General features: G+C 42.8%; 1 protein-coding gene across 3 annotated transcripts; it reads right to left on the bottom strand.

The window, feature by feature from the left end:
• Positions 1-25,080: 25,080 nt before the first annotated feature.
• Cyria (CYFIP related Rac1 interactor A) lies at positions 25,081-120,674 on the bottom strand. Of its 3 annotated transcripts, XM_070025021.1 has the most exons (14): positions 120,592-120,674; positions 87,276-87,387; positions 87,083-87,171; positions 78,088-78,231; positions 55,478-55,557; positions 40,815-40,936; positions 38,835-38,940; positions 36,958-37,094; positions 36,421-36,498; positions 36,122-36,238; positions 35,947-36,026; positions 34,154-34,280; positions 30,510-30,580; positions 25,081-27,953 (listed from the first exon to the last, which is right to left on the bottom strand). In XM_070025021.1, the coding sequence occupies exons 5-14, from the start codon at positions 55,545-55,547 to the stop codon at positions 27,890-27,892; spliced, it is 972 nt and encodes a 323-aa protein (XP_069881122.1). In that variant the 5' UTR covers positions 55,548-55,557; positions 78,088-78,231; positions 87,083-87,171; positions 87,276-87,387; positions 120,592-120,674; the 3' UTR covers positions 25,081-27,889. The 3 variants fall into 3 exon arrangements, with proteins under 3 accessions (XP_069881122.1, XP_069881121.1, XP_069881123.1); XM_070025020.1 differs by lacking the exon at positions 87,083-87,171; XM_070025022.1 differs by lacking the exons at positions 78,088-78,231; positions 87,083-87,171.
• Between the last annotated feature and the right edge of the window lie 23,505 nt (positions 120,675-144,179).

Here is a 144,179-nt window from a genome sequence, read left to right on the forward strand (position 1 = left end):
ATAATGGATGCTTTTCTATGTGGAAATCACAAAGATAATCACCTAAATGAATTTAGAAATGCCAATAGTTTATAAAATACCTCAAAATATGACATTTTACTTAGGATAGAAGGAGACTGCTCTGTGAATAGAGTACAGTCGGCAGGGCCTGCCCCATGATCAGGAATAGGTATTAGAGAAAAGTAAGTCATTTGTTGGGACTTTGTGTTCCTCCAGAGAATGGTCATTGTTTCTGAATTTAAGTAGCACATTTGATGTTCTGGTCCTAGATGTTAGTGCAAGAAAGTCTAGGCCGAGCCTTTGTCCCTCTTGAGCAAGGCAGGAAGTGTGAATCTCAAATACACATGTGCCCCATCACCTTAGTGTCTTTATTGATTGTCCAGAAGTGAGTTTAACGAAGACAGAATGTCTCTTGTAAACAAATCATTATCCCTGATCAAGGAAGTATAAACAGAACCTGGCCTGGGAAACAGGCTCTTTGTCTCTCCCTACCACAGACACATGAAACACCCAGGATCTGGGGATTTACTGAAGTCTGGAGTCAATAATAAACTTCCTGGAGCATGGGGGAAAGACCCCAAGACAAAAGACCCCAAGAGAGAGTCATCTGATTCTAAAAATTGGGAAGGAGAAATTGAGAGAGGAATAGGTAAGCCTTACTTGTAAAATGTTCATTCTTGTGGCATAAAGTCATTGTGACCTGATTATTACTAAATTCTTCTTATTAAATCATAGCATCTAGAGATACTCAAGTCAGATTTTATTCATTTCCCAAGAAATAACTTCTGCTTTCTCTGTGAACATCATTGCAACTTTAAATTCTTCATTGATGATGCATTATCAGTCTACTTTATAAATTTTCTGTAGCTCCTTTTATCCTGATGAAGACTGAACTGCTTAGTAGATTATAAAGTACCAAATAAATATATGGGATTACATTTATCCACAGTTTAGCACATAGTAGGTCCTCAATGGGTGGTCTTCTTTCTGATTGCTATCATTGTCATCATTAATTACATTGGAGTAAAGCAGGTGCTCTAAGTTATTTTCTATTAATTATGTGCTGACAGATACCTCTTATTGGTCATAATGTATGTGTCAAGTTTCATGCTACGTGCTTCACATACAAATTAACCAGCTAGTTTTATCACCAACTCAGAGAGAACAGTATTATCATCATTTACACAGGCTCTGAGGAGTAAAGCATCTTGCATACAGTCCCTGGGCCTATATTGGACTCCTATACTCTGTTCTTTTCATTATTCTAGGCTTTCTGTCCTGAAGAAATTGACAGCATACTTCGAATTATTTGAAGTTATTCCTCCTGTCCTTATCAGACGTATTTTATTCACATCTAATGGCAAAACCATCTGAAATATTGGCTAAACCTTCTTGAGACATACTGCAGGCCCAGCAACGTTCTTTGGAAGTTTCTTTCCCTTTATTATCTCAGTCTCTTGACTTTTGTCATCTTCACACACTGTGACTGAAACAGTATTTCCTGGGCATTTGCAGATCCTGGTGCCAACCACTTCTGAAAGTTTACTTGTTAAACCTGCCACCACATCTTCTCCACCTAGACCTGCCTACCAATTACCTGAAAGAAAGAAACTTGTGGTCATGGGATCCCTTGGTAATTGGAAATAGCTTGGATCAGAGCAAGGTTATTGTGCACATGATTTCTGTGTGTCCTGTGCCATTCCAAAAGTGGCATATCAATTCATACTCAACCATGTGACGGTTGAACACATGTGAACACATGCAACCACAAGAGGCCCATTACCTCCCACAGAAGCCGACTCCAGGACTGCAAAGCTCTAGGAATTTGGAAGTGGGATACAGATATTAGTATTAAAAAAAAAAAACTAAAGGAACTTATTTGGTGCATACTTTCTGGAGGGCATTTTATAGCTATGCATCAACAGCTTTAAAAATGATAAGATTTCTCAATCAGCTAATTCTGCTCCATTACTTATGCTGCCCAAAGAATTTAAAATATTTTTGGGAAAAATTGTTACTGTTTTCAGTTGTTAAAATTGTAAAAGTATAGTACCTTGCATCTTGTTTTACGTTCTTGGGTTTGAACGCAAGACTTTGTGTTTGTTGCCCCTCTAACCTCTTTTTTAAAAAATTATATTATTAGTTTTGAGATAAATATCTCAGTTTTATGTCTAAGCCATCCTGGACCTTAATCCTGTTATTTATGCTTCCCAAGAACTTGGGATAATAGGCTCATCACCACGCACAGTATTTTACTGTTTGAGATGGAGTCTCTTGCACTTTTGCCCAGGGTGGCCTTGAACTATCATCCTCCTGATTTCTACCTTTGGAGTAGTCAGAATTACAAGTGTAAAGCACTGTATTAAGCTGTAATACCTTTCCTCTTAATGACTACATATGCATAATTCAATATTTCATTTGTCGTAACTCTTGCTCAAACAACTTGTGTGCAAACCCGAAAGAGTCTTTCTAGAGTGGAGTTTGTATACCTCAGCTTCTCACTCATATGTCCCAGACCCAATAAATGTACATTGGTGGGAATAAATCTGGATAGAGATATTTTTCTCAAGCTATCCTGCTGATTTTCATGAGCTATCCTTCTAAAAGGAGTTTCACCTAGTCCCTGAAGTGACTTGCTAAGGGAGTTTTAGCTTACATTCCACAGAACAGAACGCAGGGAGAAAGCAAGGCATGGCAGGTACTTTTTGTGGGGTGGAGAGAGCCAGGAGTCACTGGCAGCTCAGGGGCTCAGCACTTGACCTTCTGTGACACCCCAACCCTGGAAGCCTCCTCAAAAGGCTGTAGCGGAGAGGGCCACCCAAGGAGGCTGGGTATGAAGAGCTAACCAGCGTTCTCTGGGAAATCAGCCCCCTGTCCTCTCCCTAACTGAGAATCCAAGTCTATTCATTTCTTCTCCATGGTGCCTGGCCACATCAGAGTTTCCTGCCTTCTCTGTTCCTCCGCTGCCTGTCTTCCCAACAGGTATTTGCCTCTCTCTTAACTTACTTCCATGGGATCAAAGTATCTACATCGATCCGCTCTGGTTATTTCTCTTGCACAAATTGGACAAGGAACCAAAGTGAATCCAACCAGCTGGGTTTTGTTTGCGTGTGCCTTCTTTCAAACTCTTCTTGGCCCACCCCACTACCACCAGGTGTGGGATTCACAGTTCTTGCTCCTTCTGTGCCCATGTGCTGCAAGGTGTCGGACTGGACTGAGGTCACTGGGAGACACCTGGAAGCAGACGTGGCCCTGAGCACCCGTGCCAGGATTCTTCTAGATCTGCTGCTTCTGTGTGGGGTTTGTTCATGGAGAATACAAAGCATTGTTTGCCCTGTGGTGCAGGTCTGGGCACACAGTAAGCCTAGTTAGATGGGCATTTGTTAGAGTCAGGGCATAGACTGCAAGAGGCATAAACATTCCAGTCACTTCACACATCTCTCTCCACAGCTACTCCTGTCCTGGGCACAGCTGTCTTTTACATGGATAGCACGTAACGATCCATAGTAAGCCTCTGCTCTGATTTGTCATCCCAATTCATGCAAGACGGAGAAGCCCAAAGTCTGATGTCCATGGTATGAAGAGAGTGTTTAGGGGTATGGTCTCTGGGATGTGATCAAGTGAAATTTAGTCATGCAGAAGATCTTCATAATAGAATTATGGTTGCTTTAGGAGATGAGGGAGGAGGTCACACAAATACAGAGAGAGTCGCAAGCAAGCACCAAGCTGTGGCACAGCCCACAGGGCCTCTTTCCAGAACTCACACCATGCTGTTTGGATGTCCAGCCTCCTCCCAAACTGTAAGTTCAATAGATCATTCTTTTTTTATTTTTATAAAATAGCCTGCCTCAGGCGTCTTGGTATAGTAAAGAAAAGCTGATCAACACACTGGTAGCCTCCTAAACCTTCCTCTCACTTACCCTCTTCCCCTGCCCCAGCCTTCAAGAAGTTAGAATGTCCTTTGGATAGGTCATAGTCACCATGTCATTCCTGGATTCAAAACTGCATAGTGACTTACCATTTAACTCCCAATAAGAGACCCAGTCATTATTATGATTAATACAGATAAGCTGATCTGTCCCCAGCCTGGTCCCTGGGCCCAGTGTTCCCTTACACATCCACCGCAACACAGGCACAATTCCTGTTCCAGTAGGAATCTCTCTTCTCCTTCCTTTACCAACTTCTTGCAGTTCCAAGCCAAGGCACTTGATTTCGCAGTACATTTAAGAACACGGAGCTCACTGCAGTCTCAGCACAGGAGACAGCAGGGCGGGCGGTCTGGAGGTTAGACATGTTAAGAAACACTCGTCTGTTTATTGAGGATTTCCTGGTCTGCTTCTACCTGAAGCCAAACATCTGGATGGAATATGTAAAAGCCAGACCACATATTTGGGTGTTCTTCACATGGTAGCGCTCGCCGGAGAACACAGACCAGCTGGTGACTGTAGCAGTTTTCACTTTCTGTCCTCGCATTCAGGTTCAATGGTTCTAAGTTCCACAAATATTTGTTTAAACATCCTGCTGGACCCTGTGCAGGTCGCAGGAGACACACAGATGAACAGGTTCCATTTTGGGACCCAAAGAATGGGTGAGGAGGTCGTGGGTGATGCCTCCCAAGGAAGAAAGGCACTGTGGAGACTCTATGTTAGAATCTATGGGCTGTTCATTGATGGGCTCTAGACAGCAAGTCAGTGAACTGGAGCCAGTGAACTGGAACTGGGAAGGTGTGTCTGTCTTGGCAACACGAGCAAAGTAAAGAATTGAGGTTCATGGTGCAGGGGGAAGTACTCTTATTATCATATGATCACATATGTGCATATACTACTGCTGCTAATATGTTTCTTCTTTGTGTCTGAAAGTAGAGTTTAACCCACAGAGTAATCAAACACAGGAGTTCTATCTTTCCTGAAAGAGAGCCTTCTAGTGCTTTCTCCACCGAGCAAACATTTAACTGCTACCTAAAACACAGATAAGCCCTCCCAGCCCCCCATTCTCCTGGAAAGCTCTTCCTTGGCTCTGGCCCCGTGGGCTGTTTTTACCTCTCTGCAGCCACCTGTCACCAGCTTGTATCACCTGCCAAGGCTTGTATCACCTGATCTCATGCTCGGTCACCTGGGCTTTCCCACCAGCCACGCTTCAATAAGGAGCCTTCCCCACATGCCTTCTAGGGATCAAGTGCTGAAGGGGTAATTAGGGAAAGGATTTAGGGAGCTGGAGTGGTGGTGGGGGGAAGGCCATTGCCTGGGGGCATATGGTGCCCAGACTTTTGGCTTTCATATCACAGGGGACATGGAGGACCCTGGGATATTTCTGGCATGTTATGTTCTTGCATGCATAGTTAAGTCACTCTGGATTCTTCTATTTTATCTATATTGCTTTCTGTTCCCTTGATTCCTCTATGTGCTTTCACTGCTTTTCTTTTTCTCTTCTTTTCTACCCACCCATTTTCATCCCCCCCCCCATTATAGGACACTCAAGGAGGGATTGAGAAGGAAAGGAGAGTCACATCTATGTATCTGAATAACATCATGCTAAGCAGTGTCCATATATAGTCTGATCTAATGCTTATCCTGCTCTGTCAGTCAAACTTCCTTGGTCCTTTTTTATAGAGGAGACATATGGGGCTGAAGAGACCATAGGTGTTCCTCAAATCACACATCTACTAAGAAGAGGTTGTTCTGTATTTTGAATGCCAATTACCTAAGAGATCATGTGTAAGGTACAAAACTGCATATGATCTTGATTGTCAGTTTCTTAATCTAGTCCACGCACAACACACACACACACACACACACACACACACACACACACACACACACACACACACACACACACACACACACACCAGTGCTGGAGTTGAGTGATAGGTACTTGGATGTTCACTAGTTCATGTTTGTAAGGTTTCATGTCACATGGTGTATAAAAGAGTCTCAAGTTCATCCTGGAGCATCAGAAACTACGTCTGGAAACAGAATTTGGAGACAAGCTTGTCCCTATAAGATTCCCACCTCTCTGATCTGCATAGTTCTCTAGGGTCACTATAGCTCTGGAGAAAGGAGGATTTCATGTGATAAGCAACCTGTAGCCCCTCTGCCCAAAAACCAGAGAGCCACGTGAAATCAGAAGTCTGTCCAGCTCAGATATCATGAGGCATTTGGTCCTCTATTTTCCAAGCCTTCTGTTGTTAGCACTACCATGGTGATTATTTTAAAACACACTATAAATAATTATGAGAGGACCAGAATCATGGCCCATTGTGTTGTGGTCTCCTGGAAAACTCTTCTCTCCAGTACTGGAGTATTCATTTCTGAGAAAGCTGTAGCATAATCACTTCCCTACAAGATTTTTTTTCACAGCAATATGGAGCTAGATTGAAAACCAGAACAGATTGTCCTATCTTCCATCTGCTCTAAGCAGCTTCTCTTTTTGGTCCTTTGAAATCTTTGGCTATGGTGGCCCGTTGGTAGCATGGCTCCATTGTCACACGTGGGAGGGGGTATGGCAGACATCAGATTGCCTCCTGCCTCAGATGCTGCCCATGAACATTTCAGAAAGCTGTCCCTTCAGTTGTCTGGTTTTAGGCTGTGGTGCCAGGTGCTGACATGAGACTTCTGTTACTAGTGTACTGTGGATGCTGAGTTTGATCAAACCCAGCTCTTTTAGGGGCCAACTCGGTCAGGCCTTAGGGAATGTAATCTACCAGTGTAGTGGTTTGGCTTTGCACTTGTTCGGAGACCTGGGGAAACCAAGAGAATATGATGTCATCCATCCTGGTGGGAGCTGGAGTGATGAAGTGTAACTCAAGCTGAATGTGCTCCACAGTTAGATTTCATTCATGTTGCCTGGGATAGTCCTGTTTCAAGTGACTGGTCTCACATCCACCCAGCCACTCGTACCGCCCTGGATGGTTTCCTTGATTCTCTCCCATATGAAACAGTTACCACATTATACCAGATTATTCTGCCCAGAGACTCTGCAAGCTCGGCCCACATCCAGCCCTTTCTTTGTCCTAATCTCCTGACCTTGACCTTCTTTACTCTGAGGCCATGATGATGGCTCTAAGCATTGCCCTTTTCCCAGCTTGCCAATGCGTCTCCATATTTCCTCAGATTAAGGCTGCTTTCTGCTCATCAGAAAGTCAGGTATGTCCCACGGGGCCAGCCCGCCCACAAGACGTTTCCCATCTCCCATAATCCCGTCGAGGGCATCCAACCTAACTCCTTAGAACATTGGCTTACATTCTCCTGATACCTCCTCTTTCTTTCTGCCATTGAAATTCTGTCTGGAATATATCTCCCTTTGACTATTTCCTGTACTTTACCCATAGCTCAGATGCTCCCTCCTCCTCCATGTCTATCCCTGATCTTAAAGCAGCTTCCTCTTTTCTAAAGTACTGTGAGACTTCTGTTTGTAGAATCATTTGAATCTGAGAGGAAGTTTTATATAAAACAAGGTGGGGCTTGGAATGTAATTAAACCACTAAAACCTGCTGAGTACTTAAGTAGTTAAGTAGTTAACAACTTGAATTTCAGTGTATGTGTGTGTGTGTGTGTGTGTGTGTGTGTGTGTGTGTGTGTGTGTGTGTATGTGTGTGTATGTGTGGTATTGGAATTTGAACTCAGGGCCTCACACTTGCTAGGCTGGTGCTCTACCACTTAAAACACTCCTCCAGACCTTCTTTTTGCAGGTTAATTTAAAGATTGGGTCTAGAAGGCTTTTCTGCCTCATCTGATTTCCAACTGTGATCCTCCAAGTCTCAGCCTCCTGAGTGCTCTGCTGGCACAATATTTTTATCAGTGAAATAAAAAATGACCAAACCCTCTCCTTCGGAGATAATAAGCACAAAGCACTTGTGTAATACACCTAGTAGGTGCTCAATAAAGAATAGAGATAGATGCTATTAGGCATGCCAATGATTATATACCATCTTTGAGTTATTCTAGGATCAATCAGCCAAGGCTCCCGGCATCTGAGGCCTGAGTCCATTTCACAGGGCAGGGGACCCAGGGCCGGCCCCTAAGGGTGATTGATGGGTGATGGCCAAATTTCCTGCAGGAGGTTGTGGAGATCTGCTCTGGGCAAGCTGAGAGCATAGAAAGGTCACAGGGAACAGCAGGCCCAGGCCCAACAGCATCAAAGGCCGTCAGCCTCACAAGGACCAGCCTGTTTCATTCAAACAAAGGGAAGGGTTTCCTTGAAAATCCTACCCTTTCCTCCCTCAGATTTCCCTCTCGGCTGCTTCTGTGGCCACACATGTTTCCGATGAATCCACATTCAAATGAATTTCGGCCGACAAATAACTCGATACAGCTCTTTGGTGGGAGAGAATTCCATCGGCATGAGGTCATGGTTTGGCAACAGTAAAATTAAAAATAACCCAGAACCCCCTGCCGTCCAGCCTGGCATCCGCCCAGGGCGGTGCATTTGGGAACCATTATCGGGTTTATCGGGGTAACTTATCGCAGAAAACCTGCTTCTGTTTATAGACCATTTTATTATTCCATTTTGACATTTCCCTTTTTTCTTCAACCTTTTTCTCCCCTTAAGCAAATATCTATTAGACTGAGTTGAAATGTGATCCAACCAAGTATACTCTCTTTCTTTTTTTTTTTTTTTCAACTTCAGGCTAAAGCAGGTCTGACTGGAAGCAGAAATGCTTAAGTGAAAAGTTATGATTTACTTGCTTTCTAAAGAGAAACAGTGTCAGAAGGAGAATTTTATGTGACAAGGGAAGTTGTGGTGCACAGGGCAGGGCTGGCAACTGACAGAGCTTTCCTGGGAAAGTTCTGGGACTTGGGAAGACTGGACCTGGATCTCCAGCGCCCCTAGTGGCAACAGGGAACAGGACATAGGCAGTAGAAGAGCATCAATGGTCAGATGGGAAAATGAACGAATGTACATTCTCACCAGTATTATCTTATTGCTGGGTAAACTGAGGCATCCGGCTACAGTGACCTACCCAAGATAATTATGCAAGAATAGGGCATAAGCCAGGAACGGGTGGCTCACATCTTTAATCCTAGCTTTAAGCGGGCTAAGATCTGAGGACCATAGTTTGAAGTTGGCCCAGGTAAAAAGTCTATGAGATCCTCATCTCCAATTAAACAGCAAAAAGCTAGACGTAGAACTGTGAATCAAGTGGTAAAGCAGCAGCTTAGAGTGAAAAATGCAAGTGAGAGCTCTAGGCCCTGAGTTCAAGCCACAGTTCCACCATACACCAAACACACACACACACACACACACACACACACACACACACACACACACACACACAGATGAAAAATGATGAGCCTTGGAGCATGGACAATGGCAGGGTGAGAATGAGCTTTGCAATGTGTTCCTAGGAAAAGGACTTTACCTTATGGTATCTCAAATATATTGTCTATAAAATGATGATACTTGTGGCATCTGGCTCTAGGATTAGCCTGCAGAGCAAATGTTTATGTGCATTCTACAGTTCTATGTGTTCCCACAGCTGTAAGCCTCACACAAGTAATTCATCTGCTACTCACAGTATCCTGCTGACTTGATACAGTAATGACCCTCTAAATGCTATTGAAGAGGAAGAACATGCTGGGTGAGGCTCAGAGAAGTTAACGTGATGTGACCAAATCTATATAGTTGGAGGGCAGTGGAGACCTGACCTGAACCTGCAGTGCCTGTGCTCTTAGCCGTGATGTTATCTGGTCTCTGTGACCAATTAAATCAGAATCCAGATGTGAAGGTGAAGGGTGAGATCCAGTACTGAGCCAGAAACAGGGACCCCTCTCCTGACTGCTGCTTCCAGGTCATTTTCCAGGCTCATGGACTGTCCTGACTTCTATGGATAGGAGGAAGATGCCCTCAGGTTGCTTTTCTGCCCTTTCCATCAGGTCTGAAGCAACAGACTGTGTTATGAAATAGAAAGATGGTTTGAATTGTTTTTGGAATGCATCAAAGTACGGATCTGAAAAGAATACGTGCTGGTGAGGGTTGGGATACAAGAAGCAGGGGCTCGCCTAAAGGTTGACACACATAATAGCATTTCACGGATGGGAGTGGGAAAGGCCTCTGCTACTGGTTGGATTTTAGTCTCTGCATTTTCTCCGCTCCCTTTTTCCTCCTTCCCTTTTGGCTTCTGATTGTTCCCAGATATGGCTACCTCCAGGCTGGCCTCTTCACAAAGACCCTGACACTAGAGGTTTGGCCCTACCTTCCTCCTTAGGTCTGGGTTTTCCCTTTGATCCTTGCTGCTCCAGCATTGACATTTTAACTCATTCAATACACCAAGCTCTTGTCCTTGTAAGACTCATGACTCTGTCCTGAATACTCCATCCTTCACTTTGTCCAACCAATATCTCACCCCCTCAGGGCTCAATGCAATGTCCTTTCTCCAACAACATCCCAGATTCTCAGTATTCTTTTTCTCCCCAAGTGTGTGTGTGTGTGTGTGTGTGTGTGTGTGTGAGAGAGAGAGAGAGAGAGAGAGAGAGAGAGAGAGAGAGAGAGAGAGAGAGAGAGAGAGAGAGAGAGAGAGAGAGAGAGAGAGAGAGAGAGAGAGAGAGAGAGAGAGGGAGAGCAAGAGAGAGCGAGAGAGAGAGAGAGACAGAGAGACAGAGAGACAGAGAGAAACAGAGATAGAGACAGAGACAAAGACAGACAGCCACAGAAACAGAAACAGAGACTGACAGTGACAGAGACACAGACAGAGAGTGAATGTGTGTGTGGTGTGTGTGTATATGTGTGAGAGACAGAGAGTGAATTTGTGTGTGTGTGTGTATGTGTATGTGTGTGTGTACGAGTATATGCCACTACTGGGGCTTGAATTCAGGACCTCATGCTTTTGATTGACTTTTCCACTCAAGGCTGATAGTCTACCCTTTGAACTACTATACCTCCACTTATGGCTTTCTGCTGTTTAATTGGAGGTAAGAGTCTCACAGATTTTCCTCCCTGAGCTGGCTTCAAACTGCAATTTTCTGATTTCCACCTCTGACTAGCTAAGATAACAGGCTTATATTCTCAATGTTAGTTAATCTCTTTCTAATCTTTTGGTTTGTAACCTCTTTTCCTCCCAACATCTTGCCCTCATATATATATTATTTTGTATTTATTTCTTTATTGCTACAGGGATCACTACACTATTTTTTCAATGAATTGTTTCCTTATAGCCCATACTGACTGAGAGTTAAGAAGGGCACTATTCACCATAGCTCAGATACCCAGCAATGGATGAATGAGTCAAGAAGTGTTGTATTTATACACAATAGAATTTTACTTATCAGAATGATATTGTACCATTTGTAAAGAAATGGGAAGACCTGGAAAAAATATGCTAAGTGCTAAGTGTTCCATTATATATGGAAGCTAGATTTAGCTTACAAATTCATAAGTAAATCCATTGGGTGGTATGCAAGTGTATACAAATGTATTAACTAAAATATGATAGATTCAAAGGAGAACTGAAATAGTGTAATTCCTTAGAAAGGCAAAGGTCAAACAAAATAAACTCCAGGAAACAGGTACTGGAAAGAGATGGGGAGGGGTCAAGAGAAAAGGGATAAACAAGGGCAGCATAGAAAAGGAGAATGCAGTCAAGAATTCAATGCATATCCTACAGAATTCAGAAGAGTGAGGGAAGGTGTGGGGAAGGGAGAGGTGGATGAGAATGTTGAAAGTGTGGTGCCATCCATCAAGATACATTGTATTTACAAACTGCTATAATTAATGCCAACTTCTTTGTACAACCACTTTAAGGTAATTTAAGAAAAAGAATTTGAACCATCAGGTTTTAGATGGCTATATAAGCATCTATTATTTCCTCAATTTTTTTCTTTTTGGCCATGCAAAACCTAAATAGTTAATATGTATGCTTAGCTTTTCTGATTGTTTGTTGAACCTGCTCTAGCCTATAATCTCCACAAGAACAAAACTTGTATGTCTCTCACTTGGTCTACAGACATGCAGTGTGTTGTCTGGGTCCACCGGTTTCCTGTCCATGGAACAAGTGGCTGCACATTGAAAATATTCGAAAAAAATTGCATATGTGCTGACCACGCACAGAGCATACATCAATATTCCTGGAACAATAAATAAGTACCTCTACTCACATGAACTTCATTGCATCCGGTGTTATGAGTAATATAGAGATTATTTAACAGTGAGACAGGATGTGTGTAAGTTATATGCAAACATGAGACCATTTTTAATAAGGGATTTGGAAATCTGCAGACACTGAAATGAATCCCCCAACAAGACCAGGGAAAAACTATTTGACTCAAGGTTTATAGTGTGGTGAATGTTCAAGAAACATTTGTCCATTGAAATAACCAATGATTTCTTTCCATTCTCTCTAGCTCCCCTCCACCCTTGGGAAAAGCTAATATGTTAGAGAGGAAGAATTCAGGTTGCCTCCAAAAACAGCATTTGATCTCCAATTCTGTGGGACTCTCAATAAGTCCTTTGCTTTGAATCTCAATAGCTCTTTTCTTTAAATGAAATTAATAATTGGGGAAGTTAGTAAGATAATAGAGAGGCAATAAGGTAGTACATATGCAAGTGACTTAACAGAGGTAACAACTATATAAGATGTTAATTATTATGATAATAACTAGCTAGTGTTATTGAGCCATATGCCAACTTACTGCTCTGTAGCTTCAAATCATCTTTTCATTACTTGTTCTGTAGTAACTAAACAGGAGGAGGAACCAGTACAAGTCTCACTTGCTGACTTGTGCAATGTTTGACTCTCCCAGTAGAGGGTGTGCAAACAACACATCCAGAGGAAGGGCTTCCTGATCCCTGTGTATTGCTTCTTGCTCTCAATATGCAGTCAATGTTACATTGAAGGGGACATTCCAAAAGACACCCCAAATGGTGCTTACCTTCATCAAGTTTTGTTGGACTCCCGGTGGATAGTTTCTTAGACCTTTTCAGTGGTAAGTAACTCTGAGGATGATTCTCAGTAGGACTTACAAGAACTTCAGTGGTTAATTTCCCTTCCTGTTCTATACCATTTCCAACTTGCCAGTCATGGCTGTGGTTCTCTGCTTGCAAACTTGAACCAACAAGCAACCCATAGATATATTAGCATTTGGCAGAATCCTGATAATGGCCATTGAACCCAGGGAATGAGGATGACTATGTTAGGAAAAAGCTAAGTGGACATACTTGGATCATTCCCTGCCTATCAAGACTTCAGAGATTAATGATACCACAAGGAAGCTGAATCCAAAGAGTTGCTACCTACCACATGGCCATTCAGCTAAGCCAAATTCTCAGCAGGCAAACTATTAGCTACCATATAGCCACATAGCCCAGAATTGTTTTCCTCTACAGAAGTCAGATGGGTCTTGGAGGTTAACTGGATTATGTAAGTTTAATTCGCTGTTAATTGTAATTTTATAGGTGGGCATGATTCTCACAAATGGCCATTGGTGTGGCCAATGGCTTGAATTCAACATGACATTTTGACAAGATAGAGTTGAGTCTTGGCAAAGCAATCAGTCAAGAACATGGCTCAAACCTTGGGCAATCACTTCTGGTGGGTGGAGCTGTAGAAGTCACACTAGAAAGCCAGTAAGATCCTTTTAGTTGTGAAGGATTGGGATTCCAGTTCCTACATCCTTTAGATTTCAGTCAGTATAAAGTCCTCAGAGGACCTGGGAAGCATTGAAGACTGTACAGATTTTCCAGAAGAAGGGAGCATGGGAAATTAGTATGCAGAGAAACCAAGGGACCCCAGTTATCCTTCCTTTGGACTCCAATGATCATATAATGGCCTCAGCATTTGACTATTTGTAGCAGTGAGTTAGTTGAAAATCCCATTACAAGAACTCTCACCTTCCCAGAGCAATGTGCATAGGTAGATGACGATATGCCCGGTGTCTGAATCTGGACTTTGGGGTGCTATCTTTGGATGTGATGTGGCTCTGTATCCATCCCATGGAAACCAAGCTGCTCTCTAGGTGGACCATGTCAAACAAGATCAATTGGAACATGGATACTGGGGGCAGATAGGGGCTACTGAGAGCAGATGACCTTTCCCACAAGAAAGTTTCCATTCATGATTGCTTCAGAGGATCTGATTCATCTTTTCAGTATAAACAAAATGCTTTTTGCAAACATCAGAAAGACAAAGATTTGTCCTTCAGAAGTTGGGAGGTCACCAACTTCCACTGAAGAAAGAAGAGAAGGATATGATGAAGCTGGAAAACAAATGTGTGGAGGAGAATGGAAGAACCAGAGGAAAGAAAAGAAGCATGGAGAAGGCTTGGTCACTGCTCTCAGATCTCTGCATGCAGAGTGACCTTGATGTTTGAGCTCCAATTTATATTACAGGGCTTGGAATGCAATAGAGGGGAAATGAATGTTTGATTGGATGAATGAATGATTGAGTGTATACAAAAGGGAGGTCCAGAATCCAACAAATGTAAGTTAAAAAAAAAAAGACATGAGCCTGATGCCAGTGGCTCACACCTACAATCCTAGCTACGCAGGAGGCTGAGATCTGAGGACTGAAGTTCAAAGCCAAGAAAGTTCATGAGACTCTTACCCTCAATTAACTACCAAAAAAAACCAGAAGTGGGGCTGTGGCTCAAAGTGGTAGAGCTCGAGCCCTGGGTAAAAGAGCTCAGGGACAGTGTTCAGGCCCTTAGTTCAAGCCCCATAACTGAAAAAAACCCCAGAACACAACATGCCTGTAAACTAACAAACTAAAATTCAACATTAGATCATTAGCTAGTATCCCCCTAGAGACATAGGCTCCCTACTTCTCGGATGGGCAGACATCAACAGATCAATGTTCTCACTGGAAATACAGTAAAAGCCACTTCTGCCCTTAGAACATATGCCAAGCAATCTCTATTTGGACTTATGCTGATAAAGCATATATGTATCTATGCATATATGATGGCCATCAGAGATAACTCTGTCCTGAGTATCAAAGCCACAAAAAAGTATTTTTCTTTATAGGCCCATCTTTGCATTTCATGGACATTACAACTCTGTTCCATTACTACTGCAATCTTTCTTTTTGGGTAAAGTACACATGAATGGGGGAAAGAAAGAGAAAAGATACAGAAATTCTTAGTGATTGCCACAAAGCTACACTGAGTAGTATTGGTTGATAAAATCAAGAGGAAAATACTCTTTATTATTGTTCTAAGTTTTCTAAATCTGTCAGAAATATTTAATTATAGCAACGCTTCAGGATGAACTGAGTTTCACAAGGGAGATAATGAAGTACATAGAAGTTAAGACAGGAGTCACATTATTAGTCACATATAAATATAAAAAAAATCAGATGGTATGTTAGAAAACCAAGAACAGTTTTGTAGCATGGGAAAACAGAATAACTTATGTGACAAGTGTAAGCACATGAGAGAAATAATCACAGATTTTTCTGAATTTCTAATAGATCTCAAGCTATTGGATTTGATTTTATAGTATTTTTGCAGAATGTTAATATTCATGATAAATTATAGATGTTCTATGAAATGAGTTTTGTAGACAAATTCATGTAAGAATTGCTACATATATAGATGATTAGTTTGTAGAGAGCCACAATGCATAAAAAATTGGAGAGCAAAATGAATAAATAGCATAGCTTTTTAATTTTGATGAACATTTGAAAATCAACATATCCCCTGTGGAACACCAGTTACCCCGACTGGGTATGAATTTCATGAAACGTGCTGAAAACTCTAATAAAACAATCAATTATGTATCACAGGACGATGAGTGTTGGGTGTGGAGAAGAGACACTGGAGGAGGGGTAGGAAAGACTAGTGACCTGGGAAAGGGCTAAAGAAGTCTGGTGTAAATAAAGCAAAACAAGCTGAGAAGTTGGTATATTTTGAGTTCTTTAGGAAGTATAGTGTTAAGGTTTAATGAACAAGAGGTGTGACATAGTTTAAGAATGAAAGGCTAAGGTGCATATCTGCAATCCCATCCCATCACTTGGGAGGCTGAGAGATGGTTGCAAGATTGAGGTCAGCAAGTTTGTGACCATGTATACAGATTTTTTTTAAAGTCATTCCTAAAATTTGGCTGGAAATCTAAAGGACCTATAAATATAAAAATCTTCAGCGTTTTTTACTTTTTACACGGCTTACGTGATTTTCACAAGTTCCAGGAAGACGAAAGATCCTTTTAGAGAAACCCAGTAACTTTATTTTTAGAAGAAACATACTGTCTTTGATAACACACTTTTAGAGCCTAAGTTGGACAGGCTAGTAAGACTTGTGAATTTCATGGCCAATGGCAATGCACAGATAGGGCAAGATGACTAGACTGCTATCCAAGGTGCTGAACCAACTTCTGTAGGTACCAAAACATTGCTTCTGTTGCCCTTCTGTCTCTGACTGTGTCAAACTCAATTTCTCTGACAGGGTACCAGCTTGCCCCAGATGAAGCAATATGTTATCTCAGGATCCCATTGGCTGCCTGCCCTGTCAGATCTAGTTACAGCTGACTTCAACTTTTACTCAACAACAATTGATTTCTCATCTGGACTTGTGACAGATAAGCCACAAGCTGCAAACTGTATCCACAAAGAAAGTGTTATATATGTATGTGTGTGTATATCACACACGTATATATCCATATATATGTGTATGTATACTGACTTACAGGTAAGTTAATATTTCCTCTAGAAATAAAATTAGCCATCCCAGGAAGAAGATAATTTGTTACTGTGGATAGTTGCTGAGCTTGAGAAATTAATCCATAAAGTTTAATTTTGGCACATCAGGTTTCAGGACCATGAAGTTTCACTCAGTATAGGCCACTGGTCTGTACTGACATAAGAGATATATTCTCTGTCACCAGGAGCTCAAAATCTAAGGGAGAAAGCAAGCATATATTTCCAACACTCAGCAATGAGTTATACATGGGCTGGGAAGGTGGCTCAGTAGTAGAGCGGTTGCCTTGCATGCATGAGGCCCTGGGTTTGATTCCTCAACACCACATAAGCAAAAAGAAATAGGCCAGAAGTGGTGCTGTGGCTCAAGTGGTAGAGTGCTAGCCTTGAGCTGAAGAGCTGAGGGACAGTGCCCAGGCCCAGAGTTCAGGCCCCACGACTGGACCCCCCCCCCCAAAAAAAAAGAAAATACATAAAGTGCATTAGGTTTTTAGTATGGACTGAGAGGTAGTTAGGAAAAAAGGTACCATGGAGTAGATGGTAGAATGACCTTTGCATTGATGACCAGGTAGTTTTAAAATTGAAAAGAAGATGTTGTACAGTGATGACAGCATCATGAGAGTGGAGAAGCCCACTGTCTATTTGGGAGATAGGAAATATCTGGCCCATCCTACACCTTTCTATCCTTTCTGTTCCTGGCTGATATCATTCTCTGCATCCACATTCACATGTAACATTACTGACCCTGTACCTTTTCCATAGCAATTGTACTATTTAATATGAAAGGAAGAAATATATTTTTTAAATCCATTGATATTTGGAAGAGTGCAGTTTGGTAGCCTCTTGAAATCCTTACACTGTTTCTTAGAAACACACTTTTTAAGTGTAAGCCTTCTGGTCCTCAAACCACAGCACTGGAACTTTTAGCTCTTGAGAAGCTGGGGGAGGGCTGATTAAAATATCATTCCTACACTGGAACTAAGCCTGTCACTGGGCCAATAGGCCCACAGGAAAGTTAAGAATGAACAAGGAATTCAGACAGATAGCACAAAGCATCCAGAAACATGAGGTTTGATGGGAAAACTGGAATATCTCACAGGGAAAAATATTTCAAAGACATTACAAGAACTATACTCATAGGAGACCTACTTAAAACTGAATTCTGAGATTTAGCTAATATTCTAATTACCATAGTTAGAGGTAGTGTGTAGAATGTATTTTTATATGTTTATAACAGTTACAAGATCTCGAGACTTTTGTGCAAAGAGAAACAGAAGAATGAAAGCAAGAAAAATATATCCTTGAAGCCTTGATGTAAACAAGGAAAAAATTCTCTCCTCTCTAGTTTTTGAGCTGAGGCAGGAATAGTTAAGACTTCTCTTTATTTTTTGTATGAGACTGTGGGATTCCAGACACATTCACACTTGGATTTTGACATTAATGTATTTAATGGATATAAATAGTTTAATAAGTTTATCAATAGTATTTAGTGTTATTTAAATAGTCACTGAAGTTGTGATGGACCAATAAAACATAAACCATTCAAACAGTGAACACCTAGAAATTCTATCTACTCCTTGATTAGGCAAAGGGTGAAATTAGGTGCAAATGCAGATTGTCAATATTCACCAGATTTCATGAATTGACTTGTTGAGCTCCTCATCTTAGGGTTTAAGAGAATCTTGAATGACAACCAACTTGTAGGGTGGTATAAAAGGTCCTCTGGATCTCATGCCCTTCAATTTCTCACTAGTTGTAGCTATCTTGACATTATACACACACACACACACACACACACACACACACACACACACACACACACACACACAGATACACAGACATCAAAACATCCCTGATTTCAGCTTTGGTCTATTAAAAATTTGACCATTCGTATTTATTTCCTTCTGTGCTCTATTTCTTCCTAAGTACTGTACCTTGTTTTTGTACAGTGTCATGGAAAGTGTCTCTTGGAGATTCCGACTCATTATTACCTACACAATTAGATCTAAGGGGATGAGCTCCAGAAGTACAGGCGGTAAAATTAATTCCATGCGAAAGCTTTCATCTTTTTTTGTATACCTTTCCCTTTGTTTTCTCCCAGTTTCTTCCCTCCCACCCCCATCCCCTACAAGCTGTATAGTTTATTTTCAACATAGTGTCTAGTGAATATCTCTCCTGCATTAGTTCGCCCTTTGTCCCACGATTTCTTTACCCTCCCCCAAACAGATAAATATACATACAAGTACAGAAGTCAAAAATAGCAACAAAGGGAGAAAAAAAACACAGAAGATAAAATAACGAAAAAATTCTGTTTTCATAGTCTCAGCAGAGAAGTCTGTAGTTATTCTGACTAGTTTTCCTTTATAATCTTTTCTCTCTGACAGATTTAAGAATCCTTTCCTTATGATGTGAAGTAAGCTAGGCCCAAAGAAACATAAATGTCATGATTTTCCTTATTTGCAATAACTAGTATATGCCTAGGGCAAGCAGAAAAGCTCAAAAGCTATGTACATATGACCATATAAGATGATGCTAAGCAAAATGAACTCCAAGATAGAGACACAAGTGATTTTATCTTTCTTGCCGTTCTTTTTAATGTACTTATAATGTACCATGTGATTTTTTTTGTTTCTTTGTATGTTCTTCCCCCATGGTAAAACCCCTGTTTTCACTGTGTTTGATTCCAGTGCCCTGAATCCTGTATATACATTTTTCTAATTTGGGGAGGGGAAGGTAAATAACAAAATGCTGAAATAAGGATATAGGTTGATTCATTGTAACAATGAGATGTACAAGACACTACGTTGAAATGAACTTTACAGCTTTGGGGGGGGGGTAGTGGGAGAGGTGGGGAGGGAAGGGATGGTAGGGGAAAAACAAAGAAGGAGATAACAATGCTCAATAAGAAATGAACTCATTACCTTACTCATGTAACTGTAACCCCTCTGAATAGTATTTTAACAATAAAAATATATACATAAAAAAGTATCCTTTTCTTGGTGTCTATTGCTCCTGGGTGGATTACAATGTGGCAGTGGGATGTTCTTTTCTAGTCTTGTCTGGAGTTCTAAAGGCTCTTGTATCTGAATGGGACTATCTTTTTGTATGTTCAAGAAGTTCTCTGCTAGAATTCTGTTGTTTCTTATCCCTTTAGTTGTTTTCGCTTCTCCTTCCTCAATACCTATCAGTCTTAAATTAGGACTTCTGATTGAGTCCTAACGTTCTTGCAAGCTCCTTTCTTTCTTTTTTTTTTTTTTAATATTATTTTATTTTATTTGAGAACATACTGTACAGAGGGGCTACAATTACATGGGCAGGATAATGCATACATTTCTTACCAAGCATTGCAGCCTCCTCCTTTGTTTACCCTTCACCTCCCTTCCCAGCCTCCCCCCTCTCCCCACCCAATTATACCCCCCTCTCCCCCCCCACCGACATTGTAAAGCTGGTTTTGACATGACATTTTGTACTTCTCATTGTTGCAACAGGTCCACCTGAATCCTTAAACGACTTGTTGGAAATGGAAAGGCTTGGAAAAAATTATATTAAGTGAAGTAAGCCAGGCCCAAAGAAGCATAGGTCCCATGGTTTCCCTTATTTGCAATATCTAGTATAGGTATGAGTCAAGCAGAAAAGGTCAGATAATGTGATGTTAGGAAAATGAACCCTTAAATATGTATTTTAATGTTTTCGTTTCTTTCATGCATATGTTTCTAACGCATTTATAAGATTATTTCGTTGTTGCTTTGTATGTCCCTCCCCCACAGTGTAACCCCCGCTTTCACTATATTTGATGTCAGTATAACATGTGGAGGAGATGGGGGCAAACAAGTCGCAAGCTCCTTTCTTTTGTCTTGGATTTGTTCTGGATAATCGTCTACTCTTTCTTTATGATATCTAATCCATCTTTGGCTCCTGATGCTCTGTTTTCTATGTCATCTATTCTGCTATCAAAACTTTCTACTTTGGGCTGGGAAGGTGGCTCAGTGGTAGAGCACTTGCCTTGCATGCTCAAGGCCCTGGGTTCAATTCCTCAGCACCACATAAGAAAAAAGCCGGAAGTGGCGCTGTGGCTCAAGTGGTAGAGCGCTAGCCTTGAGCTGAAGAGCTGAGGGACAGTGCCCAGGCCCAGAGTTCAGGCCCCATGACCGGACCCCCCCCCCAAAAAAAAACTTTCTACTTTATTTCTCTGCCTTCTAATTGATCATTTTTGATGGCTTCTATCTCTTTATTAATTTGAGGTCTTGTATGGACTTCTTTACTTCCTTGATTTCTTTTACTTCCTTGATTTTTTTAAATCTGTGTCTTCTCTCATATCCTTTAGCTGAGTGACCATTTGTTCACTGGACTCCCTTTCTTTCTCTTGGAATTCATTTAAATTTCTGTTTGTGGACTCTATAATACTCTAATAATCTTTGGTTAATCTCATCATAGTCACACATTTCCTTGTGTAGACTTTGGATCTTTTCATTAAACATACTTGTCAGCAGTGGTTTTTTTAATAGCATTTTAAGAACTATCTTCGAGGTCCTTTGTTGTCTACTTTATTGATTTGTTATTTTCTGTGGGAATTGAGCTTCCTTGGCTTGCCATTTTTCTTGTGTTTCTATGACTTGTTCTGTCCATTTGGAAACCTTTTTGGTTTTAATTGGGGAGGAGGTGCTGTGGTCTTCCTAATAGATTATTCTCTGCATCCTTGGTTGATTATCCAGTTGGTGGTTTGATATTCTGTTGGGATTTATGTGGAGTCAGATTTTGTTGAGAGCATTAAGTGTATGATTAAAGTTAGTCATGTTGAGATACTGTGATGTTAACACTTATCAGTTGTTAGGCAGGGGATATTTGCAGAGAAGTAGTTTATCAGAGAAAACTATAGGTGAGAAAAGTGTAATTCTATAGAAGATTTAGCTGAAGAATAATGAAAAACAGAGCAGGTAATGACTGCAAAGGAAGAAATAATGTAGAGTGACCTTGTAATCTACACTACTGAAGAAAATCAAGTGAGAGTCTATGCATCTGACTCCCTAAACACTAATATTGCCTACTGTAAAGATCCTGACCATTGTAGGTCTTACCTTATCTAAGTAGACTTTTATTTTTGGGTTTAGAAGGTAATTGTGGTGAGGGAAAGGAGATTAGGTATATTTGTAACTGATGAGTAATTCAATTGTAAAAGCCAATATAAGCCAATGCAACTTAACACTGAGGGAAACAAAAACACTCATATCTAAAACCACAATAGGACACAATATAAAGTAAAAACAACAACAAAGAGCCCTATAATTATTGTATAAACTTTAAATCAGAGGTATTAAATCATAGATAGGTATTCTTTTATCTAAATATGCCTTCACTTTTGTTTGGTGAGATGTATTGTTCAGAAAAGACTCTATCTCGATATATATATATATATATATATATATATATATATGTCTATATCTATCTATCTACCTACCTACCTACCTATCTATCTATCTATCTATCTATCTATCTATCTATCTATCTATCTATCTATCTATCTATCTATCTATCTAATCTATCTATCTGTATGTGTAGCCAGTAAGCAATTCTGTTGTAAGGGTCAGGATAAACTAAACCAAACCAAAAAGATAACAGGATGAGCCAACCAGACAGAATCAAAGTAGAAACAAGACAATCAAACAGACAAACAAAAAGGGAACAAAAGAATAAAGAAAAAGAGAAAGACTAGAAAAACAAGGGAAAAAACCCAAGAGAAATAATGAGAATAAAATAAAGGAAGGAAAAAAAGAATAAAATAATTTTTAAAAAGGGAAAGGAAAAGAAGGAAAAATCTAAAAACTGGAAAAAAGGAAATAAAAAATATAGCCCAAATTAAACATGTATGCAACTAAGAAACAGGCTTAGCAATCAGTATAGATTATCTATCTAAGACAAAACAAGAACAACAAAAAACCAAAAATTTGTTTGGGAAACTTTGTGTCCTGACGTTTGTTTTGCAGTATCTTAGTGGAGTCTCTGTTCTAGTTGCTGAGATCTGCATCTGTCCTTGTAGCTGTATGCCAAGGTCACAGGACCCCCACCAAGAAGACCACTGAGAATCAGACTCTACAGCTGTTTTAAGGTTTTATTTAGATGGGCTGCAGCTCGGGCCTTGTCCTACACTCCGACACAGCGGAGCCTAGGAGGAGAGCGGAGAGCGAGCTAAGGATCTACAGGTCTTATAAAGGCACACAACCAGGTGGTTTAGCACCACGTGTTGCTCTGCTCTGAAACAAGCAACAAATGGTCAGTGCCTCAAGTACTTTAACCCTTCAGTAGCCAAGTCCACGTGGTGGACTTCCCTAGTTCTTGGGTGGGAGGCATCTCTGAGGGTTGTAAGTTGGGATTTATACTGCGTAAGTGCAGGGAGCTGGGGGCATAATTGAATTCTGAAACCTTCCTGATGTGGGGGTGTGGCTGTTATCTACATTCTCACGGTTAGTACAATTGGGAAATAGCTAGGTTTTTAAGGCATGTCTGTAGCTTATAAATCAAAGAGAGGAGATGAAATCTTCAATCAGTTTGAGTGGGCAGAGGAACCTTCTGCCTTACAAAATTGGGGTCTCTGCAGCTCTCCTCCCAGTCTCCATTAGGTGGCTCTGGGAATTGGGGCTCCTTAGGTCACAGAAAGGAGATGGTTCTTATCTGCAGCCATCCTGGGTGTGGGCAGGGCTGTGGCATATCTGGAATCTGTAGAGTTCTCGGATAAGGAGGGGGTAACTAGCACCTGGATTTCCACTCAGCACAGCTTGGAATCACACATGGTTTTTCAGACCAGTCTGTTTTTTGTTGTTGTTGTTTTATTTTGTTTTGTTTTTGTTTTTCCATTGAGATTTTAGAGACTCTCAGTTGTATGGTTCCAAGGTGCTTGGCTGGCTGAGGGCTGGGCTAGACTTTGGCTGGAATGCTGACCTTGTCCTTGCGCATTGCAGTAGAGCAGTGCTAGCTCACACTGGGCTGGTCTTTTGTTAGCTGCCAGAGAAGGGTGGTGTAAGGGGTATAAGATTCCTTTGCCCTTTTCAAAAATGGTGCTGCTTCTTTGTCTAGTGTTTTTGGCCAGGTGCTCTGGAGGCCTCTTTGCCACGTTCAAAAATGGCAGGTGGGTGCTGTTCTCTTTGGCAGGGAACTCACGGTTCCTAGGGTTGCTTCCGACCATCTGTGGTGTGGTGAATTGTCTCTGTGCGCGACTGGCCAGCTCTGCTGTGTGCTCCCATTCCTGCTTTTTCCCATGTGGGCTCTTTAAAGTCTGTACTGAAGGTATGTACAAAGCCACAGGCTCGGCTGGGCTCTTTAAAGTCTGTACTGAAGGTATGTACAAAGCCACAGGCTCGGCTGCGGCCTCCACGCGACACCAACTCACCAGGCATTTCTCCACTGGTTTCTGTTTTCTTTTGCAAGCAGTTTATAATCTTCCTTTTTTGGTGTATTATTATAGCTTACTTGGTATGACTCCCTAGATCTGGAGTGCATGGTGGGACCCTAAAACTCTGCTTGTTCTATGAGAGCTTAGTTTGTTCTCTGTTCCCTTTTTGCCATCTTCCTGGATCTCTGGAAAGCTTTAATCTTGAAGAGTTTAAAGACTTGTTTTAATGCTTATGTGGTCTAAAAATGATGTATTTTGGTGGAACAGGTTTTCACTGACCTTGATAAACACGGAAACTGCAACTGTGCTCTTAAGAAAGAAGAAAAGAACATTTAATAAGGTTTAAGATCCTTGACAAGCAGCCTCATGCATCTTTAGATATCATGTCTGTTTACACACACACACACACACACACACGGTGTCCTAGATGAAATGGGTCAGAGATGCATGGTACCAAGAACAAGCCATTTTTAAATTTTGTGCTGTACTTGAAGTGCTGAGAGGTGAATGGGCAGTTGGTGTGCTTTCCTCAGAGTTAGCTGGCCATGTACTTATTACCCATTTCAACTGGAACATCATATAAAATAGAAGTATATTTTTAAATATATGTATGTAACAGAATTCCATTTTCATTTCATACCAAAAACATACCTCCCATAGGAAAAGAGGCAAAACAGGCTAACTTAAGCTTACAAAAGCCTTCACAGATGCCACATAAAAGTTGGCTTCCAAGGTTTTAGGCTCTAGGAGATAAAATTCCAGGGCTACTTATTAATATCAAGAAAATTCTGTAGCTGTCTGGGATATGAGATTCAATGAGAAGTCTCTAAACTCTATTGTACAATTGGATCCCAAGATTGGGTAAGATTCATTTTTTTATTCAAGGAAGCATATTATTATTTTTCCTTAAATGCAATGATGTATTTTTAAAAAGTCCTAGGATTACCATGACTATTGTGCTAAGAGCTAATCTTGGTGAAACATGATATTAAACATTAAAAATAGTATCCAAGACCACTTTCCTGGTGGTTAATATTCTAGTCCTAATGCATGCACCAGCACAATCGAAACATCATCCATTTCCACCTGTTTTTTATTTGTTTGACTGAATTCAAAGCAGCACAGAGTTATCATGTCACAGAAGCAGTGTATTTGAGAAACATCATTTTCAACTCACTGCTTATTGAAAAAAGAAGTATCAGAGTCATTGAAAACACTGTTTATTCGAAAACTATGAGACACCAAATATGAAATATAGCTAACATTGACATCACTAGCACACACCCGTAAACCACCCACAAGTCTTGGACACGTGTGCATGCACACACAAGAAAACTGATTGTTCAAGGACTCCTGATGCTTGGTGGACAGCCTGTTAAAAGAATTCGTCTCCCACAACAGTTCTGGAGTGAATCCAAGTCCCACTCCCTGTTAACGATCACAGACGGTCAGCCTGTCCACCTGAACATCAGAGGCAACTACTGAATCCCCAGGTTTCTTCAGAATCCACATCCTGGTGGTGAATGTTAGCTTTGAGACAGTTGCCCTGGTTAAACTGAAGCAAGCCAGCAACCCCATGCATATATTTGGTCCCATTTGATAGAAAGTCTAATTAAAAATTATAAATGTGCTCAACTATTTATATATGTATATATATGTATATATATAATTTGACAGATAATCCCTAACATTTTCTCATTTAGCCAGCTGAAAGGCAGCTGTGGTATAAACACATGGCTTGGGTTCAAGTTGCTGAGTCTGTGCCTCACGTGCCAAGCAGTAACTGGCAAGTCCTTCCTTCTATTCCAGCTTTCATGTTTTGACCTGAGGGAGGGATAAAATGATCTCATGATGATAAACATTATGTACTTCTGTATTCCTAGGCATGGCAATTACAGCCCAAGCAATGTGCGTGGCTGCCAAATAGATCACCTCTTAAGCTGAATATTTAATAATTTGCTTGCCCTACAGTACCGCATTTTCTGGTTTCCTCCAGTTGTTTTAGAATTCCTAGACTTGAAAAGCTCACAGAGACCATCTAGGATAATGCTGTTCTGAAGAGAGAAGCTACATTTAAACAGTTGTACTTCTTGTACTTAAGAAGCTCCAAAGACAGGGCCTCTCCTCTCCTTATTGATTGACATTTACATATACATCAGAATCTCTATCATGGTGATTGAACAAGTATTTATCCACCTCCTCCCCCACCACACTTTTTAAAAAATGACTTACGGAAATGTTGGCTGGTTACTCAAAGCCCAGAAAGCAATGTTCAATAAGAGCTCCATATTTTAAATGTTGTGATTGGTGCCAAATCCTGAAGTACCTAGACATGAGCTCTGGTCTGGGATTATCACTCACAAGGAATGCCTTTCCTTCTCCACCAGTGATAGTAATAGCATAGGCCAGACTGAGGATTTCTTCATAAGGGTCCAGTTCCATTCCCATAGTATGTTCTTACAGGCTCAAGGGTAGAAATGGAGAAATGTGGATTCAGGAGGAATTCCTCCTCAGATCCTAGATCATCCTACCTGACCACGATTTCTGGGTCAGAATAGATTTGCAAGTCTCCTAAGTCAGCTCTGATCTGCAAATAAGAGTGACTAAAGGCCTTGTAAGATTGAAAAATCATCAAGGCAGGTGTGACAATGCTCATGCAAATCTGCTTAGGAAGAACACATAAAGTAAAATAGAGTCAGCCTTAAAAAATGGCACTAGGCCTTACTGGGCTTTTGGATATTGCCTATCTCAATTGCCCATTTTGTGAATAAGCAAGCTGAGCTGCAGAGAGCTGAACCACTTTTCCAAGGTAATCTGACCACAGCTTTCTTGCTTCAATAAGTTGTCATAGGAAGGAGTCACTTTTAAAATATCAGATAACCAGAAAAATGATCATTCTCTCTCTTTAAATTCCCTTAGTTTTCTGGTGACAAATCAGTGCCATACGTCTCCATTCTTAAATCAACCATAAAGATAGAAAAACAAAAGTTCTGTATCTGAAGGAGCTCTGTGCCCAGTTACTCAAGAGATAATTGGGAGGTCAGTAAATATACCTACGATGTCAAGGTGAGAGTCAGGGAAATCCCTGTCCCTGTAGACAGTTGATGTATATAGAGACTGTCCTGGAAACATTTTTCTCAAATATACTCAAGACAATAACTCTTGCCAGTCTAGCTGTAAGACCCATCTATTTATCCCTGCTGCTCCTTCCTGATTACAATGCAGGCAATTTTCTTCTTACAAAACTAAAAGGGAGCATTAGAGGGATACAAATCCAGACAGAAAGGGAAAAATGCTGATTTTTTTAATAAAACACGTGCAAACAGAAAAAACTGCACGTGGGTTTTGCAGGCTGAGGAAAAGGGAGGGGGGCGTGCTGAATTTATAACACTTGGGTTTGGTTCTCCACATGCATTTTTCTTTTCTTGGATTCCTCTCTTCCTCTGTGAGGATAACAGTTGTGTTTCTTGTATCTGAGCCCGTACAGGAAATCAAATACTTTTGTGTTTCGATAAACTATACTTCCCAGAAAGATAACACATCTAGAATTAAACTACTATGACAAACGATTATGAATTTCTGATTGTTACAGGTGTTGTTAAAGGAACTCCAGTAGCCAAGATCAAAGTCTCCAAATTTGGCCTTTGGAGAAAAAGGGGGAGGGGGAAGGGGACTCATTTCAGACATCAAAGGTAAGACTCTCAAGTCAATTTATGCTCTGCTGGGTTGAGTCAGTGAGGATACAAATTAAGGTCCATATATTTCAGTGACAAGAAGGAAATGGTTATGTAAATACACAAGTATTAACATCAATCTGTATTAAATTATGTAAACATATACATCTTCTGAGGTCAGCACATAGATCCTCTTTTTGGAGCGGGGCTCTACTGAAGCATTGCTCGAATCTGTTTGGAAGTCGACTCATCATTCAAGTGCTTTGTAGTGAACCTGATGGAAACAGAATGTCAGTGAGAAAATAGTGCTTGCAAAAGTATCCAGGAGTTACTCACCAGCCATCCTTACCTCTGGGAAAAAATTGGTATTTGTACATCAAACACATGGTCTTGCTTCTTTAGACAAAGAGCCACACTTCAGTGCTCTCTGTATTCTCAAGAGCTAATATTTCCTTCTTTTTTCTAAAGGCAGTTGGCATGATGAATCTTTTTTTTTTCTACCTAACCAAATAACTACATAGAGGAGATACCATAGGACTAATTTTTGAGGGAGATACACTTTTAACTACTACTCTTGCTGAATCATAAATTCCAAAATGTGACCAACCAGTGGCTCACAACTGGAATCCCAGCAACTCAGAAGGCTGAGATCTGAAGATCCTGGTGCAAAGCCAGCCTGAGCCAACAAATCTGAGAGATTTTTATCTCCAATTAATCAGAAAAAGGAAGAACATACATGGCTAACATGGTAGAGACAGCAAGAAAGTTAAGCAAGAGCACAAGACCCTGAGTTCAAGCCCCCAAACCAGCACACACACACACACACACACACACACACACACACACACACACACACACACACACAATTTTAAAATATGGATATCTGACAAATAACTATCTTGGTTTTCTACTTTAGTAGCAATGCTTATCAACTCTTTGTTTTTTTTTGTTTGTTTGTTTTTTTGTTTTTTTGCCTGTCGTGGGGCCTGAACTCTGGGCCTGGGCTCTGTCCCTCAGCTATTTAGCTCAAGGCTAGTGCTCTACCATTTAAGCCACAGCTCCACTTCTGGCTTTTTTTGCTTATGCGGTGCCTCATGCATGCAAGGCAAGCGCTCTACCACTGAGCCACTTTCCCAGCCCCTGATTATCCTCTTTACCACCACAAGTGGGCACAAATGCAGAGGGAAAAGCTAATTTTGGGAGCACTCTTCAATCTTCCATTAGCCTGATGCAGAATCATTTGTGCTAAGGCATGCAAACAATTACCATGTTACAAAATATCTTGACCATGTAATCAGTACTCCATGGGAGTTGCAATTTACGTACAATTACGTTTCAGGTGAATTTCAGGTTAATTTTACAGATGAGAAATCCAAGATTCAGAGAGACTAAAAGTCCTACCGTAGATCACAAAGTTGTTCCTTTCAATTTATGAGCAATTTGTGACATCAGTCTAGGTGTGTGCGATTCCTTCAAAAGCTTATGCATTTTTAAAAATCGTGTCTGCAGGATACACAAATCCCAACACTCAAGGGGGCTTAAGGCCTAGCAGAGTGCCCTGATCTTGAGGAAGTTTTGCCAGATTGAATGAAACTTGGAATTTATGAAATTCCCAGTAAATCTTCTTACTTTGTATGGAAAGCTGGTCTGGTGCAAAATGGTCACCAATGGAAGTATTGTGGGTTACTTACAGAATCTGCAAGGCTCTTATGTTAATAGTACAAGCATTCTGCAGGCTGAAGACTTTGTCACCCGGAAGAACAGTGTCGGCCTCAGTTCCATACCACTTCATGTGCATCTAGGGTTCCCCATTTATCAAATGGGTATGATCTATCAGCTTTACATTCATAAATTGTAGGGATTAAATGAGACACTGTGTTTAGAGATGGAATGTAAAATCTGACTATATGTAGATGGAATAACATTGATCTGTTCACTTTGACTTGGTAAATGGACTGCATGTATAACACTGAGTGAAACAGAGGGAAATTAAGCTAGGACTACAAGCCTTCTAGATTGCAATCTAGCACTGGGACAGTTTACAAATTAGGCAAATTCAGTGAAATCTTGTACATGCATCACAGATTAAAAAAAATTAAAGAGTCTCTCCTTAAAGTGGATTAAGAATTGTATCCTTTGGAAGAGTAGAGGTGTCTCGGCATTACTTGTTAGCAGTGAGGTGCTGGAATGAGCCATAGCTGCAAAATACTTAGGTATCTAACCTAAGTGTTGAAATATGGTATATGCATTTTCTGCATATATCATATTTATTTATATTTGAATGTAGTCTAGTGTATGTCAGTACATTGCAAGGTTCTTGGATTCTGTGAATCATCTGGATGACTTTAGAGCAAACAAAAAACAACCAAATACAGAATGGATGCCTGTACATCAACCCAGAGATTTGATTCACGTGGGCTAGGTCCAAGTCTGGGCATCAATGTCTCCAGAAACTATGCACATAATCTTCATGTATAGCCAGGTATGGGAACCACTGCTGAAGAGGGGAATAAGACCCAGGAACCTCTTCTTCTGAGAAGCTTCCAGAATCCACAAAGCAAAGAGGCCAAGAACCAGGCTCACGGGCCTTGTGCCATCCTCAGACTCAGGTTCAGACCCTAGCATGGTCTTTCACTATAGGATGTCAGAAAAGTTATTTGACTTCTCTACATCTCTGTTTATCTCCTCTATAAAAGGGGAACAATGAAAATTCTGTTGACCAAAAGGGTGCTGGGAAGAGCAGACATGTTAGAAGACACGGTTCTTGGTCTCCAACAGCAGATCTGCAGGACTGATTGCCTCGTGTCAGTCTATAACAGAGTAAACTCACCTGAGGGCATTCAGCAACCCTTCCACACTGTCCGGAGCCTGTTCCTTCAATACCTTTATGCAGCCTTTCATCTAGCAGGAAAAAGCACAATGCTTGGTTAATATCCTGGAAATCCAGTCTATGCTAGTGTCTACGTATATCCATCATAACAACAACATATGGAACTCAGACACAAAAAAGGCTTATGGAATGTGCTGGATGGGTGCAATCAGGGGTGTGGAGCAGTGGGTGTGGAGACCCTGAGGGTGAAGACAGTACTCTCTGAAATCTGAGAGAGGAAATTTCTAGGTTTCTGGCTTCACTACTAGGTAGGAGAATGGGGAAATACTTGAAAGTAGAGAATCAAGGAGGACAGATGTGTGTGGGGAAAGAGATTCATTGGTTTGGAGATAGCCAAATTTCAGGTGTACACAGGAAGTGGGGTCTGGAATTATGGGTAAAGAGTAATTATAAAATGCGTACATAAAGAGTAATTATAAAATGTTTCATAAGAATCTAAAAAATGAAGATGCTGGAGGGGATGTGGACAGAAGGGAACCTTACTTCATTGTTGGTGGGAATGTAAACTTGTTCAATCACTTTGGAAAGCAGTATGGAGGTTCCTCAAAAGACTTCACATAGAGCTCCCCTATGACCTAGCAATCCAACTTTTGGGCATTTACCCAAATGTTTACAAACAAGACCACACTAAAGCTACTAGCACAACTATGTTTAGTGAAGCATTATTTACCATAGCTAAGATATGGAACCAACCCAGATGCCCCTCAGTAGATGAATGGATCAAGAAAATGTGGTATATATACACAATGGAATTCTATGCCTCCATCAGAAAGAATTACATTGCCCCATTTGTTAGGAAATGGAAAAACTTGGAAAAAATTATATGAAGTGAAGTAAGCCAAGCCCAAAGAAACATAGGTCCCATGGTTTCCCTTATTTACAATATCTAGTATATGTATGAGTCAAGCGGAAAAGGTCAGATAATGTGATGTTAGGAAAATGAACCCTTAGATATGTATTTTAATGTTTTTTTCTTTCATGCATTTGTTTCTAACGCATTTATAAGATTATTTCTTTGTTGCTTTGTATGTCCCTCCCCCACAGTATAACTCCTGCTTTCACTATATTTGATGTCAGTATAACTTGTGGAGGAGATGGGGAAAAACAAGTCGTTTAAGGATACAGGTGGACCTGTTGCAACAATGAGAAGTACAAGTTATCATGTTGAAAATAAGCTTTACAACGTTGGTGCGGCGGGGGGGGGGGGAGGATGGGATGGGGGGGTGGGGGAGGCTGGGAAGGGATGTGAAGGGTAAACAAAGGAGGAGGCTGCAATGCTTAATAAGAAATGTACGCATTATCCTGCCCATGTAATTGTAACCCCTCTGTACAGTATGTTCACAAAAAAATTTAATTTAATTTAAAAAAAAGAAAAAAAAGAATCTAAAAATGATTATTTGAAAACATCTTGTCACCCCTTCCTGGTCCACAAATTGTCTACTGTCTACATGACTCATACCCTTGGAGTCTTGGTAATTTTGCTCAAATGATTCTGTCTACTCAGACTACTCTTCATTCCTTCTGTCTGTTTGGGAAAATTCTACACCTTCTTCAAGACTATTTCAAACATCACTTGATCTCTGCTCCTAAGCAGAATGGGTTTTTCCCTTACCTGGGTGTCTGGTGCTCTGCAAACCACAGCACTATCTTTGTGCAAACTTGCATAGGACATCTCTAAGACCTCTTAAATCAACACTTGTCTCTTCCTTGTGGATGCTGATGCCCTAAGGACTTATAAATCCAGCAGACTAGTGTCTGTGAGAAGACCCTTCATATTATTGCAGAAAAGGACCCATCTCAAATATGTGCTGTGCTTGGTAAACCTGATGCTTTCTTAGACACACAGACAAAGTTCAGTAAAAGGGCCTCTCTTGACCTGAATAAACAGAACCGTCATCAACACTACAGCTGAAGACGAACATCATAAAGCACCTCAACAGAAAGACTCAGCAACAGATATGTAGTCAAGCTTCTCAAAGGTTAGGGATAGAAGGCATAGGGATATCCAGCATATTTTAAACTCCTGGCTCTGTGTTAAGTTAAATAATGTGTTATGAATTCCAGGTAACAAACTCAGCTCATAGTTAAATGATACCTACAGAACTATTCATACTTACTTATAATCAATCTGATTGGTTATGAGTATGAAAACACCAGTCAATGTATTTGTTGGTATGCACATAAGCCTATAACATACTGTTTGCAAAATTTCAAAACCTTTTAAAATACTATGTATGTGGGGTCCTAATTTGCTAAGCAAACCCACATGTGAAAAGAGGGTACATGATTGCTGAAATACTAATAGTGCTCAGGACTATGCTGAGATTATTACAGATTAATTTAACTTTGTATATATTGATTTCCCACATTTCAAAATGTTTTTATAATAAATATTTGTTCTCTTAGCAAACAGCTATAATTAGCATGGAAATCATAATTTAATGAAGAACTGTGCCTAGTTTTGCTAGTTAGGGTCCAGAACCTCAAAATAATAATTCAAGTTACATTTTTCATCTACAAATTGCCTCCATTCTTCAAGTTTATGGCCCTTCTAGGCATCTAGACTTCATGTTGACAGTTCTGATGCATCCAAAACACTGTTTTGTGCAGACCAATGGACAGAGCGTGTCACCCTGCGTGAGCCATGCCACAGTAAGGACCCAAAGCTCCTAGTTTGCACTTAGAACGTTTTATATGGAACACACTGTTGGGTTGGTGGCACTATTTGGTAGGCAAATTCCAGAGCAGGAGGGGGATGTGAATCCTGAAATCAACAGGAAAGCACCTGCATAACCAAGTCATTCATTCATCAATTTCATTCATTCAGGAAAGGCTCTACAGAGCATCTACTGAGCATCATTCATATTCACTCTGAGCCAGATACCATACTAGGCAGTGGAGCAGACCTTAGATATATTGATCATGATCCTTATCCTTGTCAAAATCTTAGAAACAATGGGAGGGTCAGAAAATACAAACTGGTAAGTGCTCTGAGGACCAGAGAAGAAGGAAGGCATATCTACAGTGCAAAGGAAATGTGTTCTTGCTTGAGACAACGCTTGAGGAGTGTAGGGAAGAAACACACCACTGGAGAGGATGAAAAGGGCTGTCAGGGCAGGCTCATTCAAGCCCAGGCTCATATACACATGACAAGAAAAGCAGAAGACTCAGTGGGACAGCAGGTACATAGATACAGAAAAAAAAAATCTGGAAGGTCATTGGCATTTGACCATGGTGCCTTGAAATCCATTACCTTCCAATTCTTCTCACATGAAGATACATGAAGATAGAAAAGACACACTGGCAGGACACACAAGGTCACTGAAGAGCAGTGTGCAGCTAGGGGCTGAGCCTCTATTAGCTCCACTGAGGTCAAGAATATTGGCATCCCAGTATTCTGACTATGTAGATGAGGCTGGAAATCTTATCATACACATGTGAGGAAGAGTGGGGTTCTTGCTGTAAGAACAGTGACTAGAAGAGGGCTCTCTCAGTGGGGACAGAGGTCAGTGAGAGAGAAGCAGAGTCTATCCAGGGGCATCCCCGAGCTCCTGTTTGGAAATGGTTCTACATGGCGTTCTTACGTCAATCTTGGATGTCTTGCAGAACGCCCCCACAGGGTGCACATGGTCATAGAGAATGATGACCCCCACCATCACTCGCATGCAGAACATCAGAGTTTCTTCACTCGTGAACCTGCTTCTGTACTCCCTGAAAGAGAGAAACATGGGGTACAGGCATCACTTCCATGTTGGGACATAGGCTTTTTGGTTTCCACACTGGCTTCTCTTCTAATCCCCCCCTGGAGAACAATCTCAGGCCTGTAACAACCAGGTTAATACACTCTTGAAGAGAGTAACGATGATAATTCTCCTTGAATCTATCCAACCGGCAATTCAGCGCAAAAATAAGGTAAATTAGAGGGCAGTAAATTCCCTTCCCTTCTGCCCTTCAGTGGCCAGCTCATCATGAACATCACTCCTCCACCCATCAATCCTGAATATTTTATAGCAGGTCCCTCTGGCTGTCCAAGATTATAGAGAATAATGGCTTCATTACAGAGAAAAAGAATCAGGCTCATTTCTACAGAACAGCTATCATGTCTCCAGTCAGAGTAACTTCCTTTGTTAAGACACAAGCTGCAGATGAACTAGATTAACAAAGATGCCTCAAAGAAATTATGTAGTATTCATTGACCTGAGCGTATGTGTGGAGTTTGAATTTTGTTCACTTACCTTGATAGGGACCCTGATGACTCAGATAATTAAGGCCAATTGCAGAGGCTTTCTTAGCATCTATTTCATTAGGAAATGGCCCCACAATGAAGATGATTACTATTCTTGTCTTGGAATAAATCATCTTAACTTTGGCATAAGTGAAATATTTGAAATTAATGCCCTCTTACATTTGAGCAGAACCTGACATTTTCTAAAGCACTCTCGACATCTTTGCCCTTCCTGGCACCTCTGCAAAGTGGATGGCAGGCTGGGAACTTCAATGGAGGAAGAAAGCAAGGAAGCCCGGGGTGGTCAAATCACTCATTTGTAGGCACAGTAAGGGGACACACAAAACTAGACCCTCGACTTTGAGTGTGGATTTTCCCATAACCATACTGTGTCTTCTTCAACCACCTTTATTTTTTTTTAAATCTAGCCCCTAGTAACTACAAATTATTTGGGCACAGAGAAACTGTACAGAGAGAGAGGGAGGGGAAGGAGAGAAAGAGAGATAGACAGACAGAGACAGAGAGAGACAGGGAGAGAGACAGAGTTAGAGAGACAGAGACAGAGAGAGAGACAGAGAGAGTCAGAGAGTCAGAGAGACAGAGTTAGAGAGAGACAGAGAGACAGAGACAGACAGAGACAGAGACAGACAGAGACAGAGTGGCAGAGATGGAGAGACAGAGAGAGACAGAGAGGGAGACAGATTAAAGAGATGGAGACAGAGATGGAAATTATCACTTGTGTAATAATCTTACTATCTACTTTTGGTTCTAAAATTCAAGACTTGCCTGCAAGATGTTTATAATAAGATTCAGTCATCTAACTCGTCCTTCCATCTGTTCCATACATATCTTCTACAGCATCTTGGAGTGTCTGGTCCTACCATCAAGTAAGCTAAGAATCCCTTGTGAAATCTATCAACCAATTGTTTCAGCTATAAAATGGACATAAGGACACGGGGCTCACATAGTGCTCTATGAAACTGAAGTGGATAACAGACACATAACCTTTTATATGCTTTATATGTACAAATATATATGTACCAAGGGTACATGCTGTCATCATCATCATTATTATATCACCATCTTCTACCTTATCATCATCCTCATCATCACATCAATAGCATTTGTGAGTATGCTTCGAGTGTCACTTACGGAGTTTCCAGCATGACTTTACAGACACTCGTCATTGTACTGAGGCAGTCTGTGGTGTTCTCTATTGGCAGGGTTTTGTTCTAAATGGGAGACACAAATATGCATTAGCCTTGATGGTGATTTTTATGCATAGTTAAGAAGAGCCCCCCCCCCCCCGATTGCACAAATCACTGACTTCAGAGACAAAGTGCATCGTGGCATTGCTAAGGGTTTTCAGCATTGGTGTGGCTTCGGCATAGAAGAGGGACATCCGGTTGGCCATCTCATTATTAACTTCATTCTCAATGTCTAGCTGATGACAAGAAGAGAAAACGAAATTATAAAGGTAAAGCAAAAAAAAACCAACCCCCAAAACAGCCCCCAAATCAAATACCACCCTCTGGCTATTGAAGTATAAACAGATGTCTTCCTTATGAGCTCTGCTCAACAGAGTCATGGAGAAATGTGCTACGGAAGGGAGACATTGAGACTCACATGCATGTTATTGATGCGGTTGCGACTGATTGTTCTTCGGTAGTAGCTGAAGTCATTCTGAATAGCTGGGTTCCTCATCTGAAATTCATAAGAGAAGCCCATCTCTCAGCATCAGGTGGGATATAAACATGAGAAGCACAGGCAGCAGATTTTATGATATGCTGAAACATCTCTTTGTCATGCCAGAGTCAGAGAAACTTTTGCTTAAAAATAAAGTTTCAGAAGTTCATTATTCTAAAGTATGCCCCATTTTAATTATGGGCTAGATTTCAGGCAAAGTATATTTTTCCCAGTAAGGAACAGACAGTTGAAAAGATTTGCTCTTATTTCATTTGGCAGATTTGAATATCCCTATATAAATCATCATCTTACGTTACTCTAACCACACGGAATGCAAATACTCACTATATTAGATGTCTCTCTGGGGAAGAGGTTACCATCGTACTCTATCCTCCCACCCACAGCTCAGGCAGGAGAGATTTAAGCAGTTATACGTGATGTAAATATGTAACACATTCACAGTGCTTTTCTCCTGACCTTCAGCTCATCGAATCGAAGGGTAAAATGCAGAATTTCTGCAAACTCCTTTGCCAGGGCCTGCTCCCGTTCTAGGTGCTGGGTTGGTGTGTAGGGTGGACAGGTCAGAGATTCCAATAAACTCTGAAGAGCTTTCTCTGAAAGTCAAAGGGATCCAGGTATTAATCTCATGCGATCCACAGAGATCCTTCAAAAGTCACGGTCGGTCCCATGGGACAATCTCAGGGGTTTCTCCTCTCCATGTATTTCCATCCACAAAGCTATAGTGTCAATCCTAGACAGGGTGTGAAGACCAGGAGTATGTTTCTATGTGATCCTGTGTACGATATGAACACTACCCATAATACAAGGATGAGATGAAGCAGCAGCTTTGGACACCTGGGTCAGGTCACCTGCTCAACAGTGAAGAATTCTGATCTTGTTCTAGCTTTCCTCTGTATTCTACACTGAACCCAATTCTAGGAATTCTTTCTACAAAGCTATTAGCAAATTTGTTTCCATCACTGTTCTTATGATGATTTTATTCTTCCCACTCAACCATTTCTAAATATTTCTCTACAGATTTTTAAAAAATTTCTATGTGTTTATTATGCTCGTCGAAACTAGTCTTCTCTCACAGGGGCTGATAAACTATGATCGACTGAATCTGGTCCACTGTTGTTTTTGTAAACAAGCTTTTATGGAAAGACAGATCCATTCATTTTTTCGTGTCCTGAGTACAGCTATAGTGGGAAAGACTGAGTAGCTGTGAAACACACAAGACGTGCTACAAGACTTGAAATGTACTATCTGGCACTTTACAGGGAAACTTGACAATGCTGTCTTTGCATATCCTTTATATCCCTATATACATTACGGGCACACACAGGCTACATGTGCCTTTCATAGCATCTTTATAAGGTTTCCCTCTAGCCTTGGTTAAACATGTCTGCCTAGGGAGACACTGTCATTAGAGACAGCCAGTTTTGAGTGGTAAGGCTTTCTTCTGTAAAGCTGAACCTGGGCTTCTTGGAATCTCAGGTGAGTTCAGACACACACTTGGAGGAAACATGGGTTGCATTTGGTTTCTCTTCCATTTGAAAAATCTAGGGAAGTCCTCTTTTTTTTTTTTTTTTTTTATGAAACTGGCTAGGTGCATTGAAGGACTCCTCTTGGTCTTAGCTTCTAGTCTTCCCAACATCATGGTGTTTATTTGACCAGAGTATTTCAATGTCAGTTTTCCAGCTAAAATGTGACAATTGTTTCTTGGAAAAAGTAGAGTAGAATATAACTACTGCCTTTGTTTCCTTTCCTGATGTGCTACACTAAGTAATGAACTCTTGCGTGAATTTCCTGTTGATAACAGTGATTGCATCACTATTGTAAGGTACCTTGCTGCTATCTTAACCACACCTGGCTTAATTCTGGATTTTGTAGAGCCACTCCATCCTTGTATAGCTCAGCTTGTTTTTGAAGCTTTAGGGAAGAAAACCACACTTGTTTATTTTGTATTTTACTATATTGAATTTATTTCATGATGCTAGCCAACTAAGCTCCTTGTGGATCAGCAGGTAACCTTTAATTTCCAAATTTACTGATATTCATGGATGAGATCAACCTATAGTAACTATGAAGAGTGTGACAGCTGAGCATGAGATGAAGGGAAACCCATCCTCCACGTGCCAATAGGACACTCCCAATGTGCCAGTGATTGAAAGGGAAGCAAGATTGTGGTGGATTGAAAGAAATGAGAGTAACAAGAGTTGTCCACAGTGGCCTCTTAAGGCAGAGTGAGTGGCAGTAGTACATTTTCCAGTACACAGTGTTGTTCCTGTTACATTCTCCAATTGCAAAACAGAATTTCACATGTGGGACGTGGAGACGAGAAACACACTCACCTAGCCGTATGGAAAACTCGTAAAACCTCTTTAGCCTCACAACCAGAGGACATACTGCATTCCATGCTTTTTCTTGAAGCTGAATGTCGTTGGGATTTTGAATTGCCTACAAAGAACATGGTAGAATGGTCTGTTTTACGAGTAGTAATGAACATCTCATTGAAATGTCCTAAGATAGAGAAAGGATTTCAGTTAAAAAAATGCAATCCTTGTGCACTTTGTGAGTGGGTATTATTTTGCTTTACAAAGTTTCACTGAACGGTCTCCTAATGGGCTTATTTTGAAAGGGAATCTTAGTACTTGAACACAAAGCAAATGGTTTTACAGGTAGATCTGTGCGGTCTCAGTCTCTTCATCTTGAAACAGAACATGTGAGTTCTCTATTAGCATTGGATTTTTCTGAAGTTGAGCAATGATTTATTATAAAGGGTAGATTACATATTGTCCTTTCTCTAAGTTATATACTATATTCTTGCCAGTCTTTATGTTACCTAAACGATGACCTCTGTACCAAGAAAACATGCTCATGCTGGCTCCAGGAGGTACAATTAGAAGTATTGAGGTCAAAGGTCAGCCTGGGCAAAACAAACTATGACCTTGACACATCTCAACCAATTGCTGGACAATTCAGTGATATGTGCATGTCTTGAAAACTACCCATGAGGCTGAGCAAGTAGGATTGTGAAGGAATGGCTCAGATAGTAAAGCACCTGCATAACAAGTGTGAAATGCTGAGTTCAAATCCAGTACCACCATAAAACAAAAAAGAAAACCTGCTTAAGATATTAGTGCTTTCTGAGCAGTGTGGTCTTATCTGGGTCTTGGATTATGATGATGGTAGAATTCTTCTCAGAGGAATGGTGGCTGTGACAGTGGTGAGCATGCATGTGTATGCAGATGTGTGTGTGTGTGTGTGTGTGTGTGTGTGTGTGTGTGCGCGCATGTCTGTGCATTCATACAGACATGTGTCTGTGTCTCTTGACATGTACCCTAGGAGTATTATCCCCACATTAGACAGTAGTGTGTGCCGGTAGTTCTCAGTTACTTGAGAGCTGAGGTGGGAAGATCAGTTGAGCCAGGGGCTTTAAGACCCATCTGGACCACATAGCAAGAAGCCCCGTCTCAAACAAACACAAAGAAAACAAGCAAAGAAGAGAATCTTAATGTAAATCTTAAGTAAAATTGTGATTTTTTCTCTTTAAAGGAATTATGAATTTTCTTCCATGCTTTTTGTCTTTTTCTTTTTTTCTGGAAAAGACTTGAATTCAAAGTCTCACACTTGCTCTTGGTCAACCAGTGCTCTACCTTAGGCAGATCTCCAGTCTGGCTTCTTGTTGGTTATTTTGGAGATGGAGTCTCACAGACTTTTCTGCCTAGGCTAGCTTTGAACAATGACCCTGAGTAGCTAGTAGGCCTGAGCGATTGACACCTGGCTTTTCTTTTTTCTTTTTAACCTAAGACATTGAAGACAACAGGTACCTGTATTCTACTGAAGGCAAGATGGTTTACAGCTGTTGTTTTTGTGATGAAACCTAACCCAAACTGTCACAGGCTATGGGAAGTACATCACCCCAGAACTCTTGACTCTTAAGTCAACTCTTATTCACAGCTTTTACAGGTATATTTCTCTTAAATGAAGTAATCTACTGACCTTATTGTCAGAATGTGAATCTTCATCAAATGAAGATCTGAGTTGAGAATAGCTAACACTTTACACTGTATCTCTATGGGCTCACGTTAATGTACCAGAACTAAAAGGAGCCACTCATACATCTTCTTAAAGGACACATTATGCATCTTGACTTTCCTAATAATCTAGGAAAAACCAGGACTATTAGTTAATCCTTGTACATATGTGAGTGTGCGTGTGTGTGTGTGTGTGTGTGTGTGTGTGTGTGTGTGTGTGTTTGTGTGTGTGTGTGTTTCCCCTTTTCCTCCCAGGGTGCTGTCAGATCACATGAGGGTTGAGGGTTGGCATACGTCTCTGATCTCGGGCCCGGCGCCTTTGTAAGCCTGCAGGTCTGTAAGGATGCTCTCAGAATCCTGGAGGACAGCACTGATCTGGTTCCATATCTCTCTCTCTCCTTCTGTGGGCTGGGCATCTAGGAGGCAGAGAAATAAAAGACACAGAGGGCTGGTGTTTATAAACTGCTCTGAAAGGATCAGTGATCAGGTCTTCCTGCTACATAATCCTATCTCCTCCCTGCAGGTTTGGTTGCTACTCTTTAACATAACAAGCAGCTAAGAAGAGATAACCAACTCAGTGTCTGCCTGTGACTCAGATCAGAATATCCAATGATCTTTGCACACAAATAGCAAATTAGAATCATTCTGGTGACTCATTTGTTAATTTATTTATATAAAAAAGCTCTCTTTTGTATAACTGCTGTATGCACAGGATGGGAAAAAGTATAAATAGTACCTTTTGGAATCAACTTTCCTTAAATTTTAAAAATTGCTCTTTATAATAAAAACACGTAATTTTGATTGTGGTAAAACAAACCTTACATAAAATTTACTTAACCATTTTTTTTGTGTCAGTATTGGTGCTTTAACACTCACACTTGGCTTTTCTGCTCAATATTGGCACCTTTCCTCTTGAACCACACCTCCTTTTTTACCTTTTTGCAGTTTGATTGGAGATAAAGAGTCTCATGGACTTTGCTGCCTGAGATGGCTTTCAACTGTGATCCTCAGATCTCAGCTTCCTGAGTATCTAGGATTACAGGCATAAGCCAGTGGCACAGAGTTCCTTAACTATTTTTAAGCAATGATAATCCCCTCCTTCACTGTATTCTCAGATCTGAGAAAACTAAAATATTATATTCAGTTGACTTTTAGTGGACATTGCTGAATATTTCTGTGAAGACTGAAAATCTGTAGACCTGAGTAGAGATGGAAAAAACATTCGCTTTCTTATTTCCACATAAAAAATAAGCTTTAGAAACTGGATAATTACTCCTTCAGCATCACAATAGTGACACATCATTCTGGAACACACTGACATGCAGAAAGCACTGAGACTTCAATAAGCGTGAATGTGTACTCAAGAGTTCTGGCAAAGACATGCGGTAAACCCATTTTTTGGAAAAACACCTGTTCTATTAATCTTTGGTCTCAGCCGTGACCGTTGTCCACAAAAAGAAAAGACAAGTTCAAGCTCACAGACATGAAAGGCAGTATTTTGAGTACGCAGTGGCCTCTGCCAGCTCTTTGGTGAATTCACTGGTTGTACCCGAGAGTACATTTAGGTTCTTGTCCCCAGGGGCATTTTGTGGAGGCTGATAGGTGGAGGTTGTGAGCTGGGAAATGTTCACTCTATTTTCTCCCACAATTGCATAAAATAGGTTAGGTGTTCAGACTGCTGGAGAAGTACATGCTTCATGTAAAACCAAGGCGCTGCTCAGATAACATCTCATACATCTCCATTTTAAAGAGTTCAGATCCTGAGACACTGGGAAGCTTCCAACAGACCTGACTAAACAGAAAGATTAAGGCCGAGCTGCACCTGGTCTAACGCTTCTTGGTCCTAATCAATTTGAATCCCTGTTTTCATCAGTCTTGTGGGAGAATAAAGGGCTGATCTTGCAAAGGGGTATGCACTAGTGTTATGATCACTCATATTATCTTAGAACATAAAAGACAGAATCTGCAGACAGGTAACGAAGTGGGCAGTGGCCTTAATGACAAAGGGTCCAGCTAGGCCAAGCACTGTAAGAAGGCAGATGGCCAAGATGACGACTCTTTCTCACTGCCTAAACCAGAGGCTTCAAGCCAGACTCTTGAGGGATGATGCTCGCTGGTTCTTAGATTACTTTATTTACCTGGTCTTGCCTAAGAAATTCATACACTTTCCTGGGAGAAGGAAGAGTGACATGAATCACTGCATGGCAATTCTCAAAAGAGAGGGAGGGGGTGTGTGTAGAAGACTTATTAGTCCTATTGGCTATCCAGACACTTTGCAAACTCTATTTTCTAGAGATGGAAGGATTTCAACTAGGAAATGGGGTCATAATGAAGCTCATGCACACCAGGGCTCAGGAAATGAAGAGGGTAGTTGGGGAAGAGTAGAGAAGTTAAATGCAGTCTGGATGGGACTGGACCAGAGGTAATGAAAAGAAGTACATCCACCAAGATGGTACTGTGCAGACAAAGGCTGGAGACTGAGTTAAGCAGAGCTGGACTAGGAAGAGGGAAAAGATCGGTCAAGGACAGAAAACACAGGCTAGCGCAGGAAACTAAAGGAGGAAAAGAACTGTTTGGCCCCATTAGCTCTGTACCCCTTGATTCGTTTTCCAAACACACTGGATATGTTTTCTCAGGTATGATCTTACTCATAAGATGACTCACATCTTATTTTTATCCTTCCGTGCTTTCCCAAACCTTTCTCAATATACCATACGTGTCTTAAATGTAGAAAGCCACAGGCCAGGAAGCTTCTAAGTTCAGCAAGCATTTCAATGGAAATGAGTGGGAATGATATCAGAGAAGAAAAAAGAAGCAGGAAAAAAGAGTACAAATCAAAGAGGTTAGCAAACAAATAAAAATCAACCCCTCATTAATTCAAATCCTTTCACCCTTTGATGAATGTATCAAAAAATCACAAGCTAAACAAAGATAATTTCCTCAAGAGATATTTATTTGGAGAAGAAGAAAAGCAAGAGTTCAGACTATTGAATGTAATTACCCGATAGCCTGTGAAAGGAAGAAATACGGGATGCCAGGATAGAAGTCTTCTGATCTCAGCTGTCACATGGCCTCATCTTTGCAAATTACCACTTGAAAAGTTTCAGATGGAACAGAATTAAAACTAAGTGGGCTGGGAGAGGAGAGATGGCAAAACCAAAATAAAACATCCTGTTGATGGTCACTTAAACACAAAAGGGGAAAGATTTCACAGCAGACTTTGCTTTTTTTTTCATGGAAGACTTTCTGAAGTGCTTTAAAAATAAGTTCTTCAACAGGATGTCCATGCAGTGGTTCTGAGGATGGAAGCAGGTAGCTCCTTTCTCTATCTGAGGTGGGGGTGACACTTTTGGAAACAAATCAACACGGTCATTTATGTGACCACAAGGAGTTAGGCGTATGGTGTCACTTCTATCCCAGAGGAGGTGGACTTGGGGCGGGGGTGGTGGTGAACATCTTACATCACACACCCAGGGTCACATCCTGCCCTCCTGGAAGCCAAGGATCTGTGAAACAGGACCCTCAGTCCCCAGCCTCCTTCTCTGGGAAATTGTTTCTTTTGGCAGATTTCCTGGTATCCCATTAAAAATTTTCTCGTGTGGTCCTGTTTAGCAGTGGTAGGAGATGGTGGGAGAAACCCAATCCATCGTTCTCTCTTTCATCTGGGCTTAGAAATGTGTTGGCTCATTTTCTTCCACCATTTGTTAGTCTTATGGGATACCTGATTTCTTCCGCCTTCCCTGTCACAGAACTACAGTCACATCCTCTCCCAGTAGATAATTAGGTCCTTTGTGCCAACAGCACAGCCAAGCCCTGCCTTCTGAGCCAGAATGCAGAAGATTCTCAGGGGATTTAAGTCACAAGTGGCGCCAATGTCCCAAATGGAGAGTGACAGCTGGGAGAAGCTCTAGTGTCTGTCTCTCTGTTTCACTTTTCAAATGAAAAAGGCGTGTGTAATCCAAGGTGTCATTCAACAATGGTCCAAATGTTTATGGAGGTCCATGATTTATCTCATTTCCCAATGAAACAATCAAAACTAATAAATGAGGATTTGATCCACTAAGATGTAAGACTCTGGCCATATTTGTTTCAGGAGACGTTGCATTTTCAGTGCCAGGTACATAGTACATGCTCAAGAAAGTTTTGCCGAATAAGCAGCTGGAGAAATGATTGAAAGATACCTTCCACGTTGTGTTTTGTGATGGTTTCTCTTTGCTCCTTTTGAATTCCTAGATCTTTGGAGGCAGTGTCTGTATTCTTGTCCTCCATGCCCCTGTGATGTCCTACCCATGGGAGACACTCAACAAACATGCGCTCAATCAATGCCTCATTGAGGAAATTGACTAAGCGACAAAGAACAATGGGTGCAGAGAAGCAGTCGCTCCCCTCTTCCCTCCTCTCCCATCTCCCCAGATGGCTTTCTATACCGTTAACATCCCTTACCACTGCCATTAAGAGATCTGTATTTGTCTGCAATCACCTGGGTTATTGACATTTCATCAACATCAACATCGCTCATCTCTGGCTTCCCTATCTCCTCAGTAGGGATGACACACTGTGGAGCACTGTTCTGTCTGGCAGGTGAAAAGCAGCACTAGGTTTACTCTTGTAATCCTAAAACTATGACAATTTTTGTTCTCCAGAACAACCCCTGAGAAGCTTTGGGGTCTATACTTTTGGCATTTTCTACATTCAGATTCAGTTGTTGGCCACATTTAAAACAAAAATTTACTGTGTTTTCAAGATGTCAAAAAATGACATCTTGAAAGGGACCCTGAAAAATTAGTGGTTAAAGTAATTTTACTATATTTAACCAACAACCTCTGAAAGCATTTGTTAAGTGAATGGGAGCTCTGAACTCTAGGCTTTGCTGTTCTATATTTACCATAAGATCAACCTTTCACTGAAGGTGACACAGCATGTACATAATGCAGGCACATGCACAGACACAGACACACACACACGCACACACACACACAGACACACAGACACACACAGCAATGTTCAAATGATGACAGTGGGCCTGTATTTCCAGTTGTAACCAGTGAATATGAATTCTTCTGTAATGTTTCCTCTGAGAACTGCACTCTAAACTTCTAATCATTGCCAATTATTTCATTGAAATGGAACAGAATGGTTACACAAAGCAAGGATCTGCCCATCTCACAATGGAGCTGTTAAAATTCCTGTGATTTACACAGGCAATTTCAGAAACCAATACTTCTAGTTGCCCTGAAACAAGTATATCCTGGCCATTAGCCGGGCAATGATTTAAGGCCTATTCTAGATCTGCTATTGTGGAAAAGTAGGAAAATGCATTGTGGACACCGTGACCTTGTGTTCATATATTGATTGTGGAGAACTCACTAAATTCTGAGTGTCTACAATCTGTAATAGAAAAAAACTGTTCTCTTATCAATGAAGATACACTATTAATATCATTTGGAGGGAATGTATTGACCCGCCTTTGGCTCCAGTTGCTGCTGATGGTGAATATTGACTGTTAACATTCTGGTATCCCAGGAATCAAGGTGAAAGTTTAGCTGCTAAGGACTCTGATATTTGGTCAAGGTAGAATGTTTGGCATTCTAGGGTGCTAATGGACATGAAGAAGGTGGCTTGCATTTTGTCAAGAAAGAGCCTACCAAAGGGAACAAGAGCAAGGCTCATACTGAAGAGGGGCTGTCAAATCAAAGGGCTCTTGTCTGTGCCGATCAGACCAAGACTCATCCAGTCTTCAAAGGCAGCAGGCTCTCCTAATAGCCTATTTGGGACTGTGTGGAGACTCTGCCAGAGGCCCAACTAATCGAAGGAGAAGACAAAATTTATGAGATGTCTTTGGTTCTGAAGGAAACCTGGTGTTTCATCAAGAAGATATATAGCTACTTTTGTGACCAGTGACTGCAGGATAAACACTGGAGGAAGGCCCAGCAGAAAGGACTTGTCAAAGCCATAAATTAAATCTGCAGCCTTTCTGTCCCACCCACTTCCTGATGCCCCCTCCCCATTTCCACTTCAGGATCAACTAGGAAACATAAATAATTATCTATTATTAACATTTGGGGGATGTAAAATGGGAATGATTTATAGCAGAACACAAGCCGCCTAGGGAAATAGCACAGTGCTGGAAAGGTTCCATTGGAAAATTTAAGTGGGCAGGGCTGACATGTTTATTTGTACAAGATCTCGGTCACTACACAGCAGAGCCCCAAGCTCTTTCCTTGGAAAGATTACACTAGGGACAGAAAGGGGGTGGGAGGGTGAAGGACTTTAGGAGTGGTGTATTTCTCTCACTGTATTGGGACCCATGATGGGGATAACATTGTAAGGATGGAATTGTGAGGATGGGGATTTGAGATGGAATCCTATTGCCAACTTGTCACTGGCTGAGTATCAGTACTCAAGGAAAACCAGTTCACCCACCTGGGCCCCAGTTCTGTGTGCTTTTCACTCTGAGGTCAGAGTGAGGAGGACATTGACATAGGTTAAAGTACTGACAAAGCCAAAGGGCTTGAAGCTTCAGGCATCTTTGTCACCAAACAGCCACGACACCATCAATAAGCCTTCCCAGGTCAATTCAAGTTTTTCTTTTATGTTTTTTATTTTGCTTGAGAGAGCATACTAACTTGAAAAGACATCGGGTTATTGGTATTTTCTGATATCCGGTCTCTCCTCCAAGATTTTCCCAGCATCCTCTGGACACCGTTGCAGGTGTGAAGATACTGTTAGCAGAGTTCCAATGGATGAAAAGATTAGTACTGGCAGGACACTGTCCTGAGTGAGCGGAAGCTTCCAGATGGCAGGCTAGCCTAACTCAACCCCTCGCTCCAAACAACAGGAGACTGCAGCGTTTGGGTAAGTGCAATGATGCGGAGATGATAGAATTTCCGTAATAACTTCCCTTCCTCACACCGCTGTTGTTCTTCATGCTCCTACTGTATTTAGCCACGTTCTTCTAAAGAACGTTTCCAATCTTGACAGAGTGAATCAGTGTTCTTCTGTGACTTGCTTATACTTAGCATAATATCATCAAGGGTTAACTACATCTAGAACAGTTTTAAAAGTAAGTCAGGGATGCAGAGTCTTTGGAGAGGGGACGTGGGGAGACACAAATCAATGAGTCACAGGCACAGAGGTCTACATATGCAAGACGAGTAAGTTCTAGAATATACTGTACCACAGTCTGACTATTATTAATGCCAGTGCATCGCATACTTAAACAGCTGATACGAAGTCGGATCTCCTGGTAAGCATCACAGTTGTTTTTTCTTTTATTTAAAGAAAAAGTCATCAGATAAATTATATGGATTTGTTTCCATCTTGATTAGCCCTCAAACTTGCTACATTCGTTTTGAGAAAATCTGGGTGATTTCAATATGTACTCTGGGACAGAATACAAAAGAACTAATTTTGTCAGGCATAAACCTGTGGTTTATGCAACCAGTTTTCATATTAACGATAAAAAGATGCAAAAAAAAATCACAAAGAATCTTATCATCCATCTAACAATGTACATGGTAAATTAGATAATGAGGAAAACGTCTGCAAATTTTCAGGTAAGGGAGCTGAGGTTGCAAAGTCGTCCAAAAGGTGCTGGGAGAGGTGGGCATAGGTGCTTTCAGGTTTGGCAGAGAAGGGGTAAGAAGACAAAGCTACCACACATGTAGATAAGAAGAGAACAGCTGAGATATTCTCAGAGTTTAAGAGGCGGTGCTTGAGCTGGCCTGAAAGCCGAGAGGCCCCGGGGACTCCCGGGCAAAAAGGGAATCTGTATCTACTTGCCAGCATTTTTCCCAGGAAATGTCACCCAATGCTAACAAGAAAAATTGAAAGCAGGAACAAACACATAGAAAGACACCCTAGGTTTGGGGCCTTGGGCCTGCCTGAAGGTACACGAGAGAACTCAGATAAACACGCTGGCATTGCACTTCTTAGATGAGGATGAAACAGTGCCCATCTACCCTTAGGAGAAGGAGTCCAGGGATGATCATGAGTAGACTACATTTACCATAGGAACCAAAGCAGGAAAATACTGTGTCCAGTGAGTGACAGGTCAACCATATCTGTGAGGTATAGATCAACAAGGAATGTACTCCCTGTCTCAACAGATTAGCCTGTTCTACACAATTCCTATCCACGGAATCCACATGGGGTCTTTGTGACTTAGCATAATGATTTCAAGGCTGATCTGTGTTGTCCCACGTCACACTAACTTCATTCCTTGTATTGCTCTATAAGACTCGGCTGAAAAGTTGTATCACATTTTATTGGTCCATCTTGAATAGTGCTCCAAGGGTTAGTCACATACACGTTGTCATGTGGACATATATTTTTATTTTTATTGAGCTTATCCAGAGGAATGGAAAAGCTATGTCAAACGGTAACATAAGGTTTAGCCCTTTAAGCAACTTTCAGACTGTTTTCCAAATCAGATCCACCATCTTGCTTTCCTCCAAGCAGTGTAAGAGGATTCTGATTTCTTCATAGTCCCACCAATGCTCGTTGGCATTTCTCTTTTGATGAACACAAGCATAGTGTGTGTGTGTGTGTGTGTGTGGTAGGGACTAGCTCAGGTGGTTTTGATTCACATTTCTCCCTTGCTTTAGGCTAGGAAACATCTTATTCATGTGGACAATGTAGATATTCATTTATCTTCATTGGAGAAATGTGTATTTGGATCTTAAAGGAATCTGATAGATAAATTGTGTACTGGTTGGAAAAAAAAGTCTCTTTAAAGTGAAATGCTCTTGAATAGGTTTAGGGACTTTAAAACGTTATTATTAAGTAATTGCACAAAGAGGTTACAATTCCCTAAGTCAGGATACGAGTGTAAGGCCTCCTGATTAGTGCCATCCCTCCCGCGGTTCTCTCTCACTTTTCCCCCTCCCCTCCCTATCCTCAATTTCTGTGGTTCAATTTTTCCATAAGTTACATTGAACATAATGACTGCATTTGCTCATCCTCCATTTGTTTGCCTCCCCTCCCTCTGCCCCCCCCCCATTACCCTCCCCGACTCAAACATGTTCCCACTTCCTGGTATTTGTTTGGTTAAAAAGTTCAGTAGTGGTTTGGAGGATTTACTCCTTGAGACTCCTCTCCTAAGGATGCCATCCTTCAGGTTATTTGAGGCTCAAAGTTATATGTATATATATGTATACATATATATCTACCTATGTATATATATATATGCACACAAATATATATAGTTTTTTAGTCAGCCGTGGGGCTTGAACTCTGGGCATGGGCACTGTCCCTCAGCTGTTCACCTCAAGGCCAGTACTCTACCACTTGAACCACAGTGTCACTTCTGGTTCTCTCGTGGTTAATTGTAGATAAGAAGCTCATAGACTTTTCTTCCTTGGCTGGCTTTGAATCACTATCCTCAGATCTCAGCCTCCAGAGTAGCTAGGGTTATAGGCATGAGCCACCAGCACCAGGCCAAAGATATTTGTGTTATAATTTGAGCTATGATTTGAGATTTCATGGATTTTAGCTATTATTTTCTTGAGATAGGCCCTCACTATCTAGACTAGACTGGCCTCAGCTCTGTGATCTTCCTGTTTCTATCTCTTGAGTTCTGGGATTACCACATGTCTGGCTTGAACTGCTACTGTCTTGGAGAACTTCCACTCCAAGATTTGGATCATGCAATTCAGGAGGCTGCCTGGTTTAACCTCCCAGACCCCCACGCTCTGGCAGGGGCAGTGTGTCACTGAATGCTAAAGATGGTGATCAAACTAGGTGATCATCAGAAAGAAGCACTGGCAAATGTGCAAAAGAGCCAATTCTTGTGGAACTAGATCACTGAATGAGAGTTTGGAGGTGAGGTCTATATATAAAAGGAAGACTCTCCAGATGTTTCTCATAATCATTTCTCTCAGGGAGTCACTAAGCTACTTGTCTGGAAAGCCAATGCCTGTTGCCCACATGGTGTACCACACTGCTGAGTGTGGCTGAGTAGCCCTTAGCATGGCTTCAGTAACACACTGTCTTTCAAGTCAACACTCATGAAAAAATGGGGAGTGTTTTTGAGCATGCATATGCCTGTAACGCCTGCTACTATGGAAGCAGAGATAGAGAGGATTGGGTTCAAGGCCAGGCCAAAGAAAATGGCCTAAGAGACCCCATATCAGAAAATAAGCAGGGTATGGCTATGCACTCCTGTGATCTTGTCACATAAAAAACTCCAGATCCTATCTGAAAACTAGTGATTCGTATGGAAGAATACTTGCCTAGCAAACAAGGCTCTGACTTCAATTCTCTGTACCACTAAGGGAGAGGGAGGAAGAGAAAAAAGAGGAAAAGAAAAGAGAAAGAAGAAAGAATGGGGAGAGTTGAATTAATGTATTCTTTTCTCTCCTGTCTCCCAGCCGTCAGAGGAGAAATGAAGACACGGCAAAGCAGCAAAGAAAGAAAAAGAAAAAAAAGTAGGGGGATGAAAAAAGATGCAAAATGGTTGTGGAAAAGTGTAAGCAGAACGTACGGAATTCACTTCAAAGGTCAACAGGAATTTGAATGGTATTATTGCAACTAGAAAACCTAAGGACAGATGTGTCTAATTTTGTGTTGTGTTTTGACCTAGCTTAAATTATATCTATTAGACCCAGTTCAATTATATCCCATCACTGACTTCAAAAAGAATATTCAACACTGAAAGCAGAGGTGCCAAATTCACTTAAGCTATTACTACACGCTTCCAGGCTTCCTTCCTCCCTCGACCCCACACGCCTTAACTCTTTACCACCCAGCCTCCGTGTGCAAATCCAAAGCTTTCTCAGTGACACTTACTGTCCAACTGATCACCCCCCCACCCCAGCTTTTCTTGGTGTTGGTATTAAACTCAGGGCATTGTGCTCTTGTTTGGCTTCTTCTTTTAATTTTTGTGCTCAAAACTAGGTTCAGGGGTTGGAAGTATGGCTTGGGTGGTAGAGTGAAAGCATCAGACAGTGAGTTTGAGTCCTGGTGTCAGACCAAAAACAAAAACAGCAATTAAAAAAAGCAACAACCCTGAGTTGCTGGGCAGGTGGCTCAGTGATAGAGTGCTTGCTTCACATACATGAAGCCCTGGGTTCGATTCTTCAGCACCACATACACAGAAAAAGCCAGAAGTGGTGCTGTGGCTCAAGTGGGAGAGCAACTAGCCTCGAGCTGAAGAGCTGAGGGACAGTGCCCAGGCCCAGCGTTCAAGCCCCATGACCACCAAAAAAAACCCCAAACAAACAAAATTGAGTTCTACCATTTGAGCTATATTTCCACTTCTAGTGTTTTGCTTTATGCTAGTTGATTGATTGGAGATAAGAGTTTCTTGGATTTGTCTGCCTGTGTTGGCTTCAAACCATGATCCTCAAGTCTCATCCTCCTGACTGCCTAGGATTATAGGTGTGAGCCACCAGCATCCAGCAAGATCATCGTCCTTTTAAGCTTGATCTTTTCTAAGTGCATTGTGGTGTCTGAATCCATGTGTCCTGCCTCCTTCTGAGCTCTTGGACTGCTGGGTTTAGTTACCCCCTCTGTTATTCTTCCACATGACCTATGTCTTACTGAGGCTCGTGTGGTGCTGTTCAATGTGGGGCAAAGTACTGGATCACATAAACCAAGGAGGGTTCAAGCCTTCTGGAACTTCAGTGCGTAGACCTCTTATCTCCACGATGTAACCTCCTCCCCAGATCTTCTGCTTCCCCAAGCCCTTGCAATCATAGACATAACTCATTCTCATCTTCATGGATCCTGTCTACTACCTCACTTTCCCACAGGGATTCTTGCTCTTCTATGTAGCAATCAATCACAATGACTTCCTTCTAGCCCTGAGCAATGCAGGGAGAACCGGCCATGGTCTAACCCAAGCCAGCCTTCCACTCTGCCCCTATTTCTTCTCACCAGACATTTGGTACTCTGTCAAAATTGTACTTCTTGCTGTTCTTCAAGCAAGCTCTTCCTAGTCCAGTCTCTATGCCCTTAATCATCCTGTCTCCATTTGTTGAAAAAGTCCTCTTCCCCTTTCTGCTTCTAAAAACTAACTCATTCTTTAGAGTCCATTCAGAATGCCACCTGTTGTAAGAAGAGCTTTCCAATTCCTTCCATAGCCTTCCATTTCTAACAGCTAGATAGCTACATTCTCTTTCCTTCTTCACTCTCTGCTACAGATGCCTCTGTTAAAACCCCGAATTTACTTTATCTTCAACTATCTATTCTGTTCTCTATTCTAGCTTGAGGCTTCCTTAGGCAACGACTGCTTTCAACACTGTTATTTCATTGTGTGTGTGTGTGTGTGTGTGTGTGTGTGTGTGTGTGTGTGTGTGTGTGTGTGTACATGTGCACATATGTGTTCTAGTACTGGGGTTTGAAATCAGGGTCTTGTGCTGTTGCTTAGATTTTTCATTCAAGGTCGGTGTTCTACCACCTGAACCATACCTCTACTTCCAGCATTTTGCTGGTTCATTAGAGTTAAGAGTCTCCTGAATTTGTCTGCCTAGGCTGGCTTTGCTCAGATCCTCAGATCTCAGCATCCTGAGTAGCTAGGCTTACAGGAATGAGCCACCAGGCTCATCATGTAGCCTCTGAGGATGTGATAATTATACACAACTCTGCCTCACTGAGTTGAGCTGAAATGTCCAGACTCAGAGGAAATCATGCTCCCCTCCCCACTTCCCTCTCTCTGCAGCCTGCCAACATTGTTTCTTGAAAAGCTCCATTACAAAGAGGATTTTTTTGAACCAGAAAGCTGAAATTGGGTGTGTCTTTGTAGATAACAAACACACTTCTAGTCAGGAATTGAATGATGGTGTGTACTTTGAGGAAGGTGTGCGCAGCATGGCGGGGGAGAGGAGACATAGACCTGTGTTCCCATCTCAACCTCCTAACCCATCATGGAACTTCGGCCTAGCACAGTGCCTGCCCAGAGTCTCCGTGGGATACAGTTCTCCTTAGGAACCTAAGGGAACTAATTCCCTTCGCCTTTTCTCCTTGGGAAAAGAAATAGACTTTTACATACTTTTCTCAACTCCCAGGTTGATATTTTCTTTCAATCTTTGATTTTAACGTAGCAAATCAATCAGGCTCTTGAGTCCTTACCTGACATTTATGCTGAACCAAGCCAAATCACAACATCATGAATGACAACGGCGACACCGAGTGAAGACAGCAATGCAGCATCTCACAGTGACCATGATCTAGATTTTTATTTTTCTAAATGTATGAGCTGTGGGGACACTTCCAGTGTCTAGTTTAAATATACCAAGGGCACTGAGTCTACGTGCTTGTGTGTCAACTTGTTCACCCTGAGTCTTCAGCTTAGTTCACGTGGAGAAGACCTCCCGGCACTTATGTGGCAAACCATTGTTAGAAGTTTTAGTCTATTTGTGCCAGCTCTTCTCCCTTTTTGTTTTTTGTTTTTGGGTGGTACTGGCCTTTGACTTCGGTGCCTCCCACTTGCTAGGCTGGCATTCTTACTGCTGAGCCACCATTCCTGGTTTTCATTGGCTATTTTTGGGATAGAGTCTCACTTCCTACACAAGCACAGGCCTGAACTGTGATCGGCCTACTTCAGGCTTCCCACCATTGCTGGGACTACAAGCATGACCTACCACCTCCAGCTTCCTTCTGAGAAGACTGAGTCTGGTAGCCTTTTTTAGCCAGGCATGTCTGGAGCTTCATTCCATTCTCAGCCAAACAATTAGCTGGGATTACAGGTGTGAGACACCAGTCCCTGCCTAGATGTGAGAATTAAAAGAAGATATTCAGCTAGGCTTGCTATTCTAGAATTAAAATTTAAAAAAGGAGAAGACACAAGAGTAAAAAGGGAAGTACAAGCTTAGTTTTAACAAACATAAACATGTCACTCATTTGTGCATATACTCAATCAAAAAATAAACCAAGCCAGGCACCGGTGTGGCTCATGACTATAATCCTAGCTACTCAGGAGGCTGAGATCCAAGGATAGCAGTTCAAAGCCAGCCCAAGCAGGAAAGTCTGTGAGACTCTTATCTCCAATAAACTATAAAACTCATATCTCCAATAAACAATAAACTCATAAAACTCCGGAAGTGGTGCTCTGACTCAAGTGGTAGATCGCTAGCCTTGAGCAGAAAGAGGCTCAGGAACAACGCTCAGGCACTGAGTTCAAACCCCAGGACTGGCAAAACAAACAAACCAAACAGGAACCTCTGTGCTTATACAGTCATGCTTTCTAAGCTATTTTCACTCAGAAGAAAGTTTAATGATTTTTGTAGAGAAGACAATCTTTTGGATAAAGGGTGTAATCATATCGCTAAATCCTGAAATAGTTTTAAACAATCATAAACTACATAAAGAATAGGAGAGAGGATCCAGGTGCAGTGGCACACACTTGCCATGCCAGACGCTCAGGAGCTAGAGATAGGAGGGTTGCAAGTGTGTTTTAAGGCCAGCCCTGGTAAAATATTAAACCAACTGAAACCAACTAACAGCAAAATGCCTGGGGACCTGGCTCAAATGGTAGAGTGCCATTGAGATCCTGACTTTAAAACTCAGTCCTGAAAACAGAAACAAAGAGCTGGAGATAACTGGAAAAAAATCTATAAGCTTTGTATCTGGTATCAATCACTCTTTTTCTTCCATAGTCAGAGATATTTTACATTATTCTGTGAAAATTAACATTTGTTATTTTTCTTTCGAATGTAAGAAATTAATTCATTTAAAAAATTTAAAAAACCTCTATCATGATGTGTCTTAGGCCTATCAAGGCTGATCACTTCTAAAACCAAAGAAAGAAATGGAAAAGACTCTCCATTCAATTTCTACAAATCTGGGAAAGGAAGAGAATAAAAATGATTTTAAAAATAATCTCAAAAAAGAAATGTAGAATTTCAATTGAACGTGGCTGATATAGCATATAACAATTGTTATCACCTCCTAATGAATTAGCTATAGAGAAAATGAAAGTTTTCCATTATTTCATTGTAATAAATTTGCGCACTTACTTTCAAAATCCAGGAAAAAATGTGGATAGTTCTCAATTTCCCTGGTCAGGACTTTAAGCAGGTTTCCCATCCCAGCAAACCTAAGAAAGGCAACACAAAACAAAATAGCCATTAGGAATATTAAAAACACAGACTCACATGAATATCGTGGGAGCTCTCTGAACCTCTGAGGACCAGAAAGAAGGCAGCTGTAGAGATGACAGGACACCTTGTAGTCGATTTCTGAACTGGTGAGAGAAAAAGTATCTTTGAGGTGGGGGCTCACTAAACTTTAGAGACATATGACCTAAAACATTGTCTAAAGAACAACAATGATGAAAATGGCCAAAAGTCTCTGTGGAGAACACACATGCACTGTTTGTCTTCTGGTTCTCTACAAAATGATGAACCAATGAGCATCCTATGGACAGAATCTGGTACTTGGTTACCGGAAGTGAAGTGTTAGCATATTCTACCAAGTGCTTCCCTTTCCCCATTACTCATCTTCAGAATCCTTATAGCTAGATATCTCAGGTTACCTTTGTTTCCTATCCATTAATATAGAAGAGGTCCTCTGAACAGACAAGCATGACAGAGGGTATTATTAATAAACCTCCTCAGAAAGGTTAATTTGTTTAAAGTTTATTGTAAAGGTGACGTACTGAGAGGTTACCATTACGTAAGTCGGGTAAGGAGTACATTTCTTTTTCAACAGTGTCATTCTCTCCCTCATTTTCTCCCAGCTTTCCCCTCAACAGACAGAAACAGAATACTGAACCCACAGATTCAGGGGCTTGGGGATTCCTTTTGATGTGTATAGGAGATAGGATTTCTCAGAACACGATCCTAGGCAAGTTAAAGGCTCTCATAACTTGGCATTTCGTTGGTAAAGACATTGGGCACTTTATGAAAGAAAAAATGAAAAGGCATAGTATCAAAAAGACACTCAGAGGAGCAGCAGTCAACAGGGAAATGTAACCTTCTTTCATACCTGCAGTCTCTACTAAAAATAAAAGCTGAGATTAAATGCAAGGTTTTTCTCTCTTTTTTTAAGTAAACAACAAACTTTCTATGCTCTTAAGCCTGCACATGAAATGGACTTTCACCCATTTATTCATGTCCACATATTTATGGAGTGGCAAAGAGGGGCTGAGCCTTCCTCTAACCGCCATAGGTGAACTCTCGTGGCTCAGATGACTCATTTTTGCCTGGGATCCATGTGAAGAATCGTGGGGCAAGTACAAGGGCAAAGAGAGGCTACAGTTTTCCACTAAGGATGTATTCCATAAAGGAATACAGTGCTGCAAGAAAGGTATGGCGAGGGAAGGATGCACAGAGGACATGGTTTTTCCTCAGAATATGCATCAATTAGTGCCATCTAGTCTCCACAGTCTCCCACTGAGAAAACACTCGCTCACAGGCAGGCATCCTCATGGGAGATTGCACTAATGTGGAATTAGGAAAAGAGGTTGTTTACTCTATGCACAGTGCCTACTTCCTTCTCCTTCCTTCCTTCCTACCATCCTTCCCTCCTTCCTTCTCTTTCTTTTATTGTACTGGTCCTGGGACTTGAACTCAGGATCCGGATACTGTCTTTGTGCTGCTGTTTAGCTCAAAGCTAGTGCTTTACCACTTGAGCCACCGCTCCATTTCCAGCTTTTTGATTGCAATAAGAGTCCCATGGACTTTCGTTCCTGGGCTGGCTTCAGATGTGGATACTCAGATCTCAGCCTCCTGAGTAGCTAGGGTTATAAGTATGAGCCACCAGCACCTGGCAAAATGCTCACTCATAATCCCAGCTCTGCACCCACTGCCTCTGCTCTTCAGGGCAAGTTACTTCATCTCTCTTAGGTCTCTGAGTCCTCATCTGTAAAATGAGTTTGTGAAAAGTACCTATTTTATCAAGTTGTGAGGACTAATCAGATGAAAATATAAAATGTGCCAGTGTCTTAAGAGGTGGAGATCAGTAGGGTTGCTGTTCACAGCCTGCCCAGAAAAATAAAGAAGAAAGATGAAAAACCATCTAAACCAATATCTGGGCACAGTGGTGCTCCCTCAGCCATCCCCTGCTATGTGGTAGACTGGGATGCGGAGGATTGGAATTCCAGACCCCTTCCCAACAGAACAAGCTAGGTGTGGTATTACATGTCTGCCATTTCAGCTAGGGTGAGAAGCATAAACAAGAAGGCTGCTGTCTAGGTTGGCCTAGACAGCAGATCCTATTTCAGAATTGCCAACAGGATAAAGGCCTGGAGGTATGGGACAAGTGGTAGCAAACTTGAAGCTGAGTTCAAATCCAAGTATCACTTTTTTTTTTTTTTTTGTGTCAGTTATGGGGCTTAAACTCTGGGCCTGAATGCTGTCCTTCAGCTCAAGGCTAGAGCTCTTCCACTTAAGCCACAACACCACTTCCAGTTTTCTGGTGGTTTATTGGAGATAAGAGTCTCACAGACTTTCCTGCTCAGGCTGGCTTTGAACCACGATCCTCAGATCTCAGCCTCCTGAGTAGCTAGGATGACAGGCTTGAGCCACCGGCGTCCAGCTCTACTATTTTTTTTTAAAGGAGAGAGTTGAAAATGGTATAACATGGCATTGCAGGCAAGTGCTACAGAACTGCTATAGAGACTCTTAAAGCAAGCCAGAAACCAATAGCCCAAAGCGTGCACCAACCTGCCAAGGGCATGGAGCTGCAGGAGCACTGAAGTCTCACCCTCTCCACACCCTCCCTGCTCCCATCTCTCACACTCTGTCCTCATACACAGAAAGGGGCTTTCTGGAAAGTTCCCTTCTCTGACTAAGGCCAGATCCTCTATGGGATTAACTGGCAAGAAGGAAGAGTATGGTTGACCCCAAACTTAGTACCCAGGGCAACACTGTCTCCAGCCTGCTGTCTATTCTTCAGGCCCATCCACCTCTCCTAAAAACACATTTCCTCTAAAATGGCCTGGGAGGCCCACTTCCCTCTCTCGCTTCCATCAAAGAGTATTCAAGCTTCAACCCTCGAGCCCAGCTTCAGTTTCACACTACGGTGGCCCCCAAGCCTTCTCCCCTGCTGACCCATCCATTGTCAGTTTGCTCAGAAGACTTAGTTGTTGAACCTATAGGGGTCAGAGAAAAGAGAGTTCCTTTCCTCCCTACAACTTCCCCAGCTAGACTGGAGCTAAGCAGTCCAATTTTGGTTTTAAGAATGTTTCTGGTGTCTGGCTACTATTTCAGGAGAGTGATCGAGACAATAGATTTTGGAGCTGCTATGCAAGGTTTGGCATTTAGTAGTCATGAGGGAAGCTTCAGTAACCCTGGAGGCTTCAAGGTCATTGTGGTCATTTCACCACACTCACACTGTCCTGTATGGCCAGGACACCCCTGGTTTTGCTCTGAGAATTGGCCTCCAAGGATTACCCCTGGAAAAAGGAGCCCAACCTGAATGATCTAATATTCAGACTGCCCACACACAGTCATTGTTTTTACGATAACTACTGAGTCCATTGAAGATCTGTTTACTATTTAGAATAAAAAACAAAGCAATCTACCAGCGTCCAGTTACTAATCATCCTATACTATATAAGATACAAAACAGATAGCAAACAAAAATACTTCCCAACAGAAGAAAGGGTGTATGCAATACTAGGAACAACACAAAGAACTACACATCAAAACTCTACATAAACGACTACATAAATGATATAAGCTACTATATAAGTGATACCAGTTACTTTTTTTGCACCAGCGGAATGATGTAGATCAACATGTACATTCCAGGAGGCTGAATATGCTAAGCCAGATCAGCGATGGTCGATAGCTGGGCTGGGCTACATGTCAGTTGCCTGTCTGTCTTTTATGTGCTAGTCATGAGGTTTTCCGTTCCTGTTATACATGTGGCCAAGATTCCCACAGATGATTTCATTCCAGAATAGACGAAGACAACCAAAGTGATGTGAGTTTATTAGACACTTCCATCTGACACTAAAAATGAGTGAATGGCTAAAAATGTTTTCAAAAAACATTTTAGCACCACAACTGAGTGTACTCTGGATAGTCTCATCCGTCATTGATGCTGTGGTGTGTTCCCCAGAAGGGCGTGGCCTCCTCTGTGGAATACTCATTGCTAGACAGTTGGAAGCCTACCCATGGCAGTTCTCAAAAGAAAAATACCAAGAGGCCATTATGGAATTGAACAATTAAGGGCAGGTTTAAAATAGCCCTTTCAAGATCTGAGTTCAGTTTTCTAAAATAGATTATTAGCTCATCTCTGCTAATTTCTCTACAAATAGCCATATTCCAGCAGCAGAATGTCTCCAGGAAACAAGGGCTGTGTTAGATTCGTTTCTGTGAGTGAAAGGCAGGGTGTTCTCCATTTCAAATGTCAGACCATATGTCAAGAGTCAGCCTGAGACTGTGCTCTGAACCAGCCCACCGCACAAATGATGGGTGAATCTGTTCACTTGTACTTGTGAAGTCAAGGACGTGGTTCTCAAGAAACCATTTGCAAGGTCTGCTGTTGACCTAGGAAGGCTCGCAGCCCCACCCCACGCAGGCCAATTCTGCCAGATCGCCAAGCAGAAGAAATGCTACAGGTGGAGCAAGATGGCCCCCATGGCCCACACTCTAGTCTTGGAAAAGCCATTCACTTACTGTATTATGCTGCGTAAACTATTCCTGCCCTCTTGGATGGCTCTGACTTCAGTCTAACAATGACAAAGAGCCTCGAGAAGTCACCTGAAACTTGAGCTGCTCTGATCATGCATATGTGGTGGGTTTACATAGACAGCCCGTTCATCTGGATTGCTAACCTTCCTCCAGAGTTCTTTCTCAAGGATCTACACAAAGGACAGCCAGGATTTTCTTCCTCAGAGAGTGGAGCTTCCAAAGGGGGCATCCCAAGATTATTGATGGCCTGTACCATTGCATCTCAGCAAATTTACCATGGCCACTTTTGTGGCCTTGATACCACCTTCCGCATGTGTATCCGCTTCCCTCCTCGTGATGGATCTGATTATGCAGAAACCTGAGCAGCGGCTGAGAGTTCTCCACCCGTCACACCGCGTTATGTCAGAGTCTCTCTGCAAAGTTTAACTTTACACACCTCCTCACCTTCCCCCATCCCCTTCTTCTGACTCTTCTCCTTGGTTCAGTTGATTCTAATCTCTAGTGTGTCTGTGTCCTCCTATTCCCCTCCCCCCAACACTCTCTCTCTCTCTCTCTCTCTCTCTCTCTCTCTCTCTCTCTCTCTCTCTGAGGATGTCTGGTTTCTGGGATCATTCACTAGGCTCTGAGCATGTCACAGGAAATGTCACCTAGGAAATACATGCTGATGGATTAAATCTCTCCCATTCCTTTTATTTCATAATACAACACACACAAAAAAGAGGATGCCTTCTCCTTATCTCTGTCTGGCTTTCATTCTGTGAACAGCTGTGTCACACATCTGTTCTTGAAGCTTTTCTGCCCCTTTCCATATTTCTCTGTCAGGCAGGGAAATACGACCTATCAGGTCAAGATACAGAGAGATGAAGTACTGCCAGAAAGGTTCCTGAGAATGAAAGGCCCCCTAAAGAATTCACTCAGCCCAGGGCCATGGGCTGGCTTGGTTTGTAACTCAAGGCTTTCAGATGTTGAATATTCTTAAACTAGGCCCCACTAGGGTACTAAAGGCAGCTTTGGAACGGACATAGCAAAGCATTAAAAGAAACAGTCTGTAGGTAGATATCAAGTCATATCAATATCTATCTGCCTATTTATCTATCTAAATCTCTATTTATCTGTCTGTCTGTCGGTCTGTCTGTCTGCCTAAATCCCCCAAAGTGATTTCACATGCTAAGAACATGAAGTGTGGAAGGCCAAGGAAGGCTGAACAACTTCACCACATCTCTTGCATTCATTCTGTCCAAAGAATCACCATCTTAACAGGAAAGCCTTGCCTTGAACCCCAAGTGACCTGCGCTGACCACTGACCTAAGCCTGGGACCAGAAGGTGGATGAGGGCAAGCTGGCAGTCAGATGCTGGGAGGTGAAGTGAGTATGAGGGGCTGAATCAAACAACATAAGGCAAGCAGGACCCAGAGTTGGCAAAGCGGGCAGATGGTGCATTTTAGTGCAATGCCTCCAAGCTTTGAAGGTGGCATTCAAGGCCTTCACATCTGTCTGGATGCTTCTTTTCATGCTTTGTCCTTTCTGAACTCTGTGCTTTAGTCAAGAAAGAATAAGGCTATGTCACGGGATCTGCCGCTTTCTGCTTTTCCTAGGATGCCTTTTCCCTTTTGGCCTGTTGCCATCCTGTCTGTCAACAAAACCAATCAGCAATCCTCCTAGAAACCTCCTTCTGACCCCCCCACAGAAGTAGCAACAACCTTTTTTATTTTTTCCTGTGGATTCTTCCAGGGACTTCATCTTACTTCTTCACAGAATATTCCAGACCTCAAACACTCCTGACCACTCTTCACCTCACCCAAGCACCAAGCTCAGGGCTGAGACCTCAGTCTGCCCTGGAGTTCTCTGAAATGCACTGGAAAGTCAAATAGCAATAACCACACAGATGCTGCCTATAAACAAACTGAGTAGAGAAAAACAGTTGCAGTGAGGAGCAGGTGTGGACAATAAGTCTGTCTCAAAAGAAGCATTTTGGATGGCTTGCCCCTTTTTGTTGTTGCTGTTTGGGTTCCCAGACTATTTTGTAAATCTGCCATATTTCCAGGAGATGTACACAGAAGCTCAGGAAGGAAAATTCTCCATCGGTTTTTGAGTCACAATTTTCATCTTATAGATAATCAAACAGCAAGACAAGTGAGTGGAAGTGAGTGGAATATGGACTCAGGCACTCTCAAGAAAGAAAGAGCCAGGTGCAGGTGGTTCATGCCTTTAATCCTAGTTACTTGGGAGTCTGAGATCTGAGGACAGAGGTTTAAAGCCAACCCAGGCAGGAAAGTCCATGAGACTCTTATCACTAATTAGGCACCAAAAAAGCTGGAAGTGGAGGTGTGGCTCAAGTGGTAGAGCACTAGCCTTAAAAGCTTAGGGACAGTGCCAGGCCCCGAGTTCAAGCCCAAGGATCAGCACGCATGCACCTCCCCCCCCCCACGCACATACAATTCATTTAGGCGAGCACGCATGCACACACACACATGCACACACAATTCATTTAGTGGAAACAGCATGTTTGAGACTCTGCAGGAATAAGAATCTGAGCTATCTTAATCAAACCACATTATTTCCATTTCAGTTGGTAAGAGAATGTAGGTAAGGAAGCTAGTGTCCTCTCTGGCTCGCAGTAAGACCCCTGCTTCCCCAACAACGAATTCTAGCAACCTGCGCCCTCTACCTTGCACGAACAAAACTGCAACCACAATGCGAACAAGTTATTTTCCTTTCGGCAAGCAATTCTGCACAGTTGCTATGGACTGAGGGAAGGGAGCTGGCTCTGGACCACCTTCTCAGTGAGGAAGGGAAGCTGAGTGCTGAATGGTTGCTCTGGGCTCCTTTTCATGGCTATTAATCATACAAGAGCTCATTTATGACAAACACAGCTCACTGCCTTCACATGACAAGGTGCAGGAGTCCACAGAGCCTCCTTATCCCCCCCCCCGCCCCCAAGAAAAACCTAAAACAAAACAAAACAAAAACAACAGAGCACTGTGGGCGACTTGGGAGGAGCCGAGGGCAGGCACACAATCAGACATTGTAAGGCTGTTTGCACAACCCCGTCGTGCTCCTCGTGGATTTCCTGCCAAGGAGACTTTTAGATCTCACAGCCTCCTTTGCAGACATTTGCTCATTCAACATGGCTTCAGGCAGGGTGTGCTACAGAAATGCAGAGCATGCTACCCTCTCCTGGTCATCGCTGGAACTGCATGAGAGGAATACTGAGATAATAAAGCAAATCGAGATACCCAGAAAGGACACATCCTTCTTTTTCTAGAGTCCGACTTTGGGATTAGGAACTCTGAATCTAACTGCAATTATCAAGAGTCACATGAAGGACCTTCAGCAATGCATTTTATTTCTCAGTTCACAGATTCTAGATGGAATCCACACCACTTATTTGGCTATGCCTAAACTGTGTCTGCCATGACCAATGCTGAACAAACACTATTGGTAGTCCACACTTAAACTTCATCCAGTGTTTATGTCGTAACTGTGCTTACTGTCCTGATGCCTCATCTCCACAGTGCTGCTCAAAGGGACCAACCCTGGTGTTAGTCCTTTGCCACAATTACATATTGTGGGCAGAAAGGCGTACATGGTGACCATGTGTCCTTTGATTTGTTGTGTCACCTGGAATCACTAATGTCCCACATTAGGATAGGTTCGATTTGATGTTGGTTGGGGTGGGGGGTGAGCTGGTAGAAATTCTCAACTAAATTGTGACAGATTGCTCTGTTGGATTTCTTGAATGGGGATGGTGAATCTGGTTGCTGGTGTTCTGTGTAGTAATAGAACATGAACTTTTGGAGTCACAAAGAGCAAGAGTGAAATCTCAGATCAGCCATTTTCCAACCAGACATCCTTAACCAAGACAAAGGACGTTCACTAAACCTTCCCAAGTCTGAGCTTCATTATGAGTGAAACAGGAATCATTCCAACTCCTGCCAGGAGGCATTTTAGAAATATGAAACAATGTGTACAACTAGCCAGACATATAAATGGGGTCCAGAGGCTCAAGTAGTGGAATGCCAGCTGTGCATGCAAATTGAGTGAGAGAGAGGCCCTGAAGTCAAGACCTGATACCAAAAAAAAATGGCCTTGTGTACTTGAGGCTCACTCCTATTATCCTAGCTACTCAGGAGGGTGAGACCTGAGGATCACAGTTCAAAGCAAGCCAGGAAAGAAAAGAAGTCTGTGGGACTCTATCTCCGCTTAGCTGACATAATGTCAGGCTGGAGATGTGGTAGACTGCAGGCCATGAGGAAGAAAGCTAAGTAAGGGTGTGAAGCCCTAAGTTCAAGCCCATTACCAGCACACACGCACACACACACACACACACACACACACACACACACACACACACACACACACACACACACACACACACACACACACACACACACACACACACACACACACCCTCTTCTGGGCTCAGTTTTGTCCTTTTGGAAATAGAAACAGAGAATTCCTTCACCCTATGCAACTATGAATATCTGTTGGCTTTAAGTACAATCCTAAAGTATATATACCTGACAACATCCTACTTTCTATTTTTTACTATGTCCTCTTTCCCTTTGAGACTACATTCTCATATGCAATTGGCAACTTGATTTGTAATACACACCTCGAACTTCACACATCCATAATTAAAGATTAAGCTTTTTCCTTCAAAATCTACCCCTTCACTGGTCAATAAAGGACAGACAACACCATATTTCAAAAAAATGTACATCAGAAGTTCTATGTTAACCTCTTGTCTTTCTTCATATCCCATCTATCCAAGTCAACAGATGCTATCAGCTTCCTCTAAAGTATGAATCAATCATTTCTCACTCTCTCCTCCAGGATCCCAGACGGAGCCATTGTCAGAACCATCATTGGACTGGAGAGTGTTTTTAGGAGTTTCCAAGACATATTTCCCTTTTTGGCTTTTGCCTACTCCCAGCAGTTGGCTGTCTGTCCAGCAGCTGCAGAGATGTTTTTGATGCTGCTTCCCATCCCTTCTTCACTTCCATCCTTCCAAAGACCTCCCAGGTCACTAAGACAAAAGGCCTCCATCACAATCATTAAGACCTTCACTGTTCACCTCCCACAACTCCCGCACCTGCGCTCTGCTCCAGCCACCGTGGCCAGTACATTTGTTTCCTTCTTGAGTTTATTACATATTTCTTTTGTGGGTCTTTTGCATGTACTAGTCCTTCTGCCTGAAACGCTTTGCTTCAATATATTTATGCCTCTCTTTATTTTTTCAGTGGAACTCAACCTAAGTTGTCCAAAATAGAACTGCATCCAAAATAGTACTAGGGTGACCTAGACAGTCTGTATTTCCTTTTGCTGTCTATCCCCGGCAGTATATGCATCCTCCGCTTCTAGCACATAGGGCCCGGCACCTAGGAACAGCTCCACATGCACACACATGTAGATAACACATACACCGGGGAAGGAAGGGAGACTTTTATTTATGAAGACACTCCCATGACTCTTTGAGAGCACCTCCATATCACAGAAAAAGGGAAATCCTCAGGTCTTCCTGATATGTTCCACACACACACACACACACACACACACACACACACACACACACACACACACACACACACACACACACACACACACACACACACAAACTCTCTGGTCAGATTGTGCTGCAGTCAGATTTGTCTCCATCTTTACTTGTGTAACCTGGATAGTACTGCGAGGGTTTGGCAGATAGCACATGGCTTGTAGGCATGACATTGAGTACTTAGTCTTTACTTGAGGAGCTGTATAATAATAGTCTACACTGTGTGTGTATGTGTGTATGTGTGTGTATTCTGTGAGAGGCAATGTACTAAAAACTTCACCCATGCTACCCAATTTAACCCGCAAGGGAAAGCACTATTCTGGTCTCTGATTTACTAGGAAGCAGATGGATCCAAGGGGAGTAGCTTGCCCAAGATTACTCAGCGAGCAGCCAGCTGCCGTGTGAAGTGAACTCTGTCCATCCCAGAAGACTCTAAGTCACTGCCATTTTCCACTCATCTGATGCTCCAGAGCCATTACTCGTAGTTACCACTGAGGACAGAGGGGTAGGCTGCAGGCACACCCTGCATGAAATGGCTGGGGCGTTGAACTGTGTGCTGTTAGGAACATTTCTAGGGGCAAATCAGTGTAAAGGAGGCAAGGGAAGCTAGCTACATGAGTCAGAATGGGAAATGGGCTTGAATAAAATAGAAGAAGACTGATCCAGGTAAGAGTGGGAGAGAAAAGGGGTCATTCAAGGGAGAGGGAAACAAACGCATGGTCAGTGCATCTAGTTTTCATGAAGGACAGCAGCAAACGATAAAACAGAAGGCGTGCTTCAGGGAGCAATAAAGGGAGAGAAGGCCAGGATGACTGGCTAAGGATGGACTATTTAGGAAGCAGGGAGTGGGGATCCTCCTGCGCAGAAATGTGACTTAACACCATGAGTCAGTTAAACGTCTGCTGTGAATCCCTGGCCTGAGGGACATGAAGGATCTCCGTGGCTCTGAAGCTGGCATGTGCAGGGAGCCACAGGCTCAACCCCAGAATGTCACTTCAGTACTTTTCAAGGAAACCATGGGGAAAGTCACCCCTGGCTTCAAGTTTCATCCTCATTGTCTGTTATCAACAAGACCAGGCTGGGGTTAAAAGATCAAGGAAAAGTCCTTCCTGGGCCAGCATTCTAGGTCTGATCCAATGCCCAAATACAGACTCAAGCGACTCAAGGTAAAACCTGGAGCTAAGCTAAATAGAATTCTGATGCCACGTGGGTTTAAGATGCAAAACAGCCCATGAAGAGCATCTCCACAGAGCATCCCTGGGCCTGCTCCCTCATGCTGTCTGGAGTTCAAATTCTATAGCCAAGGCAGGATGGTACAACTGCGGCCCTTTCCAAGGCACAGGGTGTACTCAAGCTGGCCATAGTCAAATAGATGCATCCTGGAGAGTTCATCTCTGGGAGGAAAGAATTCACTCTGAAATCACGGGAATGAGTGCATTGCTAAAGAGAAGTTTCTCTGAGGCTTTTTGTACATATTAGTCATCAAGTGTCATAAACGGAATCAGGAGAAGTAAATAAAATCATTTTTCATATACTCTGTAAGGAAGGCCCGAACACCTACTATAGCCTGGCTTAATCTGTTCCCCAGAGGCTAATATGAACTTATTTAACCCAGGATCCTTCACCTTGGATTCTAGAAGCAATCGAATACCTTCCACATCCCCAACCCCAGAGCTCATTTCATGGGATATCATGTATCATGGAATTACATGAACAGTAAAATGATAACATTCAGGTATTAAGTTGAAGATGCTTTCCAATTACCAAAAGCCATGTCCACTGGCATTCAAAAATATTCCATGAGATGACCACATCACATTAATAGAGATCCCAAGGCCTTAGAAGCTACTTACATCTCCCAGGAAACGACAATACCTAGTTGGAATAAGTTAGAATCTTTCCAAAACTTCCAGGAATCATAAATTTAAAAAAAGCCTATTGGCCTTGTTCTGTTCTCAATCTATTCATATCAGATCTTGCATTTAAATCGATCTTCACCCAAATCTGCCATCTCTCCCCACACTTGCTATGGCCCTGAAGTAAGACCAGCCGCTTCCTTCTTCCAGTATCAACCCCTGCACATCCTGCAGGTGTTTTCTGTAAATATAACACACAACTGGGTAATTATGGCTCACACCTATAATCCCAGCTATTCTAGAGGCTGAGATCTGAGGACTGAGTTTCAAAGCCAGCCCAGGCAGAAAAATCCATGAAATTCCTATCTCCAATTAACTACCAAACAGCAGGAAATGGAGCTGTGGCTGAAAGTGGCAGAGCAGTACTAGCCTTGAGCACAAAAGCTGAGGGATAGCATACACACACACACACACACACACACACACACACACACACACACACACACACACACACACACTAAAGTAATATGCACGCGTGTCTGATGTACTACTTGTGGACAGGTCTTAATCCCTGCCCCATGCATTCCTAACACAGACGTTGGTATGGACATGAAATTGTCAAACAGTCAAAGGAATACATTCATTTCCATTTGTTAATTACAGAGACCAGAGCTAAATCAAACACCCACTGGCAGGAAGAGTGAGAAGCTAAATTCAAATATGATTCTAATGGAATAGACTCTTCTGGGCACCATTTTCTGTGTCTTTGAGGAAAGGGGTTCACAAAAGGAGGTGGCAAATCTGGGCTGAAAGAATGTATAAAGGGATTGGGGATGGAGACAAAGAAGGGGGGAGACTCCTCATGAATATCTATCCGTCTATCCATGGGTGAACCCCTGAGCTGCACAGGGGAGCCTCGGCTCTTTGCTTTCAGCCCAGCTGAGATCTCTGACCTTGGGTGGGATGGGTGGGGATGTCCCTTGGAACCACAGCAGTCACAGGCTGGGCTGTGAGATGTGTTGGCCCATCCGAGTCTTCTGCTTGAGATGAAGTGACTGGACCCGTTTTCCTGTGGGGTTTTGAAAGCTCTGAAGGCAGTTCCCTGCCAGGCCATGATGCCTGTCCCAGCCCTGCCCTCCATGCCTTTGCGGGCCCCATAGTCCTCTTCTGCAGGGCATTTCTGCATTCCTAGTCACTCCTGCTTTCCTTCCAGCCTCGCCGCTCTTCTACATGAGCACTCCCAGGATGGGAATTTGAACCTGCTTATGTCCAGATTATGCACATGTCTACAGCAGGGAATGAGTGCTTATTGGAAAAATGAGAGAACAAGTGGACCAGAGGTGGTGTGCGCATGTCCTGCGCAAGATCCTTCCAGACAATCACTTAGAAAGAGAGAACAAGGGAAGGGAAGGGGGGACTAGAAAAGGTGAAAAGTGAGTGAGCAGAAGAATGAAAGAAGGAAGAGAGGAGGGAAAGAAACAGGAGAAAAGGAGGAAGGGGGAAAGGACGGAGGGAAGAGAGAGGAAGGAAAGAAAGGAGGGATGGAGGGAGGAAGGGAGGGAGGAAAGGAAATGAAGGAAGGGAAAAGGAGAGAGGAAGGGTGGAGGAAAGGAGAGAGATGAGAATAAACACTTGTTTTTATCATGTTCACACCTAGTTAGATAAATACATAGTAGTGTTAGATATATGAAGGAGTCAGAGATCCTATGCCAGGCTTCAAGGTTAAAAGGGAGAAAATTTGAATCATTAAGGAAAGCCAAATACATTCTCAATGATGCACAATTTAACTCCTCGAAGGAACAGAAACCAAGAAGAACTTGCTTCCTGCCACTAGGATGAAATGACTCATTTTCAGCAGGAGGAGCTCGGAACCATTTCTTCATGGGCTCTGACCTCTGCCCCTGCCAGTCAATTTTGGGAAGACAAGCCATGAGAACAAAATCCAATGTCAGGGTGTGACAGGTGTGGCAAAGGGCAATGTCTTCTCACCCAGCTGACGTGGATTCATTTATGGATGCTCATCTTAAGCAAACTCAGGCTGAAGGAGCCCAGTGCCTTTACACAAGTGTTACTTTGCATCTTCAGGTCTAGGGAAGCTGGACAGTAGTGACAGCTCTGTCCAAGGTGAGGGTGTCCTCTCCCATCCCCTTAATCCACACCAGAGCCCTGACACTGAAATTTCACTGACTTAAAAGTTACTACCTTCATTCATCTGCCAGCACCCAGGCCTCCACTGAAGTTGATCAAGAGCTAAGGATCAGAGGGCTCCATACTCAATGCTTTGCTAAGTACCGCACACCAACCTCACTTAATTCTCACCCTCAAAGGCTGGCTAGTGGTTTAGAGGTTTTGAAGACTAACTCTATCTGGGTCCCCATGGGCTCATGCCTATAATCCTAGCTACTCAGGAGGCTGAGATCTGAGGATCATTGTTTGAAGCCTGCTTGGTTTGAGGAAAGTTTGTGAGACCCTTATCTCTGATTAACCGGAGAAAAAAGCCAGAAGTGGAGGTATGGCTCAAATGATAGAGCACAAACTGTGAGCAAAAAAAACTAAGGGACAGCACTCAGGTCCTGAATTCAAGCCCCAACACTGACACAGTTACATAGTAATTATAGCTCGCCTTCCAGCTACAATGGAGAGATTCAAAGCAAGAGCTTGCAGTTCAGTACTTTGTCCACTAAGGGGCGTTGTCATCTCTCAGGTAGGTTCTTCGTACAAAATAGAAGCTTGGAGAAAGGACAAAGCCGAGGATTCACTGCAGCATTGAATATTTTCCTCTCAGTAGTAAACATGCTTGACTCACAGTTAGAGTAAGCAGCACTTCCTTAATGTAGATAATTTCTCCTTTCAAATCATTAGTCTTGAGCAGTTGGCCAGATGGAACCATAGTTTTTAAGAAGGAAAAGCGAATTAATGGCGGCCCCTTGGCTAAGCATCCTCTCCCATCCCTTCGACTGATTTCTGAAGTCATGCTTTCCTCTGAGAAGCATCTGTCTTAGCTGAACTGACTGGACTTCATTCACAAAGCCGGAAGTGCAAAAGAAATTTTGTATCCTGTAGTTATAGATTATAACTCCAGAGAGACTTAGCACAGAGAGTCTCTGTAGACTCCTTTAATAAAACCTACACTTCAAATTATATTAAGAATGCTGCAATGAACCCTCTGGAGAATATCCTGGAAGCGCTAATGAGGAAAGGCTTTAAAAAAAAAAATCCTCAACTCATGATCTGTGCCCACAACCTTGTGCTCACAGGTAAACTGACAGACAGGCAGGCAGACAGACAGACACACAGACAGGCAGGAAGGCAGACAGAAGTACAAGCTGCTTCCAGTTTCTAGTTGCTGCCCCTGCCGGAAGCTTGTAATATACAAGAGAAACAGCAAGGTCCCTTGGAACTTCCCTGTTTAGATTAAAACCAAGACCACGATTAAACCAAACAAACAAACTCACAAAGTTTATCTATGGATTTCAGTTTAGGACCTGCCCTGCTGCTCAGGGCTGTGCTGTGTTTCCAGCCACACAAGCTGGGTTCCCAGGCTGGTGTCTGTGGTCCCCCTATGGTGCCCCGTTTGAACCCTTGGTCCTGCATCATGATTAAGGCCTGCAGGCTGTCTAGACAGATCAAGTGTTCATTGGGCAACTTCTTCATTCTCATCAAGCTGCTGTTCCGATGCTGTGTCTAGGGCTGTGGCTCAGCTGATGCCATGCCAGAGCCTCGCTCAGGTGGCTCGGGTGCTCAGCAGAGAGTGGGAAACATACAGAGGAGGAGGTGCAGATTCAAGGGGCACCTGCCACTTCCCTGCTATGGCCTGGGCTAGGTGCCACAATCCTCTCCAGCTGTATCTTCCCCAAAGTCGACTGTGATGCTGAACTCTTTGCTACCCCCGAAGTCTCTCTGCAAAGCAGTTTTTCAGATAAGGAAACAGCCAGGGTGCATTCTGGGATCTCTTTAACGTCCCCCCCCCCCCATCTCCTGTCTCCAGTATGCACACAATACCACGTTCTATGCAGGTATGTAGTTGTTTTTACCTACAAAGGAGCCTCCACAAGGAGTTTTCCTTCATTTATTTCTAATCACAGCGTACCACAAGGATTTCCCTTTTTCCTCAGCGTTGCTGCCTCTCCCTGCTCTAAGCAAGGGCCAGCAGCGCCAGCACCCATCTGGTCTCGGTTAGGAATGCAGAAAGGCAAGCCTGCCTCCGACCTATGGAGCCAGCCTGCATTTTCACAGTCCCGAGGGGCTTCGTGACGCGGTCCACTGCCTCCACTAAGGAGCTGAGGTTGCAAGGCGACCACCCCCATTTCCATCCTCATCCCCCAAATCCATGGGTGTTGTAGAACTAGTCCCTAAAGCAAATGCCACGCCCAAACTGGTTTAGTCTGCATTTCAGTTCACAATTGGGATTCTTTATTGGTGCTAATTGGCCATATGAGAACGTAAGCAGGGACTGAATTTATGAGTCCTTCCTATGGGATAGATTTTATGCTAAGCATTTAATTAATTAATTTATTTATTTATCTATGTATTTGGCAGTACTTGGGTTTGAACTGAGCCTTGAGCTGGCTTCAATTATTATCACATGAACCCTTCCTCTAGCTGGTTTGTTTGTTTGCTTGCTTTTGTTTTTGTTTTTCCTCTTGGTATTTTTCAAATAGAAGCCCACATGTTTTTGGCCAGTTGACATTTTCCTGCCTCTGCTTTCTGTGTAGCTGGGATTATATGTATGAACTATCAGATCCAGCTTGTTTGTTGACATAGTGCTGGTCTTGCTAACTTTTTCCCTGGGCTGAATCCAAACTGAGATCTTCCTGGGGCTGAGATTATGGGTATGTGCCACCATGCTTGACTAAGTGTCACTCCTTGAATCCAGTACCATATGCCTAAAAAAACCTTTCTTCTTTCTACTATTGGAACTATTTCTCACTCTCCCTTCCTTAGTTTACTTGCCAGAAAAAAAAAAAATCAGACAGAAGACCAGATAGTTTCTCACACCCTTCCAAACTTCCAAGATAAAGAAACAAGGAGGAAGATGCAGTCATAAAATTCAATGCATATCCTACAAAACTAAAAGAACAAATCATTGAGGGAAGGAGGGGGTTGGGAGGGATGGGTGAGAATGTCTAAAGGATGAAATTGATCCAGATGCACAGTATTCATGAACTGCTTTGTTGAGTGGCGACTCCTTTGTACAACTACTAAAAGATTAAAAAAATACATTAAAAACCTTTTCATGTAAATCTTTCTTCTAGTAGGCATGAACTGCAACCTTTACTTACATTTTTTTTTTTTTTTAAAAAGGAGCACAATAGAATCCACCCATTGTACGGTAGTCTTCATTAGCCTGGGCCTACTACTTTGCTGCTCGCTGAGCCAGTGCCAGCGGCTCGGCTCCCTTGGGCCTGGCTAGGGCACGAGCTGGTGCAGAAGTGCCCTCAGCCGGCACCATCTTCCCTCCCCCTGCCGGCCCCGCGCGTTGGCATGGTGACGCCGAGACAGTCTTCGCTTGATTCATCGCTTCCCTTCTCTCTGTTATCACTGTGTGAGATCTTGCCCCAGAAGGACAGCGAAATCCTGAGGGTGAGGTCTGATGTCAGGGGAGAACAAGCAAGGCTTTGTGGGCCCTTCGAGAGGACTAGGGCAGGCAGGCTCAGGCCCTGCACAGTGGAGGCCTGTGCTCACTCAGCTGGGAGCAGTCGTGAGGCTGGCTTGGGCCAGCTGGTTCTACTCACATGTCTTAAGTTCCTCCTCCTCTCTGACATCAGAGCTTAGCAAAGAGGAGTCAGATAGGCACCTGAGGCCTGCAAGCATTTATTTAGAAAAGGCTTTTGGCAGAGCTCGCTGCCTCCATCAGTGTCACAAAATCACTATCAGCCCAGATCAGTGGCCCAGGATTAGAATATAGCTACTGGGAGGTGGAGATAAAGGTGGTAAAGAGGATAGAAGAGAGGAAGGATTTAGCGAGCCTAGCCCAAAAGAAGTACCCAGGACCCCCTTCTCAACCAATCAAAAGGTGGGTGAAGATGGGTGCCTGCCATTGTAGATACGTGGGAAGCAGAAATAGTAGGGTAAGAGGTACAAGCCAGCCGGAGATTCTACTCAAAAGATAACTAAAGGACAAAGAATTGGAAGTGTGACACAAATGGTAGAGCACCAGCCCAGCAAGCACATGGCCAGGTGTTCAAACCTCAGTACCCTTAAAAGAAGATCCCTATGAGCCAACTCTTCCTAGCTGGCCTTCCTCTTTCACTCATAATGCCCACTCTGCTATCCACCACTCCCCTAGCCTGCCCTGGACCTCCTCCCTGCTTCTGAGAACCTCCTTGTTCAAAAACATCCCTCCCCCATCTGTGGTTGCTTAGCAACCATTGGGCATTCTAATGGCACAGACTGTGTCGCACACCAGTGACGTCTGACTGCACTCCTCACTGTGGCTGACTTCGGTTCTGTAAGCCTGTTGTATAGGACCTGAATATTCCGCACCAAGGAGCTGTAGAACACCAAGCCAAAAGCCTCCGAGCCAACGGCATGGCCCAACTGCAAAACTCTCATCCTCAGTCTCCTCAACATACCTCCCTGTTTATAGACGACTGATATACAGCATGCAGGGGGAAGGTGGGATGTCTAAAAAGTTTGGATAATAATACCCTAGTAACTGTAGTATGTACATACAGTCCCATATGCTATCTATACATCTGCATGTGTGTGCATATGTCATGTATGCTTGTGTGCACACATGTGTCCCAGAAGAAGGGAAGAGGGGGAACAGGTAGAGTTTGCTCTAAGAGTAGCAGACTCAGCTCTCTGTAAACCTACATTTTGCCATCAGGGAGTCAGTGTTTTTTGAAGACAGTGATGGATTCCTCCTCCCCCTCTTTCTACTTCTTTTCACGGTCCCCATTATCTATTCTGTTCACTAACACCTCCATGGGGTCAGAAAAAAGATCAGCTCAAATTAGTCAGTTTGCTTCTTTTTAGTCATCACAGAGAACAGGGTGGGAGGGTGAGGAGGTGGCTACTAATGGATTTTTGAAAAGCACAGTTGAGGCATGATCGGTGGTGTACGATCAGTTCTCTGCCATTTCCTCCCCACCACCATCACAGAGAATTGGATATTGGACCTTATTTATAGTGTACTTCTCTACCAGGAGTATCTCTCTTCCAGTCTCCAGCTCCGGTTCATCCTTCATTGCCCAGCTCATATGGTTTCTGTTGGAACCTTCCCTGATGTCCTTGGGTAGACAGAGAACATGCTTTCCTGTTCCCTGCTTTGTATCCACATCATTTAGTTCATAGTAGGACTCCAATCCCATATCTACACCTGTCACTGTTGGCACCTCGGTCATCTTTGTCACACAATAACAGCCAACTTGAGGGCCTGGCCATGCCAGATCTGTCTTGATGTTCACAGACCCACCACAGCATCTGGCCAGTTGTACATACTTAGAAATCATCTATTTAATGAATTCCAACTTTCTAAAAAGAAAAGTCTTATTTGAGTGTCTAGTAGATGGAGAGAGAGTTAAGAAGTAGAAACTATTCCTTTGTGTGCTGACCAGAAGAAATGTAAAGGACCTAAATTCTATTATTTTGATCAGAGTAGTATAAACTTTTGCCTGTCACCCTCCTATCAGAAACAAGGCTCATGATGTATCCATTTCTCAGAATCTGTGCACCTAAGTGGGACATGAAACCTCCCAGCATTCATCACTCATGTGGGCACTGGATGGCATAAGGAGCCTTTGTATCCATCTCCTGCTGTCAACCATCTTATTGGGTTGATGTCTGTAAACATTCTTAATAGCAGAGGAGATTAGGACTTCATAATAATCCAGAGATGAGGCATAAAATAGACATGTAGTTCAACGAGACATGGACTCATTACCTTACTTATGTAACTGTAACCCCTCCTAAACTCTAGAAAACAGTGGAAGGAGACATGTCCCTAGAGAGCATCTTTGCTTTACCACCCCTCTGTGTGGGTGAGCAGCAACTCCTTGGGCTCTCTGACATTTGGTCTATCCAAACATGGCCTTGTAAAGCTACAAATAATTCAAGAGGCTGAATATCATCACCAGTGATACCCAGGGCTGGACATGCAAGCTGATAGAGAAGAGGCATCCAGACATTTGCTGAATGAATTGATCTTCTTTTATCCAAAGGAATTCAAAATATTCATACAAATGATCTATAGGAGATTCCAGTGGAAACCTCCTACTTGAGCAAATTATTTCTATGATAATCAAATTCTAACAACTGTTTACTTCAACCTAACTTACTGGTGAATTTCTCCATGAAGTGTGAAGGAAGCATTCAGGCCAAGTTCTCAGGATGGAGCCAAGACTCATTCATTTCTAGAGTCTCAGGAGCTAGGGCCCAGTAAAGATTTTTGAATGAATGACTAATACTAATTCTCATAACTAGAACCCATCCTTATTTCTACTTAGGGATGCTTTTGTGATGGGGTCTTTTAAGCATACTGGGGAGGAGAGAGGAAGGGGAGAAGAATCTCAGGAAAAGCCAGTTAGAACATAAACACCTAAGTCATAGTGAGATCTTCCAGGCCCCATTCCATTTTGCCTTCATCTCTTTCCACTGTCCCCTCAATCCTCCTGTTTCAATCACATTGGTTACTCTGACCCATAAAGGCCAGGAACACTTCCTTTCAGAGTCTGTGCTATTCAGATTCTTCTCAGCCTTGTTTCACCATTTTCTTTAGATCTTGCCTTATCTGGGAGTCCTTCCTCAGCATTTTTTCATAAGAGCAGTAACATTTTGCTAACTCCCTAGTTCTTTGGCTTATTTTATTTATTTAATTCTTTCTGCTTTCATTATACTTTTCTACAGTACTGGCTACTGCTTGCTGTAATACACATATGCTCGCTAATTGTTGATGATCCCTGACCCTGCTTGGATGCCAGCTCTCTGAGAACAGGAACTTTATTTTGTTCTGTGAGGAATCCCTAGCACCAAGCAGCACCTGTCACATACCACAAACACATGTTCCATAAATATTTGCTGAATGAATGGACAACTAGAGAGACAAATGCCCAAAGAAGTGAGCATCCAAGGAAGAAAGTGAAAACTCAGATGAGAATGTGCTTGCAATTTAGCTGCCTTGCTGAGTCTCAGACCAGGACATCTGTCTCCATATAACTAGGGCCCTCCTTTTGGGCCTTGAAAATTTGTTTGCCTGCAGGGAGGAAGCTTCTGGGAGGAACTTAACGTAGATCCAGTACTGAAGGGGACAAGGATGAAATGAAAGCACGAGGGGAATAGTGGGCCTGACCACAATAATACACTCACACTGACCCCACCCTTCCCTGGGCAAATAGACACTTGGGGATTTCAAATGATCTAAGTGAAATAACCAAGCCAATATATAGCCAATCTGAGAGATGCAATCTATATAATACACAAAGCTCTTCTCTTTCTTCTGGATAATGTCACAGCTCAGGGATCACTCTAAAGGAAGAAGTAAGAAAAGGAAGAAGGAGAAAGCAGACAAAGTCAACCTGTCCACCATAGATGGAGTGTAGTAGAAGGAACACGTCGGGGTCTAAGAATCCAAGGAAGTTACCATTGCAAGGTGCATCAGCAGTCATCTGGTCCTATGCATGGATCTTAGTTTTCAAGGAAACTTGGTATCATCTAACAGGAAAAGACCTTTAGGTTGGAAGACCACAGCAAGTTAACACCAGCTACCAATGTAAGAATAAAGGATGTGGCTATCTTCGTGTGGGAGCCATTGCCTTCATGCTTTCTGAACTTGACTTTGAGTGTGCCTAAAAGTATAGTATATTAATGTACTGGAGTCCAGGGAGCTGAGACCCCCAACAGATGTTTTGGGGACTAAGAGGCATGTCAGCTCACAGCAGGTGCAAATCAAATGAAGAAGTTCAAGTAGATGTGGCCAAATCTTTTGTCACAGAAGGAAAATGCCCACAAATGGTTGGAAAGAAGTGAAGGAAGAGAGAAACTCAACATGCTGGTAGTCAGGAAGGTGGAAATGGTTAGCTGTAGCTTGTCCACTGCAAAGGCTCTTGGACAATAACTTTATGAAGCAAATTTGTCACTAAAAAATGCAACAGCAAGTAGGATGTAAATCAGGTCTCTAACATGAGGCCTCAATCCCATTTTAATATGTCCCCCTGTGTGTATCAATTTGGTTGGTCCAGAGGGGAAGAATGAAAACCCAGCTAATGGACGTTCTCTGCTTAATCATATGTGGATTGTGGAAGGAAGTGACTAAAACTCCTGCTCAAATCTGTTTCTACCCTGCAGGTCATTCTTCAATTCCTCTGGTTCATGCCTAAACACTTAAACCACACAGAATAGCACAGCTTCTGTTGAGAATACGGCTTTAAAAAGCCCAAGGCTTTTGATCAACTTCAACATTACACTTTCCTTGAAATGCATATTAGCTATTATTTATGCTCTTTTTCTTGGGTTTAACCTGGAAAAATGGCCATCATTAGTACTTTCAAAGCACCTATAAATATGCACATTACATACTTCCTACTAAAATGCTGGTTATTGCTGTGCTACACCTAACGTCAGGTGGTCATTACCTGGAAATGTCTCTTGTGATCCTGTTTCACGACTCCAGGCTGAAGAGATGAACCCCAGTGGAGCAGCTGTGATACCACAGCACGTGGCTTTCCAGAGCAGGTCTGTGTTCCCCGAGAGAGTCTCTGTCCTTAAGGGAGCGCTCTCTGCAGAAAGGGAATGCAAGTCACATTACTATAGGAGACAATTTCCTTTCCCAGTCACAATGTGTCTCCATGCAGAAAGTCAGAGGATCAGCGATTTCAAGGGACAGAAATCATCTAGGAGATTATCTCGCCTATTTCTTCCATTCTGTAGTTGGGAAACTGAGGCTTAGAGAAGAAAACAGCCTCCAAATCTCAGCCATTTGAGAGTAGAATCCTGATTTAAACATGCCTCTGACTGTGTTGACCTTTAGGAATTTTTTTTTTCTGAAAAATTAGCTACAAGGGAAAATCTTTCTTTTTTTTTCATTTTGTTTTAAACAGATTTTTTTATAAAGGGAGATGGCACTTTTTTCTGATTGCTGGAAAAAGGTTTTTTTTGTTGTTGTTGTTTAACCATGGACAGCTAAGTTAGTAAAGTAGTCCACTTTCAGGTACATGGTTATGATTCTTTCCTTGTTTTTCATTGGAATTACTGTTTTGAGCTGGGCAGTAGTGATCATGACTGAAATCATAGCTACTTGAGAAGCTGAGATGTGAGGATTATGGTTTAAGGCAATCTGAGTTGAAAAGTCTGTGAGATTCTTATCTCAAATTAGCCAGCAAAAAAACTGGAAGAGGAGCCCAAGTGATAGAGCTAGATTTTAGCAAAAAAGTCAAGTGACAGCAGTAGTCCCAGAGTTCAATACCCAGTACTAGCACAGAAAAAAAAAGAACAGAAAAGAAAAAGAGAGAGGAAGAGAGGAAGGGAGGAAGGAAGGAAGAAAAGAAGAAAGATCACTATATGGAAGATGGTGGTGCATTGCTGTTTAGCCAGACTCTTTCTTTTTATCTGCCCTCCTCTCTCTGTTTTAAAAAAATACAAATAATAGAAATGGGCTCTCCTCCAATGAGTGCCATTTCTTATGGGATTTTTCCAGCTCTCCTCTATTTGAACAACTACTCCTCTGTGCAGAAAACCAAATTAGAGAGAAACAAGCAAATCTTATCTGTCAAGTGTATCGTGTGCATTTTCTAGATATATTTCTCCAATTGGCCCTCAAAACCTTTTTGTGATTTGCTACTAACTCCATTTTCTAAGAAACTAGTGCACCAAGCCTTCCAGCTAAAATGGCTTGCAGAGTCATAAAGACAAAATAATTTAGAAACAGAAATAAACCTACATCTAACCCCTAAATCTATTTTTGTCCATTTGAACTAGACTAGTTATTAGACCTGAACAACAGAGTTATCTATTCATTCTACAGTTTTAACACAAATGCATCTGGGGAAGTTTCAATGTCTTTCGGGACTGAAGGATCTTTCCTACCAGATCCTGAAGGCCAGAGTCTCCCACAGGACCTCCCTTCAGGGACCGGTGCCTCAGGGAGGCTGGGCTGGCCTCTGCGCAGCCACAGCCAGAGGGCTTGGCAGGAAATTATGATTATCAATGCTCTGGACTTTGTTCCTGTTCTCAGACAAGCTAGGAGAAATGGGGTGGGAGTGCAGAAAGAGGAAGGAAAAAAAAACAGGAAGTGGGGGGGGAGGGAGGAAAGGAAATGATAGAGAAAACACAGCAACTTTGAAACGTCCTTGGCCTGATGAGAAAGTGATTTCTGAGCAGACATGTGGAGCTGTGCTTTGAATTTGGGGAAAGTGAGTTGTGAAAGACGGAAATAGGAAAGAAGGTCCTGGAAGACTTGGGCTGGTGTCCAATAAATTCCATTTTCTACCTCAGAGCACAGGTGAATATAGGGCTGTTTCCAGGACAAGGGGCAGTGAATTTGCAAAGGAGTCAGGGTAAGAAAACATCCCTCATCTCTTCGTAGAGACTGAGCGGCCAGGGAAGTCATAATGGAGCTAGACACAAGGGAGAATCTCTTGACATGGTCAGTTATCAGGGAGAGCTAGCCCATGCTCCCCGCTTGCTAGCTCAAATGTTCTTAAATCATAACCTGTCTCAGCAGGTATGAATGGAACAGATTCACCTGACCAGGGTTAGAAAAAATAATCCTATTAGCTTCTGCTTCTACTTCAAAATCCAGAGGGAGCCAGTGCTGGTGAGTCATCCCTAGCATCCTAAGGGTCACTTAGGGGGCTGAGAGGGGGAGGGTCTCGGTTTGAAGCCAGTCCAGGAAAAAATGTTTTCAAGATCCCCCTTCTCAACCCGGGGCTTGGTGTCATGGTACAAGTCTGTGTCATCTCAAAGGGCAATGGGAAGCATTGAGTTTCAGGCCAATCTCAGGCAGAGGTATCTGCAAGACTCCATCTTCATGGAAAGACTCCATCTTCATGGTGGTGCCGGCTTGTCACCCCAGGTACTATGGAAAGTCTAAAATTGGTAAACTGTTGTCCAGGTACGTACCTGGGCAGGGAGTAAGACCCTATCTCAGAAGTAACCAGTACTAAAAAGGGCTGGAGATGTGATTTAATCATAGAGTACTTGGCGCTGTCTAGAAAGCACGAAGTTCTCAGTTCAAATCCCATACCATGCAAACAGATAAACAAATAGCACAAAAAATAGGTTAGTACAGCAGAGAGCCAAGTCTCTTCTAGGATCTCACCTGCAAATTTCCTCAACACTCTGTCCACTCTGCATCCTTACAGAGGCCCACAGAGGTCCCCCCTAATTTGCATATTTATGGATGACAATCTCCTGGTAACCCTGAGCAACCCTACAAAAGGAAAACCCCAATAATACTTTAATATGGATACTACTCTAAAGCTCCCTGGTGAACACTAGGGCAGGCAGGGGATGAGGAGTAATAAAAAGGACAGACCCAACCCAGAGAAGGAACCAGGAAACTTGCATGTTAAGAGTGTTTTGTGGGCATCAGCCTGGCACTGGTCCATTGGATAACAGAGAAGCAAATTCAGCTCTTGCCACAGCCCCACCTCCTTCTCTCTTCTAGACAGGATCACAAAAGCCCTACAAGGGCTGTCTCAAGGTCTCCCAGCAAATGGCCTTCTGCGGTGCTGCCCTGGCGTCTGTAAAATGTTCCCTCCCCATCCAAACAAACAGAGCAGCAAAGAGCAAGTACATCTTTGAAAAGAGTCCAAGCTCTTTGAAGTGACTGCTAGCCTCGAATGTTGGTGAAAGGGAGAACTGAGATGAAGGAGGGAAAGGAACTCCAAACTCTGGTGTTGGTCTCCAGGAGAAACAGAAGCTCTCCTTCTGCCAGCACTGATTTCACTCCCTAGCTGCCATATCAGGAACACCAGGGAGGCCTCCCCAGCTCTCCTCACACACGGAGAAGACGGGTACCGTGGAGATGAGGGCTGGACATCTGCAGCATCCTGAGACCAGCAAAGTGTCTCCAGTTTCTTATCCCATCTTTGTTCCTCTTGAAAGAGGTACAAAGACAAAAGAGTAGTCATCCCATCTTCAAACTGAGGAGCCAAAATCCAGAGACATGAAATGCTGTATCCAGGACCACAGCACCAATATGAGAACAGGAATCTGCGAATGACTTTCAGTTCCCTGGCACGGCAGGAGCTGAAGGACAGCTGAAGACAGCTGCGTGTCTTCTACTCTGAGAATTTTTCACAGAAGGAGGCCAGGGCAAGGGCAAACCAAACAGAAGGCGAGATAGAGGGTAAGAGGACCAAAGGGCCTGAGAGAGAGCAAAGTCCACCTTCCAGGCTGGTCAGACAGAGGATCTAGGGCCCAGTGTGGGAGCATGTGTCTTCCTAGTGCCCCATTCCTCAGAGCAGAGCCTGGTCTCCATGTGGGAAGTGTTCCGTGACAGTGTTCCCACAATACCAAGAGCAGGGACCATATGAAGAAGGAAGAAGGGAGCAAAGTTTGAGATAAGAACAGGATCTGACCTGTATGAATCTCTACTATGTGTCAGGCTTTGTTTAGCACTAACCATCCAGTAATCCACCATCTCCCACCAGCTGCCAGGGTGGGCCCTGCGGCCCCTGCCCCTCTAACAGGTAAGAGAACTAAGACAAATGACTAGGTGACTTGTTCAAAGGATTCCGAGTAATTGTGGTAGAGACAAGGTGTGAATTTAGACAGTCTGGCTTTAATGTTTGCTTTTAACCTCTCCCTAAGACTCTCGCTTAAGGCGGTTGTCTTAAAAGGCAAAAGAGTAGGAAGAACAACAATAAAGCAACCATACTAGGAACAGATTTTAAGAGGGATGAGGGTCAGAAGCTCAGCTGGAAGGGAATATTGAAAGGTGCTCCACTGGCAGGACTGGGAATTTGGCCACTGGTCTCATTTGGATGGTCACCCACCCTTGTGACACTAGCACCAGTGAGTGACATCCTGGCTTTGGTATTTACACAGGCCCACTCACAGGAAGAGAAGTAGGGGTTCTGGGAGTGGCTGAAGAGAGGCCCAAGATGGGAGGGTCATCAGTAGGTAGAAGAGATGGTGCTTTGGGAAAGTCCCATGTCCCAGAGGACAGAGCAGCTGGAATGGCAGGCAAATTATTCTCTGCTCACAGTGGAGGCCCTTGGGGAGGCTGCCCGGTTTCAGCCTTTGAAAGTATGAGGGACAGAAGTCAGAACAGAGGTCATCTCTTAGCATATCACAGATGGTGAGAGTAAAGCCCAAATAGTAATCCTCCTGGAATAAGAAACGATGATAACAGTCATTAGTTATTTCATTAATAACTGTAAGAAATCTGCAAGGTTCTTAGGATTTCTCTATGAGAATGATGATTGTTCCTGATTTATATCTAGGATAAATAATTTTGTAAAGGTCAAAGCAAATAGCCTATGCAAAAGGTTCTGGGCCCGTTTAAATGTCATTTTGGCCCCGGATCTCAACTCTGAGCCGCATTGCTATGAACCACTGAGGTGACTTACGCATGCCTGTTATGGAGCTAAGCCACAGCCCACTTCAGGGCTGTCAAAGCAGCCAGCACAAGTTTTCACTTAAATTATCTACCCACACATCTCTATTAAGTGCTGTTAACCACTTCCATGTATGTGGTCACATATAATTAGGGTTACTTCATGATTTATCACCCAAACTTGGATACTTTTGAGAGAGTAAAGAGGTCCTGTTGATAATACGGTTGAATTATAACCCAGTTCTGACTAGGCACAAAAAGACACCCAAATGTAATCTACTGTCCAGTGGAATTAGTTGTTCTTATCTCAATGTGATGGACTTTGCTGGACAGTTCCATATTTTCTAGTCCACACACACACACACACACACACACACACACACACACACACACACACACACACACACACACACACACACACACACACACACAGAGTCCTTCAGGACAACTCATCCTTCCTTTGTTAACCAAGCTGTCTCTAAGGTCGTTGGGCTTGTTGGCCTTATCTGTAAAGAGTCTACATACCTAGATTACAAGGCAGTCATGCTGATATTGGATATATAGTCTAACAAGATATTTGAAAATAATGTTCCTTATGCCCTGGCAACCCAGAAATTGACCCCCTCACCTGTACTGATAACTAACTAGACCCCCAGATGTGAAGGTTCTCTGGCTTTCACTCTAGGATAACCCAAGACCACTGGATGGTCCACCAATGTGGAGAGCAACAGCCACTACCTCTGTGTATCCCTGCTGGAGAGAGAACAGCCTATTGCAGGGGAGCAAGCCCTGGTTGCCTGCAGGTTTCACCCTGGCTCCACAAGGCCTAGCCTTACACATCGCCACCAGATAGCATCCTTGCCTGGAGGTGGGCAGCTCCAACTACTCTGGCCTCAGTGGACTCTGTAAGGAAGGAGGCAAAATTTAATTTCCCCTGCTTTTGTTCTACTTCTTCCCCAATCAATACCCAGCCTTCTTAAGAATCTCTAGCCAAGAGGGAAAAAGAATCTGCTATTCTTTTGAAATCAGGAACTCAGTGCTGAATCCAACTCACCCATCAAAACAGGTAAAGGAAAACCCAAACAAGAAAGCAACAACATCTGTCCGTTTTCTGAAGGGGCCGTTTCTGACCTTGATCCAACCATGGAACATCTCAGGACTTGTGAGCTGGGGATATCGTGTAGCATGAGAAAGCCCAGGCAGCTCTGGGAAGCCTCCACCTCTGGCAGAGCTCTTGGAGACACCTTCTGGCAGGGCTCGGAGCCTCGCACAAGAGAACACAGTGAGGCTGCTGAAAGCTGTAAATGTTTCTAACTAGGTGAGATCCACTCTCTAAATTAGAGCATACAAACAGGGTATGTGCATGACTTCTCAGCGGCTGCTCCACCTATTACTATTATTCTCTTCTTGTGTAGGTAATCAGAGCACATTTGATATCAAGAGAAGGGAAAGGACTTGCCCAGTGCTGCCCAGCAAAGCCAGGACTAGAACAGCTCTCTGGCTTACCATTAGATTTCTCAGCTGCTCATGCTGAGGAATTCATGGTGAGAGCCAGATTGGGAACATCCCAGATACCAGAGTGACCAATGGACATGAACTTGGCTGAGGTGATCCTGGGTGGTCCAGTCAGTGAGCTGATGATGAGATGGTGGTGATATGGGCCAAAAAGCATAGACTGTCATTCACTGATCATGAGCTATAGGCAATTCCATGAATACCACATGGATGTTTCTCTCAGGCCTCAGATCAACACTCCTGGTAATGACAGTATTTCTATTTTCCACATTTTATAAATAAGGAACTGAAAAGCAACCCAGAGAGGCTGAGATTGGCTATCCCATCTTAATGGTGAGAAGTGAAGTGTCCGTGTGACCCCACAGCTGTTGGAGCCAACCTATACACTGCTATAAGAAGAATGATCCAGATGATTCACGCAGATTGTTTGCCTGGGGTGAGGAGGCCATGGAGTGAACAGTGGTCGCCGAATAACAGTAAAAGCCAGGTTCCCACTCTCAAGTTCACATTCATTCCATTTTCAGATTGGAGTTTAAGATTGATCATGATCGTAATTACCCCTAAGAAGCCACTGAAGTGAAGGTCCCCATCAAATAGATTAGAACCCTCAGAAGACTCCACCAAGCCTTTCAATGAAGTCGTATCTTACTCTCTGCACAAACTGCCAGGGTGGATTCCTTCTCCTGGAGACCATTTCCAGAGAATTCCTCACCCAAATTTCTCCTTTAGGGAAAAGGAGGGATATGTTTGAAACTCAAGAATCTTGGCCTCCTCTTAAAAGTCATGAGCAACAAGACAGTTATATGCCAAACACAGGGCATTTTTCCTCCCTTCCTCTTTTTCAATGGCCACAGCTATAGGAGGGAGCATCATTTGCGGGGGAAGGGGGCTGTAAAACTCAGGTTAGAGATTTCAGCAGCTGACACCCACATTGTCTCCACTGGGAAGAGAGCCATGAGACAGAAATGAATAGTCCACATAGTAGAGTCTATATCTGATCACCTGCAGGAGATGTAAGCCAAGAGAATGTCTTCATATAGTGATATAGTGCAAATGCTTTACAGAAGGGCAAGGAGACAGGGGTCTACCCTTGAACTTGGCCGTAGTTGGACTATGTGACTCTTAGCCATTATTCTCCGATCTACTGACAAAAATTTGCTTAAAGCAGATTATATGGAAATACACATCAGCAACCCTCTATGGACTCTCTGAAAGTCAACTGAGACTGACTTCTCTTCCAAAGTTCCATAGCTTTCTGGGCTCATGGTTTTTGTCTAGCATTGGATGAATGATTCCTTAAGAGAAGAGGCCACATTATACCTACCTCAGAGGCCCCTGGTCACTAGCCCAGAGCCTTGTATAAAAGAGAAGTTTAGATGTGACTGGGGATGGAGGAAGAAGGTAACAGAGAAGAAGGTAGGTAAAATAATAGGCTGGAGTTAGTCTAGGTAGGACTTGAGGGTAGAAGAACAGAAAGATAGTATGTCAAGTACTTTTATGATTGGCAATAGGAGGAAGATGGGGTTGTGATCAGGGCCTAGGGTCTCCACCTCCACAGCTGCCTACTTCAGTCTCAACTTTGTGCAATTTTTTTGGCCTTGGGGCCTTATCTTTGCCTTGGGAATACTAACGTCATTGCGGGGTGATTAGGCGACCCAGTATTTCAAGTGACCAATGTAGTACTTAGCATCTATATGAACTTTAGCCAATAGGACTGACTTCCCTAAATTAGTGAGGTAAAGCTGCCTTGGACAGTCAAGCCTAACATTTATGTAACAGAAGGTTACAGAGGTTCAAGGTCATGCTGACTCAGAGTAAGGAAGCAAGACACAGTATGTGGCCATACTTCACTGAAAACAGTTTGAGAGCCACTGGAGTGAGAGACATTTGTTGCTCAAGTTTCCAGCAATTCTCATTATGGGATAACATACTGTAAGGAATACCTGCAGCACTCACATACCCGAAGCCACATGGGCTTCACATGGCAAACACTATGGCAGTCCTACAAGCTCCTTGGAGTACCCCCTCCATCTTTCCCATAGCCCCAACCCTCAGCATCACCCACGAGGGACACCATTTGGGGGTTCTGTGGAGACCTCATTTATATCACATGACTTAGTAGAAGACAAAGCATGCTAGGCTGGGAAGCAGATCTGGAATCCTATTTATGCTTTGACCCTAAATCTCTTTAAGACACAAAGGCAAGTCACTCTTGCCTTTTATTTAATGAAGGGCTTTGGGCTGGGCTGTCTTGGGCCTTGAGACTGTCCATGGCTAAAGCTTGTCAGGGGGAATGCTTCTATAGAGGGTAACTGATAACATGCCCTGACATCTGAAGACGGAATCCCTTTACACAGCAGTCTCTACTAAAAATACTGTGAAAACAGAGCCCTTTCTGTATAGTCCAAGCCAATGGGAGCACACTGAAGCTCAAGGCCCGCCCATTTTTAGCTCCTGCCGGTTCCTGTTAAGGCTGCCTCTGGGGAGTCACTTTGCACTTCTGAACCTCAGTTTCTTCATCTAAGCATCAGAGATAAAGTTCCTTTGCTTACCTCACTTCCCAGAAAACTCTGTTTTCTGACACTTCAAGGAGGGCCCAAATCTCATTTCATTCAGACATTCTGACGCTGCCTTACTCCACCTTTGTGTATGGAGATAGATACACTTGCATGAAACAGACACTGAGAAAATGACACCCTCCCATCACACTTGGTAAGGAGAAAGGAGTCACAGCACTCCACATACCTGGGACAGCCGGGAACCAGTTAATCTGTCGTGCTATCAGCCCTGGCCTCCCAGAAGAACTCCAATCCTGCTCCAGACAATAGCACAGCTGCTGTCCTTGCTGGGCTTCCTGCTGCAAGGCAAATTTGGGAGTCATATGATAAGTGTTCAGTACTTCATTCATCCTCAGGACACTGAGGGATCCTGCTTTCCCAACAGCTCAGGCAGGGCTGACTAAGGTGAAGGTCCTTCCTCCACACCATGGCCCCAGGCACCTCACACTTTGGTGTGGAGCAAAAGGAACTAGAAGCAGTGCATAGAAGAAGGAAAAACAGTAAGTAAGATCTCCAAATAAAATCACCAGGAGGAAGATAGAAAGATATACTTTCCACTGGAGACTTACCATCTTCTGGCAAAATCCATATTCCTAAACCAGGTGTCCTAGTCCCTCCATAAACAAGTCCCATTCTTTCCATAAACTCAGATTCGTGAGCTCTGACCCTGTGCTATAGCCTAGACTTTCACTTCCTCTATTTCTGCTGTCTCTCATGACCAGAAAGTTATTTCCTCCAGAAAGCCTCTCTGATTACCACTCCCCCCAACACCCTATACAGCAATCCATGCTGGGCTTTCCCTCACCTGAACAATCACAGCAATTACTAGCTTTATAGTACCCAGGAGCTGCCTTGCCACCTTTTGACTGGACTGTCATGACAACCTCTTCACCAGGTTCATTCTGCCTGGGCAGAAAGAAGGAACTTTCTAAAGTACACATCGTTAGATGTGTCCTTCCTGTTTAAACCCTTTTCAGGATGTCTCAGAACTTCAGAATGAAATTCAGATGCCTACATGTTCCCGCCCCTCCCCTGGGGCCACCTGCATTCTAGTCACAACACGTGATGTCTATAAGTTGCATAAGGAGAAGACACCAAAGGTATGAGGAGAGCATGGACTCCCTGATCAACAGCTTTTATTCTTTTCTAGTCTCAGGCTCTCCCAGGACCAGGAGCATATAGCACTAAGCTATGGCAGAAGTAAAAAAGCTAAGACCAACCAGGTCCCCAAAGACAATGAGTTCACATTATCATGACAAATAGACAGTCCATCAAGCAGCAAAGGGGCAAGAAGTTACTCGAGTTTTGAACATGCATGAGTTCATTTCTGCTTTATAGCCATATTAGAAAGTTACTCTCACATGGAAGGAAACTAAGGCTCTCATTCATCACTAGTTTACATCTGGACTAAATTTCCAGCCAAGTCTCATCTCCTAAGGCCTAGAGTGGTATATCCACTAGCCCATTGGCCATCCTCATATGGTACCTCCCACCTGCCATGACAGATGTGAATGACAGCACTCAGTCCCTGCCCAGAATTCATTCTGTCCAGGAATGAATTTTTGGAGAAGAAATACTGATGCTTGTTCTCTAAGAGCAGAGTGGCCCCATTGCCTCTCCAACTCCTTAATGAAAGACTGTGGAAAGAAATTGCCTGTTGCCAGACAAGAGAAAATTCCACTCTAACTGCTCTATATTTATCTGAGGGATGACCAAAAACCCTTGCCATAGCACATCACAGTGAAAAGTCTGTGTGTTTGCTATGGAAGAAGAAGGTCCGGAAGTGAGGGGGAGCTCAATGCTGTTCACTTTGAGAACAACTGCACATAGGAATCAAGTGACATTCAGGGAGCCTTTAGCACCAGCTTGGCCCAGTCACCTATATATCCCTCTTCCCATCTTTACATTCAGTGATGTCAAGCAACTACCTTAAGCCAAAGCATGATAGGAGATTTACACCATGGAAATTGGCGCACACCCTATTCAGTTGTGTTTTGTTTTGTTTATGCTAGACAATCGATTAGTAAACATTTTTGTCAGCATGCTACTGAATGGATCTGGGAGACGAAGACAGAGGATTTATATTGTACTTGTGGTTCTGTTCCAATCTCATTGTTTCAACTTGAGTGGGTTTCCTGATGGCCTAAGTGTCCTTCTTTGAAAAAGCCAGAAGGATACTTTGGTAAATGTGAACAATGATTAGTCATTTGGCAAAGTCTACAGACTTTTGTCACAGTAGAAGTATGTATGGTGCCACTGGTCAGGAATATTCTTATATATCTTACAATGCACAGGTGAGGCCCCAGACAAAGATTATTTTACCCCAAATACAGCAGTAGAGCCAACGTTGAGGCATCCTAACAGAATGATTTGCGTAGAGACTCATCGAACTTCCTTACATACATCCGCCTCCAGGAGGAAAACAAAGGAACTAAAGTCCATTGGCAAGAGCCCTGAAAGGCCAATGAGGCAGAATACCATGATATATGCTACAGGTGGGCACTGCTGGTGTAAGACACAGGCCTTGTTCTAACACAAAGCTAGGTTCAGAGTGGGTGATTGCAGTGGCTTACAGGAAAAGCAACTGGGGCTAGTTGAAGTCATGGTGTAGACATTCCTGTAGGATAGCACTGTAGGAGGTAATATCCCTTTACAGGGACACTAGGTGGAGAAATCTGACAAGTGTGTCCTTACCACCTCTGAAAGGTTGCAGGAAGGAATGGTGTGATGTTCAACCCCAAAGACTCTGCTTGGACAAATAATCGCTATGCAGGCAACCCAGACTGTAGTCAGAGGAGCAATTTTATTTAAGTCCTTTTGTAACAGGAGTTGAACTATTTGAAGAGGCTAGGCTTTCCAGTACCCCTGGGAGAGGCGATTGTTACAGACACACAGCAGGCAGCCTTGCTCTCCACACACGCCATGCCAGTCCTTTTATTTCCTGTGCCACTGGGGATGGAAAATTCACTTAGCACAAACCACCCAAAGTGGAAACTGTGTTGGGTGAGCAACACTAACAGGCTGTGGTAAACTCTGGAAACCGCAACAGAATCCAACAAGGCTGGCCCAACTCAGACCTCCCTTGCACTGAAAAGTGCAATGCCATGCATGCAACGTACATACCTACTGTCCTTGCTCCATCAGAGCCTGGGGTCGGTGGAGCTGGGCGTGAGCGAGGCTCAGCCACAAGCAAGCCTTTGCCTGAGTCACAGGTGAGACACCAGACTTTGCATGGAACAAGACAGCCAAATTCTAAAGGAGTACTCTAAAGGAGTCACCCAATGGGGACCTCCCTCTGTGTCTCCCTAAAGATCTGAAACTGACCATAAACAGTCTGACTCACAAAGCCCTTTAATTAAAAACCCAAGGGCTTAGAGCTAATTCTAGATGTGGCAGGACCCAGTGGCTTCCCAAGCATCAGAACTAACTGTGAGCAGAATAATGAGGATAATGTTGTCCTTCCTGGTTCATGAATGATAACTCACCCAACTATAAATTAAACTCCCTGAAGGAGCTTCAGGCCACCTGAGCAAGGATCTGTGCATGCCTTGCTTTGTGGAAAAGGTCCATGGCCTAGGAAGAGGAAAACTGTTCCAGGCCTGCTGTGCTAGTGGCTCAGTGGCTCTCAGTTGAAAGCAGGTTGGTGAGTGTCCAGAATGAGTCTCATACATTGTTGGAAAGAATGATCTTTGGAGTTCTCTATAGTCTCTCTCCAAAGAGCTAAGAACTCTTGTTCTTGGTGCTCATAAAAAGCTGGTTACAACTCAAATAGGACTCCCAGAGCCACGGGAGGAAAGTAGGGCAGCTTCAGGGAAAGAAAATCCAAAAACTAACTTGTCTAAAACTAGCCCTGAGCTAGGGACGTGGCTGAAATGGTAGAGTATTTGCCTAGCATGCACGAAGGGGACTCTATATTCAATCCCCCAAATAGTATACATATATATGTGTGTGTGTGTGTGTGTGTGTGTGTGTGTGTGTGTGTGTGTGTGTGTGTGTGTGTGTGTGTGTGTGTGTGTGTGTGTATATATGTATACTATTTGGGGGATTGAATATATATATATATATATATATGTATGTATACACACACACACATATGCCAGCATTGTCTTTAACATGGCCTCTTCATCCCTCATATGCTATTCATCTTTCATATCCATATCCCAGCAAGGTGGGTCCAGGCTAAGAGAAGTATAGAAGTATGCTTGTCTAAGTAGCAAATTGATTTCATTGATTCTTGCTCAGATCTTAAGCAGATTCCTTCTCTTTTTTTTATTTAGAGCTGAAGCATTCAGAGCAGGAATAACATGACTGCTAAAGACTGAAAAAGGCTTTAGAGAAGCGATCTCCTCTCTACCATGAAAGATATCCATACACCGTGCACCAGACAGGCATCAAGCCCTGGGCTGTTGGTGCCTTGCCCTTAAACTCTCAGACGCCCCTGCTCCCAACTTTGAGGAACACATTTCTGTTGTTCAAATGACTCCTCTATGTATTCTTTTAAAGCAACCTGAACTCGCATAATGGGTAATGGCAAAAGTTATTTTTCTGTACTATTATTAAACATCTGGTACCTTGGATTGCAAGCTTGAACTTTTTTTTCATAGTAATGATGGCCAGCACTTATTTGTGTCTTTAACATACTGAGCTCTTTATAAGAGAATCTCTCCTTATCAGAATAGATTCACACAGAATGTATCCATCCTTTCACCGATGCAGATTCAAAAGTTCATAGAGTTTGGATGGATTTTCTGAGATCACACAGCTAGTCAAAGGCAGAGGTATCTAATTCTAAATCTTGTGTTTAACAGTGAAGCTTGGTTTTTCACCAGCAATTGTGTTGGTATAGAGTCAGATCAGATGTCATAGATGCTGGAAGTCACCTTCAGTGCTGAGCTCTGACTGGAGGGGTGGGAGGCATGGGAGGTGATGAATAGGATGGCGGCTGTGACCTATCTTGGGATCAGCGTGTGGCTGCACACCTGATAGGTACACAGGACAATTACAGAGCCCCAGCTGGTGGGCCGAGTCTTTGAGATGTGTTCAGACAGAGGGACAATGAAGAGGAGGAAGAATCACAGTGGCTCTAGCCCTATGACCCCTCACTAGCTTCCTGTAATTCTTATACCTCTGAGAACAAAGCTGGCGCCTCACTGTTATTTGCCAGCAGCTCATAAAAGAGAACGCTCCATGGAGTGACAATTAAGAACAGTGTGACAGTTGCCACTGTGGTGGAAGTCCCCGTGTGGGGAAGGTGCCAGGCCCTCTGCTGTCCTCTCAGCCTCTGCCTCTCATTCCAGTCCAGGCCTTTCTCCCACCTCACCTCGTTCCACCCATCCATCCATTTTCTTCCACTCCTGCCACACCCAGCCACATGTAGCTCTGCACATCAGGAGCTTTGTCACTTCTGTCTGTGTTTATTGCTCTGAGCTTTCTGCCTGACACCTCCCTCCCCTCGCATTCTCATGTTATCCCATCTGTCTGGCGAGGGGCCATGCAGTGCAGTCACTGGTCACTCTGGGAAGCTTTCTCCAGCCCTATTCCCACCACACAGGTGTAATTTAGTGCCCAGCACTAGAGTGCGAGTCAGCAAGGAATCCACACTCTGAATGTAGGTTTGACCTTTTATGATTGATATGGAAGGGGTGATGTTGTGAGATCTGCGTATCATGTGAGTATCTACACTGTCAAGGTCTCTTATCTATATTAATATCTATATATGTATCTTTGCTCCATAGTGACTAAGGCTAAGTAACTTCTCCATTATTATTATTATTATTATTATTATTATTTATTTATTTATTTATTTTGCTAGTCCTGGGGCTTGAACTCAGGGTCTGGGCACTGTCCCTGAGGTTCTTTTTGCTCAAGGCTAACACTCTACCACTCAAGCCACAATGCTACATCCAGCTTTTTCTCTTTATGTGGTACTGAGGAATCGAACTCAGGGCTTCATGCATGCTAGGCAAGCACTCTCCCCCTAAAGCCGCATTCCCAGCCCCTCTCCGTTATTTTTAAAAATATATTATTTATTTAAATTATATAAAGGAGTATAAAGGAGTTGCCCTTAAACAAAGCAGCTTGTGAATACAATGTATCCTGATCAATGTTACCACTTTCAAGATTCTCACCCATCCCTCCCTACTTCTCCATTCTGACTTCCAGTTATTTAATCTCTCAAATGGAACACAAACGTCATGCACACTCCATATCCCCAAAGTGTTATGAGAATAAAGTGAAATGATTAACTCATGGTTATTACAGATTAAAAATAAGTGAGAAGCCCACATACAGGACTATACCTAGCTCCTCTAAAGGCTGAACAAAGGGACACTCAGAACTTCAAAATTCCCATTTAGAACAAATTGAGATGGCTACTTCTGGCTGCCATGGCTCTCAGGTCTAGAAGGTTCTACTCGGCTCTGTTCTCTAAACTGCCTCTCCTCACACCCATGATCTGGGCTAGCTTTCTGACACTGCCATTAGCAGTAAGGAGACACAATACCAAGACTCTGAAATCTACCTTTCCTATTTATTCCATGAGTGTTTCTAATTTCAGATAAAAGGAGAATTCTCACAAGGCCCTTTTGAAATCATGGTGAATAAATAGACATGCAAAAAGAGATTTGATATTCAGAAGAAATAGCAAATCCTTTGCCAGAAAGAATGGGCTCAGGACACCCCGAGCATTTCAGCAACCTGCTCTCAAAGTGCTCTTACCAGGGCCATTTCTGACTCCTGCTGATATAAGGCAAGACAAGGAGATGGCCAAACCTAAGTACCTGGAGTGTAGGCAGTGGTGGTAGTGGCGGCGGGGGGGGGGTGGGGGGGAATAAAAGCCTCCTTTCACAAAGGAACATTCCCAATCATTGCACAATCTCCCTTATTAGCATAACCTCTTCATCTGGTGCATTTTGTAAAAGGCTTCTCCAGCCCATTGCAGGCAGAACGAATGCAATGACAGAAACTGCTGCCTGTAAAATTTAAACCGTGGGCATTTGTTCAAGACTCTTGGGTAATGATATCTACCGTGATATATAATTCATGACTCCCTTAAAGCTTGCCCTACTTCTGACAAGAGATCATATATTTTGGAGAAGTCAAAGAGGGGGAAGGAGAAAAATCATTTGCTGTTTGAGCAATGCCAGATGAGATTTTGGATTCACTCTTTTCCACCATAAGGGCTTCCCTTGTAGAGCATATATATATATATATATATATATATATATATATATATATATATATATATATATAATTTTCCCCCTCTTTCTTAAACCGAAGAGGCAACATGTCACTGAGTTTCAGTTTTATCTTTTGTAACACCGGATAAAAGATAGGCTGGATCCATCTGTTAGCACATACAGGCTACAAACTGTGAAAGCAGGCACGCCCGCACACACATGCGCACACATCCTTGCAGAAAGGGGGAAAAAATCCACACTAAAAAAAATTATCATCAGCCATCCTACCCAATGCCAACCAGATAGCAGCACTTTTATCCTTTTATGGGCAGATTCAGGAGGAAGCCAACCTCCCCTGCCTGCCACAGAGACTCTTCCCCTGAGCCACCACAAGACCAGGGATGACACCGGAGTTGACTGCAGGCCAGGTCCTTCCTTCCCTCGGCTGCCCTCCGGCCTCCAGGAACCAGTGAGAGAGTCTGGGCTCTCCAGGGCTATGACCTGCAGTGTCTCAGCATCCTCTGCTGAGGGCTGAGACAGTCTAGGGCACTGAATGGGTTTCCATCTTTTGGGATGATGGCTGTAGTCCTATTGCTGGTTTTCTAGGGAAAATGAGTAGGCTGGCTGCCTGAGTCGACCCTGCACTATGGAGCTGAAGTAGATAGGCCCATCTGTTCCTTTGTCCCTTTATATGGGTGGCACCACCTATAGCGCTCTCTGGGCCTCAGGAACTGCTTTAGCTCAACAGTTCTTGACAATGCTGAATGCACTTATGAGAGCAAGTGCAAGCCGAAGAAAAGATCAGACAATAGAAGCCAGAGGTGATGGGGATGCACCAGCTCTGAGGCTTGAAAATCACCTTATGAATATGGGCGTGGTACAGGTGAGAGTTCAGTACAAGGCTCTTTTGTTCCTTTGAAGCAGAAATTGTATTCATCACGGAGTTCCCAAAAGAAATATGCTTCATGTCATAAGCCAGTGAAGCCTGAACACACAAGGGTTCAGAAGATGGTAGTAGTGAGGGTCACAAGTACATGTGATGGTAGAGACAAAGGCCACTGTACTCAGAAGGCTTGTGTGGTTTTTCATGAGGGACCAGAGCTCCAGCTCCACACCACGGCCATGCGCTTTCCAATGTTGTGACCTGTGGACTCCCCCATCCACCCACCCCTACTCCTACTGCTGCCTTGATTTAGGTCCTTACCGTCTCTGCCAGGACATACTTCCTGAGCAGTGAAGCTATTACCCCATCATCATTCAGTTGTGCAAAATCTCCAATGACGCTCCTCCTTTGATGAGCAGTGAAGCCCAGCCTCTCTTTTCCAAGGTTCTGTTCATCTGATCCCTACCCAAAAGTTCTAGCTTTTATTCTTTATTTTCTCTACTTCCTCCCAAGATTCTGTCCCAAGCCCAGTGCTACAATTTCAAGCTTCCCAGCTTCCCATCAGCATTATTTTTGCCTCTATGTAAAATAATTTCTGATATTTTCCCTCTATGTAAAATAACCTCTCTACCTCCTCATCTTAGCTCATGAAAATTCCAGGACAAACACATTGAGTCATGTTAGCCTCCTCCTCATTTTGGAGGGAATTCTTTGGGCCTTACCTTATACATACCCAGTGTCCTTCCCTGACCCTCAGTCCTTGGTCCAGATGGACTCTCTTAGCACCAGGGCCCTGAAATCCCCTCTGCCCCTCTTTTTTTGGTCAGTTGTGGGACTTGAACTCAGGGCCTGGGTACTGTCTCTGAGCTTTTTTGTTCAAGGCTAGCACTCTAGGACTTCTACCATTTTGAGCCATAATGTCACTTTCAGTTTTCTGGTAGTTAATTGGAGATAAGACTCTCATGGACTTTCCTGCCCTGGCTGGCTTCGAATTGCGATCCTCAGATTTTAGCTTCCTGAGTAGCTAGGATTACAAGTGTGAGCTACTGGTGCCCAGCTAAAATTCCATTCTTGACTTCATTGGCCTACTTCTCTCAAGCAGTCAGAGTGACCCTGGTAGCACCCACATGCCCTTGTGACCCTCCCTGGATCTAAGCTCTGTGGTAAGCCCCTTTCCCTCAGAGGAAGGGCCCAAATCCTCCCCTCTCTGGGGCCTCTTTGACATCATCCTCTACTTCTTCCTTTTGTTATCTGGGCTTTACCATATTGGTCTCCCTGCTGTTCCTCAAACATATCCGTCACACTGAATTTTCTCTCTACTAAGAACATTTCCTCCAGGTTTCCCCTCCTTTCTCCTCATCTTTAATAGTTTTGTTCATATGTTACCATCTGGATAAGAACAATCCAGATCAGTCTTCCAATTGCACCCCTTCCCCAGCTGTCACAACTCCCTTTACTTTGTCCCATCCCTCCCCCTGGCCTCAATATACGTTAGAAGACAATAAACATTACCTTATTACTTGTGCCTTAAGGTTATCATTTATATTTTATTATCTTTCTATTCAATAAATATTATAAATTTGTTACTTTATCACATTCACCTTAGCTATTGCTATTATTATTAATATCCCTTTAACATTTAAAAGTAATTATTATTGATATTTTCACTGACATTCATAAAGTAGGAATTCAAGAAATATTTGTCAGATGCATGAATGAATGGTTTTGAATGAATGAATGTAACTTAAACAATGATATTCAAGTAATGATGTAAGGCACCTGTAGGCAGAGCTGGAGACAAAAGGGCCGGAGGACATGGTCTTCTTCACATACAACAGTCTTGTTAAAGCCTGCCTGAGTTATTCAGAACCACCGCTGAAGCACCACTGAGCAGTTTCAGGCTTGCCCAGACCAGACAAAGATTCAAGAGATTTTGACGTATAGATAAGCTTTTGCTAAAAGAGTCAAATGTAAATGAAGCATACTAAAGCTGACAAATAACTATTTATCAACACCCTGTCCACAATGTAATTATATTCTGTTTTCACACATTTCAACACAATATTACAATGACATTATCCAGCATACCATCTATATTCTTCTATAACTGAACAGTCTTTATGCAGGCTTTCATGGTTCTGCTCATGTCAATCCTGATCATCCAAACTCAGTGCTTTTTTAAAGTATTTTTTGGTGGATCAAGAAATAAGTGATCAGCTGAGCACTAGTGGCTCATGTCTTAATTCTAGCTACTCAAGAGGCTAGACTCTGAGGATTGCGGATCAAAGCCAGTCCAGGCAGGAAAGTCCATGAGACTATTTCCGATTAACCACCAGAAAACCAGAAGTGGCACTGTGGCTCAAAGTGGTAGAGCACTGTCTTGAGTGAAAAAAGTCAGAGACAGCGCAGAAGCCCTGAGTCCAAGTCCCAAGCCCAACAAAATAAATAAATAAAGAGAAAGAAATGATGCCTTCCGAACATTTTCTTTTAGGGCTAATTTTCTGATATGCATATAGAATACAGATCTCTATCAGCTGGTCCTCAAAGCAGAAAGCACAGGAGCCATGACTCCCTCAGCTGCCCGGCACAGCACTTGACCGCCAGCAGACATTCAACGACATTTTTGATGAACAGAAATCAAGTTCATCTATCTGCTGGCCCAGGAGGGGTAAAGGACATGTCTCACTTACAAGACTTCGCTATTGTTCCTTGACTAAGACTAGAGATCAGGTGTGAGATAGGGTCAGCACCCTGCTAGTTGCCATTTCCATCTGTCCCAAACAGGGGTTACAATGGGAATCACAGAGATGCTCCTCTGAGGTCCATCCTTGTAAAGGGCAAGTTGAGTCATGGAGCCTTCAGAGAGAAGGGGGATCATCACACCAACAGCCACCTAGCTATGTGGGAATTTGCAAGACCCTCTAAAGACTCCCTTATTGTGGCTTTAGAAAGCCAGTCACATCTCCTACTACATAGTCTGCTCACATCATGATGCTCTGGAGGCATCTGTTAACTGGGCTGCTGGGCTTAACTACTGCTGTCCATCAAAAGCTTTCTTCCCAGATGTTTGTGAAAAGCCTTGCCATTACCAAGTTCAGAGTCTGATTATGGGCTTTCAGGCTCTGATTAAAGTTAGGAATTAACTAGGCTCCAGAAGTAACTTCCTTGGGGGCCACACAAAGATAATCACATGGAAGACGATTTTAGCATCGCTGTGCATGCTTTCTTCTACCTTTGGGGAGTCTTTAATATGGAAGGGGGTCAATTATTGCTATGGGAAATAAGAAGAAAGTAGAGCAGAAAAACAAAGCAGGTGTAGATTGCCTTTATACACAATGCACACATGCACTCATCACACATGCACACATGCACTCTCACACACACACACACACACACACACACACACACACACACACACACACACACACAAAGAACTTCCTAGAGATCAAGCTAGCAGCATACTAGGTATATCTCATATATATGAGACACATGAAGCAAATTGATCAACATCAAGATGAAAAATACAAATATGTGTGTGTGTATAATATATATATATATTATATATATATAAGTATATTGCTGTTTTAATTGTAATAGAGACCCTGACAGTAAGACTTGAACAACAATGACAGACTGCTCTTTCATTGAGCAGTCAACTTTCAATTGAACTTGCAAATGTGTTAGCAGGCAAGCAGAATCTGTCTATGAAAACCAACATTCTTTTCATTTTTGCCAGCAGTTTCAAAACCACAAACAAAAACTACAAATGACTTAGGTTTGGCATTTGTGAGCCTCTCTAGATGAATGAACTCACCTATTCTTGGCTTGTTTATTTATTCCACAAATATTTGCTAAGGTAAGCAAGGAAGTATCTTGGGCTTGGGCAAGGGTACAGCATTTAGAACCAGAAGCGTTGGTTCCTGCTTACATGTCGTTCTGAAAGTGCTCAAATAGGCCAAAGGAAGAATCTTAAGAATCTAGAGGAGTTGGTCTGTGTAAGGAGCAATGTGGCCCTAGGGCAAGCAGGCTCCAGCCCTCTTGTAAGACCAAGGAAGCCTGGCTAAGCATTGGAGCCTCCTCTTGGTAACCTTTCATTTTCTTAACTTCTATTATACTCATTAAAGTGGTCTCTGTGCTAGTTCATTTTATGCATCCATTTGCCTGGTCCAGGATTGCCCAGTTACTGGTAAAATACTAGTCTGGATGTCTCTGGGTGAAATGAACATTTCAATCAGTAGACTGATTAGGTAGATTTCCCTCCCCCACATGTCTGTTGAAGGCCTAAACAGAACAAAATGCACAGCAAGGGAAAATGTTCTCTTGTTGTCAATCTTTAAGCTAAGAAATCAGACTTCTCCTGAATTTAGATTTGGTTAGAACTTAGACTATTTTTTCTTTTAGCACTCAGCCCTTCAGACTCAAGTTGAAAAAAGACCATTAGCTTTTTGGGTCTTGTCAACTTCAGGTCTCAAAACTTCTGAGCTTCTGAAACTGTGAATTAATTCCTTAAATCAGTAATAGCTTTTCCTCTTTCCCTTCCTCTCCCATCCCCCTTCCTATATATGTATGCATATATGTTTGTATATCTCCATATAGCTCTCATTGGTTCTAATTTTCTGAAGAATTCAGTCTAATACACACCAGATAACAGAAGATATGTCAGTTGTTCAAGCAATGAAACAACATCTGATATAGTCTTCCTTTAAAAAGATGTTTTACAGTCATTAACTGTGATAATGCAAACCAGTGAGTGGAATTTTGTTTCCTGTGTCATACCAGTTTGATATAAAGGAAAAATAAATATATACATTCAAATATTAAATAATAAACAAATGTCTAAGTGTTAAGCAGATCTAGAGTATGTTCTGATATCTAAGACTGTCTCAGTCCAAGTTTTGTCATTTGGGTGCTACCTAATCACAGGCCTCAGACAGTTAGGTAGGTAGGTAGACAGAAAGACAGGTTAGCTACACATACATAAAAGCAGTAACTGTTTTGCTCAGTGCTAGGAACTTGATACTCAAAAAATATGTGAATCAGCCAGATGCTGTTGGCTCATGTCTATAATCCTAGCTATCCAGTAGGCTAAGATCTGAGGATCATGGTTCAAAACCAGCAGGAAAGTTTAGACTCTTATCTCTAATTAACCACCAAAAAAAAAAACCTAGCCAAAACTAGAATTGTGGCTCACATAGTTGAGCACTAGCCTTAAGCAAAAAAGCTCAAGGCCAGTGCACAGGTCCTGAGTTCAAGCCCCAGGACCAACATAAAAAGAAGGAAAAATATGAAAATGAATGAATGAGTGAATGAATGAATGGAAGAACTCAGCCTAAGTATGACAGCCCTGAAATCACTGCACATGCTCTGAAGTGTCAAAGTGTAGGCAATCAGCCTTGGTTTAAGCGGATGATGACAAGGAGTGGGTGGGAAGAACTCAACTGGGAGGTGACTCAGCCAAGGAAGCCCTCAGTTGACCTTGCTCTCCACACTCTGGCATGGTTGGAAAGGGTTAACTGATAGAAGCTAGAATCTATCAGGCTTAACTGATAGAATTATCTAGAGGCATTTGATAGAGATGAGACAATGGAAGGGATGACATTGATCAAGATGCACTATACTCATCATCTGACTTGCTGAATTGAAACTCCTCTGTAAAACTACTTAAAACAGAGGATAAAAGTATTTCCAGGCCTTGCCACTGACCATGGTCCTATGCAATGCATGTCAAAAGTCTATACTCTGAGTTGGATGCATGCATGCCACACTCAGGATTCAAATCAGGATCTCTCCATTTCCTTTCTGTATGTCCTATGCCAAATGCATATACCCCATAGCTTTGGTTCCTTTAAATAGGCATAAACGGTAGGATGTAATTCCCAGGATTGGTCAGAAGATTGAGGAAAACAATATGCTGAACCTAAAATCAGTTTCCTTCCCTCAAACAACATTTTCACAACTGAATACAATGCTTTCCCAAAGCCTACAGAAGTTTAAAAAATGATTAACTGTATATGAGGCTTATATTTTCCTTCCGATTACTAAGATATACCATTTTATTTTAAACAAACTTTTAAATAAACATTTTATATAAGCTTATTTTGTCTTGCTGTTATCTGTCAATGGTGATGATAAAAGGATTAGATGTTAAAATTAGATGTAAACTAGCTGGAGGCTGAGATCTGAGGAACAAGGTTCGAAGCCAACTCAAGCAGACAAATCTATGGGATTCTTATTTCCAATTAGCTAACAAAAAGCCAGAAGTGGAGGTATGGCAAAAGTGGTAGAGTGCCAGCCTTGAGTGAAAAAGCCAAGTGAGAACACAAGACCCTGAATTCAAGCCCCAGTTCTGGCACAAATTAAAAAAAAAAAAAAAGAAGTTCTGTAATTACAATTGTAGCATAAAGAGAAGCATGACATTGTGCTTTTTCAAGCTCGTACTGCAGTTCACACTGACCCTTGAGGATATTATCTAATCAAGATCTTAGAAGGAAATGATGGCATGCCATGGCTCCCAGAGAATTTGTGTAAAAGGTGTCTCCTACTGCACATCCTCTGGGCACTCAAGGCACTTGTCTGCATTGTCAGTCTCCCCTGGAATTCCATGAACCTCTCAGTCTTAGTCACAGCTTCACGCATGTCTACCAAGCCATACTTCACACACATGAACCCTGATATACTGTCCATCTCAGTCCATCATGGGAGACACAATCCAGAGGCCCAGAACACAGACAAACAAGGTCCTTGTGAATATTTCTTATGCTTCAAATGAGCACTGGTATGGGAAACTGCTGCCCAAGCCATCCCCACGCACAGAGACTCAAGCAGGAACTGACTTGAAGTCTTGCTCAACCAGGAATCCTATGCAGTGTCCCTGTCTACCTGAGCTCCAAATGCTTTCCATAGATCATGAAATCCTTACAACATTTCTAAGGGAAAATATTATTATTGCTATCCCTATTCCATAGATGTGACCAATGCTGTCTATGTAGCCAGATCTAATAACTTGCTGAAAGCCATACAGACAGTGAGTAGAGAGGCCATGGCCTACGTGGTCTTATCTGCCTGAGAGAAACTCCACTGAGGAGAAAGAGACCACTGAGAGGCCTTTGTTCCTGACCTCAAGTCCTCTTGAATTGGTGCTCTTGTCTCTAAATTGTAAAGGTCACTATTGCTCTCCAGGATGACAGCATAGGCACAACCAAAATGAAGAAAAATATATCCACAACATTCAGTGATTTGGATAGTCTCAAAGATACAACAATGACTAGGAAAACCACAATGTGATTACTGATCCCCATCGAGGATATAGCTCATCAACAATGCCTAGGACCTTGAGTGGAGTTTATAGCAGTAGGATTCTTAGATATGATGACATAATTTCCATCATAGTGGGGAGAAAAGGGCTCTAAATGTATGATTACACTTGAATTAACAAATAATATTAAAATTAATAAAATAAAATGACAAATATGCATTTCTCTAGGGCGTACTTGAAATAATGCTTTGCCACATGTTCTTAACTGAAGTAGTCTATGGAGATTTTAAATATACAGTCATTTCTCAATACCTCTGGGGATAGGTTTAAGAACTTACTTTCCCACTGGACACCTAAATCCAAAGATTCTCATATCCTTTCTGTAAGATAGAATAGTGCTTACATATATACTTTCCACACATGCATACATCTTCTCTATTACTTTAGATCATCTGTAGATTGCCTAAAGTACCTACAACAATGTAAATGCTATGTAAATAGTTGTTAAACTGTATGGTTTAGGGAACAATGACAAAGAAAATGTCAGCACATGTTCAGCACAGATATAACTGACACACATACATTAGCAACAAGGCGACACGTCTTTCAAACATTTTCCATATGTAGTTGTTTGGATCTATAGGTAGCCATGGATATGGCGGACCAAATGTATTTGACTTTCTTAGGTTCCCAGAATACCAAAGCAGCTAAAAGCCGTGTATGTATTCAGAGCAACAGTATACATTCCCAGACATATTACAAGATTTCCCCTAAGATCTGGGGATGTGACACACAATTCTTTCTATCATGGAATTGCTTCATGTTAAGATGATATTCCCACCAAAAGATCAGCACCAGTGACTGGCTCAATGCCTTATATGATACTGTTTTAGTAAGAACATAATACTTACATGGTGCATAATAGGTTTACAGTTTGGGGGTCGAGTACATTATTTTCTCCACTCTTAAAAGTTCCAAAGCCTTACTGGTTGCAGGTGACTTGCATGTACCAATGCATGGGAGAGGGAATGGATCCATGGGAGAGGTGGACATCTGCTCTGTCTCACAAGTGCAATGTGAGTAGAATAAAGAAAGCCATATCCCAGCAGGAACATCAACAGCTGTCTCATGTTCTGTCACTTTGTTCACTCTCTTCTCACTGTCATGACTGTCATGAATATGACATATTCTGAAATTAACTGAATAAATAAATAAAACAGCTGGTTTTTCAACAGGAAGAAATGTGGGGCAGGGCCACAGACACTTACTTGCAGTCGTGACATGTGGCATAAGGCATGTTTACTCTTATGAAAAACTGGGATTGAGGGGCTATTTCTTACTGCAGCAAAACTAATACAAGGTATTTTCTCAGATTAAATCATCTTACACTTACATGTATTATATTGGATATATAAAGGGATCGCATTCATTTTACAGGAGAGATACAGTCCATAATCAATGGCTCAGAATCAAACAGTAAAAAGATACAAGCAAAGGAACAAAAACAACATACTTTTGTCATCACTGAGTGCAATAAAAAGCAAGACTGCTCCACGGAAATGGAAAAATCTCTTCTGCAAAGTGTGGACTTGTTAACAATACTAACATCATCATAACTGTTTCACTGGTCTCTGGGTCAGTCTCTCATTATCAAGGGTGATGGCGCAAAAGAACAAGAGGTGTGCAATGAACAAAACCCACAACCAAAGGCCAGAGCTGCTAATATTTTCAACTTAACAGGTGACAGCCTCTGCTCTTCCCCCAAGGATGAGGAGGTACCTGTGGTCACATTGAAGAGTGACTTTCCTCCTAGAGTGTGGCTGTTCCTTTCTGGACAGGGGAAGGTTCTCTAAACTCAAAAGAGGAGCTCCCTAGTTCTCTATGACAAGTGTTCACAGCATTCCCCTTACATGTTTGGAACCACCACAGGGAATGACAACAATCAGAGTACCGTAACTTTTAATCAGGAAATAAGTGTTAAGAACCCTGGCCTTGATTCCTTGTCCAGAAGTCGACCTTCAGGTCAGAAACTTGCAGACTGTCTTCAGTGACTAATGCAGTTTTCTCGCTCTTATTGTTTTCACTTTAAACCTAGTGCTCTTTTTCTCTGCTTTGTTCTCTTTCCCTTTTACCTACACTTAGAAAAGACAAGGGGCAAGTGAGTCACCTTGATCATGAATTTAGATAGTTCTAGCTGCTTTACCACCCTAGCCGGCAGGCAGATACAGAAGGCATTCTACAGCAGCTCAGCTGCTAACCAGCAAGCTCGGTTCTCCAGAGCTATTTTGGGAGGACTGGGATGTGGCTTCTCATGACAATTCACATCGTGGTTGACCCAAACTAGGCTGACTTCGGATACTTCCTCCCTCCCCATCTAATCCCTTTGCCCACAGATGCAGTTTCCACATAGCACCAAGCATCCTCAGAGACTGAGCAAACATCTTGACTGTTCCTTCATTACTGTAATAGCAACTAAATAAAACAATAAATGGGTAATAAGACAAACATGCGTACATGTTATATTGTTGAAGCACTGCACTGAATTACAGAAACAAAAGATTAATATAAACCAATAATTCTGAAGGCGAGAAGAAGGCGCAAAGACATAGCGAAGGACACACTATGAGGAGTAAAGCTGGTAAAAATTTAGCTGTGAGCAAATTTAGAGTTTATCCTAAACCTCACCACCTATCATCTTGTGAACAAGGTCTCTCATAGACATGTTGTTCATACCATGATATTCATACAGGTCTTTTAACTTGTATCCAAGTATCCCTGAATGGGAGGCCAAGGGGAAGTATGAAGAGAAGAATGCTCAAGTTAGATCGTTGGCCAACACAGAATTAACTCTCTATTCTTATAATATATTGTATCTGAGGTATTTGTTGTTGTTTGGGATCCCATTTATAAAACTTACAACATGCACCAAGCCATCTTAATGCAAGTGCTTTTGATCTACAAAAATGTACAGCCCCATAGGACAGGACTTCACCCACCTCAGCTCCCAGCAATGCTTGTATACTCTTCAACTCTCACAAACAATTGGACCAGGCACTGGTAGCTCATGCCTATAATCTGAGTTATTTAGGAGGTTGAGATTTGATGACCACATTTTGAAGCCAGCCTGGGCAGAAAAGCCCATGAGACTCTTATCTCTAATCAAGCAGCAAAAACGCCAGAAGTGGAAGTGGAGGTATGGCTTGAGTGGTAGAGCACCAATATTGAGCAAAGGAAAGCCAAGGGAAAGCACAAGACACCAAGTTCAAGTCCTTGTACTAGCTAAAACCAAACAAGAAACAGTTGTTAAACAAAAAAAAAAAATAAAACACACCGAAGAGAATAGGGGAAAAAACATAAATTTTGGTTTTTAAAAAGAAATTATTTTGAACAAGTTTACCACCGAGACCACCAAATTTTAAAAAGAAGTTACTGTCTTCCTCAATTCTCATGAATAAGCATTCTGTGATCTTACAACTGTGGCACTTCTGAATACACACACACACACACACACACACACACACACATCTATGGTTGAGAACCCAAGTACATCACTTATGAAAATACTCTAATAGTCTCCTCCAAATCTCAGCATGTCCTTAAGCTTCAATTTGCATTCATCACCACCCTCTAAGTGTTTTAAGTGAGTACACATTGCTAGGCACTTCCTTTTGTCCCACGGATGCAGGCTGAGACTGGTAGGGACACGAAAGTGGGAGTGGGCAGTCTGTGCAGGAGACGCACCTGGTCCTGGTGGTCACCAGAGGCCTGTGCTCTTCTTAGCACTCTTCTCTTCTTCCCCAGCCCCTGTCTGCACTCCTAATATTACTTCTTGCCTAAGAAGAAACACAGTGTCTCAAAGATTGATGTTCTGCTCTGTAAGGGGAAGAAGGTTATTTGCTTTCGGCCAAGGTCTCCAGAGACAAAGCCTTTCAGGTCTTGTGGGAGCCCCCTTCCCCACCCTCTGGGTCAGCAGTCTTGTGAGTGGAAAGTCCTGGCAAAAATCCTACCACACTTGAGGGTTTCTTGAGAGCCTTCTTGTTCCAGCCTGTGGTCACTCTTAATAAACACCAGTCCCCAGCAGGGAACTTGCCTGCTGTTAATCTCTGAAGGTTCTAGAGAAACCATCTTCCTCTTTCTAAAGTCTGTAATTAACGCTCTCCTCTCTCAGACCTTCACTTCCAGATTTTTCTGGCCCTTCACCTTTCCAAAGCATTTCTACCTGCCTGATGTTGCCCCACAGAAAACTTGGAGAGAGAGATGTAGAGCCAGTATTCTTTCAAAAGACCCATGTTTCAACTCGTCTTTAGGACTCTCAGCTTTAAAAACAACAATAACCCAAACAAACAAATAGGTGGTGTCTGCCAGTGGCTCATACCTATAATTCTAACTACTCAGGGGGCTGGGATCTGAGGATCTTGGTTCAAAACCAACCTGGGCAGGAAAATACCAAGACTATTATCTCTGATTAACCACAAAAACAAAAAGCTGGAAGCAGAGCTGTGGCCCAAGTGGTAGAACTCCAGCTTGAGTGAAAATTCTAAAGAACAGAGCTCAGGCAGTACCAGCACACACACACACACACACACACACACACACACACACACACACACACACACACACACACACACACACACACACACACACACACACACACACACACACACACACACACACACACACACACACGGGATAGGTGAGGAGGGGAGAGGCAGGGAGAGAACAGTGCCTGTGCCTGACTCACTACAAATACCAGAGAGGAGAACTGGGGAGAAAAAATCAAGGGAGGGGAAGGGAAGGGAGAAGAGAGGAAGCAAGCAAGCAAGCAGAGGTGTTCAGGAAAGTTGTACTCTTTCTCTGTCCCAGGCACTGAACTCTTGTACTACAGGTAAAAGCCTAGGTTTGCCCTCTGGGAGCACTTGGTATTGTTCAACAAAGGAGTAAATCTGGGAGAATAAATTTGAAGTCAGTGATATTGGTCAAGGGAGTCCCAGAAGTACAGAGATCATAGTATTACTGGTGACAGCTTGCTGACCTAATTGCCTGCCACTTGTTCACTTAGCCATGTCTTCATGTCTCCTTACCATCTCTTCACAGCACCCGTGGCTCCAGATTTAGCATTTCCCACGGTTTTCTCACTTATTTCAGATCTTCCGGTAAGGCTTAACTAGAACATTCTGCTTGAAACACCAACTTGTTCCCTTTCAGCCCTCCTTCACTGTACATACATATCAGCTTCTTACCTGTTTATATATTGCTGTCTACCTTTTCCTAGCAGAATATAAGCTCCCTGAGGCCAAGGAGTTTTGTCTCTTTGTTTCACTGTTGGATTCTTAGAAACTAACCTAGAACAGTTCCTGACTCATTGTATTCAATAAATATCCATTGAAAAAGTAGATGGATGCTGGATGATGAATGGATGGATGTGGATGGATATGGATGATGGATGATTGTTGGATGTGAATGGATGAATGGGTGGATGTGGATGGGTGAATGTGAATGGATGGGTGAATGTCAGATAAATGTGGATGGATGATTAATATGGATGGATGGATAGATGTGGATAGATGGATTTAAATAAATGATGGATAGACTGTGGATGGATGATGGATGGCATGGATAGATGAATGAAGTTGTGATCGGTTGGAGACATATTATGGAAGAATGTCCATATGAAGGGGCTGTTTAGGAAAGTAAATGCAGCTCAGATATGATTTTAGGTAAGTCACATTACCATTTGCTCTTCTATAAGATGAAGCCAACGCACAATATGCTCAAGTCTATGATGAGCCATGAAACTTAAAAAAAAAAAAGGGAGTCTGGGCCAGTAGAAATAAGCCAAACATGGTGCAGGCTGATGCAATGTGGGAAAAGCCAAGAGGAAGTGTGTCTTTCTCTACAACCACGGGCTTGAGGTCTGACCACAAACAGAAACTTGGGAAGACCAACACTGTGGGGGTAGAACCTGGTGGGTCGGCAGGACTTGATCTCAGACTTCAACCAAGGGTCTGTCGTTTCAGGCCAACACACAATCTCAGGCACCCCAGGGAACTGTGTTCTGTGAATTGCTGGTTCACAAAGCAAACCACAGGGCTTCCTATGAGATCTGCCTCCATGTAAATAACTGCATTGCTCTTCCTCTCAGTTTTACTCTTTACATAATGAAAACCACAACGTCTTCTTCCATTAGATGACACGTGTGAAAGTTTCCAGATCAGTGTCTGGACTCTTGGAAGCCTATGACAAAGTTTGTTAGAAAGAAATACAAGATAGTATATGCATAACATTTCCATTATGTAGGGAGAGCCAGGCAGCTCCATTCTGGAAAAAGACAAAGAAATCTCACTATGATTGTATTTGCTGAGAGGCTTAAGAGACTCCAGTAAAGGCAGGAAAAAGGATTTCATTTTCACTAAAAAAAAAAAAAAATGTGACCTGGAAGCACGTGAGCTATGCAGTATGGGAAGACAGGAAACTTTCGGAGCCTGATTTCACCCAAAATCTGGTGCTGACTTTTTGTGCTAGGTCTTAAATCAAGTTTAAAAACAAATGTTCTTAACACCAGTATCTTTATCTTCAGAAGAAGAATAAAAATCCCTTGCCTTGCAAGGTAAAAAATCTTAACTAAAAGACTGGCCAAATGAATAGGTACTAAAGTAACAAAACTCATTTTTATCAATATAATTAATTGAAACAGTTTTGAAAAAAAATTAAGGGCCACATTGGGTCTTGGTAAATCACTGGCTAGGAAAAAAATACTTCACATGAATATACCACAAACTAGTAAGCACAGGGTAGCTATTTTAGTTTATATGAGCTACTCAACTATTTCCTGAAATTGAGGTTTAACAGATAAATGAATGCAACCCTCTTAGTTCCTGGCAGGTTACCGAATGCCCAGTGTGACAGGTCAGGAGGGAGGGGCTGTGGCACACAGGTAGCTTCAAGGAGGGGCTGTGGAAGTGTTGATGTTTTCATGCCTGTGTTGCTTTCCCATGCTCATCCTCAGTCATTCAGAAGAAACTCCAGCTTCTCATGGGGCCGAGAGCTCTTGACAGTAGTAACTAGACAAGAGATCAGTCAGTCTGCCCACCCTACCACAAGAACACTTGTGGGGTTGACAAGTGAGCCCAGACCTGCGTCCAGACCCAGCCTCAGCCAGCACCCCCTACCTACTTGGTAGAGATGGAGGGACTAAGGTTCAGAGAGGGAAGTAGGCTTTGCCAGGCTAGGCAGGGTAAGAAGCTAAGAGGCAGACTCAGAGCCCAAGGGACTCCCCACACAGTGCCCTCCCTGCCCCACCCCCAGCCTCATCTTTGCCAGCTCAGTAAGCAGAAATGTGCATTCTGGTGAAGTTCTATTCTGTTCTCATACTCAGATTATTTGAGTTTTCAAAACCATGTCTAGAATAAGATTTGATAGGGTTTTGTAGTTCTGAAGAAGGATGAGAAACACAATCAAGTTGCTTTCAGCCAGCCAATATCGCCCTTCTCCATGGCTGCTGGATGCTGAAGGACAAAAGACCCCTGAGCCTCAGCAGTGAGAGGCTAATTCCACTCCTGAGCTCCACAACGGCCAGGGGCCAACCTGAGCTAGGCTCAGAGTGCTCAGGGCACTGCCTGGGTAGCATAACCCTAGACGTACAAAGGAGCCCAAACACATACATGCCAGGCACACACGTGTGCATATGTATCACACTTTCACCCCACCTCGTGCACCAGGTACATTCACACTCACACACACACACAGACACAACTCAAACTCACAACAGCAACTCAGATATTCTTATCCACTCACACAACAGGCATCCTCCTACCACACACACTGACACCCCCTGAGAGCACATCCACAGACTTTCACCCACTCAAAATCCAAACTGTCCCACAGACAGTACAGTATGCATGCTCACTCACACATCATGCACACACATCCATCCACATACCATGCATAAACACACACACACACACACACACACACACACACACACACACACACACACACACACACACACACACACACACCGGACTGGGCCTCTGAAAGCAGGGACTGCATCCCACATGCATCCTCATCTAGATGTGTCCCAAAGCAAGTCACATGCACAGCTCTCATGTGGCTCCAATGATCTGCACACTCTCAGACTCTATTGTCACGTCTCCACTGTGGAAACCTCCCTCCCTGGTCAGGCCCTGGCTTCTGCCACAGTTACTGCTAGCAGAGGTCGTCCCAAGGGCAGGTGGGACCTCAGAGAGAGGCAGGTTTGTCAAACCTCACCAGGTTCTAGAAACTTAAGCTTTCATCGGGGCCATGCTTAAAATTAGGATACATTAAGCACAGGATGAAGAAATAATAAGACAAGATAAAAAGAGAGACAAATGGCGGAGGGGGAGGGAAGGAGTTGATTAGTCATTAGTTCCCAATCCCTTTAGGCAAATGTTGTCACCATAATTGTGAATCCTTCCATTTCCTTGGGCAAAGCTAGCCCTAGACCTCTGCTCTCCAATAGGGAGCTGACACAACTCCTCTTTGACACCCTCAGGAGTACTTAGCCACAGGGTAGCATTAAAGTGCAGGGCAACCTGTGACAACAGCTGCTACCCACTGACCATCAGGGCTACGGTCATCTGCCTATCAGGTCCTGAGCCCTTGCTAGCCTCAGCCCTATGAATGACCGCGGAGATGGTGGAGCCAAACTACATCAGACACACAGCAGCCAATAGTACACAGAGATTACTGTCAGGAAAGCAGTAACAGAAGAGCCCTGAGGAGATCAAGGCCAGCCATACATAGGAAGACTTTATGCATCACTCCAAGTCGGCCTGGGGCTGGACAGAAGCAGACAACAGGTAGTGTAGTGCCTCTCATTCCAGCTCTTGTTCCTGTCCTCTGGGGCCCTGGCCTCCACTCCTAGACTCTCAATGAAGGAAAGGAGGAGACCATTTGCTTAAATTCAGTTCCAAGGGACAAGAGAAGAAAGTGACATGCCCACCATCACTGAACAAGTTAAGAGCAGACAAACAACGAGGCAAGACCTTCTCATGCTCCCCTGAGAGATTTTCACTTCCTTGTGTTCACTCAGGCTCTGGTTCCTCCTCACAAAGCTAAAATGATGAGTCAGACTGAAAAAGTCCCTTTTACCTTCCCCCAAGGCCAATGGTGAACCTTCATTATAAGACACACTCCATCAAAAAAAAAATCCCAGCTTATTTTTACTCCTAAGGAATTTTTTAAAAATTACTTTGTCTTAATGACAACGTTCCCCCCGCCCCACCCTTGGGGTTTGAATTCATGTCTCGCTATGAGCTAACATTTGTACTAGATAGGCAGTAACTCTACCACCTGAAGTCTGCCCCCAGCCTTTTTATGTTTGTGTTTTTTTTTTTTTCAATTAAAATCTTGCTTTTTGCTCAGGCTGACCAGGGAGGATGACACGTGTGCATTTTCACCCAGCTTTTTTTTTGGTCTGGTCATGGGTCCTGAACTCTGGGCCTGGGCGCTGTCCCTCAGCTCTTCAGCTCAAGGCTAGAGTTCTACCACTTGAACCACAGTGCCACTTCCGGCTTTTTTCTTTTTTGCTTATGTGGTGCTGAGGAATCGAACCCAGAGCCTCATGCATGCAAGGCAAACGCTCTACCACTGAGCCACCTACCCAGCCCCACCCGGCTTTTTATTGGCTGAATGGGATTCCATGAACTTTTTGCCTGGGCTAACATCATATTGAGATTCTCCTCACTCAGCCTCCAAGTAGTTAAGGTTATAGGCATGAGCTACTTGTCCCTAGGTTCCAGTGAAGCATTTGAAAACAGTTAACAATATATTGTTTTGCTTTTGTGCCAAGATTGGCCATTTAATCCATATCCTATTTTTTTAGTTGACAAAATATAAAAGCTGTCCGTGAATGCTTTTGATTAGTATAAGATGAACCATGTTGCCACACTGTCATGATCAAAGGTGGGACACTCACCTCTGTGTCTTCCCAATCTTAGGGACACAATGGCTCCCCTGAAGTATTTTTAAAACAGAAGTCCACAAACCCTTCTTTAAAATATTTTGCTCAGATAGAATTCCAAATTCTTTATCCTTTAGAGAGGCAACTAAATAGACAGCCACATATTATATCAACTCCCAGAAAGGTTTGGGGCTCTCATAGTCTAGCTGAAAATCCTCATTCATTCCTAAGTGGGATTCTCTTATAAAGTTGGGCCAGATTTTGCTTCTTAATGAGCATTTGCAGTGTTTGGGAGGTTTGAACTTAACAATAAGAGAATGTATATATGTGAGAAAATTACATATGATCCCACTTATTATTTGTGAAGGTATTTAAGGATGAGATTTCAAATCTGAGGATTCCAGGGAGAAAAAAAACCCACATGTGTAAAAAATAAGAAAAAGAAAAAAAAATACAAAATATAACATAACATAGTAGATACAGAACCTTATTCTTGTATTATCATTGTTTCAATCTAGTAAATTCTATAGCTAAGTTAATATGGGGCTTGATATAAAATGGAGACTCAAAAGCTAGTGGTAGGAGCCCAGAGGAAGGATTGCTCATGGCTCTATCTTAGGGGATTTGGAAATGGATTGTGAGAGGGAGGAGAAGTACCATGCCATTTCCCGTCCAGAACTATAAATGAAGAGGAACCTAAAGGGTATAACCAAAACTTTTCAAGCAAATTTTATTCAAACTTCAGGCAAAAATGAGGGGGAACTTATAAATATTTAATTCATTATTTTCTTATATTATCACTGGGACAAACATTATGAACCTCAGGATACAAATGGGGAAATTTGGAAGAGCCAAGATTTCAATCCAGATTTATTTGTTTCAAAAAAAGCGCAAAAACTACCTGTGTATTTCGGAGTTGTAAGAGTTGAAGTCCAGTCCTGTCCCAGCCTTGGAATAGTCATTGGTGTCTCTCTCCCTCTCTCTCTCCCCCATCTCTCCCTCCTTTCAATCTCTGTTCTCCTATATATTCATCTAATCTCTTTTACTTTCTATAGAGTAGTTACACGGAGAGACCCTTTCATCTGACTATAATAAGCTGAGAACATAGTTCTCTTGTGTTCCTATGATCACCAACTGTGCAGGGAAGGGTCTGAGTTATAGAGCACCTGTTCAGCAAGGCTATATCCCATATGCTCTCCAGGCTCCACTCATTACTGATGGATAGCATCTTCTGACACAGGACACACTGAAGGATGTCACAGGACAGCAGTTAATGTATAAACTACATTTCTATGTTATTTACTTCCATTTTAAGGTGTGAAGGTACCTCTCACTAGCATGAAATTGCTGTATTTTACCAAGACACATGCTTACAAACTCCATGCTTCCCACATACACGTAGCCCTATTTCTTTTTTTTTATAGTGCAGGTGGTAGAGATCACGAGAAGTGAAAGCATGCATACACGGTTGCAGACATACTAGCAACACTGCTTTCCTGGCTAGCAGCATTACACAAGTTCCTTCAGAGCTTTGGACTTCTGTTTCCCTATCTATGCAATGGGGTTAGTGCCTGTTCTGAGGTTCCTCAGATGATTGCTGAAAGTGGTTATTACCTTCTTGTTGTAAACCTAATGACAAGACCCTACATTGCTCCATCAATGAAAGCTGCCCTGCCCACATTTTACCAAAGGAAACAAGACTCCAAAAGATGAGACAGCAGGGTATGTATGGCTGGCTCACACCTGTAATCCTAGCTACTCAGGAAGCTGAGATCTGACGATTGAGTTCAAAGCCATCTTAGGCAGAAAAGTCCACGAGATTCTTACCTCCAATTAACCTCAAAAAGTGGAGGCGTAACTCAAATTGTAGAGTGCTATCCTTGAGAAATGAAGCCAAGTAACAGCACAGGGGCCTGAGTCTAAGCCCTAGTTGTCTGTCTGTCTGTCTGTCTGTCTGTCTCTCTCTCTCTCTCTCTCTTACACACACACACACACACACACACACACACACAAGACACCTCGCCAAAGGCGAAGTAGAGTGTGGATATATATTCCATGATCTTCTCTAACTCTATATTTATGCTTTCCATAGCACACTGCCTCTCTATGTGGGATGAATAACATTTAGGCTGATAAAGGCTCCTAGAAGAAACAGTATTTGGTCGCCAATGGGCTTGAGAGAACTTGAAGGGAGCTAGGGTAGGTATGTTGCTCATTACTTCTGGGGTAGCTGAATTGTTCATTACATCTCAAGATCAGAAAGTGTCAAGATCAGAAAACATATCTATTTCTGTTAAAACTTGGAAATCATCAAGCAAAACAACGTTCTTAAAATAGAACATTAAGCTAAAACTGAAGCACACATGGTGGTCTGAAAGGCATCTGTGAAGCCAGCTCCTTTCCCCATTCACACCTCTGAAAGTTCTGAAACTTGGCTGTCGCTTGGGGCCTGTGTTCTACTCCTGCATTTCTTTTCTTTACTTTTTCTCTTGTCAATAGCCTTGACTTCCAATTATTATTGGAATGCTTAATCAGAAGTTAGTTCCCTATCTGGAAGAGAGAACAAGATTTCTCTTCTCTTTGGGAGCATTCTGTGCAAACATACATGGTGCAATCCAGCTCCAGCTTTGTCAACAAGCTTGTTTGACAAACCAGGTTTCTCTTGACCTGTGCTCCTATAAATGAGTCCAAGAACTTATTAGAAGCATCCAGCTTGACAGGGAAAAGCCCTTTTAAGTAATCACATCCAACGTTTCCTCTTTGTCATCATTAAACTAAAAGCCTTACCTGGGATGTAAGGTATGGAGCTGAGCGCCAAGCCCAGGAGCTCAGCCTTTCTGGACATGTGCTTTTCTGTTTCATGATCTCTCCCTGTGCACCATGCCAGGAGGAATTCTGGTGGCCCACAAACAATGCCCATGTTGGGGAGAATGAGCTCTGTTATAGTAATAGTTGAAACAACGGCATCTTTCTCATTCTCCAGCTTCCTGTGCTTTGTCTGTATCACTGGGACATGTGCATCCTCCTCTTCTTCTCTGGGAGAGTGAGGGCTACCTGAGGGCAGGTACAAGGCCACACTGCCCACACCCTTATACACTCACACCCTTAGGGCAGCAGGGGTGAAGGACCTATGTTGTACATATGTGATATGAATGAATGATTTCACTTTTATGCTCCATCACTCATAAAACTGCAAATAGATTCTTTGGGGCGCTCTATGTCTGTTTCATTTTTAAAAAATCGAATTATCTATGCCACACAGAATTGTTTTATTAGAAAGTGAAGTGATTAAATAAGCAGATAGCAGTCTCGGGCCCTGAGATAATTGCAAGTAACAGAACATCTGTCCACAGTTTTTAGCTGGACCTGGTAAATAGATGGTTAGAAAATGTGGAGCCAGTTCTCACTACGTGGATTGACTGGACCAATGAGATGCTTAAACCAAGAATATTGATCTTCTGTATTACCCAGGGAAGGCAAGGGGGGAAATTATATAATTGTTTTTCAATACTTCTATTTTCCTAAATGGCAGATACAGTGACAGAGTGCATCTATGTCACTGAGGAGCCATCCATCCATGTGTCTAACTTACTGGGTTTCTTGTCCTTATAGCCCAGGAAAGCACCTGTTGTGCTTTCCATTCGTAAGTTCAATTATAAAACCCTGACCTGTCCAAAAGCTCAGGGTGATTCAATGACAAACCAGTAATTCATTCCTGTGCTAAGGAACTACTTCTAGTGTCATCAAGTGTTTTCTCTTTACTCAGACATGTCAAACTCCTCTCCCACTCATGCCTTACGAAAATAAATCCTCAGCCAGCTGCCAAAAGCCTTGTTAATGCGGTGCTGAGAGCAAAACCCTAATAAAGTCTCTAAATATTTACTATGCGTCTGAGTTACAGCACTGACCAGTTCCACCCCTATTAAAATCCGCTTGCATTCTCCAAACACAATTATTTTAGGTCACTGACATACCAGCCAAGGAAATGACAAGACTGGTGCATTACAGTAAAAAGAGCAAGCAGGACCTAGTTCTGTATTCAGGTCCTGCCATTTATCAGCTGCCAGATACTTTGCAAGTAAATATACCTTTTGTTTATTTTTTTCTGTTTTCTAACAGTAATGATTAAGGAAAATGCATATGCCTACCTACTTATACCAGCTGAAAACAAATAAATAAGTAAAGCGGACATCAGTGGCTCATGTCTCTATCCCTAGCTACTCAGGAGGCTGAGGTCTGAGTGGCCTGGTTTGGAGTCAGCCTGGGCAGGGAAATCAATGAGACTCTTATCTCCAATGAGTCAGCCAAAAAAGACAAAAGGAGAGCTACGGCTCAAGTGGTAGATTGCCAGCCTTGAATGAAAAAGCTAAAGGATAGCTCCCAGGCTCTGAATTCAAGCCCTAATACTGGCAAAACAAAGCAAATAATAAAATAAATAAATATATAATAAAATAGGAATGAGCTAAATATACACCGAAAGGGGAGGGGAAGCATGAAGCATTCGTTTTAAAGTTGTCATAAACACAACATGGTCCTGAAATTCTGAGTTGTGCTGCCATTTCAAGTGGGTTCCTCTCTGAGCTAACAAGAATGGTAGGCCTTGGAGCACTGTCATGGAAGTGTTGTACACAGCTTATCTGGAGAGAGATAACAGGATGATTAACTTACAGTGCCAGGATCCTGAGCATGAGCAATTGTTACCGTTCTCAGAAAATGAATGGATCTCCAAAGACCAGAATCAACCTAAGGAGTTGTCTACCACAATAGTTCTAAGAGGACTCAGAGGCCCAGTAACTGAAAAGTCTTTCTTTTTCCTAATCAATATAACTAAATAACAGCAAGTCTACTGTGAAATAGGCATCATGCCAAACTCTATAAATACAGAAGATCATTTAATTCTTAGAAGGAAGTATAATTACTGCAATTTTACAGATAGAAGAATTGCAACTAGAAAGAGGTTAGCTATGACTTTAGGATCCCACAGCGAGGACACAGCAGTAGTAGAATTTGAACTCAGATTGGAATCGAAAGCCCTCTTTCTTCACAGTTACCAAGATGCCTTTCCGGAGCAATTCACGCAGCTGCAGAGGAAGGGTTTCAAGCCAGATGAAGTGGGAACCCAGAGAGGCTAAGATGAGTGGAAGAGTCAACATTCACAGAAGGGGGCAGGCAGGACCGGCACCCTGCCATGGCCCACTCTCTTGCTCTGTTCACCAGAGCTGAGTGAGGGATTCTCTATCAACCGCCCATTGCTTTGACAGTTTCCAAATGGGCAGCAATAGGACAGCTGTACTTCAGCCCTGATGCACAACCTAAGGAGTGGTTGGCCTGGTAGCCATCTCTGCATCTCACATCACCCTTCTCCAGACCACAGCAGTCCTCTGGCTATATTACCAGGATCTCATTCCAGGTGTGTCTCCCCATCCCCATCCCAGTACATTTGCGGGGGGGGGGGGGGGAGACAGAACTAGTGTTCATGTTTTAACCCTCAGTTTCCCACAAAGTAGGATCTCCATAAACGCAAGGCTCATCAGTGAAGATGTGGTCTTCTCATAAAGGCTGCATGAGAGAACTTAGGTAATGTCTTGAATCCTGAGAGGTTAGGGACTAATTATCCTGAAATAGTTCTCAATCATTCAGGGGTTTCTTTAACTATAACATCTCCCAACTGGATGAGGACATGAAGGGTCTTTCAGACTTTCAACCATTCAAAACACTCTTTGTAGGCTATTCCATTCCGTGTGTGTGTGTGTGTGTGTGTGTGTGTGTGTGTGTGTGTGTGTGTGTGTGTGTGTGTGTGTGTGTGTGTGTTTTACATGTGTGAGCCATCTGAATAAAAGCAAATGAAGCCAGTGGAACAGAAGTTGTCAAGTCCATTTTAAAGGTGGGAAATTTAGGTTCACAGGAGTGAACAAGGTTGTCATCTGACCCCTTTGTGATTTCATGCTGTCTAAATACATTCCAGTTTGGGATTAACAAGACTACAGCACAGCAATGCAAAGGGGGTGGCAGGGAGAATGCAATGGAAACAAAGAGAAAAATCACCAGGAAAGGAGGGAGCAACTGCACTGGAGGTTGTCATTGACACTGGATAGTGGGTGACCCTATGGCCCTTGAGCCGGCTCTGAACTCCTCGCCCAGGGCTCTGTGTCCCTGACTCATCCGGTTGCATGAAGGCCCTGGGAGCACAAGCAAACCGAATTCTTCAGTACAGGGTAAAAACAGGAAGTCACCAGTGGCTTTGCTCGGCTCTCAACTTGAGTCCCCCAACACTTGGGGTCAAGGGTGTCCAAAAGACACCATAGGCAGCTCCCTGGCAGCTAGCCCTCACAGGGGTGCAGCAGCTCCCCAGAGGAGTGGAGGAACTAGGCACAACTTTCCAAGGAGCTTCCTGAGGGCCAAGACCCTTCTAGGAGCAGGACAAGGGAGCCCAGCAGAGTGGAAGCCAGGGACTCTGTAACTATCTTCTGATTCAACAGAATCTCTGGGCTCACTGTGAGCTAACAGCTGTGTGACCTCAGGGATACAAGCTTACTTGATACAGCTTAGTTCTTTCATCTGAAAAGAGGAGGCCACCCTCCCCTACAGCACTTTCCTAAAGGTGAAGAAGGTACATATGTCGGGGAGCTACTGCAAGCTTTCGGAGTCTATTATTAGCACCCAGACAGTGTGCTACCTACTGTACTCCCCAGCCTGGGATGCTGCTGCCTCCCTCCCCAGAGCTGAGAGCAGGAGGCAGTGTGGGTAGGTTGGACCCCACCTCACTCCCTTTCTCTGCCCTCTCTGGAGCCCAGGATCTGCTGAAGGTGAAGTTCTACCAGCCCCTAGCTGGGCCTAGCGCCCATATTTATGACTGTTTATTTCAGAGCAAGTAGAAAGGAGAAATTAGAGCCATAAAAGACAGGACAACAGACCAATAAAATCCAGCTCCCAGAAGAGTCAGAGGGAGGAAGAGGCAAAAACTGTCACCATAGCAACACAAGACAGTCAGAAACACGTAGGAAAAAAACAGCCTCCTCTCTTCACGGGGAAGAAGCCCTGGAGCCTCACTCAGCGCTATGTGAAAGCCAACAGACCCATCAATCCTAAGACCCCCTGGCCCCCAAGTCCAGACCTGGTCGGGAACCGCTCTCCTCTTGGCGGCATCATAGATTCTAGCCCTGCCTGTCTTGAGTTCCCAGCGGTAGGAACTCAAGGCTGTGAGAAGGGTCTGGGCACATCCAGAGGAGGTGGTGAAAGTTTCTTACAGAGAAATGAAGGAGGTCTTTGGGGTTTTAGGAGACACCAAGGCTCTGAACTCCAGCCCGCTGGCCCTGCCCTGTGTTCCCTAGAAAACAAGGCCATGGGACACGAAGGCCAGGCCCAGAGTTCAAAAAGGTGGCCCCCGTCATCCTGGATTCTCTGAGGAGTAGCTGTGGGATTCTGGCGCCTGGCTTTGGAAGGCCTTCCATGCCGAAGCTCCTGGCCCTGGTCTCTGGGGACACCGGCCAGCATGCCAGAGCAGCTTGGAGAAGGAACAGGACCTGCGGGGCACACTCCCGGCAGAGGTGTTCTCGGCCCTTTCAAGGGAGAGACAAAACAGGTGTCTCCATCCAAAAAGCAGGGCTGGCCTGAGACCAGCGTCTGGGGAAGTGGGTCAAATTGTTCCCGAAGCTGGGGAAGCAAACGTCTCTGGCCAGACTCCGGCTGTGAGTTCCAGGAGGGAGGCCGGGGGGGGGGGGGTGGGGGGAGTCCCAGGCACAGCAGCCCGAGCTGCCCAGAACCTCTGCGGCAGGTGGCGGGAGAGGGTCCGGGTGCGCAGGGGGCCGGGGAGGACGCTCGCCCGCGCCTCTGGATGATGGGCGGGGTGGGGTGGGGGGTCGCGGACCTGATGATGGGGGGCAGAGGGCTGGAGTCCCCGGGAAGAACGGCCCTGGGGCTGGAGATACCTGGGGGATGGGATGGGAGTGGCTGAGGGGCCACGGGGTGGTCTGGGAAAAAGAGTACCATTAGGGGACCGGCCCCTGGCGGCCCCTGGCCCGGATCGCGGGCGAAGGGCTCCCCAAGATCGGGGCCCCGCGCCCCACTCCCGCCTCTCCCCCAAGGCTGCCCGAGGTGTCCGGGCAAGGATGGCCAGCGTCGGCTGCGCCCGCTCCACTTCGCCCCGCACACGGAGGGCCCCCGCATCTCCTGGAGCTCCAGGGTCCACAGAGCGCCGCCCGCGCTTCCCGCCGCGCCCCGGGGCCGCATCCCCACTGCGCTCACCCGAGAGAGTCGCCGCCGCCCTGCTCGGCCGCCTGCTCCGCCGCTGCCGCCGCCGCCGCCGCCGCCGCCGCTGTGGAAGCCTCTCCCGCCGCCGCCGCCGCAGCCAGCGAGAAGGCGCGGAGCCCCGCCCCTCCCCGCCCCTCGCCGGGCCCCGCCCCCAAAAGACCCCGCCCCTAGCACGACTCGCCCCGCCTTAGGTGCGGTACCGCCCCACCACTCTCCAGACCCCGCCCCCTAGCACCAGTCGCCTCGCCCTCTGCATGGCCCCGCCCCCCATCTCGGCCACGCCCAGCCCCTAGCACAATCCTACCTCTAGTGCTAACCTCCCGATCTCAGCTAGGACACGCCCCCCTCTAGGCCCCGCCCCACCTCAGTCCAGGCTACGCCCCGTTCCAGCCCCGCCCCGGCGGGATTCCACCCCAGGTCACTAAAAGCATCCCCAGGCTTGCCTGGGCCAGTGATGCCTTGTGGATCTGGCGCCAACCGGGCCCACTAGCCCTTGTCCTCTCTCAGCCTTGGCCTTGCCCCTTAGGAAGCAGCCTTAGGAAAGAAAGGCATCCCTTTCCATTTGCACACCCTGAATGCCTCCATACCCACTCCTCAAGTACCCAAATCCTCAGAGCCCACGGAGGCACGCCACTCTCACCCCGTGCCTGTGCACTCAGCCTGACCACCCCCACTCCCAGGTTCCTTTGGCTTGTGAATCTTTCTTTGCTCCCAGATCACAGGTGCCTACTCTATTAACATTTATATCCAGCCTCGAGGGTTGCATTTATCTGTGGGATACACTTAAAAAGTCTTTCCAAATGCTTAGTCTAAAAAAATGCAATTACCTCCCTAAGATAGTGGTTCCCGCCTGTAATTCCAGCGCTGAAGGGGCTGAGGCAGAGGATCTACCTGGTGATTGAGGCCAGCCAGGACAGCCTGGCTTACATAGCAAGATCCACTTTCACATAAATAAATGAAGTAAGTAAATAAGTAAGTTACCTAAAAGAATGCTCACACCTGTAATCCTAGCTCCTGAGGAGGCTGAGATCTAAGGATCGAGTTCAAAGACAGCCAGAGCAAGAAAGTCGGTGAGACTCTTATCTCCAAATAACCACCAAGAAGCCAGAAGAAGAGCTGTGTTTCAAGTGGTAGCGGGTAAGCTTAGAGACAAATGCCTGGGCCCTGAGTTCAAGACCCAGGATCAGCACTCCCACCCAAAAACAATCTGTAATGGAAGGAGAAAGTAACAAATTACGGCTTCATTGTCATGGTCATTGTTTTAAAACATCTGCCACAGAAGCTTTTTACATTAGAGAGAGGGAGATTCAGGAAGTGCAGAGAGGACTAAGCTGTGCCAAACAGGTTGTGAGTCAGAACTCGTGTGTGTGTGTGTGTGTGTGTGTGTGTGTGTGTGTGTTCCAGACTCCAGTTTGGCTGTTTCTTTTCCCAATCACCCAGAGCATCATGAAACTTCTATGAAAGCTTCCCATGGACCCAGGCAGTGTGCCTGGCAGGAGCAGCTGTGCTTGGGGAGCATGCACATTGGAAAGAGGAACCAAAGCCCAGGTCTGGAGTCAGGAAGCACCAGCAGGACTTTGTCAGGTGCATCCCCTTCCTGAGTTCTAAGGAGGACTTGTGCTTCCCAAGCCACTGTGGGTTGGACAGGCTTTTGTGATCTACTTAGTGAAACTCCTGCACTGACTTTGACATGAATTCACTGGGCAAGAGGACACAGTCTAGTTTAATAAGCTATTCCCATTGGGAAGGGTACCTTGGGGTATAAAAGAGCACTTTTTCCTTCTTCATTTGAATCTCTCAAGGCCTAACTTTGTTGTTAATTTCTACAAAGACAACTGATTTTATCTTTGTATGGCCTTATTACAAAAGATTTTATTTCCATGAAACTTAGCCATGACATGTTTCCCAAACACACACACACACACACACACACACACACACACACACACACACACACACACACACACACACATACACACATACACACACCTGCTCCCACACACACTCCAGAATTTCAGAACTTCTACTTACTCTGTCCACCTTGAACTTGGCCAGACTTTGTGAAGGACATGAATGATTCAGCCACAGACTCCATCCCTTCATGTAAAACACCATTATTTCAGAACCTAGGAGAACTTTTCACTTTACAGGGTTCTAATAACATAGTTGATGGTGGTGAGTTAGAGCTTATTTGATGTATGAGATTTTTGCTTCCACACACTTAGAGGCAGCTTTGGTTTCCATAATTGAGGGATACCTGCATGGCACTGCCCAGCCCATCATGAAATAATAGGGTTTTCTAATTGTCAGTGTGGAATTTAATAATTAAGTGTTTCCTAAGACACAATAATCAGATGAAATAGTCTCTCCACTTCATCTGTAATGCTAATAACAAGTTTAGAAGTTGTTATAGTAAAGACTACAGTGAAATTAAAGTGTCATTTAGGGGGCAGGTAAGCTGAGATCGAATTTCTGAGGGTTCATATTCACAGTATAAGTTGGCTTAACTGAACCTTACTATCTTAATTAAGTGTAAATGGAACAGTTCCAATTCCAAGGACATCTCTGTGTGTGTGTGTGTGTGTGTGTGTGTGTGTGTGTGTGTGTGTGTGTGTGTGTGTGTAAAATTGATGACTTTCACCCAATGTTAGGCACTGTGCTAAAAGATAGAATAAAGACACTTGTCTCTGATCTTGAGGACACAGACAGACTGCCAGCCCAGACTATGACAGAGCAGAATAAGAAAGAGGCTGGAGACATTGCTGTGTGGTTATAGGACCCAGGAAATCACTGTGACTGAAAAATCTGGGAATGGGTTGTGAAGCTTAATCCTTACAGATGAGTTAGACTTTCAATAGGGAAAAATAAAAGAAATAAAAATATTCCAAAGATAGAGAAGAAATGGCGAGAAGGGGGTTGGGGGGGTGTGCTCCATGATATCAGGAGATTTCCTAAATGGAGGTAGAAGCTGGAGACCCAGAGGGTGGGTCTGAGAAAGGTTGTACTTTATCCTGAAAAGCCCCAGAGGATGATGGGACCACCACTGAGTAGAACCAGGAGACTGAGAGTAGCTAAAATGTCCTCAGGCACAGGGACGGGAGAATAAAGAGTGAGTACCACAGGCTATTGTCCTGTCTAGGGGCTCTAGGCTGCCCTCCTTGGGCCAGGCTCTGCAACTCACATTTGTAAACATGTCTGCCAGATTCCCAGAGATACGCACAATACTGAATCCCCTAATATTATTGAATGAATAGGAGAGTCATGGAATACGACATCCTCTCTAGTGACACAGCCCCAAGAGTGAATCCTATCCAGGGTTCTTCTCCACCCACTGACACCCATCCTAAGGCAAAGAAAAGGTTCCCTCTGCATCTCTCAACCAACAGATTTTCCTCCCTCTGCATTGTACCATGTTGCTGGGGAAAGACTGGTTCTGTTCCTGGACAGTTTAATGTCACCCATCTGGTGTGGCTTCCTCCTCAACTCCAACAATGAAGGTCATTTGTTCCAATGCCTTAGGGACAGTGTGGCACTGTGGGCTTGGACTTCTGTCTGCTGAGGATTCCTATAAAACTGGAAATCTGATCCAGTCATCCCTCTGAAACATTATTTGCCACACTGTCTGCTGCCATTGAGGAGTTGGTATGTGTTAAGTTTCTTGTGGTCAGGGACCTTTAAGAGAGAACACTCCATCTAGATTAGGAGTCAAAGCTGAACAGGAATCCTGATTCTGCCAGTCACAAGCTATGTGAACTTAATAAAGATTGCCTAAGCATTTGAAGTTTGGCTTTTCTCTTTCATAAAATAGAAGCACTAAAGTCTGCTTCAGAAGACTCAAGTAACAACACCTGCTTCAAATAGCTTTGTAATTGGACAACAAAAAGCTATGTAAAATGTTACACAATCATGGATGTGTGTCCCCTCTAGGTGTCCTAAAGTGTGCCAGGCACACAGTAACTAGGCATTTTAATCTCATCAGTTAGCAGGTTTATTTATTTATACATGAGACTGACAGATCCTGTGTCCTACAGCCCCCAAAATGTTTTATCTACCTTCTTTAATACAGGCAGAAAAAAGTATTTTTGCATTACCAGCTTGCTGATCTTCAACCAGAATTATGTATTATTTTCCCTTTGGTATTATTATAGTGACCTCCAAAGGTAGTGTTTTTTCCTTGCCAGTTGCTGGCCAGGATCCCTATATGTAGCTAGAAGCTTCTACAGAAGCATGAGCCAGGCTTCAGAAGGAGCATAATAGATTTGATTATGAATATGGAACCAATTTCCACAATTGGCATTCAGTATATTTCCTTGTTTACAAAAGCCACAGCCCAAACTATGTACAAAATTTTTGCAGTGGCTGAAAATCCTTTCCTGTGGCTGAGCTGACACCTCTAAGACAAGGGCTCTGATTTTATTGCTTTCTGAAATATTTTATTTTATTTTATTGTAAAGATGATGTATACAGGGGTTACAGTTACTAGAGTAAGGTAATGAGTACATCTCTTGTTGAACATTGTTACCCCCTCCTTTGTTTGCTTTTTTAATTGCTCAGTATGTCAAGATTTTTCATTGCTTTGTAAGTGATTCCCCTTCTGCTCTGAATGATCTCTTATCTGGGTACATAATTCATTGATTGTTTTCTTTCTTCCCTGTCTTTCTTTCTTTCTTCCTTCCTTTCTCTTTTTCCTTTCTTCCTTCCTTCCTTCCTTCCTTCCTTCCTTCCTTCCTTCCTTCCTTCCTTCTTTCCTCTCTTTTCTCTCTCTTTCTCTTTCTTCTTTCTCTCCTCTCTCTGTCTCTGTCTCTGTTTCTCTCCCTCTCTCCCCCTCTCTCTATCTCTCTCTGTCTCTCTGTGTCTGTCTGTCTGTCTGTCTGTCTGTCTGTCTGTCTGTCTGTCTGTCTGTCTGTCTGTCTGTCTGTCTCTCTCTCTCTCTCTCTCTCTCTCTCTCTCTCTCTCTCTTTCTCTCTCTCTCTCCTGAGAATTGAACTCAGGACCTTGTGCTTGACCACTTCAGTCATGTTGCCAGATCTTTTGCTTTTTAGTTATTTTTTAGATAGGGGCCTTGTGCTTTTTCTGACCATATGCTTTTGTCCTTCTTCTAACTTTTGGAGCACAATCCTCCTGCCCATTACCTCTGTCTCTCAGGTAGCTAGGAGTATAAGGTCACCACATTAGGCCTTCCACTCATTTTTGTAAAAGCTGGCTGCAAAGCATCACTGCCATACTGATGTCCTCAGTTCTCCAAGGCAGTTATTGCTCTTCCCTGAGGGCAATTACACATTAAATTCCTACTCAAAGTCACCCACACCAAGCTGTGTTGGGTGGATCACTGGATGTGCAGTTGATTCACCTTATGTGCTTACAATATGTTCTACAAAGTCATTATGGACACTGAATTAGCAAACCCCAAACCATAGCTTCTAGGAGAAATCAGGCTCCTGAAGGCTTCTGGTCACATGGTTATCAACTCATTCATACATCATCTCATCCTTCTGGTACATGAAACAAATGTACTTATGTATATTGTTGATTCACTAACACTGAACTCTGGGCCTACAGCAATTGACACTCTCCCTGAACAAAGCTGATCTACCAGTGTACTTCCTCTGTAAGGAGCATGATACCTTCCTATGTTTGAAGTCTGTACAGCACTTCAGCTCTATGCTTCAAAACCACATTGATGGGGCTGGGAAGGTGGCTCAGTGGTAGAGCGCTTGCCTTGCATGCCTGAGGCCCTGGGTTCAATTCCTCAGCACCACATAAGCAAAAAGAAAAAAGCCGGAAGTGGTGCTGTGGCTCAAGTGGTAGAGCACTAGCCTTGAGGCTGAAGAGCTGAGGGACAGCGCCCAGGCCTAAAGTTCAAGCCCCACGACTGGACCCAAAAAAAAAAAGAAAAAAGAAAAAAAAGAAATGTACTCATTATCTTGCTCATGTAATTGTGACCCCCCCCCCCCCGTATGGTATTTTCACAATAAAAAAAAAAAAAAAAAAAAACCTTTAAAAAAAAAAAAAAAAAAACCACATTGATGAAGGAAATCGCCAATGAAAAGCACAGAAACAGGAAAAAACTCACCACTAAATAGATTGCATAGAAGGCACACTATGAAATCCAAGGTGAGCAGGAAAAGCCTTGTTCAAATTCAGCAGCGAGCATGCACATCAGAGTGACTTTCATAACTCTCAGCTGATGCATGACATCACAAGGCCACAACAGCACTGAGAGTATTTGGGATTACAAATACATTTTATCAAGGAGGCAGATACACAAACACTGAGTCTTAAGTAATGAGGAACATCCACTAAACCATAAACTGCGAGGCCAGGACCTCTGCTTTCTCGCTCTTTGTAATTTCCCAATGCCTCAGAAAACATCTGATGCTTAAATCTTAAATGTTCAGTAAATGCCAGTTTAGTGAGTAAACCATTTAATGAGGCCTTGCTTTTCTTTCTTCTTCTTTTTTCTTTTGATATTTAACATCATCTTCTTAGACATACATTATAAAGCAGGAAGAGTGTTTCTGATTTGTTCATAGGAATGATTTTTTCTTAGTCTTGTGTGTGTGTGTGTGTGTGTGTGTGTGTGTGTGTGTGTGTGTATGTGTGTTGGTACTGGATCTCACATTCTCACTTGACTTTTTTGCTCAAGACTGGAGTTCTACCACTTGAGGCACACTTCCACTTCTGGCTTTTGCTGGCTAATTGGAGTTAGAGTTTCATGTACTTTCCTGTCCAGGATGGCTTTGAACCTTCATCTTCAGATCTCAGCTTCTTGAGTAGCTAGGGTTACAGGTATGAGCCATCAGTGTCAGGCTTTTGAGCAGATCCCTGACCTCTGACACTGTTCCATCCTGTGTGGAATGTATCCACTCCTGTGACACATCTGGGTAATGTGTGTGTATGGGCTCCGAAGAGAGGCAAGACAGCATTATGTACTGACCTCCTTGAAGAGAGAAGTAGAAGAAATAATCAAGGCTAGCTGGGAACTGGCAGCTCACTCCTGTAATCCTAGCTACTGAGGAGACTGAGAGCTCAAAGCTCTCCCAGGCAGGAAAGCCTGTGAGAGTCTCCTGTCTAATTAATCATAGGAAAAGCTGGAAGTGGAGTTGTGCCTCAAGAGATAGAGTGCTAGCCTTTAGCAAAATAAGCTCAGGGACAGTGCCCAGTCCCTGAGTTCAAGCCCCAAGACGTACGTGCGTTGCGTGTGCATGCGCGTGTACGTGTGCGCGTGCACACACACACACACATTGCAGAACCTGTGAAAATAGAGTCAATAGATGGCCCATGGTACAGAAAATGACAGTTGTGGGAAAGCAAGGAATAGGGTAGGAAGTAAACCCCTGAAGGAAGGGGAGCCAGAGTCACAGCGTATGAAAATATTGAGTCTAGAAGCAATGTGGACCTGACCAATAGCAGTAGAACTTGGACAGACTTCTTCAATTCCCTCCTCACACAAACAAAATCACCCTCATAGGACTTGCCACACATTATTGTTTATGCAATTGACATTTATTGCCTGCTGTGTGCCAGACAGAAAAGAGAATAAAGTAATCAATGTGCAGAAAATGAATGAAGACCAAACCTCATGTGCAGTGTACCCTAACTACTAAATTTCAAAGTGATCATAGTCATTTTCACTAATAAATTCTCCCTTATATAATCCTAATTTGCAAGGTGTCAATATGCCTTCTCTCTGCTAAGTACAGACTTTGACATTTTTTCATAGATCACTTGATGTCAATCTGACCAGCTAGGTAAACTTGGAAATTGCTGATTGCAACATTTTTGGGGCCCTTGATAAATGAATCAACCTCTCTTGGAGACTCAACCTCATCACCCACAAAGATCACACAGTCACTAAAATCACTACCAACAAAACAATGACACATATAGGCAAGCCTTTGAGCAGAAGCTTAAAACATTTTACAGGCATATTGTAGTCATCTGTGAAGCACCGCAAACAGGCAAGTAAGGGTCACGTATGACTGTGCCCATTTTATAGCCAGGGAAATTAACCCTTGATACAAACTTGTTCAAGTCACTAACTGAGTCATAGCCCAAGTGAAGAAAATAACACAAAGGTGTCATGACTCACAGTTGAGGGCCAAAACCTGAATCTTTTGGACTTTCATATCTTCTTCCTTTTCCTTGACAAGAGTGACTTCACTATATTAGTAAACAAATAGGCAGATTTGATTCAGACATAGATCAAGATATTCTTTCTTGCTATCAGAGATTTTGTCAAATGTCAGCAGTGATAAAAAAAAACACAATCTGCATAAAGACAGTGATAGAATTCTCATTGAATGGAATGGTAGATCCTACTGACCATTCATGTGAGCCATGATACAACACACAAATGTTTCATGTTTACATGTGTGTGACTACATGTGACACAACTGCATAAATGACCATTTGAATAATTTTCAATTTATGATTTTTTATTTTAAGCTTTTTTTTTTGGCCAGTCCTGGGATTGAACTCAGGGTCTGTGCACTGTCCCTGAGCTTCTTTTGCTCAAGGCTAACACTCTACCTCTTGAGCCACAGAACCACTTCCTGCTTTTTCTGTGTATGTGGTACTGAGGAATTGAACCCAGGGCTTCATGAATGTGAGGCAAGCACTCTGCCACTAAGCCACATTCCCATCCCCTTTAAGCTTTTTTAAAAAAAGTTTGAGGATATATTCAAACAGTGATACTTACAAAGACCTTGATGTATTCACAATTCATATTGATCTTCTTTTTTATGTTTCCTTTAGCCACTGCCCAGATCACTTACTTATCAGCTCTTGCCTCAGATATTTTAAGAGCTTTCTTTTCTTTTTCTATTCAATTCCTTTTTCTGTTCAACATCTCTAAGGGATTCTATACAGGACTTATCATTCAACAAAGTAGTTTATGAATATACTGCTCTTGATCCATGTGATCAAGGTCTTTCTGATTGGCCTCCCTGCCTACACTTTTTATGGTGGTACTGGGATTTGAACTGAGGGCCTGGGGCTTGCTAGCCAATCCCCTTCACTACTTGAGCCACTCCTCTAGCCTTTTAGATCTCTAGTTATTTTTCAGATAAAATCTTGTGTTTTAGCCCCAGTTGTCTGCAAACTGTGGTTCTTTCCATCTCTGCCTCCTGAGTAGATGGGATTACAGGCATGTACCACCACACCCAGATTTCCTGATTATGTAGTTAGTTGATTCAATTCGTTGTCCACCTGGTAGCTCCAGCGATGAAATATATAATAACGGAAGGTCTTCATCCAAATTGCACTAGAACATATTGCAGCCTCTGCAGCACTCACTTATAGTTTGTTTTTGTATATTCTTTCTGTTTCATGTCTTTACAATCTGTGTGTGTGTGTGTGTGTGTGTGTGTGTGTGTGTGTGTGTGTGTGTGTGTGCTAGTCCTGGGGCATAGGCACTGTCGCTGAGCATTTCTGTTCAAGATTAGTGCACTTCCACTTGAACCACAGCTCCCCTTCTGGCTATTTGGTGCTTAATTGGAGCTGTAAGTCTCATGGACTTTCCTGCCATGACTGGCTTTGAACTGTGATGCTCAGATCTCAGCCTCTTGAATACAGGTGTGAGCCACTGGCATCCAGCTATCTCTTTACAGTCTTAAAAGCAAAATGTCATGCCACTACTGTCTGCCTTTCTACCTTGTAGTTTCTCCTACTGAAATCTCTCCTTTCACATTATAAAATGGATAAACTCCTAAGTTATGCTTTAGGCTGAAATATCACATCCTAACAAAGTCTTTTCTGAGCTCTAATTCTATCACACTTCACAGTCTCACAGTGTTTTAATTTTTCTTATCACTTTGTGAGATTCTAAAATTTAGAAATAACAGATGTACATGCATACATGCAAGCACACACATACACACATGCACATATGCACACACACACACACACACACACACACACACACACACACACACACACACACAAGGTAATGTCTATTCCCAGTACTTACCAACTAATGTATACATATCCATTGAGTCAATCTAAGTCACATTGATTTGCTTAAGATCCAGAGATTTGAGGATTTTTGCCATTGAAATTATTTATGGAAAAATAAATTGTTAAGCAAACCTGAAAGAGCAATGCAAAATGTTTTTAGCCAAGGGGAGATTTTTTTTAAAGGAACCATGCTTTTCTGTGTAAATTAAGTAATACTCCCCCAATGTCTCAGGATCCTAAAATAAAATCTACACTGGTGATAATTAATCAAATCCAGCAGAGTTCTCAGCTTCTGATGTTGATGTGCTTCCTAGTCTCATGTGCCAACACCTCTACATTTTCTCTGTTTTAATTATTCTTAGCAGTCTTTTGTTCTTCCCTGCACACTTGCCTAGGAGGCTGGGGCAGGCTACAAATCGTCATCATCATCATTAGAAGAAATATTATTTACACAGTCTATTTTTAGAGATGACAGTGAACCCACACACAAGCCCACTGTGACCCCGGCAGGGAGCAGTGGTTTCTTGAGCAGAGTCCTGGGCTCTGGAATATTTCACCTGTCTCATTAGTGTCACTCATATGGTGTGGCTGCTAAGATGGCAGCTGCTTCTTTAAATCAGCTCCATCAAACGGTGTCCCATCTGGTAATAGGACAAGACGTGGAGATGCTAGCAAATCTGGTGACTTTCATATTTTTATACATAAATTTGCTCTCTCAATTTACATTTCATCTCTATCTAGGCTCCAGGAATCTTTCATCTGTGTATATGTGATGTTTGTTTCTGTCTTTCCTAGAAGGAATCGGGACATTGACTTTCACTGTCCATATTTAAACATTTCAGAATCTCAGAGCAGAAGGGACCTTTGATATAATCTAATATAAGTAATTTTTTTCACTTGGACTCAGAGAGGGAAAATGATTTCCACAGTCACAAGGCAAATGGGTATCTGAGTGCTGGGGTCTGGCTACTGTTGCTGAATGAATACACACCTTTTGACATAGAGGTTTACAGATTGCCATGTACTTAGAATGCTAACCTTCCGTTTGGAAGTTATCAAGTTTCCTCCACAATTTTTTAAAATTTAATTTAATGTCAAGGTGATACACAGAGGGGTTACAGTTACATACGTAAGATAGAGAGCACATTTCTTTTTTTTTTTTTTTTTTTTTTGTCGGTCGTGGGGCTTGAACTCTGGGCCTGGGCGCTGTCCCTCAGCTCTCCAGCTCAAGGCGAGCGCTCTACCACTTGAGCTACAGCGCCACTTCCGGTTTTCTGGTGGTTTATTGGAGATAGGAGTCTCACGGTCTTTCCTGCCCGGGCTGGCTTTGAACCGCGATCCTCAGATCTCAGCCTCCTGAGTAGCTAGGATTACAGGCGTGAGCCACCAGCGCCCGGCTTGAGAACACATTTCTTGTCGAACATTGTTACCCTCCTCCCTCATTTTTCTCCCACTTTCCCTCCCTCCTAATCTCCCCTCACCCAAAGTTGTAAGTTCATTTCCAACATATTGTCTTGTGAGTATTGCTGTAGCATTAACTGTTTGGTTTCAAAAGGGATGAGTGTATTTCACAAAAGATGAAGCTGATTTGGAGACAAGAGTCTGGAGCTGCATTGTAAACAGGCCTACTGATCTAGTGAGAAGAGTGTATTGTCTTGAAACTTGTTTTCTCAGAACAACGGTGCTCTGAATTCATTGTACCATTGTTGGCAGGTCAGTGAACTTATCCCAGTGCTTTCATTTGATCACTGTAGATCATAAATACTATCCAGAATACCTCACAGGCATGCTGAGAATCAAAGTGATGGAGGAGAGACTATGAAACGCTACATCAAAGAAGTTATTTCATAGAGCAGCAGAAATACTGAAGAGTATTTTGCCTTTACTTATTGATACGTGGCATGCCCATGAATTTGAAACTAATTTTCCATAGGTGGTCAAGTTTTCTTATCCAAGAGGCAAAATAGAGGGAAAGACTGGAGCACATCAACACGTTTCAATTCTGATTTGCTTAGGACATTAAGAACACTTTGAGTTTGGAGCTGAGGCAGAGATGGGTGGTCACAGTTGGAAGCCGGACCGATAAAAAGCGATAGCCTACCTCAAAAATAACCCAGACATGTTCATTTACACCTGTAATCTCAACTACTGGGAGGTAGAGGTACAAGGATGATGGTCTAGGTCCAGTCTTCGGAAAAGCTGGAGATCTTATCCAAAAATCAAACTAAAATCGAAAGGGCTGGAAGAGTGGCTCAAGTACTGGACACAAGCATGGGGCCCTGAGTTCAGTCCTTGAGATCACCAAAAACGAAGAACAAAAACATAACCTTTGGCTTGAGCGTATGACAGGAAAGAGCAGGTTAGATTTAGACAAAGATTTTCTAGATAAAATCTCTGGTGTGGCCTAAAGTGAACATCCTAGTTGTTGACAGTAATGGAAAAATGTTTCCTAAGGTTGATTTCAACAATATCCACTTACACACACACACACACACACACACACACACACACACACACACACACACACACACACACACACACAGTCTTGAAATGATACACTGATACTAAAGAGTAATGACTGAGAGGTGCTTACCCATTTCCAAAAAGTTACTAGACAAAGATTAATATAACAGACATCCATGTTCTATAGAACATTAGCATTTCATTACTTGTGTTTCAAGTTTTTCCATTTAATAAAAAAATTTCATGTTCCTGCCTTGGTAGTGAAATTTCTAATGTCCAATCTCTCATTCTTTTCTCCCTCTAGTCACTGGAAGTACTACATTTCCCAGCCTCCTTTGCAAGATCATTTGACTTTATTTCTGACCAATCATTTGTTGGCAGACATAAGTAACTTCTGGGTTGTAATACTTAGATTGCAACAACTTCTTTTTTTTGTATGTTTCTTTATTGTAAAAATACTGTACAGAGGGGTTACAGTTACAAGAGCAAGGTAATGAGTACATTTCCTATCGAGCTTTGTCCAACAACTTATTTCCCTTGCCTGTTGCAGTTGCTATAACACAGCAGAACATCACCTAACCTGATACATCTTCCCACCCTTTTCCCATTCTTCATCATGAATTTGTCAGCTATCTTTCCATTTACATTTTTATACATTTGCTAAATAAGTATACATGGTATTATGGTATACAGTTAATGTATATTATTTTTAAATTTTCCACTGTAAAGGTGATGTATAGGGGGGTTACAATTACGTAAGTCAAGTAAGGAGTACATTCATTTTTAAACAATGCCACCTTTTCCCATGTTTAATGTATACTATTATATTGCATGATTTCAGTATATACAAATCCACCATATGGCCTTCTTGTTCTTATATTTCTCCACTCATCAGAGTGGATTCTTAGAACCATCCTTTGTGATAACTATAAAAATTTGTAAATTATGAACATGTTCAGTTTTATCAGTGATTTCGTTTTCCTTCCAAATGATCATATTATTTTATTCTCTATAATACCAATGTATTGATTCTTTATATGAAAATTTCAATTGTATTGTTTTCTTTGGTATTTAAAAAATTATTAATGGGACTGTTTTAGTTTTTTTCTGCTGCTTTATCAGAATATCAAAGGCTTAAAAAGAAAAGAAATTTACCTGGGTGCTCATGGCTCATGTCTGTAAATCTTAGCTACTCAGGAGGCCGTGATCTAGAGGATCACAGCATAAAGCCAGCCCAGGTTAAAAAAAAGTCCAAGAAATTTCATCTCCAGTTAACTATGCTGGACTGGAGGCATGACTGCAATTGGAGAGCTCTAATTGAGCAAGCAAACTGAATGAGAGCATGGGAATCTCAATTCAAACTCCAGTACTACCATAAGAAGAGAAGAGAAAAGAAAACAAAAGTACTGGCTCACAGTTGTAGGGTAGGAAAGTCCAGGAGCACAGTGCTAGCATCTGCAAGTGCTTTTGTGCTCCAATACCCCATGGCTGAAGGCAAAAGGGCAAGAGAGGAAGGATCCTGAGAGCCAGAGAGGGCAAGACTCACTATGAAAACAACCCACTCTCCCAGTAATTACCCAGACTCACAGTAACATTATTTAAATAGTTAACGATGTCCATCCCAACTGCTATGCTGAAAATTAAGTTTCCAACACATGGGCTCTGGGAAACACCTTCAAACCACCAAGAGATTGAGCAGCTTTCATTGCTTTGATTTGTTTTCTTTGGGTTAGTAAGACATCTACTTGTTTTTAGAAATTGTATCTATTACATGGTCTACAATACACCAATCATGTCTATCTATACTTATTTGTGAAAGTCAGAGCATTGCATTCTGAGTATTAATTCATTGTTTATAATATTATACATGTTGGTAATTTTTTTATCTTAACTGTGGCTTACCTTTTAGCTTTGTGGTACTTTGTAAAAATCATATACAGGGATTAATTTTAATTAATTTCATAATCAACCTCTACCTTGTCTTTCTTCTTCTCCTTTCCCCCCCTTTCTCTTTCTTATCTAACTTCTCCTTCTCCTTCCAACTCCCCTCCCCTTGCTACTTCTCTTTCTCTTCCTCCTTCACCCCTTCTCTCCCTCTCAATATCCCTCCCCCACTCTTTCTCCCTGTCTCCTGGTATCAGGGCTAGAACTGAAGGCTTTGAACTTTTGCTTAGCATTCTTGTTCAAGGCTGGCATTCTACTACTTGAGCTATACTTCCAACCCCAATCCATCATTTCACTGGTTAATTGGAGAGAGAGTCTTATATACTTTTCTGTCACAGCTGGCTTGGAACTTCATTTCTCCAAGTCTTAGCTTCCTAAGTAGCTAGGATTACAGGGTTGAGCCACCAGCTCACATATGGCTTAATTTAATTGTTTTAAAATTTTAACTCTACTTGTATTTTGTCCAAAACACACAATCTTGTTTATATCTTAGTGTGTGTGTGTGTGTGTACATATATATATATATATATATATGAAATAGTTCTTTTATAATTGAAAAATCTCCATGAATGTATTGTCTACATGTTTAGAATATCAGGAGATTTTATGTTTGCTTGCTTTGATATAATTCTAGAGTTTGTCTTCCTTTTTGTCATACCAGCTTTTTCTTATATTATGATTTCTTTTTACTCTTGTATTTCTGCAAACATGGAAAAATATTTGCTTTGTAGTCTTTAAATTGTGCCACTATCTTCAGGGGTATTTAATATACCTCTTAATTGTGCTTCCTGGTCATTCATTTGCTTATGTGATTCATAACTTTGAATACAAGCTTTTTGTCAGAGAGAATATTTTCCACTGGGGCCCCAGGTGGCTTGTTTGAGGGATTGTTTCTTGTTTGTACTTGCTGAGACTTGATGACTTTACAATATTGGACAGATAATTATGTTGATTTTTTTCCTTCAGGATCGTGGGCTATTCAGGTGTTTTAAATTTGGAACTCTTCCTGTTTCTGATTCTGTGAAGCTGAATCTATTTCATGGACTGTCATGCATGGCTAGTAAGCTTCAGTGTGGTTTTTCAGAGTTAGGTAAGCAGTAACTTTCTTTAAAACGTAGGTTCCTGTTGGGTGCTGGTGGCTCGCACCTATAATCCTAGCTAGTCAGAAGGTTGAGATCTGAGAATCACAGTTCAAAACCAGCCGAGACAGGAAAGTCGGTGAGAATCTCATCTCCAATTAAGCACCTAAAAATCTGCAAATAGAGCTGTGGCTCAAGTTGTAGAGCACTATCCTTGAGCAAAAAGCTCAGGGACAGCTCCAGGCTCTGAGTTCAAGTCCCCAGGACACCTCCTTCTACATTCCCACCCTGAAGAATCAGTACTAGTGAATGCAAAATCAATTCAATCCACTCAAGTCCAGCTGTCCACTCACTTGGAGCTGCTGGCTGACCTCCTCCTTCCCCCCACCCCCCACAAGTCCCAGCTGTTAAGGCTAAAACTGGTCCCATTTCTCCTGGAATATTTTGCATTCTTTACTTTCACTTCTTATGTCTGAGATTTCCTTACTTATTTTTTTCGAAGTGGAGCTTTCTTTTCTTGTTCTCAAGTTAGGTTACAAATTTCCATTTGATAGCTGGTTTCCATTTTTAACTGAGCATTTCTCTGGTGCCTGAGTTTGTCTTCCATATGAGCTCAGTTTGTCTTACTCTCCTGAGGACTCAAGGACAGATATATTTTTAAAGGAACACACAGAAAAGTTCTCCTGTGGGTGGGCTGGGAATTTGTAGATGCACAGCAACGAAGAAGGCTGAAGAAGCAGGCTTGCTGTTGACTCTTGGACCATTCCTTGGAGTTAGCCAAGGGTCAGACTGCCTGATTATGAAAGTACCTCTGGATTACCATCTTTCTCTGGGCTTCTGGTATTACTAACGGCTGTGCCTCCTCTGGCAGAAGTGCAGGTCATGCCTTTTCAGGGTAGTGTCCAATGTGATTTCTTGCCTCTAGTGTGTGCTTAGCCACTGGGAAAATTTCTGTTCTCTGCAGGTGAGCGTGATGCTGCCCCGGGAGCTGTGGCCATATTATTTTCCAAATGTTCACTCCTTTGGAAGTGATGTCCTCTTTTTCTCAATCTGGGTCAGTTTCTGTGTTTAATGACTGTAGCTAGAGTGTGTGATTGAAGTTAAAGATAGCAGAGACATAAAAGACTGTTTTTCAGTTTCAGAATCTATAAACTTGAAATAAAATAAGGCGCAATGCTTTCATAACTTTGGGGATTTCAGGCTGTATGTCCTTTAGTTCCCATTTTGAAATTTGGTTTTAAAAATTATCCATTTGGTGAGGTTACTAAGTAATGAAAATAACACTACATGAAATTCATTAGTCTCTAATATGATTTTTTTCTCCTCATTTTATTTTCCAATAAGAGAAGCTTTCCCAAACGATGTGTTTCAGAGATTGAAGAGAAAGAATTATGATTGGTTTCTTCATGGCTATTACCAACTAGAAGAGAAAAATTTAGCTAGCTTGCAATTTTCAAAGAAGTGGAGAGATTACTTTGTTAATGCCTATTCAGTTCATTTTCTATTTGGGGAATTGAAAACTTGAGTGTAGTTGCAGAGAAATGACTGGAGAAAGCTTAAATTGCAGTAGCATGGCCCTGTTCCATCTGCAAAATGTCTTTAAATTTGTTAGACGTGGATGTGCTAATGGAAGAGCTATAGCTTTGTACCCAGCATTGAATACTTACCCTCAACTACAAATCTGGGCAAAGATCATTATTACCTTCTGAAAATTTGTATTAAATAACCATCTGGTTCCTTACAAAGGCAAACAACACAAAGCCACTGGACACTGGTGGCTCATGCTCATGCCTGTGATCCTAGCTACTCAAGAGGCTAAGATCCAAGGATTATTGAATCCAGCCCAGGCCAGAAAGACTCACCAGTCAGTGAGACTCTTTCCTCTAATTAAATACCAAAAGAGCCATAAGTGCATCTGTGGCTCAAGTGGTAGAGCACTAGCCTTGAGCAAAACATGTCAGGGACGGCACCCACACCCTAGGACTGGCACCAAACAACAACAACAACAACAACAACAAACTAAAGCCTGGTTAGAGATGATACTTGCCTTTGTTGATGTTATTAAAGGTTTACAGGATGATTATGTTACTCAAGAGGATATATAGATACCTGAATAAGTAAATGAGTTATGTATATTGAAATTCTGTGTAAGAAAATTGAGCATATTGGAAAAAAGAAAAATATATGAAATAGAAGTCAGAAGACTTTGTTTATTCTTAAGATAAATACTTAGTTAAGGGAATTTAGGAATTTCCCAATACCCTGGGAGGCACAATTAGGCACAACTAGGAAGTTAGAAAAACTCAAATACGTTTTTTTTGTGTGTGTGCTGGTCCTGGAGTTTGAACTCAGGGCCTAGGTGTTGTCCCTGGACTTCTTTTACTAGTGCTCTACCATGGCCCCACTTTTGTCTTCTTTGGTAGCTTTTTGGAGACAAGAGTTTCAAGGATTTTCTTGCCCTGGCTAGCTTCAAATCACAATCCTCAAATTTCAACCTCCTGAGTAACTAGGATTAGAGGTGGGAGCCACTGGTGCCCTGCTGAATATGGCTTCTTTATACGTGGGCAAGAAAACATGAATCCCTGTCTACACATAATGTGGTATATTCGAGGAATGCAAATAGACACACATAACTGGACCAAGACAGTGACAATTGTAGAAAGATTTTTGGTCAATGTTACTGAACTACTACAGAATAAATAAAAAATTGGAAAGATGGATTAGGAGATGTGGCTTCCAGAGGAAAGTACTAGAAGCTGAGTCTGGAAAGAAGAGCTTCATATGAAACAGTAGAAAGAGCCAGGCACCAGTGGCTCACACCTGTCATCCTAGCTACTCAGGAGGCTGAGATCTGAGGATTACAGTTCAAAGCCAGCCTGGGTGTGAAACTCTATGAGACTCTTATCTCCAATAAACCACTAGAAAACAAGAAGTGGTGCTGTGGCTCAAGTAGTAAAGCTCTAGCCTTGAACTGAAGAGCGCAGGGAAAGCGCCCAGGCCCAGAGTTCAAGCCCCATGACTGACAAAAAAAGAAAGAAAGAAAGAAAGAAAGAAAGAAAGAAAGAAAGAAAGAAAGAAAGAAAGAAAGAAAGAAAGAAAGAAGGAGACAGTAGAAAGAGGAAGCCAGTTGGGCTTGTATGAAGTCTACAAAGGATTGTTGTCAAGTTAAGGACACAGGGCACTGAGACTGAGCTTCCTGGAGCCAATGCAAGCAACTACACAAATTGTTTGTAGCCACAATAAGCAATAAGATGAAAGGTTTACACGGCAGAGGAATCTGCTAGACCTAAGGGACACTGGGTCTTGGCATGTGTGCATCAATGAGTAGTCAGTAGAGCTTGTCTGGCCCTAAGCTTTTCCTGACTTGCTATGTGATTTTGGATAGTTAATTGTAGCTTTCAGGCACTGAGTCCTCTACATACCATTATGTATTCAATTATCTTTGATTTATTTTTTATTAATTATTTTTGTTGTTATTTGGTGAGACTGGGATTGAACTCAGGGCAAGTACACTACCATTTGAACACCCCTACCCTGCAGTTCTAATGATCATTGGTTTTGAAAATAATTTTGTCTTAGAGCTGTACAAAGTGGAGAAGAATAATTGGTGTGTCAGGGAACCTGCTATCATACCACACATTCAAGGCTTCATGGCCACCTTAGATGGCTACTGTAGGCGGCAATGTCTATATTGCATCAGCTCTTTTCATTGCTGAAGCCCTGGGGGGGGGGTGCCGGGGAGAGGTAGAGGGAGGGAGAGAGAGAGAGAGTGCAGACTGAGGAGACAGGAACTAGACCTTGGGCTATATAGGTGTGGATATGCACTGTTGGAAACTGTATGAGCCCCAGAGGGCAAAGGTATGTGGGAGAAGGCTGAGGCTGCCTGGTGGTTAAAGATGAGGGGAGAAGGACAGCAGATTCTGGTGAGGTTATAATGGAAGCATAGAGATAATTGGGTGAAAACTCACATAGAGAGGAATGGAATGGGGAAGATGACAGCCATTCTAGGAATGGAAGGAGAGCTCTGAGTGGGAGAACTAGACACAGGGAAGATAAGCAGTGTGGCTGCCAAATTTACTGGTGGTGAGGTGAAACTTCTAGTCAAGGTTAGGGTTCCATTTCACACATCTTTGCAGAGGCTGTAAAAGCTGTCAGAGAGTTATTGTAAGGACACAGACACAACCTACCCAATCCTTGCACATAGAGCTTGACCTAGGTGCAAGGATGGGATCCATATACTCAGAGCTGCAGTTCAAGGCTATCAAGCTCCAGGTTCAAACTGAAGATTGAAGCCAGAGATTCTGATATGGCTAACCTGGTTGTCTTTTAAACCCACAGATCTAAATATTTGTACTTTGATTCTGATGCCAGCCTTAAATTTTCTCTCAAGGTTCAGGATAAAGCAATCTTCAAGGAGAGAAGAAACTGAAGCATGGCTAGAAGTGTTTGTTCTGCTATTCCTTGGAACGGAAAACAGTTTAAATTTCAATGGTTTTCAAAATAGCTGTGAGAGCAACCACATTAATATTCTCAAGAATCTCAAAAATCGCCTTATAAGCCTCATGGCAAAATAATGTAGACTGTACAGAAGAATAAACACAAGCTCTATAGGACACAGAGCAAAGACACAGTTGAGAGTGGAATCTGAGCAGTGCACACACACAGCGTTAGATGGGAAAATTAATTTCCCTGATAATCCAGGAGAAGTTTCACGAGAGTTCATCACTTTGCTAGGAATTTTCCAGACACAGTGGCATTTATGCCATCACCAGTTGAAACTCCTCTGTATGTAGAAATGCACCTTGGCACAGTGACTTTTTGATGAAATCTCCTTCTGCCTGACATCTAGCATAGTGCCAGGCTCGGAGCAGCCCACCATCAATGTATGTTCCTTGAACGGATAATGATGAAACGTGCAGGGTGACCAGCTTTCGCCTGTTTTTCATAGGCCTGGGTTGATGAGATCCGGTCTTCTCCTAGCCTGAAGTGTGAGGCTTTGGAAGAAAGAAAGCTAGGAAGTAAACAAGACTGGAGGCCACTGAAAACAGCCTAGCCAGGCTAGGTCCTCAGCTCCCAGTACGGGCTGTTCCACACAAAAGGCCATTTTTGTGCCCCTTGAAGAGACTCTTTTTTTATTCTGGTGCCTGGTTTTTATCTGATTCTATGACTCTGACAGGCTGGTGCTTCTATTGCTCTCCATCTCCTCTTTCAGCTCTCATTCTTTGTGCCCACTGAGGCTCAGCTTTGGATACTTCCATAAACTGAGAATCATGAAGGCAAGAAAGATGGGCTTCAGAAAGTTATTAGACTGGTGGGGAGATGAGAAGGGATTGGGTAGATCAAAGAATGAGTGAGAACTAGTATTTAAAGGTGGATTGGGACAAATTATGGTGTCAGGTAAATGGCAGGTTAAGTCAATTCTTGGGATTATATCCCCGTTTCCTCTTCTTCCCACTTCTTTTCTTTCTCCTTATGAAGTTTTTTAAAAAGACAACTGTGGGAGGAAATCACAGAGTTAACTCTCAAAACAACTTGTATCTGCAGAGAAAATGGTAATTATTTTTAGAGCTTTGTGTGTGAAATTCAGTGGACTTGTTCCTAAATTTCGGTTATACTGGTAGCCAGAATGTGATAAAAGACATTCATATGTTACACACACACACACACACACACACACACACACACACACACACACACACACACACACACACACACACACACACACACCACCTATATGTATAAGGCAAAGAAAAAGGTATTAAACATTCATTTTAATTTGTATACAAATTAGTCTAACCTGAAAAATTATAATATTTTTCAAAGGATAAAAAGGAGCTCCCTCTCCACTTCCTCTCTCTGTCCTCCACTAAGACCTCTCCCCACCTTTTGCTTGAATATGGGGGAGGGTAAGTTAGTATGGCCTCCTGACCTTGGAGGGCAGAGGCTCCAGCATTGTCTTCATCCTCTGAGTTGTTCTAACTCATACCATTGGCTGCCAGAACCATGTCTAGTTGTCTCCTTGACTGCCAGGAACTCTGAGGGTCTCTTCATTGCAGCTGTCACTGATGAGCTATCCCTACTTCAATGGCCATTTCTCTGTAGTATTAGCCTCCTTTGGCTCTTTCTCGGTCTGCTGACTCATAGACCCTTGACTTCCTCCATGAAGGCCTTATTCACTTGTCTTTCCCCCACTCCAGGGTTTAATGTTTTTACCGTAATGGGTTGCCAGCTATGAAGCCACCATCTCCCTAGACCAGGGAAACCCAGGAGCATTACCCTGGGTGGGGCTCCTTTTCTCCATCCTCTGTGTCATAGGCTCCTTCTTTGGATTGCAGGAAAACTGCAATCTGGGTTCCTCTGCACTTCAGAGGAAATTTATGAACAGAGATATGAAAATTTGGTTCTCAATATGCTGACATGAAAGAAGGGAACATTCAGAAAATTTCTGGGAAGACAATGATGTGGCTTGTGGGCTATTTTGCTTCATAATTTTGTTGCCTGTCAAGGCCCCTAATCTCCAACCTTTATTTTTCTCTATTCCCCCGTGGTGTGTGTGTGTGTGTGTGTGTGTGTGTGTGTGTGTGTGTGTGTGTGTGTGTGTGTGTGTGTGTGTGTGTGTGTGTGTGTGTGTGTGTGTGTGTGTGTGCGTTTATGTTTGCATGTGAGAGACAGAGAAAGGTAGTATATTAAAGTTCTGGAATTTGTCGTGTCAAAAGAACACATCAGTAATATTCAAAACTTCTCTTTTCCTGCTTCCCAATCTCCCAGTGCCTGGCACCTGACTGACCTGAACTATGGTCATACTAGGACCCTGGACAATGTAATGGAGCTGTTTCCTCCATCTTACTGGGTGAAAGGGTTAGAGTACTAGGATAAATGAATGGACAGGGGAGGGAAACAGTCTTCATAGGGACAGCTAGAGAATAAGGATGAGGGCCAGGAGGACAAGGGAGTATCTATGGCTATAACTGAGGCCTCTCTGAGATACTCTAGCTTTGGCCCAGGATGGGACAAGAGAGACAGAGCTAGTGGGGATAGGGGTGGGAAAGGAACTTCACAGAGGCACAATGCCTTAATACTTGATGCTTTTGAAAGGACAGGAAGAGAAGAGGAGGAAGAGAAGAGAGAATGGTGGCAAGGATGAAGCCATGATTGTAACCGAAGGCATTGTAGAAGGGACAGATAAAGAGGGAGAAGATTAGAGGGAAAGAGGAGAGGCCCCATCCTACATATGCAGTAAAAAAGGGGAAATAACTTTTGGAGGAGACAATGTATAAAATAGTAGACTTAATAGATCTCCACTAATGAAATAGCATGCAGTGTTCATATGACACCGAGTAGTGAATAATTAATAACCAGGAAAGTTTTATTCACAAACCAGCAATCATAAGAAAAACCATTGCATTTCTAAAGCTCTAGTTAGTTTGTCTTTCTGGAATTCCTTCCCTTTTGGTCTGAACCATTCCTACCTTGTCTATCATCATTCAGATTCAACACTCATCTCTGCTGGTAATTTTCCTAATTTTCTCCCTTACCTTCCCATCTTCCCCAGGCAGTGAGGAGGATATCTGCTCTTTGTGGGCCTGTGGCTCATTTCAATCCCTCTCCTCACAAATCTCACAGAGTGCTACCTAGCATCAGGCCGAGGACATCCTGAAAATCACACACCAGTTTCCATTCTCGTAAGTGTCCTGTGGACATTAAGAAAACACTGCCTGAGCAAATCAGTTCAGTCATATATCAGTTTCCAATTTTTTTGCTTTTGTCAGTCATGGGACTTGAACTCTGGGCTGTCCTTTAGCTCTTCAGCTCAAGGGGAGCGCTCTATCACTTGAGCCACAGTGCCACTTCTGGTTTTCTGGTGCTTTATTGGAGATAAGAGTCTCATGGACTTTCCTGCCTGGGCTGGCTTTGATCCATGATCCTCAGATCTCAGCCTTCTGAGTAGCCAGGATTACAGGCGTAAGCCACCAGCACCCAGCTTCCAAATTCTGAATGTATTTTTTTTTCTTAATGTTCACTCATTGTTTCCAAGAAGTTGGCTTTTAACAACTCTATTTAACAAATAAGGAACTAGAGAGCTAAATCAGTGCACAGAGGTTTCATGTATAATGACATCCTTGTGTTAAAAAGATAGTT

This window comes from Dipodomys merriami, unplaced genomic scaffold, assembly GCF_024711535.1.
Source record: "Dipodomys merriami isolate MVZ:Mamm:240054 unplaced genomic scaffold, mDipMer1.0.p SCAF_17, whole genome shotgun sequence".
In the NCBI taxonomy this organism is placed as follows: domain Eukaryota; kingdom Metazoa; phylum Chordata; class Mammalia; order Rodentia; family Heteromyidae; genus Dipodomys; species Dipodomys merriami.

Excerpts from the sequence above, each read along its gene's own strand:
- Cyria (XM_070025022.1), bottom strand. The coding sequence starts at position 55,547 with ATGGGAAACCTGCTTAAAGTCCTGACCAGGGAAATTGAGAACTATCCA. Across the intron at positions 37,095-38,834 it reads CGAGTTTTCCATACGGCTAG|AGAAAGCTCTTCAGAGTTTA; the intron begins GTGAGTGTGTTT and ends TTTGACTTTCAG. Across the intron at positions 27,954-30,509 it reads GGGTTGCTGAATGCCCTCAG|GTTCACTACAAAGCACTTGA; the intron begins GTGAGTTTACTC and ends TGTTTCCATCAG.